Source organism: Tasmannia lanceolata, unplaced genomic scaffold (assembly GCF_043159265.1).
Source record: "Tasmannia lanceolata isolate RefF3 unplaced genomic scaffold, GAP_Taslan_0.1 ptg000048l, whole genome shotgun sequence".
NCBI classification, from domain to species: Eukaryota; Viridiplantae; Streptophyta; class Magnoliopsida; order Canellales; family Winteraceae; genus Tasmannia; species Tasmannia lanceolata.
This window is the reverse complement of record NW_027518725.1, coordinates 1129699-1273877: the sequence shown is the minus strand read 5'-3', so window position 1 is coordinate 1273877 and position 144179 is coordinate 1129699. Positions and strand designations below refer to the sequence as shown.

The following is a 144179-nucleotide window of genomic DNA, read 5'->3' as shown; positions in this document are numbered from 1 at the left end:
GCTCTGCGGTGTAGCTTGTGAGGAGCGTGACTAAGTTGGTGTACAGAAAATGTGAGATCTAGTCAAGTAATGGTAAGATATATTTGTCGACCAGATAATCTTCTATAAAACCCAAATTCTCTAACATATCAGATGAGAAAAAAAAGAAGATAAATAAATAAAAATCTCATGAAAGCCCGTGAGACCCTGTCCCAGTTAGACAAATGCATTATTTATATGAGGAATGTTAAACTCAAGGCCGCCCTTGTAAGAACCAGATGAAAGTGCGTCCCCATTGGTGGATTATCACCAAAGTGCATTTAATGTTCTTTGACTTTTACATGTTATAAATTGTTGTAAAAGAGACCTACAAATCTCAATAATGGGTCTACTGTGGGTAAGATCTTGTTAGATTTTGATTTTCAAAATCTTACTTTTTGGGTCAAAATGGTGTTTTGAAAATGTTTCCTAAGGATGTTTTGGAAAAGAAAAACTTTTCTTTGGAAAATGCCACTTTTTGCAAGAGAGAAGAGTGCAAAAGTAGTGGGAAAAATAGTTCCACATTGCTTTGACAAAAAGATGGAGATGGGTTTAAATAGCTTTACCCACTTCTTTTTAATTTTTGTTACACAATAGGTCTTAACCATAGGTGGAACCGCGGGACGGTGCGTACCGTCTGTGCCCATGCGGCGTGGGCTATTAGGGCGCATAGTGACTCTTTTTTAGGTGCATTTTGCACGCCACATCGTAGCGAGGAGCACTTCAGATCCAGACCGTAGGATCGCTCTCGGATGGTTCCAACGGCTAGTACTGGATCAAGATAGATTTAGTGCGTAGGATCATGGCTAGTGGATGGTGTCCGATTGGGTCTGATCTGGACCGTTGGGTTGTGTCCATTCAAGTCCAACGTTCCAGATGCGATTGGGTGTGATCGGAACCTTGGGTTGATGATCGGCCGCGATCTAGCGGCTATAGGGGAGGGCAGAGGTTTTCCACAAACCAACCGTCACTCTAGGATTGATCCGAACCGTAGAGTCGCGATTAGACCCGATCTAAGGGTTAGAATTCAAACCCACTGAAAGGATGCCCAGAAAGGGGGTTTTCAACGTAAAAAGACACCAGGAGCAGAAAAAGCCCAAAACATATACAATTAGGAATTTGGCTTTGCATACCCAAAATTACTGATTCTAGTAACTTTTTACACTCTTTTTCACTCTCAAAATTCCCTACAAACTTTCTGTTTATCAGTTTTTTGAAGTTTCTATCAAGTGCATTGTTGTTCTGCAGACACAGTCATTTGGGTCTCAAGTACTTGCAAGAATTCAAGGGTGATTCAGGCTTGATTCCGTTCAGTGCAGAACGTCATCAAGCAATCGGTTTGGAACCGGACTTCATTGTATCTTGGAGACGAGTTCGTGATCCCTTGTGCACACTAGTGGTGGGGGCTACTATTGTCTTTAGGAAAGCGTTTACGTGCCTTGAAGCATCTTCTTATCTTCTTCCCTACCACTAATTTATCCAACAGATCTCTCATGGGCCCTATTTCTTCTTAGTTTAAAGAAGTTGGAGCCCTCACAGCATCTAATCCAACCTTGACTTTGAGGATGTTGGAAGAAAAACCAATGCACTTAATGGAGAATCATATCATGTCTTTCAAGAAGACATATCTCTCCTAAAGAATTCAGATGAAATGGACATTTCAATACTCGAATCCCTCTTTTCCAATGATGGAGACTAAAGGGTAAAAGAGAAAAAAGAAATTGATGTAAGATTATATTTCTCTTAAAGCTGTGCTTTCACTTCGATGAGCTCTTTTGTGACACTAGCAAGCTTGGCTTCTCTCTTTTGGAGTAAAAGTGAAGGTGATTGACATAAAGATTCACTACACATATTGGTTTTTGGTCAGAAGATCTTGACAGTCCATAAGTGGACTCTTGATGGGCATGAACAAGAATCAAGGCAATCGAATGATCCTAACCATCCAATCGATAAACTTCAATTGTGGGCCATTGATAATCCTCCAAATCAATCCGGACTATCCGACTAATAAACTGTATCTCGACGATGCTCTTAATCACATAGTTTTCATGTTTGAGTAAAACTCATTTTAGTTATTTGGATTTGGTAACACTCCTCAAAGCACATGGGGAGAAGCTAACGGAGCCGAAAACTTCCTCTCTAAGTACGACTGCGAGACATCCTTCAAGACAATTGTCTCCCATTTGTCTCCCATGTGAGCTTCTGAATATTGTACAATCTGATGCCAATGGGACCCTTTAGGAAAGACTATAGTTCTTTCCTCATGTCTGTCTTTATGTCTTATTTTCGTTTCTCTAGTCAGGTTATCTCTGTAGTCGGGTGATCCCGCCCCATTTGTTGGCCTTCGAGCCCCCTTAGTCTGTATATTTCTCTTATTAATGAATCTGGTAGGGGTCTGCCTAAACCCAGCTTACTTACCCAAAAAAAAAAAAGGTGTATTTTTGTAAAGGGATGCTAGACTCAAGGGCGCCCTTGAAAAAATAGGTGAAAGGGCGCTCCCATTGGCTGCACATCACCTTAGTGCATTAATAATGGCTGAAAAGTCAAAGACGGTGGTGATGTGTAGCCAATGGGGGTGCCCTTTCAGCTCATTTTTGCAAGGGCATCCCTCAAAATAGCATTACTCATTTTTGTAATACAAACAGTTACATAATTTTTGTGTATGGTTAAAATCTTAGGGGCCCTTTGGATACATGAATTTTATAATCAAGGCAAACTAAAAACTCGATTTTATAAGTTAAAACTTGGATTTTACAATACATGTATTACAAAATCCAGGTTATAGCTTATAAAATCTACATTTGAAGTTATAAAACCTTGATTTTAGCTTGTAAAATTCAGGATTTTATAATTTCCATTTATCGAAATAGCCTCTGGATTCATATTTGGGAAATGATAAATTCACCCTTTTTTTTTTTTTTTACACGAAACACCCAGCTCCAGTGGCAATCAGGCCTGGCCCCTTGAATCTTTCACACGCAGGGGCAGAGCTACATGCGCATAAGGGGGGCAGCTGCCCCTCTTGAGTTGGGTCAAACTCCTTTATAGGCCCAACTCAATTGGGCCCAACCCTATATATAACCTTCCCCCCTTATGTATAATGCCCCCCTTATGTAAAACCTGCCCCCTTATCTATGAGTCCTGGCTCCGCCACTGTTCACACTTGAAGTAAATCAGCCTCTTTGCAGTCATAGATACACTCAAGCGGGCTGTCCCGAGTGAGAGCAGCCATGTCGTGAATGAAGGCATTTCGCGGATGGGTCGTTGCATCGTGAATGAAGATAAAATCTGCTGAAAAGTGACCCCGTGTGGCTGCTCTGGCATGCAACAGCCCATCCGCGAAATGGCAAATCCCTTTTTATACAAGCAACCGTATCTTGTACTTTCTTAATCATAGCATATACGAGAACCTTAATATACATGGAATATAGTTCGGATAACATGACGAACTATGTAAATCTCTTGTGTTATGGGTTGATGTTTGTTTTTGTGTGATAATGACACTAACTTTGTTTTACACTTGTTGATGGGACGTTGATTTCATCTTGAATATTGTAGGGCCATGTTTTCTATGAAATTTTAGTTTATCAAGTGGTGAGAGAGGACTATGGAGGATGGGCCCCTCTCACCACTTGATAAACTACTATTTCATAGAAATAATTCATGATCACCCAACATGGCCTAAGAGTAAAACAAAGTGAGTAGTGCCATTATCAAAATATGGTAGCACTTAATGCTCGTCTGCTCCCATTGGTTCCATGTCATCCAAGTGCATTTTTAATAGCACTGAAAAATGTAAAAGCAATGGAAAACAGGGCACCCTTGCGGCTGGTTTTTGTAAGGGCGTCCTTATGTTTAGCATTAAATATAGGGAAATGATATATCCGCCCCTTGTAATCACCAGGAACATCCCCTGTCAGTGAATCAATGACTAAAGAAGGGCTGTTGTACTTATGTAAGAAGAATTCAATGTCCCTGATTGCTACAGACACTGACAGGGGGTGTTCCTGGTGATCAAAAGGGGCGGATATGATCAAACGGGGCGGATATATCCACCCCTGATATATCCGCCCCTTTTGATCACCAGGGACACCCAACGTCAGTGTATCAATGGCAAAAAGGGAGATGATGTACTTTATGTCAAAAAAATCTAGTGGCTTTGATTGCAAAGTATCCTGGTGATGAAAGGGGCGTAAATATCATTTCCCCTTCCCTAAATATACTTTTGTAGACAAATTTTTAAGGAGGAATGCTAAGTTAAAGGGCACCTAACAAAAAGAGAGTGGAGAAAAAGAGAGAAAACCATAGAATTTATTACAATGCTCAATTAATCAATGAATATTGCAGAATTTACAGAGAAAGAGAAAGCCCCAACTGTCCACTCGCTCAATCTTTCTCTCTTTTCTAGAAAGCAGACCCTTTTCTGCTCTCTCAAATCAAATGATAAGAACTCAATACCCGACTCGTCCGAGTCCACTCAAACGATTCAAAGGAGTTCGTCACCTTTTATGCCTAACCCAGTTTTCAATGTTTCTGACTCCTGCAGGGCGGGTGATTCAAGTCTCGGAAAGGCTCTGAACCTGCTCAGACTTGCCCGATTCGATCCGTCCGAGTCGAATCGGACGAGTCGATACTGTGTTGAAACGGCCACCTTACCAGACCGATTTAGCGGCGAATCCGTTCAGCAGCGGCCGGGATTCCGTCCAGAAATCGATATTCAGGGAACCCATTTGGCCGCACCTAGTGAAATCCTCTATATTGGCCGAACGTGCCCACACCGAGTTTCCTGACTCGTTCCGAGTCATGAATCGGAGTATCTCCTCGAAGGCTGACTCGTCACAAGGGAGAACCAGTGGGCCATGGTTTGTGAAACCGTACTCCTCCTCGGCCTCCAATAGGAGCTTTTTAAAAACACGGTGGTTTAGATATGAAGCTCTGATAATGAATCTTCTATAAGTGGGTCCCACGTAGACTGCCACGTGGCCAGCCGGAACGTCGGCCGGAGTCCGGCGGGATGAGGCTGCCTTGTTACGCCAGCGTCGGAGAATTTGCCGGAGTCTGACGATGTGACGAATTCTGTTGCAGTTACTGAGTCCACCTGACATTGTCGAATATACACGGAGAGACTGTGTATGCACCTTGAGATTTTGCTGGTTTTGGGTTGAGATGGAGGGAAAGGGAGAAGGGAGGATTTTATAATGAAGTGGTTCGAAAATGCCCCTGTATTTTTAGAAAGTTACGAAAAGAATGACACCCTGTTGTTGCTCGTGTGCATATGTACTTTCAGTACAAATCAGTATAAAAAATTAAGGGAAGATTCGCCACCTTTGTTTCCCTTGGGTAGCTCCTCTGTGCATTAAATTATTAATGACTAGGGGTGCAACTCACGTCGGGTTCAACCTGAAAAAAAGTCAGGTTCGGGTTCGGGTCAGGCTGACTTTTCCCAACCCTAATTGAGTTCGATGTGGACTAAATGTGGTGCTAAATGAATAGAAATTCTCCCAAAAAAAATCTAGTGTGGGACAAAATGTTTTGCATTGTAGTTGAGAGTCCTCTTCTCAAAAAAGGTCTTGGGTTCAAGTCACACTAACCACAAAGGACAGCTGCTTTTGGAAACAAGTGGGATCTTTCAATTTTGAATATGGGAATTGCTAGCATCCATCGCAAAAGGCATTTCGCGGCTGGTTTGTCGCATGCCAGACCACCAACCTCATGAATGGAGACAAAAGCTGTTGTCTCCATTCACAAGGTGGCTAGTCTGACATGCGACAGACCAGCTGCGAAATGCCTTATGCGATGGACTCTAGCAACTCACTTTGAATATTCCTTCCAAATTTTAAACCCACAAGTAGCTTTTTTACTTTTAACATATTTGAAATTTCTAACAATTATAGATACCAGAAAAATTCTCTTTATTTCTCTGTATGAGGCATTTTTAAGGAATTTAAACCAGCTAGAGATGTCGCCAACGGATTTATAGTTGTAATTATACATACAAATAAAAAAAATTAAGCAATTTTTTTGAATTTTTAACAACCATATCGAAATATTTCCCAAAATTTTCCAATATGAACCTCAATGAGTTATTCTTGAATCCTAACCTTGTAACGTGTGAGCATGGCGAGAACAATGAGAAAAAGGAAATGAAGAAGGTACGAGTCATCACGATTAAGTTGTACTAGCTAGCATTAGTGTTCATCATAAAGGGTATGTTTGTAATTTTACGTACAAAAGAGGTGCATTTAATATATCTTTTTTTGTAATAAACAAATCTCCCGTGAAGGAGAGGCATGACAAAAGGAAGTGTGGGTTTGTACAGTAAGTTCGAAACCCACCACATGCAAAGGTAGAAATATTTAAACAGAAGGGGCTGGATAATTCCCATTTTTGCCCTTGAAAGGGTTAAAGAAATATAGACGACCCATGTGCAAGAAAAATCATGTTTCTTTTATTTTTAGGCAAACTTCCAAAAGGACCATGGTGAATTAAAATGTTACATGCTTTATAAAATTATAAATGATTAAAAATATATAATTTAGTGATCGGATTCCTCTCTCTCTCTCTCTCTCTCTCTCTCAGCACAACTCAACTAAGCCTTTGTCCCAAACTAGTTGAGGTCGGCTAATGAATCCTTTAGAAAACTTTCACGAAGAAGGTGAAAGGATCTACCTGGCTCAAATTGACTAAGTCTAATCCTAACACTAGTTGGTTTCAAATTGACTAAGTCTAATCCTAACACTAGTTGGTTTCGTCTACATGGATCATTTTCAGTGATTGGATTGCCCTTCTATAAAAAGAGATTGTTTTGTTTTTTAGGGTGGATAAAAAACTATCGCGCCATGCCCACGGTAAACACATGTCCATGTGTATAACGATGGAAACTCTGAATCCAATGACCCTATTGTTGTTGAGGCTCTATTTCTTTTGACGTAAAATGGGTGTACAACAAATTTGCACCTATATTTTCCACTAAGAAATGAGTGTAAAATTTATTTTACGCACATTTTACATTGAAAGAATTAGAGCCAGATTAAAAAAGAAGTTCACCAAGATCAACATTGAATTGGCAAGATCGACTGATCGATGGGTTACTTTTATTGATTGGTGTTTTGGAAAATGACCCACAAATAGCTGATGGATGATATCGATTGCCACACGGTGGCCTAGATAATCATTTTCAACAGATGATTCTAATGTACTTTTCATTATTAAGATCAATGACTCCTTGGATAGGCTCGATAACCTTCATTAACATCGAGAACATCCCCAATGGATAGGATAGATATACTATACAAGCAGGTTAGCCAATCCGAGGGCTCTAAAGAATAAAATTATCCAAGCAGAGTAGGCAATCCCCGGAACAACTTATCCAATGATTTCTATCGTGTAGAATGTGTTTGGGTTGCAAGAATCAAAGCTATCGGTATCCAATTCTGATTCTAGCATTTAGTTCGAAAAAAAAGAAAGGAATGAAAGGGTGAAAATGACATCGGCGAGGAATTAAGCACAGAAAAAATGATGGAATCTGTTTTGCGTCCCAATAGGTGGTATTCTGATTCTGCCTTAGTTGAAATGAAATATTTATTGAAATTTTTGGAATTAATTTTCTATTTTATTTATTTTTCCATTTCATTTCTAAGGTAATAGGAATAAATATTTGATTTTTTCCATTAACTTTCTTGATCTCACAAGAGTGCACACATAGAGAAAATACGAGTGTAAATGCTCAATTAGATTTCTAGGTATTTATTCAACAACTTATGAGTAGGGTTTTTTTTTAATATGAAAGCCGTTAGAACTTATGGATAGTTACATTGTTAATCGTACGCAAATGATATTCGATGTTTTCGCAAGGATGTTTGAAGTATGCGAATGATATTAAACACTTACTCCATGATGTACAAAATACATAGACCTAAGACCATGTTTGTTTTGGATTTTGAGTCCAAAACTGAATTTTGTGTCCAATAAATCAGTTTTGGCCTCAATCAATTCCCAAAATCCAAAACGAACTGGCATTAGTTTTGAGTCCAATAACCAGTCGTGAACTCAAAATCAATTCTCAAAACCCAAAATGAAGAGGGCCTAATTTTTTCTTATGAGAATGATATTTTGAAGAAAAATACGAGGAAGAGAATGAGAAGAAGAAAATATCTTTATTTAATTGCTTCTTTGCATGTACTTGAAATTTGGCAAATGAAAGGTTGAAAGCTTAGTGGTGTATAAGCTTTCTCTCCACAAAATAATTAAGATTCCTCACAAAAATCATCTCTTTCTCCACTTCTCTCATCTCTCTTATTCGTATCTTTCTTATGTGTGAAGGTTAAACCGTACGAGCCCTTTTATCCTATACATAGAACTCTAAAGAAAGGAAGGAAAGCCAGAACACTTTCTAACTAATGTTAAAGAAAAGTATTAAAGGTATCCTATAACAACCAACTATTCCAAACAAGAAGTTTTCTATTACAAAAGAGATTCTCAAAATACAAACCGTTTACTTAATTTATTTCTGGCTATCATTTGCGACCCACGTACGGCTGTGGGTCTATCACCACCGTTTATAAGCCTGTCTCGTCCAATGGTGTGTGGGTCCGCCATGCACTCATGTGTTCACTGATAAGAGGTTACTATCACTTCATAAATCATAATATCCTACTCAATTTGCGTCACAAAATCTCAATACTTCACATGCAACTCTCTTATGGTAAAATATTTTGCGATACTGCTTCCAAATGAGGTTTCTTTGGACTCCGGCCGCATGAATCTTCCTACAACCCCAACTGCCTAACCAGTGTCTAGTCGTGATAGAGTCAAGTAAAATAGACTTCCAACCAACTATCGTTGCATGATTCCATCATCCAATTTCTCTACAAGATCTTTCCTCAATTTTCCTTTACTTTTGCTAGTGTTGAGTGAACTTTTAGTCTCCCATCTTGAACATGCAAAGCATGTTTCTAGCATACATATCTTGACACGAGAATACCCGCTCATCATATCAATCTATCACTAGACTGAGGAATTGAATGAGCTATCCTAGCTCCTTCATCTCAAATCTCACTACAGCAATTTCATTGATCATTCTTACTTTCTCAGTGTCATCTCTAGTGACAATCAAGTCATCAACATAGATTTCCACAACAGTGAGAACCGAATTCTTGTTTGAAAGATAAATTAAAATTCTATAGTGTCACCTCGTATCCGATAAAAATAAGGTCTTGTTGTATATGATTATGACAACCGATTGTGAGTCCAAAACCAATTATTGTACTCAATATTAATAGACATAATTGAACGAAAATATAAAGGGTATTTTTAGTACATTGGCACCTTCCATTTATATCTAAGATGCTCCGACGGATTTTCTAGCTGCATCAAGATCCATAATAATTTTGGACCTGAAGTTATGGATCCAATGCACACGATTGACATCTTGCTGTTGTGCTCAAATCCTGTCCATTAACGTTTGAATACCTTGGATCCATTGGACCATCTAGGTCCTTAGACACCCCTATATACAATGAGACACAACATAGATTTAGAAAATATATTAGGTACCTAACCAACACTGCAGTTTGTTAGGCTAAGCCCTTCAAACATGTCCCATGTAGCAGGTTGGATCCCACCTAGTCTCATACCTAGACAGACCCTCACTTAGGACTGTAAAATTCCATTATGCTTCTTCATCTGCTGTCTTCGGCGGCCCACTTTGTAGCAGCTTTCACTTTGGCCTTTTTTCCTGTAATCTCTTTCCAAAGGTTGCCCCTTCGGCAATAACCTACTATGTGGTAACTTCACTATAATGGTTTTCACTCTGGCTTTAATTTTCTATCAGGTAGTCTTCTCCTCAAGTCACTTCTTTCATGACTCGAACACATAACATGGTGGTTTCTCTAATACCCGATGTTAGCTACCGAGGATCCTAGATGCATAACTGCTAATGATATCATCCCGCCACCCTCTGTGAAAATGGTTGATACTACACTACACATAATTGGCATGAAAGAACCAATTGATTTGTGAATAGGATTACAAATCGAGAAGTAACCGAATAATTGAACGGATTCTTCAAGAATCTTAGGATGCCACCAAAGCCTAAGACTGTAGAGGAAATTACGTGATGTATTCCAGATACAAAGTATATATAGAAAGGTGTATATAACTTCTCCACACGGACCCACCCCAAACCTAGAGTGGTTAGAAGGGGAAGTTCCTTATTTCTAGCTAGTATGCTATAGTTACTAAAGCCACTCGACGGTGGGAATGGAAGATGACCGAGACCATGATCTCTCTTATTTTCTTTCATAGGAATGCTAGTAAGACCCTCATTTGGCATTTTGCCTAAACACAGATGAGAGAGAGAGAGAGCATGTTCCCGGCCGGAATAGAAGGGGTCTAGTACAATGTAGTTGGATTTTTGTGAATAAAATAAGAAGGGTGCACATGCACAAAGCATCATTCACCCACCTGAAAAAAACAGCCTTCCTTCACTTGCACTCAACCCTTTGAATTTCTTTATAATTTTTAGCTTTGAATCAGGCCAAGGAGGTCTTGAAAGTAAACCCCATACCTTATGATGATTCCTCATATGACTTGCTTTCTGTTGTCTCCCTCGCCGTCCTCTTATCTCTCAACCTTTCACTTCTGCTGTAGCAATCATAAGAACTCTGGCAGAGGGAATATCTCTTCACTTACCAAAATATTCCCAAAATGATTGAAATAGAATACAAAATATTTCAACACAATTCATTAATGTGCTCATAAATTAACAACCCCTTTTCAAATTAGTTTTTTTTGTTCTTTTTTTGGCTTCCCTTTCTACCCTTCTTTCTTTAAAAAATAATAGGAAAACATCTGCCGCTCTTTGGGCTTTTTAAAATATAGAATAGATATGTTCGTTGGAAACATGTTGTGTTTTTCCATTAATTAGGGTGATCCACACTGAGCAAACCTAGTCGTTTGGTGTTATACAATTTTCTAAAGTGATTTTTTGGGCTAACTAAAGATAACTCTCAATTAAGAGTCCAAAGTTAGCAAGAGTCTTAGTGCAAATGAGAAACTAATCATACTACGAAAAGTGTAAACTTTATTTAATTCAAAATTAATGCGGAACTTACCTCCTGCCATGTTGATTATGAAAATCCAATGCTTGTCTCCTCCCTTTTGATTGCTTATTCTAGTACTCTCCAATCCTATGGCGCACATCCAAACATAACCTTTGGAATTTTCCTACACTTAGGCTCTCTCTGTATACTCTCTATATTGATAATGACACCTCAACCTTTTCTACTACACTAAGAGTCTATGTTGTGCAACCAAACACTACTGTAAGTCTATTCCACTATTCTCCGATAGGTAATTCTAGACAAATCCAATGCTTGTCTCCTCCCTTTTGACGTCTTATTCCGCACATCCAAACATAGCCTTTGGAATTTCCCTACACTTAGGCCCTCTCTCTCTCTCTCTCTCTCTCTCTCTCTCTCTCTCTCTCTCTCTCTCTCACACACACACACACACACACACACACACACAAACACACACCATATATTATAGTAGAGGAATTATATGATGAAAGTGCATACAAACACGTACTCATCATCCGATATTTTATACAGTACCCGATCTAGCACCAACACTAGTGGGGCATCCACCCTTGATATTTGATCCAACAGCAGCCCACTTTTTCAACTTTGTAAGAGGCTGTTGTTGTTGTTGGATCAAATATCAAGGGCAGATGGTCTGCTAGTGTTTGTGCCCGATCAGGCACCATATAATTTCTCCTCATCATCCCATCCTTGATATTTGATCCAACATCAGATCACTTTTGAGAAGTTGCTATTGGATCACATATCAAGGGTGGTACTTCCATCATACCACCTTACGTGTTTGTACACCCTTTCATCGTATAATTTCTCTTTCTATGAGAATTTATACGATGAAAGGGCGTACAAACACGTACTCATCATCCCATCCTTGATATTTGATCCAATAGCAGCTCACTTTTTGTGAAGATGCTATTAGATCAAATATCAAGGGTGGTACTTCCATCGTACCACCTTTACTTGTTTGTACTCGGTTTCATACTTTCATAGTATAATTTCTCTAGCTATGAGAAATTATATGATGAAAGGGCGTACAAACACGTACTCATCATCCCATCCTTGATATTTGATCCAACAGCAGCTCACTTTTTGAGAAGTTGCTATTGTATCAAATATCAAGGGATGTACTTCCATCGTACCCCTTTTACGTTAACCCTACCCTTTCTCTTTGTGTTTTCGTGAGCAAAACCATAATTTTTCTCAGGAAGAAAACGAATCACAAAGGCAGCAGGCATTAAAATGCTTAGAGAGGGAAGCGAAAATGAAACAAAACGGGTCTTCCTAGTTCAAAACGAGGAAGAAAATCCCTTTGCCACATGTAAGATGTCCGAGGATGCATGATAAATTCGCACCCTCCGTAGGATGATTCTCCCCTTGTACAAATCAAGAAGCGTTAAAAGTCTGGAAGAATTCACATTAACAGGGGTCGAATCATCGTACAGGGGGTGCTAACTATTGTTAACTATTGTTGGAATTACCCCATGTATCTAATATATCTGGCCCGGGTCTGACTAAACCTAGCTTGCCCATTAAAAAAAAACCACTATTGTTGGAATTACATAAACAGGGGTAATTTCGTAAAATATCCCCCTCAAATAAATGCCTTTCAAGGACGGGAGTGTAGTCCGCACCTTCAAACACCCTCTCTCTCTCTCTCTCTCTCTCTCTCTCTCTCTCTCTCTCTCTCTCTCTTAGGGCTGCAACTCGGGTCAGGCGGGTCGGGGTTTGGAGAACCCAACCCTACCCGAGAAATATCTCGGGTTGGGTTTTTCTTCGGAAAACCCACGATTCCCAAACCCGGCCCTACCCATGATAAATCTCGGGTCGGTTCGGGTTGGTCGGGTTTTTTCACGTTGACGCAAATTTTTAAGGAAACTTCTTGTTTGGCAAGGCAACTCAACTCATAGAAGCAGAAATTACACTCACATTACACTTGAATCAAACAATGATGTAATTACACTCACATCACACTTGAATCAAACAATGCTGTAATCAAACAATGTTGTAATTACAATCAAACAATGCTGAATCAAACACTTGAATCAACTCAACTCATAGAAGCAGAAATTACACTCACATACAGTAACAGTGGGTGCGTGGGTTTTCACTTTTAACTTTGGGATAATTACATTTACACCCCCTCTAGTTTCTGACAGATCCACTTCCACCCCTATAGTTTAAAACGTGACAAATACACCCTTGTAGTTTCAATTTGTTTAAGGTTTGCCCCCTCAGCTGAAGGTTCGTCCATAGATTGAAGGGTTAGGATGATCCGATGGAGCTGATTTTTTGGGCACACCATATCTATGTCAGGACCCATCAAATGAACGCTTTGGATCATCCAAATAATGTGGGCCCCTACCCGAATCCAAACACTACCAAAAAATCATCCAAATAATGTGGGCCCACATTGTTTGGATGATCCAAAGCGTTCATTTGATGGGTCCTGACATAGTTAGGGTGTGCCCAAAAAATCAGCTCCATCGGATCATCCTAACCCTTCAATCTATGGACGAACCTTCAGCTGAGGGGGCCTACCTTAAACAAATTGAAACTACAAGGGTGTATTTGTCACGTTTTAAACTATAGGGGTGGAAGTGGATGTGTCAGAAACTAGAGGGGGTGTAAATGTAATTATCCCTTTAACTTTTAACTAACAATAGAAAAAAAAATGTACATACTATAACTTATGTAACTCGGGTCGGGTCGGGTCGGGCCCCTTCAAACCCGGCTCGACCCGAGATTCATGCGGGCTTTTGAATGCTGAACCCGGCTCGACCCGAAACCCATGAAACCTGAACCTGACCCAGGCTATTTTCGGGTCGGGTCGATGCGGGTCGGGTTTTACCCGGCTTGACTTGCAGCCCTACTCTCTCTCTCTCTCTCTCTCTCTCTCTCTCTCTCTCTCATGGCGACTATTTTTGCAACCCCAATTTCTCCCATTTTCGCCCCCTCAACCTCTTCAAGATCTCCATCCTTTGTCTCATCATCTCTTTTAAACCCTAGCATCCTCAATGTAAATCCTAGGGCTACAACTCGAGCCGGGTTTTACCCGACCCGAAAATAGCTTGGGTTGGGTTCAGGTTTCATGGGTTTCGGGTCGAGCCGGGTTGAGCATTCAAAAGCCCGCATGAATCTCGGGTCGAGCCGGGTTTGAAGGGGGCCGACCCGACCCGACCCGAGTTACATAAGTTATAGTATGTACATTTTTTTCTATTGTTAGTTAAAAGTTAAAAGTGAAAACCCACGCACCCACTGTTATTGTTTGATTCAAGTGTAATGTGAGTGTAATTACATCATTGTTTGATTCAAGAGTAATGTGAGTGTAATTTCTGCTTCTATGAGTTGAGTTGCCTTGCCAAACAAGAATTTTCCTTAAAAAATTATGTCAACGTGAAAAAATCCGACCTGACCCGACCCGACCCGAGATTTATCATGGGTAGGGCCGGGTTTGGGAATCGTGGGTTTTCCGAAAAAAAAACCCGAACCGACCCGACTCGAGATATTTCTCGGGTCGGGTTGGGTTCTCCAAAACCTGACCCGAGTTGCAACCCTAGTAAATCCTCTCAAATGCCCCACCGCATTATATACCAAAAACGCAAGAGAGGGAAGTGATATATTCTCCCCCTTTTTACTTGGAACAGCCCCCTTCTAGTGTATTTATGACTACTCTTTAGTCTTTACCCTAGACAGGGCTGTCCGCGGAAACAAAAGGGGAAAATATATCATTTTTCGAAAAAAAAAAAAAAAACTAGTAGGTTCTACATTGGGTGATTTAAGCCATTCGTAAGTTGCCCACAAAATCTTCTCCAGAGATTTCTTTGATCCTCTGATATTTGGAGGTTGAAAATATACAGCCCGTACAAGAACCTACACAGATGGGAGAGACAGACCATACAAGGAAAAGGTTTTTGAGGCGTGGCATACCTACATGGGGGCTTTACGTACTTTTGAGTGGCTTAGATCGCTATGTGATGTACAGATGTGGGATGCGCTTGGTTTTTTAATTTCCTATACGCACGTCTAAGGAATTCATCTTATTGATGCGGATTTATTGATAAAAACCACGACCAAGACTGACATGGAATCAATAGCAACATAGCAAAAAAGGAGAAAAATACAATAATTAAACCATTAAGAGGGGCAAAAAATCTCTAATGTCGCTCTTGTTGGGAAAAAGGGTTACTGATGCGGAATTACAGGCCCATATATTGTTTTCACAAATCTGAATTGTGAAGTTAAATGGGATATGGAAGCGGAAAAATAAATGACAAATAACACCAGAATTTTTACGTGGAAAACCCTCCGGGGTGAAGGGAAAAACCACAGGACCTAGTCCACTTGAAAACTTCCACTATATTAAATAATGGGTTACAACATCACCTGCAGGGTGTGTCTGTTGTACCTTCAGTATATGGCTATGAGTAGCTAGTACCCCCTCACACACTGGCTCTCACTACACAGTTACCATAGAACCATGTCTCTCTCTCTCTCTCTCTGCACTGCTCTTGCCAGTGTCTTTACTCTCTGCGAAGCACTGGTGTTCGTGCTTCTGCTTTTCTCACTATGTTCTTGGTGTGTTTTCTTCCTCTGCCTCAGCTCTCTATTTATAGTTGAGCGAAGAAGGAATCACGTATGCAATTGCCGTATAAGCAAGTCTTCATGCATGTATTGTAAGACTTTCACTATGCACCGCCAAAGACATTTTTCAACAAAAATGTCTTGCGATAACTAAAAGCCACAAATGTCCACATCTTACATATTTAATACATTATTATATGACACATTTATTACACTCATATTCACACACACTCCTTACCACAAAAGAGTGTCGGCAACACCAAATTGGCGGGACCCACACCAACAAATCTCCCCCTCACGACCTATGTGGGGTTGTCAACTAGCCTGCTTCTTTTCTGCAAGCTTGCAATTTTTCTCTGGGTAGAGTCTTTGTCATCATGTTGGAGCCATTATTGTTGGTGTGGATTTTCTCAAGCTGTAACAGCTTCTCTTCCAACACATCACGTATCCAGTGATATCTTACATCGATGTGTTTGGATCTGGAGTGGAACGCTGATTTTTGCTGAGATGAATTGCACTCTGACTGTCACAGTATAAGATATACTTCTCTTGCTTCTGACCCAATTCTTGTAAGAACTTCTTCATCCACAGGACCTTCTTACATGCTTCAGCTATAGCAATGTATTATGCTTCTGTGGTGGATAAGGCAACACACTTTTGTAATCAAGACTGCCACGGTACAGCCCCCCTGCAAAGGTTAATAGGTACCCTAACGTGGACTTTCTCGTATCCACATCACCAGCCATATCTGCATCAGTAAAACTTTATAATACAGGTTTGCCATCACCAAAACATAGACAAATGCTGGATGTACCTCTAAGATACTTGAGTATCCATTTGACTATTGCCCAGTGTTCCTTACCAGGATTTGAGAGGAACCAGCTGACAACTCCAACTGCATGAGCAATGTCAGGTCTTGTACATACCATGGCGTACATTAAACTCCCGACTGCCGATGCATAAGGCACTTTATCCATTTCTGATATTTCTGTCTCACTTGAAGGACACTGTTCACACTGAGCTTAAAGTGGCTTGCAAGTGGAGAACAAACTGGTTTAGCTTTGTTCATGTTGAACCTTTCGAGAACTTTTTCAACATATCGTTCTTGAGATAGCCAACTTTAGTGCTTTTGTCTGTCTCGGGATATCCTCATCCCAAGAATCTGCTTCGCCGGTCCCAAGTCCTTCATGACAAAGGACTTGCTCAACTCCTTTTTCAGCTTGCTAATTTTGTTGGTATCATGGCCAACAATTAGCATGTCATCAACGTACAGCAAGAGGATAATGAGATCATCGTTTGGAAATTTCTTGACAAATACACAGTGGTCTGCAGTGGTTTTGTTGTAGCCGTGCTTCTCCATGAATGAGTCAAACTTCTTGTATCACTGTCTCGGTGCCTGCTTGAGCCCATATAGACTCTTCCTTAGTCTATACACGAGATGATCTTTTTCTTTGGTTTTGAAACCTTCAGGCTGCTCCATGTAAATCTCCTCATCGAGATCACCATGTAAAAGGGCTATTTTTACTTCAAGTTGTTTGACCTCCAAATTCGAGCTGGCTGCCAAGCCAAGAACAACTCAGATAGAAGACATTTTTACCACGGGTGAGAATATCTCCTCAAAGTCAATGCCTTTCTTCTGCCCAAATCCCTTCACAACCAGCCTTGCTTTGTATCGTTGTTGTGAGCTGGCTTCTTTAGTTTTTAGTTTGAACACCCATTTATTCTTGAGAGCTTTTCTACCTTGCGGTAGTTTGACTAGATCATATGTGTGGTTCTCATGCAAGGATTTCATCTCTTCTTGCATGGCTTTTAACCACTCCTCCTTGTGCTCGTCGGACACTGCTTCCGGATAGCTCTCCGATTCTCCCCCGTCAGTGAGCCTCACATACTCATTTGGAAAATATCTGCAACTAGGCTGTCGCACTCTGGTAGATCTCTTTAACTGAGGTTCTGGCGGGACCTGTTCTGCAACCGGTTCTGATGTTGAACTGTCATCTGGTGGAGTATTGTCACTATCAGATTCTGGTATAGCTCCCTCGTCATTTGAATCTGTGGGTTGGGAGACTGGTTCCAGATTAACTGGATGATTGCAGCTCTTCGTGTTTCTCAAAGTCCTCGATTGCCTGATCTTCAAGAAATATCACATCTCTGCTTCTGATGATCATTTTGCTGACCGGATCCCAGAGTCTGTAGCCGAACTCTTCATGGGTATAACCCAGGAAGATACACTCCTTCGATTTTTCATCAAGCTTGAATCTTTCATCTCTCGGGATGTGAACAAATGCTCTGCATCCAAACACTTTCAGATGGCCACAGGAAACATTCTTGCCTGTCCAGACAACTTCTGATACGTCACCGTCAAGTGGAATTGAAGGAGAAAGGTTGATCAAGTCAACCGCTGTCCTCATTGCCTCCCCCCCAAAAGGAGTTTGACAGTTTTGCATTTCAGAGCATATATCTGATTCGTTCACAGATGGTTTTGTTCATCCTCTCCGCGACACCATTGTGCTGGGGTGTCTTTGATACTGACTTTTCCAATCTGATTCCGAAGTTTTTGCAATACTCCTCGAATGGTCCTCGACACTCACCTCCATTGTCTGCACGCACAGACTTCAATCGTCTGCCAGTTTCTCTTTCAACCTTCACGTGAAACTGCTTAAAAACTTCCAGCACTTGGTCTTTTGGTTTTCAAGGCAAACGTCCATAACTTCCTGGAGTGATCGTCAATAAAAGTTACAAAGTAGAGAGTACCTCTTTCAACCTTCACGTGAAACTGCTTAAAAAATTCCAGCACTTGGTCTTTTGGTTTTCAAGGCAAACATCCACAACTTCCTGGAGTGATCGTCAATAAAAGTTACAAAGTAGAGAGCACTTCCGAGTGTTCGACTTTGCATAGTGCAGACATCAGTATGCACCAGATCTAGAAGATTAGCCTTTCTAGATGGTGGAGAACTTCGAAATGCAACTCTGTGTTGTTTTCCCATGATGCAGTCAAGACAATGCAAGGGTGTTGTTTCTTTCATTCCCGGCAAGAGTTCTTTTTTGGCGAGATTCTTGAGCCCTTTCTCACTCATGTGGTCGAGCCGCTTATGACATAGCTCGGTCGATACTTCTTTCGCCATTGCATTTGCTTCACCTCCACATAGCTCTGCTTCTGTGATGTAGAGAGTGTTAGTCTTAACCCCTTTGGCTACCACCAAATTACCTTTAGCGAGCTTCCATTTTCCTTCACCAAAGTAATTACTATAGCCTTCGCCATCGAACTTTCCGACAGAGATTAGATTGAGGCGGATGTCTGGAACATGCCTCACGTCCTTCAAAAATAGCTTACATCCGATTTTGGTTTCCAAATAAATATTGCCGACGCTGACTATTTTGGATGCACCTTCATTTCCCATCCTTACAAGGCCAAAGTCGTCGCTTGTATAAGACGTGAAGAAATCCTCCTGTGTCAACTACCAAGGTGGAACTCTGGCATTCGAGATTAACACAATCATCATCTCGAACAATGACAATTTCATCTGCGACTATTGCGGTGTCATTTGTTCTGTTATCTTCTTCATTATTTTTGGATTGCTCCGCTTTGAACTTCCTGCATTCTTTGATGAAGTGTCCCAGCTTGCCACAGTGGTTGCACTTTTTGTCTCGTCTGAAATTGGACATTGATCGTCTTCTTTGCTGGTTTTGGCTGTAGGGATTGCGACTTTTGCTCCTCCCGTGCCGGTTTTGCTTTTCTTGTCTATCAGTGACAAGTGCCTCTGACTCAAGATTATATCCCTCATCTTTTCGTCGGGATTCTTCATTTAGCATTCTGTCTTTTACCATCTCCATGGTGAGCGTTCCATTAGGAGCTGAGTTGCTGACCGACACAACTAGTGTGTCCCAGCTTTTTGGCAAGGAGCTTAATAGGAGCAACGCCTATAACTCGTCTTCTATTGTCATCTTCATAGAATTGAGTTGATCCACCATGCCTTGTTGGAACTCGCTCATGGTGAGTGTTCCGTCAGGAGCTGAGTTGCTGACCGACACAACTAGTGTGTCCCAGCTTTTTGGTAAGGAGCTTAATAAGAGCAACGCCGGCAACTCGTCTTCTATTGTCATCTTCATAGAATTGAGTTGATCCACCATGCCTTGGAACTCACTCATGTGTTCCGAGATGCTAATCTTGTCCTTGTACTTCAAATTTACAAATCTGCATCAGATTTGCTTTATTCTGGGCGGTTGTCCTTGCATACATTTTCTCCAATTTCTACCAAAGAATGTAGGCATCATGCTCATTGGCAAAATTTTGGAAAATGCTTTTGCAATCCACTGTCGGATGTGAGCGGCACACTTCCGGCTGAGCACTGTCCAATTTCCTTAAGAGATGGTCGTCGGTTTGCCGTCGGTCGAGGTTGTCAGTTTTTCCATTGTAATAGGCTTCCACGGATCTTTAATGTATAAAAGATCCTCTATCTTTGGCTTCCAGATCGCATAATTAGATGCGATCAATTTAATCATGTTGCCTGAGCTCTCCTCCATTTAATTCTGCACAAAAAAATAATCTAGAGCAACTAGGGTTCTAATACCACTTTGTTGGGAAAAAGGGTTACTGTTGCAGAATTACAGGCCTAGATAATATTTTTTCAAATCTGAACTGTGAAATTAAATGGGATAAATTAAATATGGAAGCGGAAAAATAAATGACAAATAACACCAGAATTTTTACATGGAAAACCTTCCAGGGTGAAGGGAAGAACCACGGACCATAGTCCACTTGAAAACCTCCACTATAGTAAATAATGGGTTACAACATCACCTACATGGTGGGTCTCTGTGGACCCCGATCCGGGATAGGCGTGCGAGGGAACTGGTCCCCACACCATCCGGATCATCCACGTGTGAAGGAGAGCTCTACCAAGGAACTCTCAAAACGAATGCCACCCTCATAGCATAGCACGAGTGGCGATATAAAAGAAAGAGATATGTCTCGATCCGGAACTGAGGTTCGAAACCGAGACATACCTGAAATAAACTCAGAGTCGCCATCCATGGATATGCCATGGAACCCTAAAATCAAATCCTCTGTGCAATGGATAACCAGAAATATATATGGGTTCGTGCCTGGTTACGAATGGGGAAGGTCTGAGAGCACCCCCGATTCGTCCGAGTGCAAGCACTTGGTCTCTTATGCCATTTATTATTAACTCCAAAGAAGTTTGGATAACAATCATCTGAAATGGGAACAATCCTCAAGAATCGTCTACCTAAGCATGCATTTCCTGAGGATAAAGATAATAAACACATAAAATAAAATAAAAAATGTGCCACCTAAACACAGCTAGGTTATGAGTGACAAACCTAAAGGGTGTCTAAGTTCTGATGTGCAAACACATGCAAGCCACAGCAAAAGGTATAGGATCAGTACGAGAAAGTAAGAAAACACATCAAAACATATAATAACAATCATAATAAATCCTAAGACTCTAAGTTATTAGCCCGAGTCCTCGGATGGTCTGGTATTCATCCAAAGAAGCCTACGTATCCCCGCCTCCACGAGAATCAAGGCAACGTAGTTCTTCGCGCCTATTCTAAGCTATGATGCCTAAGACACCTAGCCCTCTATCCTAAACTCGATCTAAAAGACCGGACCAATTATTAAAGTTTATTGTACGATTATTTAAATTCCAGTGAATTGTGAATTTTAGGACACCCTATATGCCCTAACTAAATGCAGATTAGCCCTAGGCTAATGCAGGTAGCCCTACAACCTATGTGTAACTAGGCTGTATTTCCTAAGGAAAACCAAAGGTGGACTAGCGTATCCTATTCTAGTCATCAGTCGGCGATGTGAATCGCCAATTGACCGGACGGAGGCGCTCCTATAACTCTAGGACAAACCCCTAACTCTAAAACAAACACAAACAAGCACACAACAAATCCAAGACAAACTCCTAACTGTAAAACAAGCACACAACAAACAAACAAATAAACAACCTATCAAAAGACACAACCTAACTCTAAAACTCTCTATCTAGGAGAAACTCCTAACTCTAGAGGAAGATCTTTTGAAAAACAAGATTTTAAAGGTTTTTGAAGAATATTTAAAACATTTATTTACAAAAAAAGTTTGGCTGGACTTGGGATGTAAATCCCAAGCTGCACTACGTACCTCGTGAGAGAGGATCAAGCCAACGTAGTTCGAAACGAACTCTCTAACTATCAAACACTTACAGCAAATCAATTATTTTTTATGTTTTAAGTTTCTAATGTTTTTGAGATTTTTAATGATTTCAATGTTTATGGATTTTAAAATTTCTGATGTTCTCACCCTTTTGGCCAAAGACCGGAGGGAATATACACAACAACACCCTAGGGACGAATCCTAGGATTAACAGGGGAAACTATGCTCTAATAATACTATTATAAGAGCAAATGAGTCAAAGACTCTCTAATAGCAGTAACTGACGAATAAATGAGTCAAAGACTCTCTAATAAAAGCAACTGAAGGATAAAAGAGCTAAAGACTTCCAAAAAGAGCAACCGAAAGATACAAGAGTCAAAGACTCTTCAAACAGAGTAACTGAGAGATACTAGAGTCAAAGACTCTTCAAAAGATGGCAAATGAGGGATACAAGAGTCAAAGACTCTTCAAAAGAGATGGAAACATGAGTCAAAGACTCCACTGACAACAACACAAGTCAAAGACTCCACTGATAACAACATCACACAAACAAATGAGTCAAAGACTCTCCTACAACACCACCGAAAAGGCAAATGAGTCAAAGACTCTCCTAAAAAATCACCTAAAAGGCGAATGAGTCAAAGACTCTCCTATAACATCACCTAAAAGGCGAATGAGTCAAAGACTCTCTAATCAAGGCTGACTCCTATGCGAATGGACTATCGAATAAGGAGAGGCTTACAAGCACAAGGAAAAGGAGACCTTGTGCACATTTGGCAAAGGTAAAACACCCAACCGGGCCGGACAGCTACCTAGCCATCAGGGTGCAACAAATGTGCAACCAGATACCCATATAGGATAGGGGTATGAAGCCAAGCCGAGTAGGGTGCTTTTCCAAAACCAAACGGCGCACTCTAATAACACCATCTAAAAGGATGAATGAGTCAAAGACTCTCTAATCAAAGCCGACTCCTATGCGAATGGACTATCGACTAAGGAGAAACTTACAAGCAAAAGGAATAAGAGACCTTGTGCACATTTGGCAAAGGTAGAACACTCAACCGGGCCGGACAGCTACCTAGCCATCAGGGTGCAACAATGTGCAACCAGATACCCATATAGGATAGGGGTATGAAGCCAAGCCGAGTAGGGTGCTCTTCCAAAACCAAACGGCGCACTCTAATAACACCATCTAAAGGATGAATGAGTCAAAGACTCTCTAATCAAAGCCGACTCCTATGCGAATGGACTATCGACTAAGGAGAAACTTACAAGCAAAAGGAATAAGAGACCTTGTGCACATTTGGCAAAGGTAGAACACTCAACCGGGCCGGACAGCTACCTAGCCATCAGGGTGCAACAATGTGCAACCAGATACCCATATAGGATAGGGGTATGAAGCCAAGCCGAGTAGGGTGCTCTTCCAAAACCAAACGGCGCACTCTAATAACACCATCTAAAGGATGAATGAGTCAAAGACTCTCTAATCAAAGCCGACTCCTATGCGAATGGACTACCGAATAAGGAGAGGCTTACAAGCAAAAGGAAAAGGAGACCTTGTGCACATTTGGCAAAGGTAAAACACCCAACCGGGCCGGACAGCTACCTAGCCATCAGGGTGCAACAAATGTGCAACCAGATACCCATATAGGATAGGGGTATGAAGCCAAGCCGAGTAGGGTGCTCTTCCAAAACCAAACAACGCACAAAGAGGAGATCTAACGAGAGAATGAGACCAGGCGGGTCTCCTAAACACACACAAAGATGAGCTCTAAGCGACGAGGCTTGCCTCCAGAGAAGAACTGCCTAACGAGACAAAACGTGTCTCCTAGAAAGGACATCTCTAATAAGACCAAATGGTCTCCTAAAATAGGAAAAGAAACTACCATCTAAAGGAAGAATGAGTCAAAGACTCCCTAACAGTGCTATCCAAAGGACGAGTGAGCCAAAGGCTCTCTAATACTAGACTTAAAGGAAGAATGAGTCAAAGACTCTCCAATAAAAACACCTGAAAGGAGAGTGCTTACGAGACTAAGTAAATCTCCTAAGAAAGACTCCCAGTACATCCATCATTGTCCTGGCAATGATTAAAGACAAAGGCAACTAACAGACCTAGTTGGTCTCCAACTAGCGAGGGTATAAGCTGAGATACAACTTAGAGAAGAACTCTATAAATGAGGCAAGGCATGCCTCCTATGGGTACACTATCCATCAAGATCAAGGTGATCCCCCCGAGATTAAGCTACAAATGAGGCGTGCCTCCAAAGGAGGATCGCCTAATGAGACAAAGTATGTCTCCTAGTACAGGTTCTAGTATCTAAAAAAAAGTCTAAAAGAAATATAGAAGACTGCATTAGTCTAATCAAAATAGAGAAGAAAAAAGCTACCAGGTAATCTCAAATTTCCATTCAATTATTATAAAAACAAATCAAGTATTAGCAAAGTATGATTTACAACTAAAGAGTGCACAATCTGTAAGAACAGCAATCATAAGATGATAAACAACATTGAATTAGTCCAGACCAGCCGCTGGATAGCCTAATAAAGTAAAAACAATATCAAACACTTCAAAGCCAACCACAAACCCCAATATGGGGACTCAGCGAGATCAGATGATGCCAAAGTAATCATCTGATTTCAATACACATATAATATTCCTACAAACCGCCTTGAAATCAGACAGTACTCATGTCGATAAGATCGAATAGAGTAGTCATCTGATTTCCTCCTTCAATTAAACAATTTATTGAAATTAATTAGCCCAGACCAGCCGCTGGGTAGCCTAAGTAAAATAAGCTTTCAAAATAGTCTCACCTGGACAGTCCATTCATCTTCAAAACCTAACTCAAAGTTTAGTACAAGAGAAGAATATTAAAAAAAATTAATAGATTATACAAATGCATGCAATGATATTTCTGATTTTTATAAATTTTGATGCATAACCGGGGGCATATCTGAAAGGTTGGGTAGGCCTACTTAAACAAAAGAGGGGAGCGCTACTTAGATTGAACGAGTCCCCTAAAGATGGGCTTGGGTTATCGCCTTCATCGCCCACAGAGATGGCCTCACAAAGCATCCCAAATAGGACCTTCGTCCAGTGAGCCAAATGAACCATCTAAAAGCGGAATAAAATGGAATTTTTCTTAGACTGCTGATGAGATCACATTCTAAACCACCATGCAGGGAAGCTTGAGTGCAGACTGATAAAGTATTATAAAGAGCAATGATCAGGGAGGATAGCCAGTCCAGTCCTAACGACTTAATGCCATTATAGGTGAGGCATACGGACTCTATAATTTCAGTTAAACTTTCTGGCCCATAGTCTCGAACACCCAAAGCCATTGCTAATGGGTCAGACAACACAATGTCCTTATTCAGATAACCAAGTCCAAGATGTTGACGAAGCAAGCTCTCTGGAAGAAGACTGTGAGCTTTCTCATCCCAACCTCTTAAAACTCCGCAAGGAGGAACCCATTCCATATTGTGTCCCTCCAAAAGCAAACAATTCGCCATATGCAATTTAGAAATAATCATGCGCGGAATTTGAGCGAAAAAAAAAAAAAAAAAAAAAAAAAAAAAAAAAAAAAAAAAAAAAAAAAAAACATGGACTTCCCCCATAAGCAGGACAAAACTCAAATAGACAACCACAGCTTTCCTAGGAGTATCCCGAAAGCAGGTAAGGGCACAAAAGGAAGCTTCAGCACTCACAAATAAAGCCGGGAATTCCGATAACAACCACTGATTCCAGGCACTACCTCCATCAACTTCTTCTCTAGAAGATGGCAAAAACAAAATCACCTTGAAGAATAAATTTCAAACCGCACGCCCTTAAAGGAAGAAAAACGAAAACAGGTTGTTGTTGTAGATGTGGCTTGTATACACCATTAGATTCCTGTAGTGTGAAGGCAAATGGCAATTTCTGTAGTTTGTACATGAGCTCGAATAGTTATAGCTTGCAACTTTTGACTAGTTATCAACTAACTCATTTTTTCTTTGCCATGTGAAACCTTGACAATGCCATCTCCTGCTGCCTCTCTTCCTATGATAATGAGTGAGTCATTAAGCGTACTCCTAAACTTTATACATTGAAGACGACGAAGAAATAGTAACAAGGACGAATGAAGATCTGAAAACTGGGGCCTCAACAGGGTTGACTTATCAGGAGCTAACCCACTGATGGAACTTTTTGCCCAACAAAATGCTTCCCAGGCTCATAATAGTAAGCGCCTGGTGAGAGATTCACTATGCTGCTGTTAGAAGTAGAAGCCAGAAAAGACAGGGCAACCTTTATGTTGCTCAAGCCTAAAAACAAACACCTGGGCTGCATTTCAACTATAACATACAAATTTCATCACTTATTTCATCCTTGAACAAATTTCACCCTTGAACAAATTAAGTAAATTTGAAAGAAACTATTCACTAGCCTTGAAGGATCATTTCCAAGAAACAATTTGTGGTTGCAGGAAAAATTTAGAATCAAGCTACCATGAGAACCTCCATTTTCAGCAACATGCTTAAACAACCAATGAAAAGATCATAGATATCTCGGTGTCTTTAGGAATACTCATATGAAAACCTTTTCAAGCTCAACTCTTTACTGGAACATTAGATCCAAATGAAGAACCTCGACAGTTAAACTAGGTTTAAAGTGAGGATTCTTTTTTGTAGCTAATTCTTCAAACAGCTTGCATGCACAGATGAAGGTTAATATCAGAACAGTTCACGACCATTTCAGGAACCGAAATTCATAACCAATTTATCAAAAGCCTCCAACAATGCTTTTAAAACAATTAGATCACTGGAGAGCAACGACTCTCAGTTTGATCCGATGCTGAATTTCTCGGATCCAACTCTTCCTAATAACAAATTACAGCACAAAGGTTTCATCGAGCGGAACTGAGATCAGATCTTTTAATTTTATTTCTAAGATCCACAAGAATTAAGAAATTCTGCAATCCTAGTTTTGAAACCAAATTGATGTAGAACATTATTTCAAAGCACTAGTCAAATGACCAGAGAATAAAATCATACTCAAAACCCCAAGGAACCTACTATTAAGATCTGATTCAAGAGAAAATTAAAAAAAAAATGATAAGACTATTACCTTTTTGCTGATTTTCTTCACCTCGAAGGATTTGGATCTTCAACTTCTTGAGAATCAGATCTTGCAAAATCCCTTTTTAACACAGACAAACCTCAGATCTTTCAAGATCCGAGCATATCTCCCTAAAATTCTATTTAATGCCCTAAAATAACCATAGCTCCTTTGATTCCAGGAGATCTTGCACGACTAGGGTTAGAGAAAATGAAAATAAGCTTTAAAAAGTGATCGGAAAAACTGGAATTCTGGCAATGAGAGTTGGAGAAGATGATTGAAATAGAACCTAACCGTGAAAATGATCGAGAGAATATCCAGATCTGATCGGAAAAGTTGGATTTTCCGACATCCTTGCCGGAAAAATGAATCAAAGAAAAAGGAAGAAGAGTAAGGGTTAGGATTTATTGCAGAGATCTTGAGGTTTATATGGATGGAGTAGATAGGGGATGGATCTCCGGCGGAACCGCCAGAGAAGATGATCGGAGCTAGGGTTTCAAAAGTAGATCTACAATGAAGTAGGGTTTTGGACAAGGTAAATTAAGAAGAGTTCAGTGATGAGGGTATATGGGAAAGGAATAGTGAAAGATTGAAGGAATATGGAAGGATCGGTCAAATTCCGACCGGAATCCGGCGAGAAATCACCGGAGAAGATGATTTGGGGTGAAACCCCCTCTCTCTCTCTCTCTCTCTCTCTCTCTTTTTCCGCGAGAAGATGAACAGTGCCCTCATTTTCTGATTTTTTTTTTATATATATCGTTATAAGTGTGTTGATAATGGCACTCCAAAGATGGATAAAGCGCGCGGTTTGCTAAGCGCACTCACGCCGCTTTGTCTTATTATCAACAGACAAACCTCGGCCAATTTTTCAAAAAAAACACACCCCCCTGTGCGGATAATTTGCCCCCCTTTTGCATTTATACTACGATACTGACTCGGTCTGTTCGCAGGGCAAACCAACTCGGATTTCGACGAAATTTTACAGGGATTTATGGGGAATCTTAACCTAGCTTAGGCTGTAATTTGGGGGCCTAATTCACTGGTTTGGTGCGGTTACGCACCAACAACACGAACTTGGGTCCGGTCAAAATGGGGTGTCTACAGATGCCCCTCTTTGGCAGAGCGTGTGTAACACGCGAATGTCAAAGCTGAACAGACGACACATTTTGACTGACCCGAAAGCAAAGCAAATTTTTGGGTTTTCAGTTTTAAAACGATATTCACAAAGGTAAAACTCTACCAACAAAAGGGAGATAGCCTCTCACTGACTCTTAACTCGGCAACTAAGACATCTCAAAGAGATAGTCTCTCCCTAATACTCATGACTCAACTATCTAAACTAGTTAACAAAAAAAATGAACGAACGATTGCAAAACACAAACACTTTTTTTTATCAGGCTAAGCCGAAGTAAACATAACAGTTGCTCAAAGAGCACCAACCAAACAAACAAACAAATCATTTCAATCACTCAAAGAGTTTTCATTTTTTTAGAAACCACAATGCAACTCGTCTAAGACAAGCATAAATCCAAACACTCAAAGAGTTTTTCCTTTTTAGAAACATGCAAAATAAGCTAAAGACCACTGTATTGAAATTCGTCCAAAACAAATTCAAAACTAAACACTCAAAGAGTTTTTTTTTTTTTATATCATGCGGATCAGTCTAAGACTTGACCAATTATTAGGGTATTCGAATATTTGAGCTAAACTCAAACATCTAATACCGAGGCGAAACTAAGTCTCAAGCCCGGCGGTAGATATACAGATCATTGCTGAAAATAAATCTGTTTAACTACCCGAGTAACTCTGACTCCTTTCTTTCAAGGTAGCGAATCACTCCGGATCACGCGGTTCTGTTAAACAGTCCCACATAAATCCAAATTCGTATGTCCTGCTAAACAATCCCATACAAACCTCTTCGCAGATACACATGACTCCTAACACGTTAGGAAGCTGCACATTGCGGAACGATGATCAGGCAAGTCACTACGTGACATTGCAATACTAATCATCGGGGTACTAAATACCCGGGAGAAAGAAGAAAAGACCAATCCGTGCAACACAGGATCGGAAATATTTCCTTATTAAAATTTTTCAAAAAGACCAAACCGTGTAACACAGGTTCGGTAATTTCCAATTCTATTAAATTCTTTCAAAACGACCAAACCGTGTAACACAGGTTCAGTGATTTCAAACTCTGTTAAAATCTTTCAAAAAGACCAAACCGCGTAACGCAAGTTCGGTAATTTCCATTTCTGTTAAAAATCTCTTTCAAAAAGACCAAACCGTGTAACACAGGTTCAGTAACCTCCATTATCTAAAACCTCTCAAAAATGACCAAACCGTGTAACACAAGTTCGGTAATTTTTTTCTTTGTAAATTTTTTTTTTCAAAAACAAATTGAAGGAACAATCAGATAGTGCAACACTAAATCCGATAATTTCTTATTCTATTAAAACACTCTTCAAAACACTTGAAGAAAAGACCAGATCGTGTAACACATATTCTGGTAATTTCTATCTTTATTAAGAAAAACTTCAAGACAGCAGGAAGTTGAGAAACTCACAATGACTGAAAAAAAAAAAAAAAGATCAACTCTTAATGATTTCATTGATAAACCAGTCATCTCTTCGCAAAGAGTAACTAAGATGCATGATTTTTATCAAAGACCGGACTCAAGTAACTTGACACAATTTTTGGAGGTCAAACCTTTTTCAAAGACGCAAAGCATTCTATTGAAGTTTAAAAATCGCTGGAGTAAATTCTAAACTCCTCTGAGACAAAGATTTTTCCAGGAATTTTAACTCCAAAGGAGAATAACCTGACTAAAAAGCTCAATACAAAGAGTGTTCGAACTTCTCTAGTCTCTATTTTATAAAGATATTTATCTCAAGCATCAATGATTACTCGATATCTTTTATGACATAAGTCATAAAAGATGCCCCTAGTATGATTACTTCCATGACAAAATTCATTAGAGAGCAACAAAAAGGGAATGGGCCAAAGGCTTTTATTACTGAATATTTGAGATTACAACAAATTTTCCGATAAACACTTGGGTTTACAAGGCCTTCCACCGGTACAAGAAACTTGTTCTATTCAAATTTTCCTCATCTCTGCCATCTGCTGATACCAGAACTGAGCTGAAAGCTTGCCGACATCTGAACACTGCTCTGCTTTACATTATCCACAGGAACCACAAATTCTCTGCCTTTCTGAGCCTCTGAGTCTTTATCACCCCGGTTTTGGGAGGAATACTGACTAAACAGGACTCTGGAAAGTGACTTTGACTTGACAACAGACTGACTTTGACAGATAATGACCAAAGACTTTGACGAGTTTTAAACAAGACTCCAAAAGAGACTGAATCTGCTTCTTAAACTGATAAACATTTTAAAAGAGTCAAAGGTCCATCACTTTTAGAGTCTTTTGAATACCATGTTTTTAAGATGTTTCAACCTCTTTTCAAGATTTTCGTCATGGTTATCATCCCTTCAGATCGTTTAGTTTCAATTTCCTAACTCAAAGAGTAACAAAAGAAGCTCTGATGGTACTTATTCAGACATTAAAGAAGATCCAAAAAGAAAAATAGAAATTCAACCGGCTTTCAAAAAGCTCTGTCCTTCGTGAAGTCTTGCCATGACTAAATCGCCCTTTTGGGTTTTCGATTTAGCGGACCGCGTGCCTTAATTTTTGCCTGGACTGTCTGCCCTTGCAGATTTTCCATCCAGCAGGCCCAATGCCCTGATTTTTGCCTAAACTGCCCATTCGGTTTTTCAGCTTAGCGGGTCTAAGACTCTATCATTTTTCTTTTTCTGTTTCTCTACAAACCTGGGCCTAAATACACCAGAAGGACTTTCAGGTAGGCTTAGGTTCAAAAAGGCTAAACCCTAATGTATTTGCATGTTACTGGACCGAATCTGGACCCTCCAGACTTCCTACGTATCCCTGAAGAAATGGGAATCAGATCCGCGTAGTTCGCCCCATTTGGCTTTGCAAAAAACGTGACCGAACCCGAATTAATCAGGCTACCTACGTACCCTTAAAAAGGGATCAGGTCATAACGTAGTTCAAACCACTTTCTTTTCTTTTCTTTTTTTTTTTTTTATATATAAAAAAATGCCCCTAGTTTGGGTTCATCAAAGAAACAAATTGTTTTATAGGCCCAAAGGGTTTGCAAAATGGTTTAAAACATTTAGGCTGTTGACTTAAAGCTCAGGTCGATCAAAGACGGCCTCCTGGTGTACTTAAGCATAATACTTTTTTAACTGATCCAGGTTTGTAGGTTCATTTAATTTTTCTCCATTTTCATTGAGGAGTCTTACGGCTTTTCCAGGCAAGACTTCATCAACGATGTAAGGACCAGACCAGTTTGGCCTGAATTTACCTCGAGGATCAAATACCGGTGCCCTGTAGGACTTCAAAACTAGATCTCCGGGCTTCAAATCTCGAACACGAACTTTCTTATTAAAAGCTCTCTCGATTCGCCTCTGATATCCCTGAATATGGTACAAGGCTCTTAACCTCTTCTCGTCTATCATATGCAGCTCATCATGCCTGGCTCTAGCCCAATCAGACTCTGGCAAGTCAGCTTCCATCATCACTCTCAAAGAAGGAATCCTTACCTCAACGGGGAGGACTGCTTCCATTCCGTACACCAAAGAATATGGAGTTACACCTGTTGAAGATCTGATCGATGTCCGATAAGCCCATAAGGCATATGGAAGCTTATTCGACCAGTCCTTATAAGTCTCAGTCATCTTGCTAATAATGACTTTAACATTCTTATTTGCTGCCTCTACAGCTCCGTTTGTTTGAGGTCTGTAAGGAGATGACTTGTGATGTCTTATTTTGAATTCTTCACACAGGTGTAACACCTCTTTCTTGAAATGCGACCCATTATCTGAAATCAGCTCCTGAGGCACTCCATATCTACAAATAATATTGGCGCGGATGAACTTCGCAACTGTATTCGAAGTAATGGAAGCATACGAAGCGGCTTCAATCCATTTCGTAAAATAATCAATGGCGACCAGAATATACTCATGCCCGCTCGAAGATTTCGGATAAACCTTCCCAATTATATCAATTCCCCAGACTGAAAACGGCCATGGAGAAGTCATAGAGTGCAACTCCGAAGGAGGAACATGAATAAGATTTGCATAGACTTGACACTTATGGCATTTCTTCACAAATGCGAAGCAATCTGCTTCCATTGTGGGCCAATAGAATCCAAGCCTCAAAATCTTTCTAGACAACATCTTGCCATTCATATGAGGTCCACAAACTCCCTCATGGGTCTGCTCAATAAGCTCCGCGGCTTTGTCTTCATCAACACAGAGAAGCTGTATGCCATCAAATGACCTTCTGTACAGCTCTTCACCACAAATAACGAAGTTGGCAGCCAACTTCTGAAGAGTCTTCCTCTCTTTGCTTGAAGCTTCTGGAGGATGCCCTTTACCAGCAATAAAATTCTTGATATCTATATACCATGGCTTCCCATCTGGACACCTGGCTAAAATCTCTATTGCATTCACATGCGAAGGGGCCCACTGAAGTTTGACAACTAGCGGCTGAACCTCCATTGATATAGAAATGTCTAACATCGAGGCCAAAGTAGCCAAAGCGTCAGCAAAATGATTTCTGGTCCTTGATAAGTGAGTGAACGTAATGTTCTTGAACTTTCTGACCAAAGATTCCAAATAAGTGTTATAAGGGATCAATTTATCTTCTCGAGTTTTCCATTGCCCATTAATCTGGCAAATGATCAAGATAGAATCCCCAAACACATCAATATCTTGAATCTCCAAAGCTAAGGCTGCCTCTAACCCGGCGATGCAAGCTTCATACTCGGCCATATTGTTCGTACATTCGAATTGCAGCTTGATAGAAACAGGAATATACTCCTTTCGAGGAGATATAAGCACAGCTCCTACTCCTTGTCCTCGACTGTTTACAGCTCCATCAAAGTACATAAGCCACTTAGTACCCGAAGCTTCTTCTTCAATATCCATGATTTCTTCGTCAGGGAATTCTGCCTTCAGAAAAGCATTCTCTTCAACGGGTGCATCAGCCAACTGTTCAGCAACAACACGCCCTTTAATTGATTTCTGAGTGACATAGGTGATGTCAAACTCAGACAATAACAACAACCACCTAGCGGTTCTTCCTGTAAGGGCTGGCTTCTCAAACAAATATTTTAACGGATCCATCCGTGAAAGCAAAAAGATCTTGCTCGAAAGCAAATAATGTCTAAGCCTCTGGGTAGCCCAAACTAATGCTAGACATGTCTTTTCCAACACCGTGTACTTTAACTCGTACTCCAGCATCTTCTTACTGATATAGTAAATGGGCTTCTCCCTTTTAGACTCTGAATCTGGCTGAGCAAGCATGCAACCCATGGCTGTATCTGTGATAGACAAGTACAACAATAACGGCTGGCCTGGAATGACAGGTGATAGAACAGGTGGCAAGGATAGACACTGCTTAACCTTTTCAAAAGCCTCCTGACACTCTTCATTCCATTTCTTCGAGGAATTCTTCTTCAGAAGCTTAAAAATGGGTTCACACGTCATCGTCAGATGTGATATGAACCGTCTCAGATACTGAACTTTGCCAAGGAAACCTCGGATCTGCCTCTCTGTCTTCGGCGGCTGCATTTCTTGAATCGCCTTAATCTTTTGCGGGTCTACTTCGATCCCTCTTTCACTGACCATAAACCCTAAGAGCTTTCCTGATGTAACACCAAAGACGCACTTATTCGGATTTAGGCGAAGCTGATACTTCCTGATTCGCTCAAAGAACTTTCTCAGGGCAACAGTGTGCTCAGGTCGAGTCTTGCCTTTTACAATCATGTCATCGACATATACCTCGACCTCTTTATGGATCATATCATGTAAAAGAGTTGTAGCAGCCCTCTGATATGTAGCACCAGCATTTTTCAAACCAAACGGCATCACCCTGTAGCAATAGGTACCCCACTGAGTAATGAACGCTGTCTTCATCATGTCCTCGGGTGCCATCTTAATCTGATTGTAGCCTGAGAATCCATCCATAAAGGATAGAAGAGCATGACCAGCTGTATTATCAACCAGGAGATCAATGTTTGGAAGAGGGAAGTCATCTTTAGGACTTGCCTTGTTCAAGTCTCGAAAATCGACACACATTCGAACTTTTCCGTCCTTTTTGGGCACCGGTACGATGTTTGCAAGCCATTCTGGGTATTCAACCACTTGAATGAATTTTACTTCTAACAGTTTCTTTACTTCTTCATAAACCTTCAACTCCCATTCAGTTTTGAGTTTTCGGAGTTTTTGCTTTTTTGGCTTAATACCAGGGATTAAGGGTAAGCGATGCTGAACAATTTCTTCACTTAATCCTGGCATGTCATCATATGACCAAGCAAAAACTTCCTTGAACTCTTTGAGCAAGGTGATTAATTCCTCACGTTCTTCAGGAGATAAAATTTTGCCAATTCGAATCTCCCGAATCAAGGTTTCATCACCTATATTCACAGTTTCAATTTCCTCTTCGAGTGGTTTTGCTCGGCGACTCTCATCCTGTTGAATCATGTATTTGATTTCAGGGGGAGTGTCGTCGGCATCCTCATCAGAGGGGGAGTCTTGATTGTTGTTATTAAGTTTATCAGATTCTGAAGCAGAAACAGTAGAAATAAAAGTAGGGACAGAAATATACTCAGAAAACTCCTTTATTTCATTGAATGTTGAATCAAGTACATCAAATGATGAATTACCCACATCGGGCTTTACAATAGATTCTTGAAACAAATTTACAGACTCAACGTATAGATTGACATTTGTGTCAATTGACTCTGAACTATGTACTGAAAGAATATCTGATTCAGCATCTGACTCAATTCCATTGGAAGAGGAGGAATCACCATCGACCTCGGAAGACTCGACCTTTATAGTACCTGCATCAAAAGAATTGTTAGAATAAACAGACTCTGAATCAGACTCAAAGACTGACATGGACTTACGGACAACAGACTTTTTTGAAGGGACACGACTGTTTAGGTAAGTAACCTGAGGTATGACCTGAAAGGTCCAGTTAGTCAATGGTTCCTCTGCCGGGGTGATTAAGTGAGTAGGATTCAGAATCACAGCCCTCTGATCAATCACAGCAATAATCTGCGAATCTTCAAGGAACATTGAATTCAGCAGGCTCGGCTCTATATGCTCTGCCCAATCAGCTTCTGACTCAGCTTCTGTCTGCACACCGATCTGCTTGTCCTCTAACTGCAAATCGAAGAAAATTTCAAAACCTGGCAACCTCTGTCCTGAATTCTCATCCAACCAAGTTTCGGCAAAACCACAGAAAGGGACATCAGCACCCTCTTGTCTAAACCGGCCATTCATTGTCAAATTAATTGGCACCATTGGTAATTCTAACCCTTTTCGGCGACATTCAGCCCATTTCCGCATCAGCTGCTTCATCTCTTTAATCTCTTTCTTTGAGGGCTTGTATCCCAGCCCAAATAGACCGTTGAAGGATTCGAACTCAGGGAATTCGGTCAAACCCTGATGGTATTTCCCCAGCCCTGCACCTGGCATGTATCCCTGTCGACGAACCATTCGAACGACATTCGAGTTTGTACTGGTCAGGAAACAAATTTCCTCATTCATAGCTTCTTTAAAGGTGATGGTAGCCACCTCTAGTGAAAATCCAGTTAAACTAACATCCTCAGACTTCTCCATTGTCAGGTCCTGAGTAATCAACCCTACTTCAAGGTCTGGGTCTCCCTTTACAGTCACCACTCCGTTTTTACGAAGAAATTTCAGTTTTTGGTGAAGAGAGGATGGAACAACCCCGAACTTGTGCAACCAAGGGCGCCCAAGTAATAGCAAAAATGAGGCTTTGATGTCCAAAACTTGGAATTCTATTTCGAAGTCTTCTCCTCCGATTTGAATTTCAGTTACCAGGGTTCCGATAACATCTCGGCGAGTACCATCGTACGCCAGAATACCCTGTTCAGATGGGATGAAGTCTGCGGGACCAAATCCAAGAGTTGTTGCTGTACTCAGCGGGCAGACATTCAGAGCAGAGCCATTATCAACCAACACCTCTGGTACTCTCTTCTTGTTACAGACAACTGTGATTTTCAAAGATTTGGTGTGGTCTCGGCCCTCAGAAGGCAAATCATCATCAGTAAAAGACAAGGTCTTAGATACCCTTGTCATGGCAACCAAGCTCACCAATTCATCAGGAGTAGTGTCAACTGAAATCTGTGCTGAATTAAGCTCTTGAAGGACTAATTTTCTGTGCTTGGACGAGGCCATGAGTAAACCCCATACGGAAATATTAGCCTGAGTCTTCTTCAGCTGCTTCAACAAGCTCTCTTCCTCCTCATCTACACTGACCTTGTTCTGCCTCGGATTCTCTGCATTCCTTGCAAATTCTGCAGGATTTTCAACACACAATTCCTGAGGCTTGAATACACGCCCACCGCGGGTCATATGACGCATCTCATCACAATGGTTATCCAACAACAATAACTCATCTTCTTCGAAATCTTCAGCCCTTAAGACATAAGGAGCTGTCCTTGTATTTCTAGCACCGTCAATCTGAAATGTACTCATCTGAGATGAAGACGATTCAGCCAATTCATCATCGTCAAATGAAATTATATAAGGCTTCCTCCTTTCTAATGCTTCCAGCTCCCCATCATCAAACGTCATGACATAGGCTTTTTCTGGGGTAATGGTACAAATGAGAGTTGAAGGATCAAGCGAAGGCTCATCAGTAAAGATGGCATTGGTAGTAGAAGGAGGCATGGCATGATGGTTGGGAAGTGGGTTTTGAGTGACGTTTGGTCTCTCCACTGCCAATTCATTTTTGTCAATCATATTTTGAATGGCATGCTTCAAGGCCAAACAATTCTCAGTCAAATGCCCTGGACCTCTATGATATTCACAATATTGGTCCATCTTCCAGAATGCGGGCAAAGGATTGGGTGGAGGTTTGATGTCTGGGAGCCGGATTTTTCTATCTTTCATGAGCCTCTTGAATATCATTATTATAGGATATGGAAGAGGATCAAATTTTCTGTCAAAGGTACCTCTCCTGGGTGCTCTGGCAGCTTCTGTAACAACCTTGGCCACAGGCCTGGTATAACTGACAGCATGAACTTCCTTGGGCTGGACCATAGGTCTTTTCCCTTCTCGAATCTCTGTAGAAACTTTTGCTCTCAGACCCTTTGCTATGGCATCTTCCGTCTGAGTACCAGTCTTGATCAGATGATCAAAACTCGGATAATGCTGAGGAGCAAGAAAATGAAAGTACTGAGGAGACAAACTTTTCAGAACCAGCTTTATCTGTTCTGTTTCAGACATTCTCTGGCTCAGCTGAGCAGATTTGCGTCTCCAACGCCTGATAAAGAAAGTAAAGGTCTCTTGAGGACCTTGCTTCAACTGCTTTAGGTCCCTCTTTGTGACCTCAATACCTTCTTCCATCGAGAACTGCTCTATCAATTTCTCAGAAATGTCCTCTAGGGTTCTCACTTCTTCAGGTTTCAACCTTAAGAACCACTTCTTTGCGATTCCTGTCAGAGAAATCGGGAACAACTGGCCCATTTGCTCACGGCTCAAACCGTACTGCTGGGATAAAATGATAAACCACCTCATGTGGTTACGCGGGCACCCGGTTCCGTCATATTTATCATAATCAGGAGCTTTGAAGTTGGGCGGCAGAGATACTGTTGAAGACAGTATTAATTCGGAGACATCAAATTTCTTTGGCCCCTGCACCTTCATTTGCTCCATGTCATGAGCCATCTTACTGAATTTCTCAGACATCTCTTTTTCAAATTTTTCAAATTTTTCTTTTTCTCTATCAACCCCTGGAGCGCAATACTCTGCGGCGTATTGGGCATCATCTATATCAGCCTCAAAGGGCGAGATATCAGGTCTACGCGCTTCCGGAGATGCAACACGAGTATGCTGAAGTACCGGTCTAGAGGTGGAAGTCTTATCACTTATCTGGGTCTTCATACATGCCATCTCCTCTTTCATCCCCGCCATGTCTCGGGTGAGATTCTTCATCATCTCTTGCATACTGAGCAGAAGGTCAGTCGAGTCAGTCATCTGGTTCACTTCAAAGGAACCGGAAGACTCTGGTGAAGGAGGTAAATGTATTGCGGATGACACAGGAGAATCAAAGTGACGGACAAGTCTAGACACTGAAGTAGGTCTAGACCAGGCAGGTTTAGCTTGGGAGTCCTTTTTGGGAGCGATGGTTGCTATCTTTCAGAATCCTGATTGGAAGTTAACAAACTAGATTAAATGATTGACAAATGAAATAAGATAGTTTGCACTAATAGAGAGAAAAGAAAAACAAACATCCTTTGTATTGATTATATTGACAGGTTACAACACCAGCGATTGGTTACATGAAAAAAATGATGAAACCCTGAATTGCCAGCTGTCTATAACATGTATCAAGTAAAATTTCTTTCTTTAAATTTTCATCTATAATGAAATCAGATTTACAATTTTTGACTCTGATTATATTCAAGTAAAACAAATGAAAACAATAAAAGAAATGACAATCTCGATCCAAAGATCCTTATGGTTCACCAATTCGAGCTCTTCGGAATGCAGGCTCTCCAAATACTCCTCCCTTTCGGAGCTTAAACATGAAAGCGGATCTTCTCTCCGCGATTTTGTTTCTCCAAGCAGCTACTATGGATGCAATGAGGTCAGGAGTAAGGTCTTCACAACAAGGTAGTGTAATGACCTTAGGAGGACACAAAATTCCAATAATCTGGGAAGGAAAACACAAAGGTGCATAGAAAGATGATTTTTCTAAACCCATAAGATGGACAAATGAGTACGGGCAAGTACTGGTAATAATTTGTGGACATGATTGACTCACCCAACGAATTTGATTTTCTCCTATGGTCTGCAACCAATGGTGCCATTCATTAAGCTGAGGTTGCTTAATCTTTACCTTCCAGGAATGGAAACTCTTAAGGGTGTATTCAATGCGGTTTGATGGTTGAAGGATAGTGAGTTTTTCACATAACCACACGTATAACAGTTTGGCACATCCAAAAAAGTTATCCTGCACCTTTCTACTAGCGATAAAGTCTAACCCATAAAAGGTTTCAGCCAGCATAGTAGGGACAGGATTTCTCCCCTCATTTATCTGATCTATTATTGTCAACAAAGTGAAAGGAGCGGCACTAGAGTCTCTGCGAAGGACATGACGTGCAAAGACAGCAAATACTAAGGCGCTACGTCGACACTGCTGAAAACGGGAGTCAGTAGGATCGACGTTTTTAGAAAACAGTTCGATGAGGGCTTGAAATTGCACATTTTTCTCAGTTAAGCATGGCAAAGTTTTCACGATCTTATTTTCAAAAAGTTTGCAAAAAAGATCATGAGGGGAGTCTGTGCTTGAAGGTCGGATCCAGAGTCCCTCGGGAGGAAGCTCTAACAAGGCACACCAGTCCTCAAATATAGGACAGAGTTGAAAGGACCCGAATCGGAAGACATGGAAAACGGGATCCCAACATCTAGCAGCTGCTTGAAGAAACTTCCAATTTATACCGCGACTATTCAGATGAGCAAATGAACTGATGAAACGCTCAGCCACACTCCATTCTTCACACCTCAGCGGAAAAGATTTAATGGTCTCGGCTATCCACTTGTCTAACAGATTATTCGCCATGATCAGACCTGATACTCAGATAGAACAAGATTATAAGGGAGAGAAGATAATCTTTAAGTAAACAATAAGAATGAATTTGACAATCAAATATACGGGAAGGATACAATCTGGGACATGGAATTTTTCATCAAAGATGAGAGATCATCAAGAGATCAGACAATAGACCACGGCCATAAAATGACAAAAGTAGGTCGCAAACCGGATCTAAATCTGGCGATGAATATCATCAACTATGCGATCAAAAGGATCAGAATGATAGATCATGGTCATAGGGACAACGGACAAGCCATCAACCAGATCTAAGACATAACAGGTTGACAAATAAGGATCTAATCCTACTGAATGATGTATACATGGGAATCCAGATAAGGTAGACCGACTCCAAAGGATAGCAATCATGCTTAACATGTTTTTGGATAAAATCCAGCAGCATAACGGCTATACGAGGAGGTCAAGGTCCAAACTAAGTAAACTGACTCTAAAGAGTAGCAGTCATGCTCGAAATGTTCTGCGAAAAAATCGACAGCATAACGGCTAAACAAGAAAGTCAAGAGAAGGCAAACTCACGGTTTTCCTAACTTTAAGAAATAGCGGTTATGCTCAAAATATTCTGCGAAAAATTCGGCAGCATAACGACGCTAGACAGGGAAGTCAAGAAAAGGCAAACTCACAATTTTCCTAACTCTAAGAAATAGCGGTTATGCTCAAAATATTCTGCGAAAAATTCGGCAGCATAACGACGCTAGACAAGGAAGTCAAGAAAAGGCAAACTCACGGTTTTCCTAACTCTAAGAAATAGCGGTTATGCTCAAAATATTCTGCGAAAAATTCGGCAGCATAACGACGCTAGACAAGGAAGTCAAGAAAAGGCAAACTCACGGTTTTCCTAACTCTAAGAAATAGCGGTTATGCTCAAAATATTCTGCGAAAAATTCGGCAGCATAACGACGCTAGACAAGGGATCCCTATAACTCAATCAAAGGTATATGAATAAGGATTACCAGAGAAAGGTGATCAACTAATGGACTAACCAAAAGTGAGAATATACAACAACGGGTCAAACCCTATAATCTACAGATCAAGGACTAAACCTGGCCAAGGTAATGGCAAGCAAAAGGCCACTAACTAGATCTAGATCTGAATAAGGAAAAGATATAACCAACTAAAAGGAATAAGGAATCTCTGACTAAGAGGAGAACCCTAATATATATAATCAATATATATAGGTATATACACATACACACAAATCCTAACCAGGGGCACCAGCCCTAATTCTAATCTAGCGGAGTCAAGAAAATCTCGACTCAAGATTGACTAATGAGTGTACTAGGACCGCATTGTAGCCATGTAAAAATGAGCTACCCTAGTCTACAAATGGGGCAAAGCTCCTAACTCTAGGCTCCACATGTGTAACCAACACACGTTCGACCCTATATGAATGTAATACAGATGTATATAAACACAGGTACTTCCTAGTTGGATTTCACTAGGCCAGTAAGTATATACATAATATATAAAAACAAAGTAGGGCTCCGGACTCAATCTAAAAGGTACTATGCGTATGAAACATACTTAACATGTATAACACAAGTACGCCCCGTGTTATACATAGTATGCTTCATTGCTCATCGGCTGCTGTAGACAAAAGTACGCCCAATGTCTACGACTGCAGCTCTAGCGCATAGCTTGGAAATAGATTCAACAGTACCGTCAGGGTGAAGACATCCCAGTCGGGTACGCATTGAATCTATCCCGTGGAGCCAAGAAGGAAAAACAATGAAAGAAATAATAAATATGATAATGCATGATGTGTAGTGTGTGAATCCCTCGTTTTAATTACGCACCTGTCTGGTGCCCCTGGATTCTAAGCGAAAAAGTTCCCATTTAAAATGATTTTAATCCAAATTTCTCCAAAGTTAATAAAAATGGCATTTTTATAGAGTTAGGCAATGTTTCAAGAACTCCCCAGCAGAGTCGCCAGCCTGTGGACCCCGATCCGGGATAGGCGTGCGAGGGAACTGGTCCCCACACCATCCGGATCATCCACGTGTGAAGGAGAGCTCTACCAAGGAACTCTCAAAACGAATGCCACCCTCATAGCATAGCACGAGTGGCGATATAAAAGAAAGAGATATGTCTCGATCCGGAACTGAGGTTCGAAACCGAGACATACCTGAAATAAACTCAGAGTCGCCATCCATGGATATGCCATGGAACCCTAAAATCAAATCCTCTGTGCAATGGATAACCAGAAATATATATGGGTTCGTGCCTGGTTACGAATGGGGAAGGTCTGAGAGCACCCCCGATTCGTCCGAGTGCAAGCACTTGGTCTCTTATGCCATTTATTATTAACTCCAAAGAAGTTTGGATAACAATCATCTGAAATGGGAACAATCCTCAAGAATCGTCTACCTAAGCATGCATTTCCTGAGGATAAAGATAATAAACACATAAAATAAAATAAAAAATGTGCCACCTAAACACAGCTAGGTTATGAGTGACAAACCTAAAGGGTGTCTAAGTTCTGATGTGCAAACACATGCAAGCCACAGCAAAAGGTATAGGATCAGTACGAGAAAGTAAGAAAACACATCAAAACATATAATAACAATCATAATAAATCCTAAGACTCTAAGTTATTAGCCCGAGTCCTCGGATGGTCTGGTATTCATCCAAAGAAGCCTACGTATCCCCGCCTCCACGAGAATCAAGGCAACGTAGTTCTTCGCGCCTATTCTAAGCTATGATGCCTAAGACACCTAGCCCTCTATCCTAAACTCGATCTAAAAGACCGGACCAATTATTAAAGTTTATTGTACGATTATTTAAATTCCAGTGAATTGTGAATTTTAGGACACCCTATATGCCCTAACTAAATGCAGATTAGCCCTAGGCTAATGCAGGTAGCCCTACAACCTATGTGTAACTAGGCTGTATTTCCTAAGGAAAACCAAAGGTGGACTAGCGTATCCTATTCTAGTCATCAGTCGGCGATGTGAATCGCCAATTGACCGGACGGAGGCGCTCCTATAACTCTAGGACAAACCCCTAACTCTAAAACAAACACAAACAAGCACACAACAAATCCAAGACAAACTCCTAACTGTAAAACAAGCACACAACAAACAAACAAATAAACAACCTATCAAAAGACACAACCTAACTCTAAAACTCTCTATCTAGGAGAAACTCCTAACTCTAGAGGAAGATCTTTTGAAAAACAAGATTTTAAAGGTTTTTGAAGAATATTTAAAACATTTATTTACAAAAAAAGTTTGGCTGGACTTGGGATGTAAATCCCAAGCTGCACTACGTACCTCGTGAGAGAGGATCAAGCCAACGTAGTTCGAAACGAACTCTCTAACTATCAAACACTTACAGCAAATCAATTATTTTTTATGTTTTAAGTTTCTAATGTTTTTGAGATTTTTAATGATTTCAATGTTTATGGATTTTAAAATTTCTGATGTTCTCACCCTTTTGGCCAAAGACCGGAGGGAATATACACAACAACACCCTAGGGACGAATCCTAGGATTAACAGGGGAAACTATGCTCTAATAATACTATTATAAGAGCAAATGAGTCAAAGACTCTCTAATAGCAGTAACTGACGAATAAATGAGTCAAAGACTCTCTAATAAAAGCAACTGAAGGATAAAAGAGCTAAAGACTTCCAAAAAGAGCAACCGAAAGATACAAGAGTCAAAGACTCTTCAAACAGAGTAACTGAGAGATACTAGAGTCAAAGACTCTTCAAAAGATGGCAAATGAGGGATACAAGAGTCAAAGACTCTTCAAAAGAGATGGAAACATGAGTCAAAGACTCCACTGACAACAACACAAGTCAAAGACTCCACTGATAACAACATCACACAAACAAATGAGTCAAAGACTCTCCTACAACACCACCGAAAAGGCAAATGAGTCAAAGACTCTCCTAAAAAATCACCTAAAAGGCGAATGAGTCAAAGACTCTCCTATAACATCACCTAAAAGGCGAATGAGTCAAAGACTCTCTAATCAAGGCTGACTCCTATGCGAATGGACTATCGAATAAGGAGAGGCTTACAAGCACAAGGAAAAGGAGACCTTGTGCACATTTGGCAAAGGTAAAACACCCAACCGGGCCGGACAGCTACCTAGCCATCAGGGTGCAACAAATGTGCAACCAGATACCCATATAGGATAGGGGTATGAAGCCAAGCCGAGTAGGGTGCTTTTCCAAAACCAAACGGCGCACTCTAATAACACCATCTAAAAGGATGAATGAGTCAAAGACTCTCTAATCAAAGCCGACTCCTATGCGAATGGACTATCGACTAAGGAGAAACTTACAAGCAAAAGGAATAAGAGACCTTGTGCACATTTGGCAAAGGTAGAACACTCAACCGGGCCGGACAGCTACCTAGCCATCAGGGTGCAACAATGTGCAACCAGATACCCATATAGGATAGGGGTATGAAGCCAAGCCGAGTAGGGTGCTCTTCCAAAACCAAACGGCGCACTCTAATAACACCATCTAAAGGATGAATGAGTCAAAGACTCTCTAATCAAAGCCGACTCCTATGCGAATGGACTATCGACTAAGGAGAAACTTACAAGCAAAAGGAATAAGAGACCTTGTGCACATTTGGCAAAGGTAGAACACTCAACCGGGCCGGACAGCTACCTAGCCATCAGGGTGCAACAATGTGCAACCAGATACCCATATAGGATAGGGGTATGAAGCCAAGCCGAGTAGGGTGCTCTTCCAAAACCAAACGGCGCACTCTAATAACACCATCTAAAGGATGAATGAGTCAAAGACTCTCTAATCAAAGCCGACTCCTATGCGAATGGACTACCGAATAAGGAGAGGCTTACAAGCAAAAGGAAAAGGAGACCTTGTGCACATTTGGCAAAGGTAAAACACCCAACCGGGCCGGACAGCTACCTAGCCATCAGGGTGCAACAAATGTGCAACCAGATACCCATATAGGATAGGGGTATGAAGCCAAGCCGAGTAGGGTGCTCTTCCAAAACCAAACAACGCACAAAGAGGAGATCTAACGAGAGAATGAGACCAGGCGGGTCTCCTAAACACACACAAAGATGAGCTCTAAGCGACGAGGCTTGCCTCCAGAGAAGAACTGCCTAACGAGACAAAACGTGTCTCCTAGAAAGGACATCTCTAATAAGACCAAATGGTCTCCTAAAATAGGAAAAGAAACTACCATCTAAAGGAAGAATGAGTCAAAGACTCCCTAACAGTGCTATCCAAAGGACGAGTGAGCCAAAGGCTCTCTAATACTAGACTTAAAGGAAGAATGAGTCAAAGACTCTCCAATAAAAACACCTGAAAGGAGAGTGCTTACGAGACTAAGTAAATCTCCTAAGAAAGACTCCCAGTACATCCATCATTGTCCTGGCAATGATTAAAGACAAAGGCAACTAACAGACCTAGTTGGTCTCCAACTAGCGAGGGTATAAGCTGAGATACAACTTAGAGAAGAACTCTATAAATGAGGCAAGGCATGCCTCCTATGGGTACACTATCCATCAAGATCAAGGTGATCCCCCCGAGATTAAGCTACAAATGAGGCGTGCCTCCAAAGGAGGATCGCCTAATGAGACAAAGTATGTCTCCTAGTACAGGTTCTAGTATCTAAAAAAAAGTCTAAAAGAAATATAGAAGACTGCATTAGTCTAATCAAAATAGAGAAGAAAAAAGCTACCAGGTAATCTCAAATTTCCATTCAATTATTATAAAAACAAATCAAGTATTAGCAAAGTATGATTTACAACTAAAGAGTGCACAATCTGTAAGAACAGCAATCATAAGATGATAAACAACATTGAATTAGTCCAGACCAGCCGCTGGATAGCCTAATAAAGTAAAAACAATATCAAACACTTCAAAGCCAACCACAAACCCCAATATGGGGACTCAGCGAGATCAGATGATGCCAAAGTAATCATCTGATTTCAATACACATATAATATTCCTACAAACCGCCTTGAAATCAGACAGTACTCATGTCGATAAGATCGAATAGAGTAGTCATCTGATTTCCTCCTTCAATTAAACAATTTATTGAAATTAATTAGCCCAGACCAGCCGCTGGGTAGCCTAAGTAAAATAAGCTTTCAAAATAGTCTCACCTGGACAGTCCATTCATCTTCAAAACCTAACTCAAAGTTTAGTACAAGAGAAGAATATTAAAAAAAATTAATAGATTATACAAATGCATGCAATGATATTTCTGATTTTTATAAATTTTGATGCATAACCGGGGGCATATCTGAAAGGTTGGGTAGGCCTACTTAAACAAAAGAGGGGAGCGCTACTTAGATTGAACGAGTCCCCTAAAGATGGGCTTGGGTTATCGCCTTCATCGCCCACAGAGATGGCCTCACAAAGCATCCCAAATAGGACCTTCGTCCAGTGAGCCAAATGAACCATCTAAAAGCGGAATAAAATGGAATTTTTCTTAGACTGCTGATGAGATCACATTCTAAACCACCATGCAGGGAAGCTTGAGTGCAGACTGATAAAGTATTATAAAGAGCAATGATCAGGGAGGATAGCCAGTCCAGTCCTAACGACTTAATGCCATTATAGGTGAGGCATACGGACTCTATAATTTCAGTTAAACTTTCTGGCCCATAGTCTCGAACACCCAAAGCCATTGCTAATGGGTCAGACAACACAATGTCCTTATTCAGATAACCAAGTCCAAGATGTTGACGAAGCAAGCTCTCTGGAAGAAGACTGTGAGCTTTCTCATCCCAACCTCTTAAAACTCCGCAAGGAGGAACCCATTCCATATTGTGTCCCTCCAAAAGCAAACAATTCGCCATATGCAATTTAGAAATAATCATGCGCGGAATTTGAGCGAAAAAAAAAAAAAAAAAAAAAAAAAAAAAAAAAAAAAAAAAAAAAAAAAAAACATGGACTTCCCCCATAAGCAGGACAAAACTCAAATAGACAACCACAGCTTTCCTAGGAGTATCCCGAAAGCAGGTAAGGGCACAAAAGGAAGCTTCAGCACTCACAAATAAAGCCGGGAATTCCGATAACAACCACTGATTCCAGGCACTACCTCCATCAACTTCTTCTCTAGAAGATGGCAAAAACAAAATCACCTTGAAGAATAAATTTCAAACCGCACGCCCTTAAAGGAAGAAAAACGAAAACAGGTTGTTGTTGTAGATGTGGCTTGTATACACCATTAGATTCCTGTAGTGTGAAGGCAAATGGCAATTTCTGTAGTTTGTACATGAGCTCGAATAGTTATAGCTTGCAACTTTTGACTAGTTATCAACTAACTCATTTTTTCTTTGCCATGTGAAACCTTGACAATGCCATCTCCTGCTGCCTCTCTTCCTATGATAATGAGTGAGTCATTAAGCGTACTCCTAAACTTTATACATTGAAGACGACGAAGAAATAGTAACAAGGACGAATGAAGATCTGAAAACTGGGGCCTCAACAGGGTTGACTTATCAGGAGCTAACCCACTGATGGAACTTTTTGCCCAACAAAATGCTTCCCAGGCTCATAATAGTAAGCGCCTGGTGAGAGATTCACTATGCTGCTGTTAGAAGTAGAAGCCAGAAAAGACAGGGCAACCTTTATGTTGCTCAAGCCTAAAAACAAACACCTGGGCTGCATTTCAACTATAACATACAAATTTCATCACTTATTTCATCCTTGAACAAATTTCACCCTTGAACAAATTAAGTAAATTTGAAAGAAACTATTCACTAGCCTTGAAGGATCATTTCCAAGAAACAATTTGTGGTTGCAGGAAAAATTTAGAATCAAGCTACCATGAGAACCTCCATTTTCAGCAACATGCTTAAACAACCAATGAAAAGATCATAGATATCTCGGTGTCTTTAGGAATACTCATATGAAAACCTTTTCAAGCTCAACTCTTTACTGGAACATTAGATCCAAATGAAGAACCTCGACAGTTAAACTAGGTTTAAAGTGAGGATTCTTTTTTGTAGCTAATTCTTCAAACAGCTTGCATGCACAGATGAAGGTTAATATCAGAACAGTTCACGACCATTTCAGGAACCGAAATTCATAACCAATTTATCAAAAGCCTCCAACAATGCTTTTAAAACAATTAGATCACTGGAGAGCAACGACTCTCAGTTTGATCCGATGCTGAATTTCTCGGATCCAACTCTTCCTAATAACAAATTACAGCACAAAGGTTTCATCGAGCGGAACTGAGATCAGATCTTTTAATTTTATTTCTAAGATCCACAAGAATTAAGAAATTCTGCAATCCTAGTTTTGAAACCAAATTGATGTAGAACATTATTTCAAAGCACTAGTCAAATGACCAGAGAATAAAATCATACTCAAAACCCCAAGGAACCTACTATTAAGATCTGATTCAAGAGAAAATTAAAAAAAAAATGATAAGACTATTACCTTTTTGCTGATTTTCTTCACCTCGAAGGATTTGGATCTTCAACTTCTTGAGAATCAGATCTTGCAAAATCCCTTTTTAACACAGACAAACCTCAGATCTTTCAAGATCCGAGCATATCTCCCTAAAATTCTATTTAATGCCCTAAAATAACCATAGCTCCTTTGATTCCAGGAGATCTTGCACGACTAGGGTTAGAGAAAATGAAAATAAGCTTTAAAAAGTGATCGGAAAAACTGGAATTCTGGCAATGAGAGTTGGAGAAGATGATTGAAATAGAACCTAACCGTGAAAATGATCGAGAGAATATCCAGATCTGATCGGAAAAGTTGGATTTTCCGACATCCTTGCCGGAAAAATGAATCAAAGAAAAAGGAAGAAGAGTAAGGGTTAGGATTTATTGCAGAGATCTTGAGGTTTATATGGATGGAGTAGATAGGGGATGGATCTCCGGCGGAACCGCCAGAGAAGATGATCGGAGCTAGGGTTTCAAAAGTAGATCTACAATGAAGTAGGGTTTTGGACAAGGTAAATTAAGAAGAGTTCAGTGATGAGGGTATATGGGAAAGGAATAGTGAAAGATTGAAGGAATATGGAAGGATCGGTCAAATTCCGACCGGAATCCGGCGAGAAATCACCGGAGAAGATGATTTGGGGTGAAACCCCCTCTCTCTCTCTCTCTCTCTCTCTCTCTTTTTCCGCGAGAAGATGAACAGTGCCCTCATTTTCTGATTTTTTTTTTATATATATCGTTATAAGTGTGTTGATAATGGCACTCCAAAGATGGATAAAGCGCGCGGTTTGCTAAGCGCACTCACGCCGCTTTGTCTTATTATCAACAGACAAACCTCGGCCAATTTTTCAAAAAAAACACACCCCCCTGTGCGGATAATTTGCCCCCCTTTTGCATTTATACTACGATACTGACTCGGTCTGTTCGCAGGGCAAACCAACTCGGATTTCGACGAAATTTTACAGGGATTTATGGGGAATCTTAACCTAGCTTAGGCTGTAATTTGGGGGCCTAATTCACTGGTTTGGTGCGGTTACGCACCAACAACACGAACTTGGGTCCGGTCAAAATGGGGTGTCTACAGTCTCTTATAGAGTGCATACAAAAAATGTACCTTCAGTATATGGCTATGAGTAACTAGCACCCCCTCACACACTGGCTCTAACTACATAGTTACCAGAGAACCGTCTCTCTCTCTCTCTCTCTCTCTCTCTCTCTCTCTCTACTGCTCTTGCCAGTGTCTTTACTCTCTGCAAAGCACTGGTATTCGTGCTTCTACTATTCTCACTCTGTTCTTGGTGTGTTTTCTTCCTCTGGCCCAGCTCTCTATTTATAGTTGAACGAAGAAGGAATCACGTGTGCAATTGCCGTATAAGCCAAGTCTTCATGCATGCATTGTAAGACTTTCGCCATACACCGTCCAAGACATTTTTGCGATAACTAAAAGCCACAAATGTCCACATCTTACATATTTAATACATTATTAGATGACACATTTATTACACTCATACTCACACACACTCCTTATGACAAAAGAGTGTCGGCAACACCAAATTGGCGAGACCCACACCAACAACTCTAAATACACCTTCGCGAGCTAAATAATCCAACTTTTCATTTACCGCCCTTTTAACATGACGATAGCAAACCGGGTGGCCATCCAACCACTCCTTGATCTCATCAAAGAACTCTGAAAATCTCCATGGATGGGGAGATCTACCTTCCAACCGTCATTACATTGAGGGAGTCACCTTCCACTACAAGGTTATCCATCTCTTTACCCCCGTCATCAGTCTTTCACCTTGAAGAATCGCCCTCACTTAGTGAGTCCATTCTCATCTATGAGAACACATCCTATTTCTGAGGGCCCCAAAATGAATGAATTGGTCTTTTTCTTTTTCATATGAATCTTATTTGTTTGAGTCTTTATTTTGAATCGTACGATGCTGATTGACTCTAGTTCGCCATTTTTTCGATACTAATCTAGACCATCTATTCTAAGATAAATGTGGGATCCATCTAGGGGCGACAATCTCTACATTGTCCCTGTTGCGACAATTGATCTAAAAACTCATTACTATATAGGTAATGACATTTTTATATAGTAACTAGTCTTCATATGTGGTAAGGGTGTTAATTGATCTATTGAGGATCAGATCCACCCATCTTGACCACCGCCCGTATCGATCGCTTATCGCCTGGATCCTTCTCGTAGTGCTCTTCGGATCTTACTTTCTGAGTTCGGGTCACTATCCATTAGGAAAATGGTTCTCTTGATGCCAAACACACAAAGAAAGAAGCCCAAGTTGTTATACTACTCAAGAGACTTCAAATTTCACTAAAATGACTTACAAATAAAGAAGATACAAAGCTCAAAATATACCCTACTTTCCAAATCCGAGATTAACTTTTCTTAACTACACTTGGCTTTCCTAAACTACCACTAACACACTAACAAATGAAAAGTAAAAGCCTTACACGATTCCAAAATAAGAAACTAAGTTCCCAATCCATTAACTCCCATAAAGGAGATTTCCAATGTGGTCAAGCCCATGCTGCAAGCTTCCATTGTAATAGTTAAAAAATAGCAAAGTTCCAAGCTAGGAACATTCACTGAGGGCAAGCTCCATGCAAGTGATAAGTTCCAAGAAAGTCATGTGGTCAAGCTTAGACTTCCAACATAATCGCCCGAAGAAAAAATCTTTTTACCATTGACTCCAAAAGTCAATTTCTGCCTAATCTTTCTCCTAAGATTTTGAATGGTAGCTGGGAAAGACAAGGTCCGTCGTATGACCTAGAACATGAAAACTTGGACCAATTGACTGTCACCTACCAAAATTTTCTTTTCTTTTTTTCACTTGTCTCCATGGTCCCAAAGGGGAACTAATATATCCCCCCACCACACCTCTCTCTACAGACCAAATGCAACACTCTCTTCTCTACTCCTTCACTTCCAGGCCTCTTTCCTTCTTCATCTTCTTCTTACTTCTCCTCTCGCATAGAGCAAAGATAACAGCACAAGTCGAAAATGGGTTCTTACAAGCAAACATTGGCGCCACCATTGATGCAGATGCACGCATCGGAAGAGAGGAAAAGACAGCCATGGAAATTGCAATTCAAGACTTCAATAACTCCTCTTCCACTACCAGATTAGTGCTTCACATACGCAGCTCAGGCGGCAATCCCTTTCAAACGGCCTCTGCTGATAACTCTTCCATTAATATATTTATTCATTAATTGTGATATGATAGACTTATCTTTTTTCGAAGATCCAAATCATTCAGTTGTTGGCCCCGATGTCTTAAGGATCATCCTAAATTCCTAACCCTCTAGTATGTAGATAAACTACACCATATAGAAACCTCTACAGATCGGAAGGTTAGGATCATCCTGTGGAGATGATTTATGGGCCAGGTAGGGCCAATTTACATTGGGACCTGATGGGGTGTAAAGCTCTAGCCTCTCACAGGCCGCCACCTGTCCCAGAGTAGGTGAGCTCCAGCCTCTCACAGGCCGCCACCTGTCCTGGAGTAGGTGAACTCCAGCCTCTCACAGGCCGCCACCTGTCCTAGAGTAGGTGAGCTCCAGCCTCTCACAGGCCGCCACCTGTCCTGGAGTAGGTGAACTCCAGCCTCTCACAGGCCGCCACCTGTCCAGGACACCTATCCTGGACACCTCACCAGGTTTTCCCCTATAAATAGGGGTTCAAAGGTCAAACCAACGAGTAATGCAAAAAACCCTCTCCACCCAAAACTCTAAAGACTAGCTCTGCACTCCTGCTCATACTGACTTGAGTGTCGAAGGGCCTGTCCGGAGTAAAACCCGGGTTGGTCTTCTGACATCGCTTGCCTTGTGCAGGACTCAGCCCTCATAGCAGGACTCAGCCACTTCGCTCCCCTCACTCCGGTCCCTCAGGACTCAGCTCCTCTGGTCATCCAGCTCAGCTCTTACGTCACTGTCGTACCTGTTACCGATTTTTGGTCTAACAGATTGGCGCCATCCGTGGGACCCCAGAACTAAAAGCTGTTCAGATCTCTCACAAAAATGGCAGGGCGGAAGAATGCGCGGGTACCAGCTGCACGTATTGAAGCCGTGCTGCCTCGCAGGACCTGAAGTGAACGAATCGCCTCGCTGGTGGTGGCGGCCTCTGCTACAGCTGAGCAGAACCCTGCTAGCTCAGAGCACATGAATCCCCTGCCCACTCCGGAGCAAGTTCAAGCTCTATTTCAACAGATGACAGCTCTCGTTGGGCAGTACCAGCAACTGCTTCAGACGCCTTCACAACCTCCTCCAGAGGCTCCGCGATCTGTCCAAGAAAGGCCAGACATCCACAGTGGAGAGTCATCGCGCCATGGTGAGGATCGAACCCACCGCTTCACCAGACAAGTCCATCACCCCACAGCGAGACATTCCCAAACAGAGCCTCACCGCCGCCAAAGGTCGCGGTCCCGCTCTGCACAAAGGCGCCGAGCTCATGAAGATCGTGCACCACCAGTGAAGTCCCGGCCTCGTCGTAGGAGTCCGGAGAGTCAGTCCGGCTCCGCGGTGAGCCAATCTATGGGAAGAGTCAGGTCCCTGGAACGTAGAACGGATCCGCTCCTACAGAGAATGGAGGAAATGGACCACCGAATAGAGGAACTGGTGAAGGATCAGAGCCGGCCCGCCTCCAGGGCATTCTCAAGCAGAACGCCGTTCACTGATGATGTCCTGGGTGCCCCAGCACCCAGAGGGTTTAAAATGCCCGCCGTCCCGCAGTACGACGGGACTACCGACCCCGTGGACCATTTAGAGACATTCAGAACAATGATGCTCCTCCACGGCGCCTCCGACGACTTCATTTGCAGAGCGTTTCCAACGACGCTAACTGGTGCGGCAAGAGACTGGTACTCCAGAATCAAACTGAACTTTGTCAGTAACTTCGAGGACTTCGGGGAGGATCTGGTCCGCCACTTCATGAGCAGCCGCAGGCCAAGGAAAACAACAGCATCCTTGATGGCCTTGCGGCAGGAGGATAATGAGCCCCTGAAAGTATTCGTCCGCCGCTTCAACAGGGAGGCACTTCAGGTGCCAAATCTAGATCCCTCAGCAGCTATGAATGCGATCCTCGCGGGTGCCAGGTCTAATGATTTCTGTCGGGCTGTAGCTCGACAAAATCCGCACTCACTGGCAGACCTCATGGCCGGGGCAGAGGAGTATATAGCAGTGGAGGAAACACTGGCAGCCCTGGACTCGACTCGGAGGAGAACCTCTGAGGACAAGAACCCTACCAAGCAGCGTAGGGAGGATAAGGCCCCCAGAAGAGAGAAGTCCCCGCAGAGGAGGGAAGAGAACTTCACCCCTCTCAACACCTCCCGGAGACACATACTGGCCGCTATCAGTAGTGAAGAGTTCGTGAGGTGGCCAACCAGAATGATCTCCAAGGGAAATAAGAGGGACCAATCAAAGTACTGTCGGTTCCACAGGGACCACGGTCACGACACAGACGAATGTTGGCAGCTCAAGGAAGAAATCGAGCAGCTAATTGGCCGGGGCTACTTGAAAAAGTACGTTCGCAGTGACGGCCACAGACCGGAGAGTAGAGAGAAGAGTCCGCAGGGCCGCAGCCACCCCCTGCGAAGAACCAATCTCCCCCTCCATCCAGTCCACAACCAGAAGCGCATCGATCCCAGCCAAGGGGAGTCATTGGCACAATTATGGGCCGACCCACCGCTGGGGGCACATCGTCTGCTGCTCGAAAAGCATATGCACGACGAGTCAACGCCGTGCACACATGCAGTAAAAAGTCGAAGACGGAGAATGAGATCTCCTTTTCAGACGCAGATCAAACCTCATACTGCCTCACAACGACGCCCTGGTCTTAACTATTCTCGTCGCCAACTGGGAGCTGAAGAAAATCCTGGTCGACAATGGGAGTTCGGCGGATATCTTATACTATCACGCCTTTCAGAAAATGATGATAGGCGACGACCGCCTGAAGCCGGCAAGCTCAGATCTGTTTGGCTTCTCCGGAGAGGTGGTGAAAGTAGAGGGGCAGATTGAGCTCCCAGTCCTTGTCGGAGAGCCACCCTGCCAGGCGTTCGCCATGGTCAACTTCCTGGTAGTAGGGGCCACTTCCGTCTATAATGCTATCCTAGGACGGCCTGGCCAGAACCTGATTCGTGCAGTGGCTTCGGCTTATCACCAAAAGATGAAGTTCATAACCCCCAACGGCATGGGAGAAGTTCGAGGAGATCAACCCCAATCCAGGGAGTGCTATGCGATGACACTCAAAGGCAAAAATGCAGTGGAATCACTGCCAATCGAACTACTCGATGTCAGGGACGAACTCAGGGGGACTCAACCCGTTGAAGACCTCATCTCCATCCCACTATGCCCAGAAGATAGTGAGAATGTTGCTCTGATCGGCTCCTCTCTCAGCAGCAGCACTCAGCACCAACTCAGTAAGTCAAATCGTCTTGCATGAAAGGTGATTTTGTAAATTAAATTTATGTTAATATGAATAATATAATCTTTTTGCAGACTCAGTCTCCCTCTTGTATCTGGAAACCCAGTTCATAAAACTTAGGTACTCTCTGGAAACCCAGTTCATAAAACTTTGAATACCGCGTTTGAAGGTGGTTTCGCCTCTTTCTGGTATTTAATCATGGTTATTATACCCTTTGGGTTGCTCGGTTTTAACCCCTAGCTTAGAGAAATATCAAAGGAAGCCTTGCCGGCACTATTCAGACCTTGAAGTGATGCCGATACAGGTATGAAAGTCTTGCTAGCTTCTGAAATTTAGTCCTTTACGAGAAGTCACTGTCATGACCAGACTGCCCCTTTTGGGTTTTCAATCTGGCGGACCGCTTGCCTTAATTTTTGCCTGGACTGCCTGCCCTTGCAGGTTTTCCATCCAGCAGGCTCCGCACCCTGATTTTTGCCTAAGCCGCCCTTTCGGGTTTTCAACTTAGCGGGCGAATGACCCTAACTTTTGCCTAGACCGCCCTTTCGGGTTTTCAGTCTAACAGGTCTAAGACTCCATTATTATTTTTTCTTTTTCTGTTTCTCCACAAACCTTGATCAACTTAAAAAGTATTATGCCTAAGACACCAGGAGGCCGTCCTTGGTCGATCTGAGCTTCAAATCCAAAAATTCAATTGAAAAACAAAAGAGAAAAGTCAAAGACCGTTTGCAAACCCTTTGAGCCAATAAGCAAGATCAAAATTTCTTTGTCACCCTCAAACCAGGGGCATCTTTTATGACTTACGCCATAAAAGATGCAAAGCCTGAACTACGCCATGACCTGATCCCTTTCCACAGGGTACGTAGGCAACTTGACAACGTCGGGTTCGGTCAAATCTTTCAAAACGGTTGAAAAGAAGAAAAAAAAACAAAGGAGAGAGCTTTCAAAAAGAAAAAAAAAGAAGTCAAATCAAAACAATCTCAACCCAAAGTCCCCAATGGGCGAACTACGCAGACCTGATCCTCACTCTTTGGAGGTACGTAGGCTATCTGGAAGGGTCCAGATTCGGTCCAGTCAATGCAAACACCCTGATTCAGTTCTTTCAAACCCTAACCCACCTAGAAGTCCTCCTGGTGTGATAAGGCAAAGGTTTGTGGAGAAACAGAAAAAGAAAAAATAATAATGGAGTCTTAGACCTGTTAGACTGAAAACCCGAAAGGGCGGTCTAGGCAAAAGTTAGGGTCATTCGCCCGCTAAGTTGAAAACCCGAAAGGGCGGCTTAGGCAAAAATCAGGGTGCGGAGCCTGCTGGATGGAAAACCTGCAAGGGCAGGCAGTCCAGGCAAAAATTAAGGCAAGCGGTCCGCCAGATTGAAAACCCAAAAGGGGCAGTCTGGTCATGGCAGTGACTTCTCGTAAAGGACTAAATTTCAGAAGCTAGCAAGACTTTCATACCTGTATCGGCATCACTTCAAGGTCTGAATAGTGCCGGCAAGGCTTCATTTGATATTCTTCTAAGCTAGGGGTTAAAACCGAGCAACCCAAAGGGTATAATAACCATGACTAAATACCAGAAAGAGGCGAAATCACCTTAAAACGCGGTATTCAAAGAGTTCCGAGAGTGGTAAGCTGTACCCTCTTAAAACAATTATCAAATTAAGAAGCAGATTCGGTCTTTCCTGAAAGTCAGTCTTGTAACTCGGTTGTGTACTCACCAAAAGTCCTTCGTCAAGCAGTTGTCAAGGTCATTCTTGTCAAGTCAAAGTCATGTACTCAGTCAGGTCAGGTGTGTCCCAAAATGACCTGTTTGGGTCCAGTATCCTTTCAAACGCTGGGGTAACAGGTGGTCGCATCTCCCGAAGGCAAAATGACCTATACATGGTCTAAAAGCGTGGCGAGCTCTCAGGCCCATTTGAAATTCCTGCAACAGGCAGGGGGTTGAAGATATGTCAAGCAGAATCAGTCTGCTTGGAAGTTGAAAGCCATTGTGGCCTGAAATTCTGACAGCTAGTAGAAAATTGAAAGTGTTTCAGGCAGAATCAGTCTCTTGTGCATTTTGAAAGCCTTTGAGGCCCGGAGCCCTGCTATTGGCATAAAAGTGGTAGACCTTTCAGCAAGAGTCAGTCTCTTGTTCCTTCAAAATCTTTGTAACCCGAGTTTCATAAAAGAAAGCTTGAATCAGTTTGAGTTTTGTTAAGACTCCTGAACTGGAAGCGAAATTATACTAGGGGCATCTTTTATGTCCTGACGAAAGTCAGACCATAAAAGATACCTAGCATGCATTGATGTTTGAGATATCAGTTTTAACGAATCAAGATTTGAGAAAACTTGAACGCATTTTTCAAATCAAATTTCCAATTTAGGAATGATCATGATGCTGTCTAATCGTTCCGCTTCGTCGATCTGTCAAGATGCTGTCTTCTCAGATCCTAAATTCAGGTTTGATCATGATGCTGTCTAATCATTCCGCTTTGTTGATCTGATCAAGATGCTGTCTTCTCAGATTCTAAATTCAGGTTTGATCATGATGCTGTCTAATCATTCCGCTTTGTCGATCTGTCAAGATGCTGTCTTCTCAGATCCCAGTTTAGGTTTGATCATGATGCTGTCTAATCATTCCGCTCTGTTCATCTGTCAAGATGCTGTCTTCTCAGATTCCAATTCAGGTTTGATCATGATGCTGTCTAATCATTCCGCTTTGTTCATCTGTCAAGATGCTGTCTTCTCAGATCCAAATTCAGGTTTGATCATGATGCTGTCTAATCATTCCGCTTTGTTCATCTGTCAAGATGCTGTCTTCTCAGATCCCAATTTAGGCATGATCATGATGCTGTCTAATCATTCCGCTTTGTTCATCTGTCAAGATGCTGTCTTCTCAGATCCCAATTTAGGTTTGATCATGATGCTGTCTAATTATTCCGCTTTGTTCATCTGTCAAGATGCTGTCTTCTCAGATCCCAATTCAGGTTTGATCATGATGCTGTCTAATCATTCCGCTTTGTTCATCTGTCAAGATGCTATCTTCTCAGATCCCAATTTAGGTTTGATCATGATGCTGTCTAATCATTCCGCTTTGTTCATCTGTCAAGATGCTGTCTTCTCAGATCCCAATTTAGGTTTGATCATGATGCTGTCTAATCATTCCGCCTTGTTCATCTGTCAAGATGCTGTCTTCTCAGATCCAAATTCAGGCTTGATCATGATGCTGTCTAATCATTCCGCTTTGTTCCTCTGTCAAGATGCTGTCTTCTCAGATCCTAATTTAGGTTTGATCATGATGCCGTCTAATCATTCCGCTTTATAATCTCCAAATCCCTGAGTGGCTTAACATAATGCTGTCTAATTATTCCATTCTGCAATTTGTGAGAGTCTGTCTCACTACCCCTTGAGAGTCCATCTCAGTAGTCTTTTCAAGAATCTGTCTCGTCAATTCATCTTATCATTCCCTCTCGATGAGAATCTGTCTCGTCGATCCACCTCGTCACCCCCTTGCATCCCTTCCGTTTGAAATCTTGGGCCAGTCAAAATGTGTTGTCTGCTCGGCTTTGGCTTCCGTGCGACAAGCACACTCTGCCAAAGAGGGGCATCTGTAGACACCCCATTTTGACAAGGCCCTAAAATCCCCAAAGTCGAATAAAAAACTCATGAAGTTGAATAAAATTTTGAGAAAGTGGGTCCAAATGAGGAGAGAACCTGAATTTTTACCAATCCATTGTATTCATTAGTTGGTACAAAACTCCCAAAAGATTGTCATAACCCCAAGGAATGTGCCTGCAAAATTTTGCGGAAGTCGAGTGAGAAATGGCAGACAAGACGAGCTAAATTGGTGTGAATATCAAAATCTGGTGTGTTGATATCATGTTCTTTCTTCAGGGCGAAAAGGGGATTTGCTATCTTTACAAGGGTAAGTTTGTAAGTCTGGTATTACTTTGGTTGTAAGCAACCCTTAGTGGCCATTGGATCGAATTAGAGGGTTAGGATCATTTGAAGAGAAGAAAATTTCCACCCTATTTTCTACCCGGACCACCCCCCTTTTAGGTTAAAAAGAGTAGTCAAATATATTAAGAGGGGCTGTTCCAGGGCAGAGAAGGGGGTGAAATATATCACCTCTCTTTCGAATATAAGGCTCGGCTAGGGTTTTTCACCAAGAGATGGATTTTTTGCAAAAAAAGAAAGAAAGGGGGAAGCAGAGAAAACCGAGAGGGAGAGGGAGAGAGAAGGAGCCGGAGCTCCATCTTCGTCCTCCATTCACCATTTTTCCCTTTTTCCATCTCCCATCCCATCTCTACAACATATCCATCTCCAACCGCCGGCCACCACCTTCCCGCCGGCCACCACCTTCCCGCCGGCCACCCAAGCATCCATGGCCGCCACTACCTCCCCCTCCCTCCTCATTTTCATCCCATTCCACCGCCACCAGCCGCCCATCTTCTCCACCCTACATAACCCCCATCTCCGGCCAGCCATCCCTCTTGCCGTCGGCAAAAACCCGACAACCGCCACCACCCACCACCACCATCAGCCACCGAAACCCACCGAAACCCTCTCCTCCACCTCATTGCTTTTCCCCAACCCCCATTAAACCCCCTCAGCCATCCTCTCTCAAAACCCATTTTTGAAAACCCAAGCCACCCTCACCACCACCACAGACCATCGACCATCTCCTTCCTAGCCATGTCTGCAAATCCAACCCCATTTTCATCATTTCAACCACCACCTCCACCCCATCTCTGCAACTTCCCACAGCCACCCCACCTTCGATCCAACCCTCCACCACCACAGACCACCACCTCTGCAGATTTTCTCCACCACCCATACCTTCACCACCACTAATCTCCACGCATCAGCCAACACAAAACCCATTTAAAAAAAGAGATCGAGAGAGCAGAGGAGAGAAAAGAAAAGAAAATAGAAGAAGAAGAAGCTCCGGCCTCCTTCTCCGGCCGGTAGCCCACCGGAATCCGAGCCACCATCTCCCCCCATTCTATCCCCTATATTTTCACGTCCAAACCCCTCTCTACCCCCATCCCTACCCAAAACCCATTTTAAAACCCACATCTGTGGAACCCTTTTTTTTAAAAAAAAAAAAACCTCCGGCCGCCTCTCCCAACTCCGGCCGGCCACCTTCTTCCACCTCCGCAACTACTCCACCGAACCTCCTCCACAGCCACCCATCTCCTTCATCAACCTCCTCTGCTGCTATCCCATTGAAACCCATTTCAAACCCTCATGGAATCCGACCCAGCTAACCCACTTTGAAAACCCAAAATCCACCACCCCATCACCAACCACCACCTCCACTCCCACCTTGAATCTTCATCTCCACCACCCCATCACCAGCCCAGCTCCCATATTCCAAACATGCTTTGAACCCTTATACCAAAACCCTTTGTGAAATTCTACTCAGGTGACCTCGGCAACTCTACTCAATCGAGATGAAGAAGGGGGTCTGATCTATATCTCTCTCCTTCTCTCTCTCTCTCTCTCTCTCTCTCTCTCTCTCTCTCTCTCTCTCACACACACACACACACACACACACAGTTTTAAGAAAAGAAGAAAGAAGAACCGTGAGTTGAGGTTTGAAGAAGAAATTATAAAAAGAAGGGAAGAAGTGAAGGGTTCGGCCGGGATTCCTAAACCTGATCATTTATCCTTAAATCCAGCGGTTGCGATTGCATCTCCGGTTGCCACTCTCGAAGCCCCGATCGTCATCGCTAGCTCTGGCAATAATTTCCATTAGGTAATATGTGTGGCTTTGGGGTATACTTCCTTCTTCACTACTTTCAAGTGGTCTGAATTCCATTCCCATTTTATTCTATTTTTCCTCTTCTTCTTAGTATTCGGATCACTGAGATTTTAAAAAAAATAAAAAAAAAATAAAAATAGTCAGATTGGTTACATCAGTTGTAACCATGGGAGTTGTTTCTTATGATCAACAAGGAACCAGAGAAAAGTCCCTTTCTCCCCTGATTTCCTGTACACTTTGCTATGGGTGTCGTGTATCAAAAGCATAAAGTACATAGTCTTGGCCTTGTGTTTAGTTTTCCATTTACATTTGTGATTGCTTTGTCTAAGATTAAAGGGTACAAGTCATACATAGCAGATAATCATGGTTTAGGCAGCACCCAACTTTTTTTCCTCAAATGATTCAAATGGCTAGTTGGTAATTTGAGTTGGAATGGTTTCAGTGTTTTGTTGAAGATTAGCCTAAAACATTTGGGGTAACACCAGGCTATGACGGAACGTATCTTGAGCCAACCCTTTCCCTTCCTGCCTTAGAGTTTTCGTAGGTTAAGGGATTTCTTCCTTTTTAGAGTCTGTCATAGAGAGTCTAGGAGTCTGTCCTTCCATCCTTCATAGTCAGTCTTCAGCATAGGAGTCAGTCCTTCTGTCTTTCAGGAGTCTGTCCTGTCATCATAGGGGTTGGGATTCTGTCGAACCCCTCATCAAGTCATGTGATTTTATCCGCTCCTGCAAGGTATAGGATGCTGTCCAACCCTTGCAGAGTCGTGATTCTGTTCTTTTTTTCCCGCAAAGCATAGGATGCTGTCCAACCTTTGTGGGATATCAGGAGTCTGTCCTACCCTTATGATGGTAAGATTCTATCCTCTTGAGTCAAAAAAACATCAAAAACATCTGAAAAACTAAAAAAATCTCAAAAATCTCGAGTCATTAGAAGTGTAGTTAGGAAAATCTAGTCCGAACTACGGATGGCTTGATCCCTAGCTGAGGGGTACGTAGGCAGCTCAGGCGTGCTGCTGGCATCCTGAGTCCAGTCACCCTTTCTTTTTACACTATTTTCACACACCATTTTTGCACAATCTTTCACCATCTTTCACAATCTTTCACAATCTTTCACAATTTCCACAATTTCCGCAATCTCCACAACTTCACAACTTCGCAACTTTCACAAATTTCAAAAACTTCCATAAGCTTTCAAATCTTCCCAAAATACAAAAATTCTTCAAAATAACCTTGCAAACAATTTTCAAAAGATCTTCTCATAGAGTTAGGAGTCTGTCCTAGGCGTTTGGGGTGTCTTATAGTTAGGAGTCTGTCCTGATCTTGTGGATTTGTCATGCCTGGTCGTGTGAGTGTCCCTAGAGTTAGGAGGCCTCAGGTCGTGGTCGGTTAGACACTTAGTCGAGCCGATGACTAGATTAGAATGCGCTTAGATAGCCCATGATTTTCCTTAGGACGCACAACCTAGTCACACATAGGGTGTAGGGTCCACTTGCATTAGTTAGGGCATATAGGGAGTCCTAAAAATTACCATTCACTCGAACTTAAGTAATGGTCCAGAAAGCTTTAAAAACTAGTCAGGTCTAGTTGATCGAGTCTAGGATAGCAGTCCTAGAGGGTTAGGCATTGTAGTTTAGCATAGGTCGCCGAACTACGTTGGCTCTGATTCTTCCCGAGGCCGGGATACGTAGTGCAGCTAAGATGGATGGCCATCTTGGTCCGAGTCAATTATCGCATTGGAGTCTAGGGTTTGTCATATTGTATGTTTTGCTGTGTTTTCTTACTTTCCTGTACATATCCTATACCTTTAGCTGTAGCATGCATGCGTTTGCCCATCAGAACATAGACACCAACTAGGCATGGCACGCATAACCTAGCTATTCTTATGTGTCATATCTTTCATTTGTTTTTGTGTGTGCTTCTTATTCATCTCCGAGATATGCATGATTAGCTAGACGTTATCTCGGGGATATTCGTTCCCATTTCACATGATTTTTGCCCAAAACTCTTCAAAATTAATAATAAATGGCATAAGAGACCAGGTGCTCGCACTTGGGCGAATCGGGGGCGCCTAATCCCTTCCCCATTCGTCATCAGGCACGGACCTTTTATATCTCTGGTTATCTGTTGCGACAGAGCACAGCATGGGATCCAGGGCCCACTTCCTTGGATGGCGACTCTTTCTTTGTTTAAGGTGCGTCTCGAATCCGGGTTAGTCCCCGAATCGAGAGGTATCTCACTTCACATCGCCGCTCATGCTGTGAGGGGCACTCTTTCGAGAGTTCCTTGGTGGGGCTCTCCTTCACGTGGATGATCTAGAGACTCGCGTGGGGGCCCGTCCCCCCGCCTCTCTCGGATCGGGGTCCACAAGCGCAAAGCGCTACAGGACAAAATTCACTTCATCTCACCCCGACCAGGACTCGATGTGATTCGCTACAAGACAAATTCAATTTTGTCTTTTAGCAGATCGCGCTATATTCAGTTCATCCCAGGCCGAACTGGATATGACGCGTCTCGCTACAGGACAAAATTCAGTTCATCCCAAGCCGAACTGGATATGACGCGTCTCGCTACAGGACAAAATTCAGTTCATCCCAAGCCGAACTGGATATGACGCGTCTCGCTACAGGACAAAATTCAGTTCATCCCAAGCCGAACTGGATATGACGCGTCTCGCTACAGGACAAAATTCAGTTCATCCCAGGCCGAACTGGATATGACGCGTCTCGCTACAGGACAAAATTCAGTTCATCTCAAGCCGAACTGGATATGACGCGTCTCGCTACAGGACAAAATTCAGTTCATCTCAAGCCGAACTGGATATGACGCGTGTCGCTACAGGACAAAATTCAGTTAATCTCAAGCCGAACTGGATATGACGCGTCTCGCTACAGGACAAAATTCAGTTAATCTCAAGCCGAACTGGATATGACGCGTCTCGCTACAGGACAAAATTCAGTTCATCTCAAGCCGAACTGGATATGACGCGTCTCGCTACAGGACAAAATTCAGTTCATCTCCGTACTCTGTACTGGATCTCCGAATTGGATCTCCGTACTCCGGACTGGACATGATGCGTACCTCCAAATGACAACCGGACTGGATCTGCGGACTGGATCTCTGTACTCCGTACTGGATCTCCGAACTGGATCTCCGTACTCCAGACTGGATATGACGCATACCTCCAAATGACAACCGGACTGGATCTCCGGACTGGATCTCCGTACTCCGGACTCAAATCCAGCCAGACTCCGGACTGGACCTCCAGACTCAAATCCAGCCGGACGCCGGACTGGACCTCCAGACTTGTTTCCAGCCGGATTCCGGACTGGACCTCCAGACTTGTTCCCAGCCGGACTCCGGACTGGACCTCCGGACTCAAATCCAGCCGGACTCCGGACTGGACCTCCAGACTCAAATCCAGCCGGACGCCGGACTGGACCTCCAGACTTGTTTCCAGCCGGACTCCGGACTGGACCTCCAGACTCAAATCCAGTCGGACGCCGGACTGGACCTCCAGACTTGTTTCCAGCCGATGAAGAACTGGACCTCCGGACTCAAATCCAGCCGGACTCCGGACTGGACCTCGGACTCACATCCAGCCGAACTCCGGACTGGACCTCCGGACTCACATCCAGCCGGACTCCGGACTGGACCTCCAGACTCAAATCCAGCCGGACGCCGGACTGGACCTCCAGACTTGTTTCCAGCCGGACTCCGGACTGGACCTCCAGACTCAAATCCAGCCGGACACCGGACTGGACCTCCAGACTTGTTTTTTCAGCCGGACTCCGGACTGGACCTCCAGACTTGTTTCCAGCCGGACTCCGGACTGGACCTCCGGACTCAAATCCAGCCGGACTCCGGACTGGACCTCCGGACTCAAATCCAGCCGGACGCCGGACTGGACCTCCAGACTTGTTTCCAGCCGGACTCCGGACTGGACCTCCGGACTCAAATCCAGTCGGACTCCGGACTGGACCTCCAGACTCAAATCCAACCGGACTCCGGACTGGACCTCCGGACTCAAATCCAGCCGGACTCCGGACTGGACCTCCAGACTCAAATCCAGCCGGACGCTGGACTGGACCTCCAGACTTGTTTCCAGCCGGACTCCGGACTGGACCTCCGGACTCAAATCCAGCCGGACTCCGGACTGGACCTCCGGACTCAAATCCAGCCGGACGCCGGACTGGACCTCCAGACTTGTTTCCAGCCGGACTCCGGACTGGACCTCCAGACTCAAATCCAGCCGGACTCCGGACTGGACCTCCATACTCAAATCCAGCCGGACTCCGGACTGGACCTCCAGACTCAAATCCAGCCGAGCGCCGGACTGGACCTCCAGGCTTGTTTCCAGCCGGACTCCGGACTGGACCTCCAGACTTGTTTCCAGCCGGACTCCGGACTGGACCTCCAGATTCAAATCCAGCTGGACTCCGGACTGGACCTCCAAACTTATCTTCTTTCCGGACTCTGGACTGGATCTCTGGACTGAACTCCCAGATTAACTTCCACACAACACCTGCCCATCTAGATAAGCGATCAACCACACTTTCCCAAGTCACTCAATGACTTGGAAAACTGGGGGGCAACTGATGGGGTGTAAAGCACTAGCCTCTCACAGGCCGCCACCTGTCCCAGAGTAGGTGAGCTCCAGCCTCTCACAGGCCGCCACCTGTCCTGGAGTAGGTGAACTCCAGCCTCTCACAGGCCGCCACCTGTCCCAGAGTAGGTGAGCTCCAGCCTCTCACAGGCCGCCACCTGTCCTAGAGTAGGTGAACTCCAGCCTCTCACAGGCCGCCACCTGTCCAGGACACCTGTCCTGGACACCTCACTAGGTTTTCCCCTATAAATAGGGGTTCAAAGCTCAAACCAACGGGTAATGCAAAAAACCCTCTCCACCCAAAACTCTTAAGACTAGCTCTGCACTCCTGCTCATACTGACTTGAGTGTCGAAGGGCCTGTCCGGAGTAAAACCCGGGTTGGTCTTCTGACCTCGCTTGCCTTGTGCAGGACTCAGCCCTCATAGCAGGACTCAGCCACTTCGCTCCCCTCACTCCGGTCCCTCAGGACTCCGCTCCTCTGGTCATCCAGCTCAGCTCTTACGTCACTGTCGTACCTGTTACCGATTTTCGGTCTAACAGGACCCAATAAATGAATGATATTATATGGCAGCCGTGAGTCGGTATAGCCTACCTTGTTCGAAGCTCCAGACCATTAACTTGTTTGGACTCAGGTTGTGCCCCAAAATTCATCTAAATGATCTTATCCCTCTGATTTGTAGAGGGGAGCGCTGTATATAAATCGGGATTTGCTAGGGACCATCGCAGACGGCATTTCGCGGGCCGGCTGTTGCATGAGAGCGGCTACATAGGCTCACTTTTCAACAAATTTTGTCCTATTCATTTAATTCATTCAAGGTGGCGGCTGTCTCATGCAACAGCCCGTCCGTGAAATGCCTTCTGAGATGGTCCCTAGCAAGTCCCATACAAATCTCTACTTTTATCATTTTAGTCATCCAAGGTAGCGGCTGTCTCATGCAACAACCCTTCCGTGAAATGCCTTCTGAGATGGTCCCTAGAAAGTCCCACACAAATCTCTACATATTAAAGAGTTAGGATCATCCTATGGAGACGATTTTTTGGGCAAGACCTATTTATGTTGGAGCCTAACAAATGTACAGTTTGAATCTTCGAATAAAGTGGGACCAAGTCATTTTTCAAAAAATATGCATTATATGTGTACATATTTTTAAAAATACAGTAGGGTGTTTTCTTCAGGATTGGTCTAATCCGAACCTTATTCATGATGTAACACTGTCCTAGTCATTTCTCGAATTGTCCTATTTCTTCTCTCTTCAACTCCATTTTAAAACATGGTAGTGCCAACATTGAGTTTGTACAACATTGAGTTTGTGCAATTATTAAAACATGGTGGTGCCAACATTTGTAGCCTTTGGAAAATATGAATTCTTTGACCATTGTTTAGCAATAATTTTGCAAAGCAAGGGCCTAATCCTTAAAAATCCCCTTATTTATTAATTGTCATGTGTGAGAGTTCTCATGTACTATCTTATAGTGAAGAAATTTTCCAACTGTGAATGCAGCGGAAGATCTCATCAAGAACCAGCAAGCTCAAGTGATCGTGGGCATTGCATCATGGGAGGAAGCTGTGCTTGTGGCTGATGCAGGAAACCGAGAACAAGTCGCAGTAATCTCCATAACAACAGCTTCCATCACCCCACCTTTGATGGCGGCAAGATGGCCGTTCTTAGTTCTGATGAGTAAAAATAATTTTGCAGAGATGGATTGCATTGCCGCCATCATAGGCAGGTATGTGTTGTGAAACAACCAATTACTCCAAAAGCTTAAGCCGTTCGAGTTGGTGTTAATTAATCTTTTATACTTCAACACTCCCCCTCACTTGTGGCTCCTCTTTTAGGTTTGCCGAACATATGGATTTTTAGTAGGGAGATGATTTTTCCACGCCCACTGTAGGATAATGCGCCCCCTTTTTAACATGTATTGTGGGCAGACTTTAACACTTTTGACATCAAAATCACGTTAAAAGTAGGGCACATAATCCTAGAGGGCGTGTGTGGAAAACTCATCCCCTTTTTAATAACAAGGAGTTGTTGAGTTTTGAACACGAAACCTTTAGCTCTGATACCATGTGAAACAACCAATTACTCCAAAAGCTTAAGCGGTTAGAGTCGGTGTTACTTAGTCTTTTATTGATCAACAGGTATGGGTGGCGGACAGTGACAGCGATATATGAAGACAACACCTTTGGAGGCGATACCGGAGCCATTACACTTCTCTCTAACGCCCTCCGAGGTGTGGATTCGGAGATCGAAAATCAATTGGTTCTCCCCCCATTGGCCTCTTTAACTGATCCAGGAATTTCTATTCTAGAACAGCTGGACAAGCTGAAGAGCAAGCAATGCAGAGTCTTTATCCTTTTGCATTCATCCTTAGAGCTCGCCGCTAGTCTCTTCGCCAAGGCGAAGCAAATAGGAATGATGGAAAAAGGTTACGTTTGGATTATTACAGACAGTATCACAAGTCTCTTTGATTCCTTTAACTCATCTGTCATCTCAACGATGCAAGGTGTTGTGGGAGTCAAGACCTACTTCTCAGAAACCCGTAACGAATTTCGAGTTTTTAAAACCAGAATCCGACGAAAATTCCAATTGGACTACTCAGAAGAAGAAGAGAATCCTGACCCAGGAATCTTTGCTCTACGTGCTTATGATTCCATTTGGGCTGTGGGTCGGACAATAGAGAGGAATTCAACTGGGGGTGAGGAGTTAGTAGAAGGTATCTTATCAAGCAATTTCAGCGGATTGAGTAGAAAAATCAATTTCAAAGACAAGGAATTAGCGGGTACAATGAGTTTTCAGATTATTAATGTGTTTGGAAAGAGCTATAGAGAACTCGAATTCTGGTCCTCGGAATTCGGTTTTTCGAAGAGTGCAATTGGGGGAGGTGGAGGGAGATTGAAAGGGAAGGTTCTGTGGCCCGGGGGGGGAAACCTTGATCCCTAGAGGGTGGGTAGTTGCGATGGATGCAAAGCCACTGAGGATCGGTGTTCCCGGCAACGCATCCTTCAAACATTTTGTTAAGGTGGAGAATGGTTCAGTTTCGGGGTTTAGCATCGACATTTTTGAAGAGGCTTTGAAATCCTTACCCTACAATCTGCCTCACGAATTCGTACCCTACTATGGCACATTCGGTGATCTCGTCAAAGAGGTCTATTTCAAGGTGATGATTCCATTTCTAATACAGCTTCTTCCCTTTTAGGCTTCGTTTCTTTCAATGTAAAAATTGTGAAACTACCACTTTACTCCAAAAGCTTAAGCTATTGGAGAAGGCATTATTTAATCTTTTATACTTTAACACTCCCCCTCACGTGTGGCCCCTCTTTCTAGGGTTAGCCTACACGTGGCACATGTGGTCCCTCTTTTGGGTTTTTGCCCATTGCATGTGGATTTTTGCTATCTGGGAGGTTTGAACCCTGGCATTTGCACAAATACCATGTGAAAATACCACTTTACTCCAAAAGCTTAAGCTTTGGGAGTAAACTGTTAGTTTCACAATTTACTGGAGCTGTGAATTGCCATAGCCACAAACATTGCCACTTGCTGCAACTATGCCAAGCACAGACACCAATTCTATCACGGCTCCTTGACAGGCTCTTGCATTCACAACCTGCCCTGATTTGTCACTTGATACCCATCTGATACCAACTATCAAAGCACACTATGAACTTAGCTTGGACCACATCGAGGGACCATTTGGATAGTCGAAACCCACTAAGGAATGCGGCATTGTGCCACACCCCAATCAGCCAAGCACAAAGGTTTGATCATCCAAGAAGCAAGATGCCCCTTGGACTAATCCGCACGGTGTAAACCTCACGGGAGCAACCGAGGTCATCCGGTATGAACTCATGGAAGACCTAGAGATTAGCCTACCCATAAGACGTACCACGGTCCAGAAGACAAAGGATATAGCGAGCCCCCGCACCGGTCTGTATGCGCAATGCATGTGGGAACCCAACCCAACATGCATTGTCTTTGGGCCCCATCCTCTTTTTTTTTATGGGTAAGCTGGGGTTTAACGGGGACCCCTACTGATTTATTAAATATAAATCGGTACCCATAGCTCGCAGTCCGCACCTTGACTAAAGAAACGAGAGCATCCCTTTGGAAACTCACAGTCCGCACCCAAAGCTCTTAGGGCACACACATGAGCTGTATTAGGATTCCCTACTATGTGCCTCACGCAAATCCTCTTACAACCCACAAGCAAATTGCTAAGGTTCCGGCCCACACCTGTTAGGCCTATCAGGGGAGGAGTCAGCATGCCATAGGGCCAATCCACCTAAAGAGTTTGGCCAACCAACCCACTCAACCAGGAGTGCCCATCGAAGGTTCTCTTAGCAACTACTTCACAGATGCAACGAGACGAGGCGAGTTGGCACCAAGATGCAACGAGATGAGCTGGATTGGGGAGCTGAACTGTTTCCCCGTGACACTCCCCCACCTGATAACGTCAACGCCCTCTTCAACATTGAGCCCACTTTGAAACTCAGCTCCACAATAGCAATGACTTGAGATCCTTGTGCCCCAAGTTCTGCCAACCACTGCCTCATCAAATCTCCTTGAGTTACCCTTAATATCGATGGTTTTCTCGGACTCCATCAAACTATGCGAAAGTTTTCTGAATATCCCTACAAACACTGATGATGGTTCTAAGCACTCCACCAAACTCCATAAGGGCAGAGCAACTAGACTTGAATCCTTTTCTCAATCTACTCTCAAGTTCCTCTTCAGCTGCACCCGAGCTTCCTTTAGGAGCAGTCTTATGAAACAGCCAACTTGCACCCTTTCGTCTCTTCCTGAATGTGCCACCACTTTAAGCACAACACTTGCCTCACTTTCGGCCAAGTTCAGCACGTGCAACCAGCAAACTGCAAACCAACCACGGGAAGCCACCAGCATTCCCAAACAAAAGGACGACCACATCAGTCTCGCCTCCTCCTGAGGCCAAACATCCCCTTCTGGGATCAGCACTTGCCACCAGTAAAGTGCAAACAAACCATGGGAAGCCACCAGCATTCCCAAACAAAGGGACCAGCACATCAGTCCCGCTTACATCGGGACCTCTCATCGGAACGCTTAGTCTTTCATTCTTCGCTCAAAGCAACTTACTTCATCAGACTTATCAACCCTTATGCCACCAATGGACTCCTTGGGCACCCGATGCCAACACTCACACTGCTAACCACCCAAATCCTCCATCATTCAGATTGAACTGCCCTTTCGGTCTTCTTCAACACTGAAATTCCAAAGTAACAAGAAACACACAAACACACCATGTTGTCCCATACCAACACAGTCTGCCCACATACCATCTAAGATCACTACATTGTCCCATACCAACGCAACAAACCTGTCGTCGATCTAAGCAGCCCTGGTACCCGAACCAAGGTCTTTATGACAAGAGCATCTCTCATGTTCAATTTCCCGATTGTGAACTGCCATCCAAGTACTTCAGTCAATGCCTAGCTCTTCACCCCGAGTATGCCCCTTCAGTCCTTCGAGGTCGCAAACGCCTTCACCCTGCAAACTTGGCCCCAAGTATCACATCCCTCCTTCCCATGCGCTCCACTCTCTTCCTTTCATAGTGGATCGGATACCTTGATCGTGGTTCCTCGGTGCCTCATCTTCACCCCAAAGAGCATACTGCTAGTCCGTCAAACTGGTTATGTCATCACACTAAGTAAGCAAATTCACCTCTGTAAATTTCTCAGGGACTGACACGTTCAAAACCTCATCTCTTGGGGAAGGCCTCTGCCAGCAAGCCAACCCTCTACCATTACAAGCCCTCGGGCCATCTGATAACCCATCATCTGTTCAGCCAACATGGCAATGGATCATGTCCAACTTCTCTTCTGCCACTTCCGATCTCCCACATCAATGGGTTGTTGGAACACGCCAACCCATTCATACTGACGGTTGCTGCTCTTTCATTGATTAAGCTTCAAGCAAATCCATTGACCAATGCTTACTCCAACACTGATGAGACAAATTCTTTCCATGCCATCGCGCCTTTGTTGCGCGACTCAAATAAGGTGCCACCTCTTGGCAAACATTCATGTTCCATCAAACTTCTTTAATCTCCTTCATTCCACCAAACTCCAAAGTCCAATCCGTTAGTTCCATGAAAGCTCTCTTCATAGCAAAATCATTTCTAAAGCTTGATCTGTTAGTTGAATCATACCTTGTACTATCACTTATTGGCATATCATTCATGCCACATATTCGAAACGTAGAATTAGTACAGATGAAAAATGAACTGACCAGAGCCTACTTGACCTGGGAAATTATTTCAGGTAGGGTCAGGTTTATGAATCTTGGACTTTCCGACAAAAACCCTGACCCAACCCATGATATTTTCTCAAGCAAGGTAGGGTTCTTGAAAACCCCACACTAGTTGCAACCCTAATTTCCACAATTTTTGTTTGTCGTTCACTTATAAGTTGAAATTTTTAGGAGAAGGAAACCAAAAGGGGGTGGAAATGCTGGAATGCCTATGGCAATATCATTTGCTTAAGGTGATTCTTGTCCGTTCCAATTACCTACTAAAGAAATTCACATATAGGGTTGGTTCATTTTGTTGCACAAACACTCAACATCTATTGGAATTTTGAAAGAGTACAACCAATTCCTCGTTTGATTGCCTATATTGCACTGAAATTCCACGAGACTCGTCGAACATGTTTCTGACATAATCATTGCTTGTCTACCCATATGTAGGGGTGGCAATGGTTCGGTTTCGGTTCGGTTCGACCCCCAAACCGAACCGAACCGAAATTTGAATCGGTTTGGTTTTACCAAACCAAAACCGAACCAAAACTGAATTTTTGGTTCGGTTTCGGTTCGGTTCCGCCATTTTTGCCACCCCTTACTCATAATAATTGGAAATATTCGGTTTCGGTTCGGTTGGATCCCCAAACCGAACCAAACCGAAACCGAATTTTCGGTTCGGTTTAGGCTCGGTTCCAGTTCGGTTCGGCCAATTTTGCCACCCCTACCCATACGGCATTCATCTCATCTCTTTCTCACTTTTAAACCAAATTCTACCAAAAATAGGGAATTTTGGTTTGAGAAATTTTAGAAATGTGCCTCTGTGTGTGTGTGTGTGTGTGTGTGTGTGTGTGTGTGTGTGTGTGTGTGTATATATATATGAGTTAAGTGAAGCTACACATACATGTAGCTAACTTAGCTACACCGACGGCTTAAAATACAGTGGGCCCACATTATTTGGGTGATCCAAACCATTCATTTGATAGGACCTCACATTGATAGGGTGTGCCCGAAAAATCGGCTCCATTGGATGATCTCAACCCTTCAAACTGTGGAGGCAAAAATGGACAGATTTGTGAAGGTTTTTACACGTCCATTTTTGCCTCCACAAATCGTAGGGTTGGGATGATCCTATGGAGCTGATTTTTTGGGCACACCTTATCTATGTGAGGGCCCATCAAATGAATGGTTTGCATCACCCAAACAATGTGGGGCCCACTGTATTTTAAGCCGTCGGTGTAGCTAAGTTAGCTACACGTATGTGTAGCTACACTTTTCTCTCTCTCTATATATAGGTTGTGGCCCATCTAATGGACAGTTTCGATCATCCTATGGTGTGGGCCAATACCGTACTTTTAATAAAGTGAGGAGTGGCCTCAACAAATTACAGTAGTGCTGATAACATTTCCTTATATATATATATATATATATATATATATATATATATATATATATGAGGAAAGTGTTCCTGCGCAGGGAGCTTCCCTGCGCTTAAGTGGCTTAAAAAGCCATCGGTTGGTTTGTATAGTGGATCCACCTTTGCGGGGTCTACAAAAGTGACTAACTGGTGGCTTTTTAAGCCACTTAAGCGCAGGGACCTCCCTGGGCAACTGCTCAGGAACACTTTTCTCATATATATATATATATATATATATATATATATATATATATATATATATATATATATATGAGAAAACGGTTCCTACACATATGTGTAGAGAGTTCTCTACACACTAGCTTAAAATACAGTGGGGGCCCACATTGTTTGGGTGATCCAAGCCATCCATTTTAAAGGCCCTCACATAGATAGGGTGTCTACAAAAAATCAGATCCATAGGATCATCCCAACCCTACGATTTGTAGAGGTAAAATGGATGTCTTTAAACCTTTACAAATTAGTCCATTTTTTGCTTCCACAGTTCGAATGGTTAGGATGATCCTATGGATCTGATTTTTTGTGGACACCCTATCTATGTGAGGGCCTTAAAAATGAATGGTTTGGATCACCTAAATAATGTGGCCCCCACTGTATGTTAAGCTAGTGTGTAGATAACTTATCTACACATATGTGTAGGAACCGTTTTCTCTCTCTCTCTCTCTCTCTCTCTCTCTCTCTCTCTCTATATATATATATATATATATATATATATATATATATATATATATTGGTAATAACTCCTCAACTTTTTTTACTACTCTCCGAGTCTATGCCACGCAACCAAACACAACTGTAAGTTTATCTCACTATTCTTCGAGAGGTAATTCTGGACAAATCCAATGCTTGTCTCCTCCCCTTTGATGTCTTATTCCGCTTCTCACCGAACCAATGTCCCGCATCCAAACATAGCCTTAGGAATTTCCCTACACGTATGCTCTCTCTCTCTCTCTCTCTCTCTCTCTCTCTCTCTCTCTCTCTCTCCATATACTATCGTAGAGAAATTATATGATGAAAGAGCGTACAAACCCGCACTCATCATCCCATCCTTGATAATTGATCCAACAGCAGCTCACTTTTTGAAAGGCTGCTATTGGATCTAATATCAAGCGTGGTACTTCCATCGTACCACCTTTACGTAAACACGCCCCTTCATCATATAATTTCTCTAGCTATAATAGCATATCGTTTACTGGGACATCATTCTTGTCACACATTATCGAAGTCTAGTTGAACCGTACATTTTTCATATTTAATTACTAAGAAAACATTTTCCAAAAATTATTTCCCGATGCCACGTCTCATCGGACTGAAATTGTCAATATTAATAATACAAATTTGTATTATGTGTTTTTAACCCTAAAAATGACAAATTTTTGGCAGACTTTTGATGCCTTGGCGGGCGACTTTACGATCCTAGCCAAACGCTCTCGATACGTTGAATTCACTCAGCCATACATCGAGTCAGGGATCTCGATGCTGGTCACAGTTAAGGAGGAAGGTTCGCGGAAGGCATGGTTGTTCATGAGACCATTCACGAAGCCCATGTGGGTGGTGACGGGTGTCATCTTTGTGTACACGGGGTTCGTCGTGTGGTTCTTGGAGCACAGACAGAACCCTGATTTTCGGGGGCCATGGCGGAGCCAGCTTGGTACCATGCTCTGGTTCACCTTCTCCACTCTCTTCTTTGCACACAGTATGTATTATCACCTGGAATTTGACTGTAATTATTATGAGTTTTTATATGGTAAACTTGTATATATGCGTGTAGTAAAAAAAGGGGGGGAAGTGGTATATTCCCCCCTTTTTTGACTTGGGACAGCGCCCTCTAGTGTATTTATGATGAGAAATTATATGATGAATGGGCGTACAAACACGTAAAGGTGGTACAATGGAAGTATCACCCTTGATATTTGATCCAACGATCCAACAACAGCTTCTCAAATATCAAGGATGGGATGATGAATAGCTCAATTGGTTGAGGTGAGAATTTATATAGACCAATTGAGCTACAGGTCCAACCTCAAGAAAATAATCTTCTTTCGCATTAGAATCATAAACATTCTTTTGTTATTTTCATTAGAAAGAAAATTTAACAATTTAAAAATTCTCATCCTTTTCTTCTTCTTCATCGTATCGTTAGGGGAGAGACTCCGTAGCAACTTCTCTCGAGTAGTGATCGTGGTGTGGCTATTCGTGGTCTTGATATTGACTTCAAGCTACACGGCCAGTCTAACATCCATGCTTACAGTCCAACGACTGCAACCGACTGTCGATGACATCGAGTTGTTAAGGAGGAACAATGCAATGGTTGGATGCGCCGGTGGATTAGTCCAGAAATACCTGGAAGATGTTCTACAATTCTCCTCAAAAAACATCAAGAAGATATCATCTGCCGACGATTATCCAGAAGAGCTCCGAAGCGGAAAGATCGCGGCCGCATTTCTGGAGATCCCATATCTCAAGGTTTTCCTTGCCAAGTACTGCAAAGGATTTACCATGACTGGCCCAACCTACAGTTTAGGAGGATTCGGCTTTGTAAGTACCCTTCTCCTAATGAATATTGAATTTATCAATCGCTAGAACATCAAGAACAAATATTATGTACCATATCACAACACAAATATTTGTATTGTAGCATGGTGGGGAACATGATCTGGACCATCCATCATGTGGATCGTGTCATGATCCACATGATGGCAGCCTAGTTACCGATTACACATGTTATGCTGTGAAAATCACAATGATTGATCAATCCTAGTTACCCATCTTTGGCCCAAAACTTTGCAGTTAAAATAGAGAAGGCGCTTTTTCTGTTTTAACTTTTAATTGCCTGTCTGGATGCTAACTATTGGATACATGGTTAAAATCATTTGATGAGAATCATTTTGAAACATTTACTGGGGACGAAAAATCAAATCTAGGTTTACAAATGTGAAAAATCTCCACACCGTCCCTCAGTGAACAACTTGTTTTGATTTGAAAACTTGCACCCATATTCTCTCCTTGTCTCCCTTTTGCTCCTCATATCGTCTTCGTCTCTGTTAACTTACCAACTTCTCCTCTTCATCTCTGTTAACTTACCAACTTCTCCAAAAGCTTAAGCTGTTGGAGAAAGGCGTTATTTATCTTTTATACTTTAACAATCTCAAAATCTTAAATTAAACTATCAGTTGATGATCTAGTATATATGAATTCTATTCTCTGGACTATTCCACTTTATAAAATGATTACATTCCTCATGCATCTACATGAAGCAGCTAAGCTTTCTCTTCCTTGAATTGGCAGGTATTCCAACAGGGTTCTCCACTAGCCACTGACATTTCTACTGCAATCTTAGAACTATTAGAGAATGGAAAAATAAGACAACTAGAAAACAACTTGCTCTCCTCTTTCTCCAAATGTTCGACGACCGAAGTTAGCACCTAGAGCCTAAGCCTCAGCAACTTCTGGGGGCTCTTCCTTATTACAGGGGCCATTTCTACCATTGTCCTTCTGCTCTTCCTCGCTCACTTATTCAATAAAATACGACGCCTCCATGTAGGTAATGGTAGAAATGCCTCTCCACTGAATGATAGCGTGTGGAAACGGATGCTAACACTAGTAAAATACTGGAGCAATGGGCAACTTCCACTTAGAGAGACAGCTTCAACATCATCAACAGAAGACACTGAAGAATGGAGTTCTATTAGCACGGAGTTTTCCGGCGAACACAACACTCCAGAGCACCCACAAAGTCTAGCCATCAATGTTGAAACACAAACTCCTTAGGAGCTTCAAATAGCACCTTAAATGTAGAAAAGCTGAAGGTCACCCACTATAAACATTGTGATCAAAATTCATATTTTTTTTTCTTTTTTCATATGGGTAAGGCTGAAGTATGAATAATGAGGGCCATCAATGTTGAATCTCATTTTGCCAAAGTTAGAGAAATTCTTACTTCTCAGGTATTTGATAAAGAGTCGCCAACTTGTGAGGGCCTAAGACCCAAACTATGAAATTATGGATTATAATTTCGCAATGTATTCATGATCGGGTTACAAAATTGAAAGGTGTTAGCGCCAGTTTTACCCTATTTGGTAAATTGGTATTTACTAAAATTAATAAGATTTTTTATATTAAATCTAGAATTAGAAACTGATTACTCAGACGCAAAACGTAGGCAGCAAACTAGATAGGTTCAAAGATTGGTCTCTACTAACATGGGACATCTAATCGACGATTCCAGTAATTAGAGCGGTGCACCAAGGAAGCAAGTCGATCAATCATGAGCTTTTGGACAAGGTCATTGTAGAAGGTGACTCTATGAATGTGATAAGGTGGTTGAAGGGAAGTGAGGCACATCCTCGGAGGTTTGATCAGTAGATTGATGATGAGATATTGGATATAGTGGCGGGGTTTACCACCTCATTCCATCATGTGAGGAGATAGGCTAATAGTGAAGTCGAAACCCTAGCTCGGGAAGAGGTGTATATGGCCGACTTGGAAGTCTTCGACTTTCTTTCCCCTTGACTTGTGTTGGGTGTTGTTTTTCCTTTTTTTCCAAATTTTTTCTTCTTTGTATTTTCTACATCCTACCGATCACCGAGGTCTCCCCCTTTTTTTCTTCATTAGTTCAATTCTTTGCCATTTAAAAAAAAACCATGAATGATCTCATCTCATTACTTTTTAAATGTAAATAATTATTTTTCAACAAAAAATATAGGGGAGTGATAAATCGATTCCCAAATATCTTAAATCAGTCCCCATTTGTCTTTCTCTCTCCACTTTTTCTCTCTAACCCAGAGGAGAGAGAAGATATTTGGGAGTCCATTTATCACTGCCCAAATTCTAATGACTAGATGTATGAAGTATGAACCCACTTCCATAGTATAGTCTACTAAGACAAATGATGAATCCTCCATCGAAATGGGGAATATCATAGAAGAGAAGAAAATAGCCTCATCAGAAAATCTAAATTTGGGTATGAATTATTAGGAGAAAGAGGCAGACGATCTCTCTGTACCATGGTGAAAGGTCTTACATATATTTCATTGACCAAAAGCAAGGCATGCCATGGGTGATGAATGGTGATAAATTAAAAAATGAAATGTCTTTCCTTGATCGGGCTATTGGGAGGCTCTCCGTATGAAACAACCAATTAAAAGGAAATGCTTGGGATTACACCTGAGATAATGCACTAAGAACTCCTGTTAGAGTAATTAGGGTTTAAGCAAGGATGCTTAAAGCATTACACCCAAGGTATCTAGTTTGGAATACCAAGTTTGTTGCCTCCAGCCCCTATATATAGAGATACACTAGGGTTATGAGAGGTTAATGGGCTCCAGCCCAAATGGGCCCACTACACCTGATCCATTACCTATTGGGCTTATATTAGAACATACATGGGTTATATTATATACCCAACAATCTCCTCATATGTTCTACATATAGCACAATCCAATAAATAGTTAATGTGATGTCCAAACAAAATTATTGAATCATCCATATTACCATATCAATAAAGATCTGTAATCCAACTTAAAACAAAATACTTTAAAGAATAACCAAGAGTTTTAGAAATAATCTAAACTCAAACATAAGCAGTTTCACATGTAGGTGAACTATTTAATCAACTGAAAAGAAAATAATAGTTCACACTGCTCTATAAGGATTCACTCATCAAGTAAGTCATCCTCATCAAGATCCAAATTGAGGCAATCTCCTCCATTTTCGTTAATTCCTGTAAATTACCAAATATGAATTTCATTAAAATGAATCCAATCATTTGTGTATTTTACTAAAAGTATCTAGTTCCACAGAAAGAACTTAGTACAATTTCATAATAGCTGAAAAATAAATATCAATATCAATAAGCATCAATGTCAAGTTTCAATCAAGAACCAGACCTAAATAGTTTCTTTACAAAGAACCATTCCATGTTTCCATTTGGAATGTTACAGGCATCATATCCAAATTGAGTTAAGTTGTATCATCAAGTTTGGAATGAAACAACATTTCCCAAGAAGGACATGTCATCAAATGTGGAATGACATAAAGATAACTGTAACAATCATTGAAACATATCAAGTGCTTATCTTGGCCAAGATAGGGAGATTCAAAAAATTCAAAATAATATGAATGTAGGTTAAGACACGTCTACACAGTCTTTAACCCCATCTCCCCCGCAGTTTTGAATATTCGATCTTTGTTCAATCCCTTCGTAAGAGCATCGGCCATATTATCCTTTGATCTCACATCAACCAAAGTGATAATACCCTGTTCTAGAAGATAATTCAGCGTGGCATGTTTCAGCCTGACATGTCTCCTCTTACCATTAAAGAGTGAGTTTTTCACAATATTAATTGTAGCTTGATTATCACAGAACAAACTTAAAGAGTTAATATTTAAATGGGTTAATTGAATGTCCAGGATCAGATCTCTTATCCACTCTGCTTCATCTCCTGTAGAAGCTAAAGCATAAAGTTCCAATTCCATAGATGACAGAGCAATACAAGTCTATCTTGTTGCAGACTTAATCAAGCAAAAATCAATGGTGTTAGTCAAAAAACGAATTCCTCTTCCCTCGTAAAGTGTCGACCATGGTGGGAATAGTAGAAGAAACCCACGCTAGAAAAAAAATTGCAGATGGGTTTGGACCCAAAATTACGACTGCTCTGTCGTCGGTCCCCACCCAAGAGATCCAAACCAGAAATTGTGTTGAACGAGAGAGAGCGGGGCTTCCAATCGTGGAGGAGAAACTCTCAACTTTCAGAGCACTACAGATTCTATCATGAGAGCGAATCTGCTCTGAGAAGAGGAAGGTTTTAAGAAACCCACGAACGAGTTCTGAAGTCACAGAAACCCACGTAATTCAAGAAACCCAACTGGTTTGAAGAAACCCACGAACGAGTTCTGAAGTCACAGAAATCTCTCCGTGAATAAAAAAAAAACGAGGCTTGCCTGGACGATTTGCCGAGCCCTGCTACGATGGTCGATGCCCGGCGGCTAGTTGAGGGAGACGAACCACACGTCCAAAATTGAAAAAACCCACGGCCAAAAGCCAACTGATTCCAACGAGGGTCGGTGGTTTGCAGAGATCCACTCCTGGGAGATGAAACCCACTTCAAATAACGATCCACTCCCAAAAGAAACCTTCTGTGGGAGATGAAACCCACGATTAAAACGATTTGGAGGAGAAAAGCTATAGAGAAAAACGGCTAGGGTTTTTCCTAATGCTTTAAGATTGTTAGAGTAATTAGGGTTTAAGCAAGGATGCTTAAAGCATTACACCCAAGGTATCTAGTTTGGAATACCAAGTTTGTTGCCTCTAGCCCCTATATATAGAGATACACTAGGGTTATGAGAGATTAATGGGCTCCAGCCCAAATGGGCCCACTACACCTGATCCATTACCTATTGGGCTTATATTAGAACATACATGGGTTATATTATATACCCAACAACTCCCACAATTGCTATGAGGGTGGACAGAAAATCTTAGCCCTCGGATGAAAGTTGATATCTACGATGAAAGAAAGGGAATCAATCCTTTTCTTCCTCCATAGATCACTTGGCGAGGTTCACTGTTAAACTACATGGACACCACACAAGAAAATGGCCAAACAGCAATTGATTATTCCTTAACCAAAGAAGAGAAAAACCTCAAAATATGGTGGATGGAGATAAAGCCTGTGTGAAAGAATGGATCGGCATGGAGACAAACTTCAATGGAATACTAATTTGAGCTCTGTAAGCAGAGAGTATGTATAACTGTCTCTACTTGTGCTTTAACTAGAAAATAAAAAGCACACTAAATGTCTGGGTTAAAGACTGGAACGAAGAAATCGAGACCCACATTATCTCTCCCTTAATGATGAGCCTTCGCCTCTGCCTTTTTATGAGACTTCTCCTTTGCCTGTGAAAAGAAAACAAAAGTGTTTAGTACCACTTTATGGAACATGAACAAAATCCTGCTTACACAGTATACATGAGGACAGATAACAAATTTTAAAACTGGGTTCTGAAAAACTAAATAAACGCATTCGTGTCCTTGCTTATAAATGTTTGGGAGGGTGGACAAGCTCTGATCCCAAAATTATAGTATCAAATGGCAAACCAATCATTGAGAGTGATTCTTTCAATGTTGTTTGATGTGTGAAATACATTGTTCGTGGAGATTCACATATGCTCTTATCATTGAGGAGATGCGTGATTTAATTGAGGATCACAACATTAAGATTCAGAACGTCTGGCGATCAGAAAATTGGAAAGTTAATCAGCTTGCTTGTTCTGGTGTTGACAGAAACAAGATTATGACTTTTGAATTTCTTCCCCTAAGAACCGTTGTTGCTCTTATGGATTTCCCTTTGGTTTTGGCTAGTTGCTTCTTTTTTCTATCGAGACCCCCCTCAGTCTGCTTGTTTTCTGTTGTTTTATTAATGCTATAATCATTCAAAAAAATTAACAATTTGAAATAGCAATTAATTTGCGACAATTGATCTAAAATCTAATTACTATATAGGTAATGACATTTTATATAGTAACTAGTCTTCAAATGTGGTAAGGGTGTTAATTGATCTACTGAGGATCGGATCCACCGGTCTTGACCACCGCACGTATCGATCGCTTATCGCCTGGATCCTTTTCGTTGTGCTCTTCGGATCTTACTTTCTGAGTTCGGGTCACTATCCATTAGGAAAATGGTTCTCTTGATGCCAAACACACAAAGAAAGAAGCCCAAGTTGTTATACTGCTCAAGAGACTTCAAATTTCACTAAAATGACTTACAAATAAAGAAGATACAAAGCTCAAAATATACCCTACTTTCCAAATCCGAGATTGACTTTTCTTAACTACACTTGGCTTTCCTAAGCTACCACTAACACACTAACAAATGAAAAGTAAAAGCCTTACACGATTCCAAAATAAAAAAACTAAGTTCCCAGTCCATTAACTCCCATAAAGGAGATTTCCAATGTGGTCAAGCCCATGCTGCAAGCTCCCAATGTAATAGTTAAAAAATAGCATAGTTCCAAGCTAGGAACATTCACTGAGCGCATGGCAAGCTCTATGCAAGTGATAAGTTCCAAGAAAGTCATGTGGTCAAGCTTAGACTTCCAACATAATCACCCGAAGAAAAAATCTTTTTACCATTGACTCCAAAAGTCACTTTCTGCCTAATCTTTCTCCTAAGATTTTGAATGGTAGCTGGGAAAGAAAAGGTCCGTCGTATGGACACGCAGTTTTAATGACCTAGAACATGAAGACTTTGACCATTTGACTGTCACCTACCAAAATTTTCTTTTCTTTTTTTCACTTGTCTCCGTGGTCCCAAAGGGGAACTAATCTATCCCCCCACCACACCTCTCTCTACAGACCAAATGCAACACTCTCTTCTCTACTCCTTCACTTCCAGGCCTCTTTCCTTCTTCATCTGCTTCTTACTTCTCCTCTCGCATAGAGCAAAGATAACAGCACAAGTCGAAAATGGGTTCTTACAAGCAAACATTGGCGCCATCATTGATGCAGATTCACGCATCGGAAGAGAGGAAAAGACAGCCGTGGAAATTGCAATTGAAGACTTCAATAACTCCTCTTCCACTACCAGATTAGTGCTTCACATACGCAGCTCAGGCGGCAATCCCTTTCAAACGGCCTCTGCTGGTAACTCTTCCATTGATATATTTATTCATTAATTGTGATATGATAGACTTATCTTGTTCGAAGATCCAAATCATTCAGTTGTTGGCCCCGATGTCTTCAGGATCATCCTAAATTCCTAACCCTCTAGTATGTAGATGAACTACACCTATGTAGATAAACTACACCATATAGAAACCTCTACAGATCGGAAGGTTAGGATCATCCTGTGGAGATGATTTACGGGCGGGTAGGGCCAATTTACATTGGGACCCAATAAATGAATGATATTATAAGGCAGCCGTGAGTTGGTGTACATACCTTTCAAACGGCCTCTGCTGTTTCTTGTTTGTTTCCCAACTTGGTTTCTTTATCATTATTCATTTTGTTCAGGAGATGTTGTGGCAAACTGGCAATTAGTCTAATAGTATAACTTTTTGGCGAGGTCACTGATATTGACACTACCATGTTTTAATTATTGCAAAAACTCATCTTGTCTATTATTATCTCAATAGCTGTCGAAGTTTATTAGTCCCTAGAGATTCTTTAGGAGTTTCTTCTTGTTTGTTATGGTCAATCGTGGTATCTTCTTCTTCATGTATAGATTCTTTTACAACTAATGTTCTTTTGTTACACACCCTATGGGCTTACTATGTGTTGAAAATCCTAGAAAGATTCATTGATTAGATTTAGGATCAAACTTGTGCAAATTATCTTTAATGTTCAAAATAAAATACTTACATCCAAAAATTTTCAAGTAACTAATGTCGGATTTCTTATCATTCCAAAGTTCATAGGGTGTTTTCTTTAGGATTGGTCTAATCTGAACCTTATTCATGATGTAACAAGCAGTGTTGGCAAGTTCTGCCAAAAGTATCTATGAAGTTAATTTTCATTTAACACTGTCCTAGTCATTTCTCGAATTGTCCTATTTCTTCTCTCTTCAACTCCATTTTAAAACATGGTAGTGCCAACATTGAGTTTGTACAACATTGAGTATGTGCAATTATTAAAACATGGTGGTGCCAACATTTGTAGCCTTTGGAAAATATGAATTCTTTGACCATTGTTTAGCAATAATTTTGCAAAGCAAGGGCCTAATCCGTAAAAATCCCTTTATTTATTAATTGTCATGTGTGCTCATGTACTATATTTTAGTGAAGAAATTTTCCAACTGTGAATGCAGCGGAAGATCTCATCAAGAACCAGCAAGCTCAAGTGATCGTGGGCATGGCATCATGGGAGGAAGCTGTGCTTGTGGCTGATGCAGGAAACCGAGAAGAAGTCGCAGTTATCTCCATAACAACAGCTTCCATCACCCCACCTTTGATGGCGGCAAGATGGCCGTTCTTAGTTCTGATGAGTAAAAATAATTTTGCTGAGATGGATTGCATTGCCGCCATCATAGGCAGGTATGTGTTGTGAAACAACTAATTACTCCAAAAGCTTAAGCCGTTCGAGTTGGTGTTAATTAGTCTTTTATACTTCAACACTCCCCCTCACTTGTGGCTCCTCTTTTAGGTTTGCCGAACATATGGAATTTTAGTAGGGAGATGATCTTTTCCACGCCCACTGTAGGATAATGAGCCCCCTTTTTAACATGTATTGTGGGCAGACTTTAACACCTTTGACATCAAAATCACGTTAAAAGGGGGGCACATAATCCTAGAGGGCGTGTGTGGAAAAATCATCCCCTTTTTAATAAAAAGGAGTTGTTGAGTTTTGAACATAAACCTTTAGCTCTGATACCATGCGAAACAACCAATTACTCCAAAAGCTTAAGCGGTTAGAGTCGGTGTTACTTAGTCTTTTATTGATCAACAGGTATGGGTGGCGGAGAGTGACAGCGATATATGAAGACAGCACCTTTGGAGGCGATACCGGAGCCATTACACTTCTCTCTAACGCCCTCCGAGGTGTGGATTCGGAGATCGAAAATCAATTGGTTCTCCCCCCATTGGCCTCTTTAACTGATCCAGGAATTTCTATTCTAGAACAGCTGGACAAGCTGAAGAGCAAGCAATGCAGAGTCTTTATCCTTTTGCATTCATCCTTAGAGCTCGCCGCTAGTCTCTTCGCCAGGGCGAAGCAAATAGGAATGATGGAAAAAGGTTACGTATGGATTATTACAGACAGTATCACAAGTCTCTTTGATTCCTTTAACTCATCTGTCATCTCAACGATGCAAGGTGTTGTGGGAGTCAAGACCTACTTCTCAGAAACCCGTAACGAATTTCGAGTTTTTAAAACCAGATTCCGACGAAAATTCCAATTGGACTACTCAGAAGAAGAAGAGAATCCTAACCCAGGAATCTTTGCTCTACGTGCTTATGATTCCATTTGGGCTGTGGGTCGGACGATAGAGAGGAATTCAACTGGGGGTGAGGAGTTAGTAGAAGGTATCTTATCAAGCAATTTCAGCGGATTGAGTGGAAAAATCAATTTCAAAGACAGGGAATTAGCGGGTACAATGAGTTTTCAGATTATTAATGTGTTTGGAAAGAGCTATAGAGAACTCGAATTCTGGTCCTCGGAATTCGGTTTTTCGAAGAGTGCAATTGGGGGAGGTGGAGGGAGATTGAAAGGGAAGGTTCTGTGGCCCGGGGGGGAAACCTTGATCCCTAGAGGGTGGGTAGTTGCGATGGATGCAAAACCACTGAGGATCGGTGTTCCCGGCAACGCATCCTTCAAACATTTTGTTAAGGTGGAGAATGGTTCAGTTTCGGGGTTTAGCATCGACATTTTTGAAGAGGCTTTGAAATCCTTACCCTACAATCTGCCTCACGAATTCGTACCCTACTATGGCACATTCGGTGATCTCGTCAAAGAGGTCTATTTCAAGGTGATGATTCTATTTCTAATACAGCTTCTTCCCTTTTAGGCTTCGTTTCTTTCAATGTAAAAATTGTGAAACTACCACTTTACTCCAAAAGCTTAAGCTATTGGAGAAGGCATTATTTAATCTTTTATACTTTAACACTCCCCCTCACGCGTGGCCCTTCTTTCTAAGGTTAGCCTACACGTGGCACATGTGATCCCTCTTTTGGGTTTTTGCCCATTGCATGTGGATTTTTGCTATCTGGGAGGTTTGAACCTTGGCATTTGCACTAATACCATGTGAAAATACCAGTTTACTCCAAAAGCTTAAGCTTTTGGAGTAAACTATTAGTTTCACAATTTACTGGAGCTGTGATACCCATCTGCCACTCACACTGAGATGAACTAACCATAGCCACAAACATTGCCACTTGCTGCAACTATGCCAAGCACAGACACCAATTCTGTCACGGCTCCTTGACAGGCTCTTGCATTCACAACCTGCCCTGATTTGTCACTTGATACCCATCTGATACCAACTATCAAAGCACACTATGAACTTAGCTTGGACCACATCGAGGGACCATTTGGATATTCGAAGCCCGCTAAGGAATGAGGCATTGTGCCACACCCCAATCAGCCAAGCACGAAGGTTTGATCATCCAAAAAGCAAGATGCCCCTTGGACTAATCCGCAAGGTGTAAACCTCGCGGGAGCAACCGAGGTCGTCCGGTACGAACTCATGGAAGACCTAGAGATTAGCCTACCCATAAGACGTACCACGGTCTAGAAGGCAAAGGATATAGCGAGCCCCTGCACCGGTCTGTATGCGCAATGCATGTGGGAACCCAACCCAACATGCATTATCTTTGGCCTCCATCCTTTTTTTTATGGTAAGCTGGGGTTTAACGGGGACCCCTACTGATTTATTAAATATAAATCGGTACCCAAAGCTCGCAGTCTGCACCTTGACTAAAGAAACGAGAGCATCCCTTTGGAAACTCACAGTCCGCACCCAAAGCTCTTAGGGCACACATGAGTTGTATTATGATTCCCTACTATGTGCCTCACGCAAATCCTCTTACAACCCATAAGCAAATTGCTGAGGTTCCGGCCCACACCTGCTAGGCCTATCAGGGGAGGAGTCAGCATGCCATGGGGCCAACTCCACCTAAAGAGTTTGGCCAACCAACCCACTCAACCAGGAGTGCCCATCGAAGGTTCTCTTAGCAACTACTTCACAGATGCAACGATACAAGGCGAGTTAGCACCAAGATGCAACGAGAGAGCTGGACTGGGAAGCTGAACTGTTTCCCCGTGACACTCCCCCACCTGATAACGTCAACGCCCTCTTCAACATTGAGCCCACTTTGAAACTCAGCTCCACAATAGCAATGACTTGAGATCCTTGTGCCCCAAGTTCTGCCAACCACTGCCTCATCAAATCTCCTTGAGTTACCCTTAATATCGATGGTTTTCTCAGACTCCATCAAACTATGCGAAGGTTTTCTGAATATCCCTACAAACACTGATGATGGTTCTAAGCACTCCACCAAACTCCATAAGGGCAGAGCGACCAGACTTGAATCCTTCTCTCAATCAACTCTCAAGTTCCTCTTCAGCTGCACCCGAGCTTCCTTTAGGAGCAGTCTTCTGAAACGGCCAACTTGCACCCTTTCGTCTCTTCCTGAATGTGCCACCACTTTAAGCACAACACTTGCCTCACTTTTGGCCAAGTGCAGCACTTGCAACCAGCAAAGTGCAAACCAACCACGGGAAGCCACCAGCATTCCCAAACAAAAGGACGACCACAACAGTCTCGCCTCCTCCTGAGACCAAACATCCCCTTCTGGGATCAGCACTTGCCACCAGTAAAGTGCAAACAAACCATGGGAAGCCACCAGCATTCCCAAACAAAGGGACCAGCACATCAGTCCCGCTTACATTGGGACCTCTCATCGCAACGCTTAGTCTTGCATTCTTCGCTCAAAGCAACTTACTTCATCAGACTTATCAACCCTTATGCCACCAATGGACTCCTTGGGTACCCGCGGCCAACACTCACACTGCTAACCACCCAAATCCTCCATCATTCAGATTGAACTGCCCTTTCGGTCTTCTTCAACACTGAAATTCCAAAGTAACAAGAAACACACAAACACACCATGTTGTCCCACACCAACACAGTCTGCCCACATACCATCTAAGATCACTACACTGTCCCATACCAACGCAACAAACCTGTCGTCGATCTAAGCAGCCCTGGTACCCGCACCAAGGTCTTTATGACATGAGCATCTCTCCTGTTCAATTTCCCGATTGTGAACTGCCATCCAAGTACTTCAGTCAATGCCTAGCTCTTCACCCCGAGTATGCCCCTTCAGTCCTTCGAGGTCGCAAACGCCTTCACCCTGCAAACTTGGTTCCAAGTATCACATCCCTCCTTCCCATGCGCTCCACTCTCTTCCTTTCATAGTGGATCGGATACCTTGACCGTGGTTCCTCGGTACCTCATCTTCACCCCAAAGAGCATACTGTTAGTCCGTCAAACTGGTTATGTCATCACACTGAGTAAGCAAATTCACCTCTGTAAAGTTCTCAGGGACTGACACGTTCAAAACCTCATCTCTTGGGGAAGGCCTCTGCCAGCAAGCCAACCCTCTATCATTACAAGCCCTCGGGCCATCTGATAACCCATCATCTGTTCAGCCAACATGGCAACGGATCATGTCCAACTTCCCTTCTGCCACTTCCGATCTCCCACATCAATGGGTTGTTGGAACACGCCAACCCATTCATACTGACGGTTGCTGCTCTTTCATTGATTAAGCTTCAAGCAAATCCATTGACCAATGCTTACTCCAACACTGATGGGACAAATTCTTTCCATGCCATCGCGCCTTTGTTGCGCGACTCAAATAAGATGCCACCTCTTGGCAAACATTCATGTTCCATCAAACTTCTTTAATCTCCTTCATTCCACCAAACTCCAAAGTCCAATCCGTTAGTTCCATGAAAGCTCTCTTCATAGCAAAAGCATTTCTAAAGCTTGATCTGTTAGTTGAATTATACCTTGGACTATCACTTATTGGCATATCATTCATGCCACATATTCGAAACGTAGAATTAGTACAGATGAAAAATGAACTGACCAGAGCCTACTTGACCTGGGAAATTATTTCAGGTAGGGTCAGGTTTATGAATCTTGGACTTTCCGATAAAAATCCTGACCCAACCCATGATATTTTCTCAAGCAAGGTAGGGTTCTTGAAAACCCCACACTAGTTGCAACCCTAATTTCCACAATTTTTGTTTGTCGTTCACTTATAAGTTGAAATTTTTAGGAGAAGGAAACCGAAAGGGGGTGGAAATGCTGGAATGCCTATGGCAATATCATTTGCTTAAGGTGATTCTTGTCCGTTCCAATTACCTACTAAAGAAATTCTCATATAGGGTTGGTTCATTTTGTTGCACAAACACTCAACATCTATTGGAATTTTGAAAGAGTACAACCAATTCCTCGTTTGATTGCCTATATTGCACTGAAATTCCACGAGACTCGTCGAACATGTTTCTGACATAATCATTGCTTGTCTACCCATATGGCATTCATCTCATCTCTTTCCCACTTTTAAACCAAATTCTACCGAAAATAGGGAATTTTGGTTTGAGAAATGTTAGAAATGTGCCTCTCTCTCTCTCTCTCTCTCTCTCTCTCTCTCTCTCTCTCTCTCTCTCTCTCTCTCTCTCTATATATATATATATATATATATATATATATATATATATATATGAGGAAAGTGAAGCTACACCGCCGGTGTAGCTAACTTAGCTACACCGTCGGCTTAAAATACAATGGGCCCACATTGTCTTGGTGATCCAAACCATTCATTTGATTGGCCCTCACATAGATAGGGTGTCCACCAAAAATCAGCTCCATAGGATCATCCGAACCCTTCAAACTGTGGAGGCAAAAATGGACAAATTTGTGAAGGTTTTTACACGTTCATTTTTTCCTCCACAAATCATAGGGTTGGGATGATCCTATGGAGCTGATTTTTGGTGGACACCCTATCTATGTGAGGGCCAATCAAATGAATTCTTAGGATCACCAAAACAATGTGGGCCCATTGTATTTTAAGCCGGCGGTGTAGCTTCACTTTCCTCTCTCTCTCTCTCTCTCTCTCTCTCTCTCTCTCTCTCTCTCTATCTATCTATATATTTATATATATATATATAGGGAAATTTTATCTGCACTACTGTATTTTGATGAGGGCACTCCTCACTTTATTAAAAGTACGGTATGGCCCACACCATAGGATGATCGAAACTGTCCATTAGATGGGCCACAGCCTAAATAGGTTGTGCCCGAAAAATCATTTCGATAGGTCGATCCTAACCCTCCGATCTATGGAGGGTTAGGACCAAGCCTCTAACATTCAGATCAGAGGGTTACGATCGACCTATGGAGATGATTTTTGGGGCACAACCTATTTAGGCTGTGGCCCATCTAATGGACGGTTTCGATCATCCTATGGTGTGGGCCAATACCGTACTTTTAATAAAGTGAGGAGTGGCCTCATCAAAATACAGTAGTGCTGATAACATTTCCTTATATATATATATATATATATATATATATATATATATATGAGGAAAGTGTTCCTGTGCAGCTGTGCAGGGAGCTTCCCTGCGCTTAAGTGGCTTAAAAAGCCACCGGTTGGTTTGTATAGTAGGTCCACCTTTGCGGGGTCTACAAAAAGTGACTAACAGGTGGCCTTTTAAGCCACTTAAGCGCAGGGAGCTCCCTGCGCAACTGCTCGGGAACACTTTTCTCATATATATACATATATATATATATATATATATATATATATATGTACATATTGGTAATAACACCTCAACTTTTTTTACTACTCTTCGAGTCTATGCCACGCAACCAAACACAACTATAAGTTTATCTCACTATTCTTCGAGAGGTAATTCTGGACAAATGCAATGCTTGTCTCCTCCCCTTTGATGTCTTATTCCGCTTCTCACCGAACCAATGTCCCGCATCCAAACATAGCCTTGGGAATTTCCCTACGCTTATGCTCTCTCTCTCTCTCTCTCTCTCTCTCTCTCTCTCTCTCTCTCTCTCTCTCTCTCTCCATATACTATAGTAGAGAAATTATACGATGAAAGAGCGTACAAACACGCACTCATCATCCCATCCTTGATAATTGATCCAACAGCAGCTCACTTTTTGAAAGGCTGCTATTGGATCTAATATCAAGCGTGGTACTTCCATCGTACCACCTTTACGTAAACACGCCCCTTCATCATATAATTTCTCTAACTATAATAGCATATCGTTTAATGAGACATCATTCTTGTCACACATTATCGAAGTCTAGTTGAACCGTACAATTGTCATATTTAATTACTAAAAAAACATTTTCCAAAAATTATTTCCCGATGCCGCGTCTCATCGGACTGAAATTGTCAATAATACAAATTTATATTATGTGTTTTTAACCCTAAAAATGACAAACTTTTGGCAGACTTTTGATGCCTTGGCGGGCGACTTTACGATCCTAGCCAAACGCTCTCGATACGTTGAATTCACTCAGCCATACATCGAGTCAGGGATCTCGATGCTGGTCACAGTTAAGGAGGAAGGTTCGCGGAAGGCATGGTTGTTCATGAGACCATTCACGAAGCCCATGTGGGCGGTGACGGGTGTCATCTTTGTGTACACGGGGTTCGTCGTGTGGTTCTTGGAGCACAGACAGAACCCTGATTTTCGGGGGCCATGGCGGAGCCAACTTGGTACCATGCTCTGGTTCACCTTCTCCACTCTCTTCTTTGCACACAGTATGTATTATCACCTGGAATTTGACTGAAATTATTATGAGTTTTTATATGGTAAGTGTAGTAAAAAAAGGGGGGGAAGTGGTATATTCCCCCCTTTTTGGACTTGGGACAGCCCCCTCTAGTGTATTTATGATGAGAAATTATATGATGAATGGGCGTACAAACACGTAAAGGTGGTACAATGGAAGTATCACCCTTGATATTTGATCCAACGATCCAACAACAGCTTCTCAAATATCAAGGATGGGATGATGAATACGAGTTTGTGCATGCCCGCTCATCATGTAATTTCTCATTTATGACTACTCTTTTACACTAGGCGGGGCTGTCCCGTTTGCGAGCGGGTTCCATATTATCAAGGGGGGGAAAATAAAAAATCTCTAATCTCACTCTAGACGCTCCATCGCGAGCTAAATGATTCACCTCTCTGTTTGCCGCCCTTCTAACATGATGAAAGCTAACTTAGTGGCCCTCCAACCAGTCCTTGATCTCATCAAAGAACTCTGAAAATCTCCATGGACGGAGAGATCTACCTTCCAACCATTTGATAACGTTGATGGAGTTATCTTCCACTACGAGGTTATCCGTCTCTCTACTTGTTATCAGTATTCTACCCTCAAGAATTGCCTCACTTCGGCCTCATTTGAATCCTTTATTCCAATTGGCCTTGAGAATGACCACTTAGTGAGTACATTCCCCAAAACCTACCACCTCAAGGTTGAGATACAAGAGAAATCATATGGTGGGCGTTCGTACGTGCACATGACCCCAAAATTGGTTGTGTGTGTGTGTGAGGGGTGTGGGTGATCCAAAGCATTCATTTGTTTGGCCCTATGTATATAGGGTGTACCTAGAAAAATCTTCTCCATAGGATATCCTAACCTATGATTTTTGGAGGTTTAAACTGGATGACAGAATATAGAAACCTCGACGGATCAGAGGATTAGGATCATCCGATGGAGAAGATTTTCTGGGCACACCCTATCTACGTCAGGGCCCAACAAATGAATGTTTTTAGATCACCCAAACAATGTGGGCCCATTGTATTTTTGGGCTGCATGTGCATGCACGACAGTCTATATAAATTCTTTTTTCTCCCTTAATTGTGTCTATATAAATTCTCGCCTCAACCAATTGAGCTACAGGTCCAACCTCAGGAAAATAATCCTCTTTCGCATTAGAATCATAAACATTCTTTTGTTATTTTCATTAGAAAGAAAATTTAACAATTTAAAAATTCTCATCCTTTTCTTCTTCTTCATCGTATCATTAGGGGAGAGACTCCGTAGCAACTTCTCTCGAGTAGTGATCGTGGTGTGGCTATTCGTGGTCTTGATATTGACTTCAAGCTACACGGCCAGTCTAACATCCATGCTTACAGTCCAACGACTGCAACCGACCGTCGATGACATCGAGTCGTTAAGGAGGAACAATGCAATGGTTGGATGCGCCGGTGGATTAGTCCAGAAATACTTGGAAGATGTTCTACAATTCTCCTCAAAAAACATCAAGAAGATATCATCTGCCGACGATTATCCAGAAGAGCTCCGAAGCGGAAAGATCGCGGCCGCATTTCTGGAGATCCCATATCTCAAGGTTTTCCTTGCCAAGTACTGCAAAGGATTTACCATGACTGGCCCAACCTACAGTTTAGGAGGATTCGGCTTTGTAAGTACCCTTCTCCTAATGAATATTGAATTTATCGATCGCTAGAACATCAAGAAGAACTATTATGTACCATATCACAACACAAATATTTGTATTGAAGCATGGTGGGGAACATGATCTGGACCATCCATCATGTGGATCGTGTCATGATCCACATGATGGCAGCCTAGTTACCGATTACACATGTTATGCTGTGAAAATCACAATGATTGATCAATCCTAGTTACCCATCTTTGGCCCAAAACTTTGCAGTTAAAATAGAGAAGGCGCTTTTTCTGTTTTAACTTTTAATTGCCTGTCTGGATGCTAACTATTGGATACATGGTTAAAATCATTTGATAAGAATCATTTTGAAACATTTACTGGGGACGAAAAATCAAATCTAGGTTTACAAATGTGAAAAATCTCCACACCGTCCCTCAGTGAACAACTTGTTTTGATTTGAAAACTTGCACCCATATTCTCTCCTTGTCTCCCTTTTGCTCCTCATATCGTCTTCGTCTCTGTTAACTTACCAACTTCTCCTCTTCATCTCTGTTAACTTACCAACTTCTCCAAAAGCTTAAGCTGTTGGAGAAAGGCGTTATTTATCTTTTATACTTTAACAATCTCAAAATCTTAAATTAAACTATCAGTTGATGATCTAGTATATATGAATTCTATTCTCTGGACTATTCCACTTTATAAAATGATTACATTCCTCATGCATCTACATGAAGCAGCTAAGCTTTCTCTTCCTTGAATTGGCAGGTATTCCAACAGGGTTCTCCACTAGCCACTGACATTTCTACTGCAATCTTAGAACTATTAGAGAATGGAAAAATAAGACAACTAGAAAACAACTTGCTCTCCTCTTTCTCCAAATGTTCGACGACCGAAGTTAGCACCGAGAGCCTAAGCCTCAGCAACTTCTGGGGGCTCTTCCTTATTACAGGGGCCATTTCTACCATTGTCCTTCTGCTCTTCCTCGCTCAGTTATTCAATAAAATACGACGCCTCCATGTAGATAATGGTAGAAATGCCTCTCCATTGAATGATAGCGTGTGGAAACGGACGCTAACACTAGTAAAATACTGGAGCAATGGGCAACTTCCACTTAGAGAGACAGCTTCAACATCATCAACAGAAGACACTGAAGAATGGAGTTCTATTAGCACGGAGTTTTCCGGCGAACACAACACTTCAGAGCACCCTCAAAGTCTAGCCATCAATGTTGAAACACAAACTCCTTAGGAGCTTCAAATAGCACCTTAAATGTAGAAAAGCTGAAGGTCACCCACTATAAACATTGTGGTCAAAATTCATATTTATTTTTCTTTTTTCATATGGGTAAGGCTGAAGTATGAATAATGAGGGCCATCAATGTTGAATCTCATTTTGCTAAAGTTACAGAAATTCTTACTTCTCAGGTATTTGATAAAGAGTCGCCAACTTGTGAGGGCCTAAGACCCAAACTATGAAACTATGGATTATAATTTCGCAATGTATTCATGATCGGGTTACAAAATTGAAAGGTGTTAGCGCCAGTTTTACCCTATTTGGTAAATTGGTATTTACTAAAATTAATAAGATTTTTTATATTAAATCTAGAATTAGAAACTGATTACTCAGACGCAAAACGTAGGCAGCAAACTAGATAGGTTCAAAGAGTGATCTCTACTAACATGGGACATCTAATCGACGATTCCAGTAATTAGAGCGGTGCACCAAGGAAGCAAGTTGATCAATCATGAGCTTTTGGACAAGGTCATTGTAGAAGGTGACTCTATGAATGTGATAAGGTGGTTGAAGGGAACTGAGGCACATCCTTGGAGGTTTAATCAGTAGATTGATGATGAGATATTGGATATAGTGGCGGGATTTTCCACCTCATTTCATCATGTGAGGAGATAGGCTAATAGTGAAGCTGAAACCCTAGCTCGGGAAGGGGTGTCTATGGCCGACTTGGAAGTCTTCGACTTTCTTTCCCCTTGACTTGTGTTGGGTGTTGTTTTTCCTTTTTTTCCCAATTTTTTCTTCTTTGTATTTTCTACATCCTACCGATCACTGAGGTCTCCCCCTTTTTTTCTTCATTAGTTCAATTCTTTGCCATTTAAAAAAAAAACATGCATGATCTCGTCTCATTACTTTTTAAATGTAAATAATTATTTTTCTACAAAAAATATAGGGGAGTGTTAAATCGATTCCCAAATATCTTAAATCGACTCCCCATGTGTCTTTCTCTCTCCTCGAGGAGAGAGAAAGACACATGGGGGGTCGATTGAAGATATTTGGGAGTCCATTTATCACTGCCCAAACTCTAATGACTAGATGTATGAAGTATGAACCCACTTCCATAGTATAGTCTAGTAAGACAAATGATGAATCCTCCATCGAAATGGGGAATATCATAGAAGAGAAGAAAATATCCTCATCAGAAAATCTAAATTGGGGTATGAATTATTAGGAGAAAGAGGCAGACGATCTCTCTGTACCATGGTGAAAGGTCTTACATATATTTCATTGACCAAAAGCAAGGCATGCCAAGGGTGATGAATGGTGATAAATGAAAAAATGAAATGTCTTTCCTTGATCGGGCTATTAGGAGGCTCTCCGTATGAAACAACCAATTAAAAGGAAATGCTTGGGATTACACCTGAGATAATGCACTAGGAACTCCCACAATTGCTATGAGTGTGGACAGAAAATCTTAGCTCTCGGATGAAAGTTGATATCTACGATGAAAGAAAGGGAATCAATCCTTTTCTTCCTCCATAGATCACTTGGCGAGGTTCACTGTTAAACTACATGAACACCACACAAGAAAATGGCCAAACAGCAATTGATTATTCCTTAACCAAAGAGGAGAAAAACCTCAAAATATGGTGGATGGAGATAAAGCCTGTGTGAAAGAATGGTTCGGCATGGAAACAAACTTCAATGGAATACTAATTTGAGCTCTGTAAGCAGAGAGTATGTATAACTGTCTCTACTTGTGCTTTAACTAGAAAATAAAAAGCACACTAAATGTCTGGGTTAAAGACTGGAACCAAGAAATCGAGACCCACATTATCTCTCCCTTAATGATGAGCCTTCGCCTCTGCCTTTTTATGAGACTTCTCTTTTGCCTGTGAAAAGAAAACAAAAGTGTTTAGTACCACTTTATGGAACATGAACAAAATCCTGCTTACACAGTATACATGAGGACAGATAACAAATTTTCAAACTGGGTTCTGAAAAAATAAATAAACGCATTCGTGTCCTTGCTTATAAATGTTTCGGAGGGTGGACGAGCTCTGATCTCAAAATTATAGTATCAAATGGCAAATCAATCATTGAGAGTGATTCTTTCAATGTTGTTTGATGTGTCAAATACATTGTTCGTGGAGATTCACATATGCTCTTATCATTGAGGAGATGCGTAATTTAATTGAGGATCACAACATTAAGATTCAGAACGTCTAGCGATCAGAAAATTGGAAAGTTAATCGGCTTGCTTGTTCTGGTGTTGACAGAAACGAGATTATGACTTTTGATTATCTTCCCCTAAGAACCGTTGTTGCTCTTATGGATTTCCCTTTTGTTTGGTTTTGGCTAGTTGCTTCTTTTTTCTATCGAGACCCCCCTCAGTCTGCTTGTTTCTGTTGTTTTATTAATGCTATAATCATTCAAAAAAATTAACAATTTGAAATAGCAATTAATCTGTTGCTTGTGTTACCATCTCCAAATCTATAGAGCTAGATCGGTAATTTTGCGATCAGTATAGGTTTCTATATCATCCATGGAAGACAATGTAGTACCACATGCAACCATGATTGATATCTCGAGCTCGTACACTAATCCTTACAAGGGAACTATTGACCTCATTTCGGGCCCTCTTCATAATCCACTTTAATTCACTCCCATGGATAGCAAAGCCTCATTTCTCGTATACAGAGAGGAGGAAATCCTTTTTTTTTTTTTTTAAAGAGAAGAGGAAAACAAGGAAATTTGGGATGACGATAAGCTATGCCCCAAGAAAGATGTAAGCTGAAACCAGACCCTGAATCAAAGGCCGCTTTGCCAAGAGAACAGACGTAAAAGTTGAAGTAAAAGTTGAAGTAGACTGAATCCTCTCTACCACTGTCATGGGTGAAAATGGCTACGCCATTGTCTCGTCATTCTAACTCTAAACCCTCTTGGTGGAAGGGAATAATGTCTCACTGCTGTATCTTTTCAAGACAAGCAGTTTTTCAATCAACCAGAACTACACATGGTATTTTTTAGAATCTCTTGTTTCTGTTTATGACCATGGAAGCCTAAATCAAACCCTTATAAATAGATCATATTTTTAAACCTGAATCAACCCCATCTCCGATTATATCTTTAATGCTGGGTCAGACGCATGGTTTTAAATTTCCACCAAAACCGACACAAAATGATAGAAATGCTTCCGTTTCCATCCCCACCGAAACCAATACCGAAATTGAAATGCTCTACCGAAACAAAAATCATAAGTGCATTAGTGGGGATAAGATGATGGGTCCAACGGTAAAAACCCAATGAGGCCCACATATAATGTAACAAGTTGTAAACAAATTATCAAAAACCAATGAACCCCACGTGTGCAGATGTTGCTCAACATCTCTTCCCAAACGGAAAGGAAAGCCGCATTCGAGGTTTTTAGATGGAGCATGAGTATTCTCCTTTCCAGATGAATAGGTATTTACACCATGGAAAACCTTTCCTATGCACAGACATAGGAAAGTGGCGAAAACTTGGAAAATGTTTTCCTTTCCATTAGTTTCTACCACTTTCTTGCCAACCAAACAGGCCCCAAAGGATCCTTACCCATATCTCACACTCATATATTAGATCTTAGTCGTATTTGTATCCTCAGATTTTGGAACTTCGAGGATCTCAACACCTATATCAACGTAACATAGATTTTGGTCATTTGATTGGTCAAAATTAGGGGTGTCAATTTTAGCTCGGGCTCGGCTCGAGTTCGGCTCGAATCCTTAACGAGCCAAGCCGAGCCGGTTGGCCAGGCTCGTTAAGCTTAACGAGCCGAGCCCGAGTTAGGCCAAGCTCGGCTCGGCTTCTTAAGGCTCGTTAAGAAAACCCGTATAAAATAACAGTCATAAATATAATATAAATATAATACAGTAGGAAACAACTGGAGGCATAATCATCATGAGGTTGGTGTTGTCATAACTTTTTTCCGTAATTGTCATAACTTCCTACCTTTTGTTGGTATTTTTTTTATAGTTGTCATAACTTTCTACCTTTTGTTGGTAATTTTTCATTTAAAACTTTATACCTTCAACTATTTTACTTTTTCGTAATGATTACTTTTTTTTTATTATTTTTGCTTTTGCTAGCCACCTTTCGCATGTGCGAATCTCTGCACCAAGGATGGTCACATGCCCTAGAAGTGGCATAGGAGAAGTTTGCTAGCAAATTCCTATAAAAAAAAGAAAACAAGAAAATGTTATCAACTATTGTTTTCTTTTTAATATAACCAAGCTCGATAAGGCTCGCGAGCCTAGCCGAGCCTGACCGAGCCGAGCCGAGCCTGGTTCGAGCCCGAGCTGAGCCCGAGCCTATCCTTTGAGCTTAACGAGCCGAGCCGAGCCTGGCCAAGCTCGGCTCGGCTCGTTTACACCCCTAGTCAGAATGAATTGTTGGCTGCATAATGCATTTTGCGACTCCAAAATATATAATGAAATGGTGTTAACCAAACGACAATTTTTCAAAGAGCTGATTCTGTAAGAGTCAATTCTAAGAATCAAAGTCAATTTTCCAAAATCTTATCCAAAGTCCAAACACAAAATTACCAATTATGACTTGGGATTGCATGGCCCAATTGTAAATCTTTTTCCAAAGGCGAAAAATATGCCACCCTATTTGCCTCCTTCCAAGTGTGAGAAATCACCCATCACCTTGCCTGTGCATGCCAAATATCTAGCTGAGGACTCTTTTTTCCCTCTGATAAACAAGGAAAGTTCCTCAAAATGCATTGAACCATTTCAAATGAATCTGAATCAGTTTATGCAAAGTCTAATTTGAGCTCGATCACCAACTCTAACTCACACTTAATAGCACAAAGTTCAATATCCAAAATAGGGCTGGTCATCAAGGCACAATTAAAAGCAATGAGGGAGCATCGTGACCATCTGCTACTCAGCTGGCCAGATCCAAGCGACTAGGGGTGTAAACGAGCCGAGCCGAGCCTAGCTTGGCCAGGCTCGGCTCGGCTAGTTAAGCTCAAAGGTTAGGCTCGGGCTCGGCTCGGGCTCGAACCAGGCTCGGCTCGGCTCGGTCAAGCTCGGCTAGGCTCGCGAGCCTTATCGAGCTTGGTTATATTAAAAAGAAAACAATAGTTGATAACATTTCCTTTTTTCTTTTTTTTATAGGAATTTGTTAGCAAACTTCTCCTATGCCACTTCTCGGGCATGTGACCATCCTTGGTATAGAGATTCGCACATGCGATAGGTGGCTAGCAAAAGCAAAAATAATAAAAAAAAGTAATCATTACGAAAAAAGTAAAATAGCTGAAGGTATAAAGTTTTAAATGAAAAATTACCAACAAAAGGTAGAAAGTTATGACAATTATCAAAAAAATACCAACAAAAGGTAGGAAGTTATGACAATTACGGAAAAAAGTTATGACAACACCAACCTCATGATGATTATGCCTCCAGCTGTTTCCTACTGTATTATATTTATATTATATTTAGAACTATTCTTTTATACGGATTTTCTTAACGAGCCTTAAGAAGCCGAGCCAAGCCGAGCCTGGCCTAACTCGGGCTCGGCTCGTTAAGCTTAACGAGCCTGGCCAGCCGGCTCGGCTCGTTAAGGATTCGAGCCGAGCCCGAGCGAGCTTCCGTGCCCAAGCTAAAATTGACAACCCTACAAGCGACCCATCCTACATATATCTAATTTTATCGCTTTCTTATTTCTAGTTCTATTTCAAAATATCATTTCATTAAGATATTTACCAGTGAATGAGTGATTGAATCGTAGTTGCATCAAGTTGATAAAAACAACATATTTTGGATATCCTACTTAGTAACTAGATAATTGGGAAACTAGTGAACTTTCTCCACGAGTTTTCAATTGTCAAGGGATTTTTTTTTTTTTTTTTTTTTTTTTTTAAATTCAATCAAGGGATACCAAGAAACAAAGGAAGAAAAGAAAATTTGCTCCTTCTAGTCATAATTAGCATCATATTTTCTAATCACGTTCTTCAAAAAAACTGCCCCTAATCTAATGAAATCATTCTACCATTTCAAAAAAAAAAAAAAAATGCCCCTAATCTTCACAAGTCTCGCCACGCTCGATCCAGCTTATCACATTAGACAAAATCCCCTTCCTCTTAACCGCATAAGCATCAGGTTATGAAGCTAAAGCAGATACATACTGTTGCTTAGCTAGAACCTAGATCAAGATCTAAACCCTAGACACTCGTATCAAAAGTAGAGAATATATGAAATTCCATGTAATCAAATCAAGATCAGCAGACTCTAAAAACCCTAGCGACAAACATATCTACAAAATGAAGAAGGAGAGAAATCAAGACTCCAAATTGGAACTCATTTGATCTGATCGAGCTAAATTTTAAAAATCAGGCCTTCATATTCAAACAAGAATACAAAGAGATGGATGGATCTCGGATCGCCTACCTTGAAATACTTGAACTTCATGCTGAAGCTTAGCTAAAACCTAGATCGAGATCTAAAAACCCTAGATACTCGTATAAAAAATAAAGAATATATGAAATTCCATCTACTCTAATCAAATCAAATCAAATCAAATCAAGACCTCAAATTGAATCAAAATCATCAGATCTGATAGAGGTAAATTTTAAAAATCATGCTTTCATATTAAAAAAAGAATACAAAGAGATGGATCAGGGATTTAATACCTTGAGATACTTGAGCTTAAGGCTACCGTAAACAAGGCCGAATGTGAAAGCCGAAGTACGAGCAACCTAAAAAGGGGAAAAGATAAAGCTTTAATTAAAAGAGATTCTGATGAAAGATGAGAGGAGAAAACTTGTAGAAAAAGAGAGGAAAAAAAAAAAGGGTTTACGAGAGCTAGAGTGCTGGAGCCGGAGTAAGGGCCGGGAGGCGCCATGGAAGCTCTTGATTTTGGATTGGCGTGAGAGGAAATGATGACCTAACCCTCCAAAACTCGTTAATGTACACTCCCTTGCTTTGATAATGCCACTCCTCACTTTACTATTGACCATTGACTAGATGATATTTTCACCCCTTTGCATTACATGCACGCTCCCCTCTTACCCTGATCTCTCTCTCTCTCTCTCTCTCTCACAGTCCGCGTGTTTTGTTTTTGGGGTTTTTGCAAAAGAAGCCCTCTACTTTGCTTTATTTGCAAAAACGGTCTTGTAATTTCACAATTTGCAAATAGAGTCACCACCTTTGAGTGAATTTTGCAAATCGTGCCGTGCCATCAATTTGTGACCAATAGGGGCGTAAACAAGCCAAGCTTGGCCAGGCTCAGCTCGGCTCGTTAAGCTCACAAGTGAGGCTCGGGCTCAGCTCGGCTCGGCCAGGCTCGCGAGCCTTACCGAGCTCGGGTTATATTATGTTCACACCCCTCATCTTCCCTAGACAGCCCTACTAGTGTAATTTGACTACTTTTTTTACACTATGGCGGGTGGTCCTGGTAACAAATGGAGTTCCAAAAATGAAGTGACATATTTTGCCCCCCCTTTCACTCCATGGACAACCCTTTTAATGTATATATTAATATATAATATATATATTTAAATATATTAAATTCTTAACGAGCCGAGCCTGGCCTAAATCGGGCTCGGCTCGTTAAGGATTCGAGCCGAGCTCGAGCGAGCTTCCGAGCCCGAGCCAAAATTGACACCCTTAGTGACCAAAATGCCCATGATTTTTTTAATCGTAAAAGACCAAAATTTCCTTTTATATAAAGGATGAAAATCACCTAGTAAAATGACCAAAATACCCATAAAAGTCAGTGATATGATTTGATAGGTTGGTCCCACTAACCCAATTCAAATTCATGCATCAATTAAGGCCCACCATTCTGCCTTATGCTTTGATGATTTGATAGGTGGGTCCCACTAACCCAATTCAAATCCATGCATCAAGTGAGGCCCACCATTATGCCTTATGCTTTGATGTGGTACGTTCCACAGTAGAGCCATTTATATGGTGGACCCCACAACTTTACACGTGATTTGTTTTGATGGGGTGGGCCTACTACTTTTGACACCCATGCATAAGACTGCTAGTATATGTAAAAATGATATTCCCACACCTTGATTAAAAGTTGATCTTTGACTGTCGATGTATTTTGGTCTTTTCAACGAGCCAACAAAAATCCAACATGGGTATTTTGGTCAAAAATTGATGGCATGACTTGATTTGCAAAATTTCCTCAAACAAGGTGACTCTATTTGCAAATTCTCAAAGTTGAAGACTCTTTTTGCAAATAAAGCAAAGTGCAGAGTGCAAGACTTCTTTTGCTAAAAGCCCTTTGTTTTTTTGTTTCCAAAACGAGTCCCCTAGTCAAAGTAGGGCAATGCTCTGTTTCATATAAAGGAAAGGAGCATCTCTCAATTTCTCAAAGGGTGCGTTTGGATTCTCGGAATCAAGAATCGGTATCGGTATCGCATTCCAATTCCCTTTGTAAACGGAATAGCAATTCCAATTCTAATGTTTGGATAAGCATTTGAATTCCACAAGGGAATCAATTGTTATTTCGATTCCAGCATTTGGTAGCGTCTAGAACAAAGTCTGAATGGAAACAAATTTTCAATGAAATTTTGAAATAATCCTAATAATTAACTTTTTTTTTGCTTTCTTTATCAAATCATATATATTACTAAGCTACACACACCATAGCAATAGCTTTGCTAAGATAGCATTAAACAAGCAATGTCTGCTAAACACTACAGAAGAAATAACAAAACCTATTAAAAAGTATCATCCAACTAAATAGTCTAAATTATTATGTCCAAAAACTATAATACCAACATAATGTTGCCCCAATATATATACAGTGGCTAACCATGAATTTCTAGAAGTATCAAATCGCGCTCCATATTCCCCTCTTTTTTCCGCCATTAGTCGTGCGTCGTTTCTCATTCCATTAGGTAAGTAGAAACCAAACAGTGGAATCACCTAAATCAGTTTCAGATACCGATTCCTGATTTCGATTCCGGCTACCCAAACGCACCCAAAGTGTCTCAATCTCCCTCGGTTTTTCTCAAACAGGGCCAACAGAAAGAAAGAAAGAGTAAAAAGGTAAAAAAGTAAATTAGGTACTTTGTCTATTTCCCCTAATTTGTTCTTCGTTTGGGTTTAGATTGCAAGCTCTAATTGATGAAGAATGCGGAGTAGTAGTAGTTATTGTTCTGTTTCCTTTACATGACTATATGACACTACTATGTGAATTTTGTTCCGTGTTGGGTGGCTGTCTTACTCTTGATAACACCACCACTTATGTCTGTGCTTCGGTGGCCCCTCCTCCTCCTCCTCCTCATAGAGGTACAATTTGCAATTGTTTTCTCACACCACTAGATTGTTTGAAAACTCCTCTAGTCAATCATCAACTTGCCCTGCTCATTTGGTTTTCCCTGGCTGAATTCTTTTTAAGAGTCCAAATTGAGTTTTTTTTTTAACACTGGTGTGAGCCTCTAATATTACCTCATATGCTGATATTCTACCTTTTCAAAACAGTCAGTCATCATTCTTTTGTTTCTTAACCATCTTTCAAATCATAATAATCTGTTAGTCAAAACTCTACAGTCAATACAATCTCTCTACTATATAAATGTACTAGTAAAGACCCGCCGTGCGATGCACGTCAAAACAAAGAACACTAAATGATTCATCAGAAAACATGGAGATAAAGAAAATGGAAAAAAAAAAACCAAAGGTTGAAGCTAACACAAAATAAAGATCCAATTTTTATTAAAATGGAGAGAGAGAGAGAGAGAGACAGAGAGGTAACTTGGAGGAAATGGGGAATTTAATAGTTAAAAGGGGCTTGAAGTGATAACGGTAATATGTTAAGGATTTAATACTGAGCAGTGAGTACCCATATAACATGTAATAAAGAAGGAAACTATTCTTGGCAGGAGTAAGATGGTAGGGACATTTCGCTCAACTTCCCAAACCTTCCCTCCTAAGAGTGCCACACCTCTAAAGTGTAACCAGGGGATAGTAGAGAAAACGCAATGAACCTAATTTAAGAAGCAAACTGTTGGCTCACACTACATCTCAGAGTATCCCTTGCGTGTTTCTGCAATCAGAAAGAAAATCAGCTTTAATTTTTAAAAGTAGGATAAGAACAATAGTTAATGAGAAGAGAAGAATTGTGTAGAAAATGTCATAGATTTAAGTATAAATGTAACTATCGAATAGACGAATGGAAGTAATCTTAGTATGCTGATTGGAATTCATGAAAGAAAAAAAAAATAGCACTCTGAACCAATGCAATGAAAGACTTTCGAACGGCACCACGTCATGGGATTTTTTGATCCTGGGCGTGGTCCGTGAAAATTTGAACAAAATATCAGTCTAAAATCTGTTTGAGACGAAATCCAGTTATTGCAAAATATTACAATGGTGATAACCTTTAATGAATACTAAAGAATTAAGATTCCAACTGCAGTAACTATGATGTGAAAAGAAACAAAAACAAAAGCAACTAATATATCTTCAAAGTGCTTATTGGAGCAATTCAAAAGGATACAATACATATAAGAAAACTTGGATTAAAATTTAGCACAATCTTTAATGGTGAAAAACATTTAATATTGCTACCATAAAGTCGATGTTTCATTTATGCTAAAATTATGAAATATCAATTCAGATCAGGTAAGAGCTCCTTATTGTGAGAGATTTTACCCAAGCACATGGCAACTTCCACCATAAATAGTTCAAGAGATGAAACGCCAGTAGCCCACAATACTTCCACCATAAACGATATATCTATCATTCTCTTTACCTTCAACTCAGATTATAAAAATTAATAACATTAAGCATGTGATTTTGGTTGAATCTGATGGTTGATGGTTACTTAAAGCACATCTATTGAAAAATGTGATAGTTTTCTCTCGAAGCTAAATTAAAAGGAATGGGGTGAATGGAAGAACCGACTGCAAAAAAAATTCATGGGAGGTGAAAAAAATAAAGAAAAAAGAAAGATGAAATACAGAATGGGGTGAATGGAACTGCATAAAAAAGCAAAAATCAATGAAACAATTAAAACAGGAATATTTCAAGCTTCTTGAAATATCTTTGTGAAGCACAATTGGTCTTAAAAATTCGAAACAAACAGGGCCCAAATGTAGTGAGTTAAAACAGATAGCATGCGCAGGTAATTCTTGTAAAACTGGAAACTAAATACGAATATGTAGCTAGAAATGTGATTTGTGTGATAATTCATGAGAAAACAGAACTGATGGATGCAGTGGATCACTTGATGATGGCCCATTTGATCAATGATGATGACAACTAATATATGAATGCCAATCTTAATTTTTCTGTGAATCAAGAGGTTGATGTAATTTTCTATAATGAGTTTGTTGTGTGAAGACATTTCTAATAAATCAGAATGTATGCCCACTTCACAATCAGGCAAAGTGAAAAAAATACGCAAGAAAAGCACAATCAGAAACCCAAAATATGACCATGAAAGGATGCTCAATCAAACAACTTTTCCAACAGGTGTATACGGAATTGCAATCCCCGAGGAAGACAACGCCTCCAGGTTAAAGAATAAAGCCTTGAACATTATTGTAGAGGCTCAATCCCAATGAGCTGCAAATCTGTCCATTATAGCAGAAGATAAATGAAGATAAAAAAAATTAAAAAGCAAAGGATTTGGGATTGAAAAATAAATGTTAACCTTCATTCCGTTGTAAATTGTGCCGTATGTTACTTTGAAGTTTCAACCTGAATATATACACAAAAATTTAACATTATTAGGAAAACAAATATTCCATGAATCTTTTTTGTAGCAAAATTTCAAAACATATACAGTACAGAAATTAAGAGAAACGGTCATGGTTTCTCCAACCGATTAAACCCCTAAAACATTTCCTAATAATGTTAACTCTTTACGATGCACGGGCCGACAAAGAACTGTACGGACCACGTCATAGGTTGATCCAAACCGTCCATGTGATGGAACACAACATAAATAGGTTGTGCCCCAAAAATCATTTCCATAGGCTGTTTTAAAGCACCCTTCAAATATAAAAATTCAATACAGAGACAAAGAGCCAAATTATGATCTTCTGGGTATATTCAATTGACCAAAGGAAATCAACATAAAACACTGTCTTATAAAACCGGATGTAGATGTTCATGTTGAGATTTTATATGGTGTAAGTCGTTATACTCACGTATTTTTCTAAATAAATATATATTTCTACTATAGATCGAAGGGCTATGATCATCATTTGGAAATAACTTTTGGTCACAACCTATGTACATTGTGGCCCATCAAGTGGAAGGTTTGGATCATCCTATGGTGCAGCTATAAAGGCTTACACCATATAATTTCTCATGTTCATGGTAAATTGAAACGAAACGTTTCGTCAACTAAGGGTGAGAAATTGGGAAAAGATATATGATTACTTTTTATTCAAGTACCTGCATGTACTGAAATGCTTCATATGGTAAACCATTTCTTAATCCAAACACATAATAAGCTCAAATATATGCCTCTAGACAGGGATAAAGAAAGGATATCTAAGAAAAATTAACGCTACCTGATCTTTTAATTTACATTATTTGGTTAAAGAATATAAAGAAGACATAATTGGGAGACCAAAAGAAGAGGGGGGATTCATATTAATGGCGATTTTAATGGCAAAATAAGTGGGATTTTAATTTAATTGTTGTACTCGATGCACGGGGCGAATGAAAATTTAAGATCTTGAAACAGAGAAGGGGAGAGGGGGCGGATGCAGCATTTTCATGTTGTGTCGAAGATCTCTAAAATGTCTAGCGAAATGTTCCACATGGGCTGCAAGAAGAATAGAGATTTCACAGGTTCAGATGTTGAAAGAACCAGGACAATTGTTGATGCTAAATGGAAGAGTAGCTTTTGGGAACAGCTACAGAAAATTAGAATTGAAGTAAAAAAACACGCAGTAATAAAAAATCTGAGCGAAAGACCTTAACTTGTTACACCTGAAATGGAGAGCAAGAAGAAAACCCAACAACATAGCATGTGGAACATTTTAGAGAACAAAAATTAAAATGAAAAATAAACCCATCAACGTAGCATTGGCCATAGTAAACAACACAAAGAAGAAGGCACAGAGGGAATTTTCAGCATGCCGTTTCATCAATCACCTAGTAGAATGCAAACCTCCATCTTTGGCCTTCTGATTAAGGTCCCGCCACATCTGCCAACAGCCCATATCAAACAAAAGTAGTGAAAAAAATCAGTAAATAGGCAAAAAATTGCTTTGCCTTCATATGAGAATATGGAAGAGTATTTCATTCTTAAAAATATCAAGATCGCCGGCAGGGTAAAAGCCCAAAAAATCTTACTAAAACAAAGATTTTGAGAAAAATTGAAACTCAAAAATCCACGTAGGTTCCAAAATGAAAAGTGATTCCAAATAAGATCACAAGAAGGAAAAAACCTTTATTCAGTATATTTTCAACAACAATCTCTCAATAAAACCCTAAATTGGCCAAGAAAGCTTAAAAATATAAACAATTCAAAACCCACATCTTCTTCGTAGTTACATAATTTTTCCAAACCCTTTTTTCCCTTGTTGTAAAACCCATCAAGGAGATGTGGAAAGCCTGAGATCAACTTCTGAATTGCATTACATCCAGAATCAATAAAATCCCTTAATGGTCGACAAACTGAGTATATTTCTTATCTGCAAATGAGGAAAAAAATTAGTGCTATTTCTCCTCCAGTTCCTAATAGTCTATATAGAGGAAGAAAAAAAACAGAAACTTTCTTACTCAAATGATCCCCAGCAAAAAATCGACATAGTTTTTAATGGCCGACGAATCGAGGATTTTACAGAATCAGCAAATGTGAAAAAATAGTACTTTTTCTAGCCCGGTTTTTAAAAGTCAATATAGAGAGAAAAAAATCATATGAACTTTCTTAAGCAGATCTTACCATGGAGAGAGATAGAGGGCGCACAAAACTCAAGGGAAGATAAAGAATCACAGGTACTCTAATCAAAGCCCACGCGAGGAGTCAAGCTGATCCTTCTCTTCACTATATATTTTGGAAAGGGATGCTTAATTTATGGAAATGAATTAGGGACTAATCTTGATATCTCTAATGTCAAAAAATATCTTTGATAAAAAATCCCTAGTGTAAGACACGTATCGGAAGAGATAAGGCTATTGCCAAAAATATCGCTGATGTATACACAGAAGCTGCGTGTATAGTACCATGTGGCATCTAATCTGAGGGCACACGAGGTATTTAAAATTCAGAAAGTATGAATTTGAGGGCATATGAGGCATTTACCTGTTTCAGCTGAGGTGTAAATTCCACAGAATTTTCAAGAAAATCAGAAAAGCCTGGGCTTTTCCTCCCAGCTTATAGTAGTAGATAGTAGATATAATCTGTTTGAAGTTGCTAGGACAGGGATTCAACAATATTTGTTAGTAGGAATAGTAACTTGGTAATTTTGGTTTATATTTATCATTTTTATTGTCTTCTTTCTTAGTTCTGGTTGATCCTGTGCCTTGTGCTCACAAGAAAAATACAAGATTATGTATTCATGTTTCATCTCTCTTTTCATCTGAAATACTTCATGGATAGTCGCAAGATTTCCAACATCTTTTATTAGAGAAAGTTTCAACTAAACTCATAATAAATTTGGCATTACCGTTCATTGAACTTGAATTTTTCTTCACTACTTCAAAGTTTAAATACTAAAGTTGATACCCTTCTGCTGTCATTAAAGCAGAACATTGAACTCATAAGGCTTCGATTATCCATTTTCTCTTGACTGATTTGCGCCATATGCTACTTGGGCTCAACTATGAGGCCATAAGAGAAGGTTTCCTATGTCCTCATTTCTGAAATAAAGTCTTTATTTGAAGCCAAATGTTCCACTGGAAGGGAACTTTTGTGATTTCAAGAAAGTAAAATGATTTTAGTACAGCAATGGAATTCATAGATGGAATTATTTGGGAATAATAGGCAGACCTTATAGAAAACTTTCCAATAGTAGTTTGTTTGAATTCATTGATAGAGTAATTTGGGAAATAATATTCAAACCTTATTAAAAACTTCCCACTAGTAGCACGACTTCCAAACTTTAGTATTCTGAGTTGGGTTGTCTAGGATCACAGTAGATACAATATAGGTAGATACAATATATTCTGAGTAGGATTCTATGTCTCCTCTCATTCCAACATGGCATCACCAAGATACTCTCATTCCAACGTGGTATCACCTTGATATTCTCTCTCCTCATTCCAATTTTCCGACATTCAAGAGCTCTGTCCAAATTGTTTGCAGTTGCATACCGTTCCTGAAAGATCCTGAATCTTCTGCTGTGCTTCCCTTTTCAATTTGTATGATGTGCTGTGCCGTCTTCTTTATTTGTTGCTTGTTTGAAGATGTGGATAAGGTGTGCTCTATATCAGATTTGGATTTTGTGTTCGCAGAATTTCCACAACCTGAAAATTTGACAATTTGTTTGCTTCAAGTCTCAGTAACAGATTTTTTATGTAACATCTAAAATATATTCTTTCACTAATATTTCAATATTCTGAAATTTTCTCTTAGACTACCTAAATTTCTGTGTGTTTTTTATCCTTCGAAGTCTGTAGTCTACGACGGTTGAATTTATTCAGCTCTAAATTTCTCAGAAATGTGAGATTGCATGCATTCCTGAAAGTTTTGAAGGTTATACTCTTTTGGTTTACTCAACAGGTTTCTAGAATTTTTAGAATGTTATGAAAGTTCAGAATTCTAAAGTTTTCGAACAAGATTTTTAGCAAGGTGCTGAAATATGGTAGGATTTATTAGTAGGCTTAGGACTGTAAATTTGTTTTATAGCCCTTACATCGTCACCTATCCTTGAATAAGAAGCCCTACCAGAAACAGTTGGTGGCATTGGACATTTCTTTCTTTTTAATGGAAGAAAGAAGGAATTGTTGTGCCAAAGGGTGGTCGTTCAGCTGATTTTCTGACTGGATTAATGTTGGTTTCCCCATAATTTCATGAAAACTCTAAAAGCTCTATAAAACTCATATAAGCACCTGTTTATATGGTCTACATTATGCAGAGAGGATTCACACCGACAAAACAGGTCATTTATAGAAAACTTGAGTTGTTGATGGATTTAGACATCCAAACAAAGAAGTCAATGGGATAAGGATTCTTAGGAGTTGTTCTAAGAATATGCATCCCTCCTCGGGAAAAAACTCCTCTTCCCCTCTTCTTTTTATTCCAAACCTCACCCCTTCCTCATGCTTCATTTAACCAACTCTCTGAACACTTATAAAGTGATATCTTTGAAGATGCTGAAATTTGGATGGGAATCAGGATATTAACTTTGTAGGTATTTGTGAGGCAATAAGTATGAAAAGCCGGAGTAATAAGAAGGAAGAGGGGAGAGAGAAAGAGAGATTCAAGTATTCAACCCATTTTCATCGTTCGGAAGATTGAAATGGGTCAGAATATACGCCAGATTTTTTGAAAATATGATGGAAAAGTTGAGAAAGCCACACCGGCACTAGGAGAGCAACTGAATGCGAGGTCAACAGAATATTGACGGATTTTAACTCCTTTTCCAAACATTTTTGCCGCAAGTTCCACAATTGAACTGGTCCTAAATTTCACAGCTCATTTAGAATAATTTATGTTTTAAGTAAGTTTTTTTTTTTTTTTTTGTCTTTTTGCACATATAAGGGTAATTTTCTATGATTTGTGGACACGGACACGGAGTGTCAGACGCAGCAAATTCCCAAAATTTAGAAACAGGGACACGGCTAAAATACAAAGTATATACAATCATGATTATAGATACGGATTCTCGTGATGGGTTTCAACATGGATACGAGTTGTCTGACATGGCAACATCTAAAAATCTAGAAATAATGAGACATGGCAACATCTAAAAATCTAGAAATAATGACACATACATACATATAAAATAACTGACTACTATCATAATTTGTAACAATATAATTATGATATTTGTTTAACAAACTAAAAGTTTCCAAGGAGTGTCGACATGTGTGGACACACGTGTTGTGTGAGACATGGCAGGACTCGTGTGTCAGCTGAATCATAGGTAATTTTGCCAATACCATTCAAAAAATGGGTAATTCTGCCTTTATATAAATTGGGAAAAATATGTGGCCAATTATAAGGGTAATTTTGTCTTTATAAAAATCAGGAAAAAGCTTTCATCGTACATTCCATCACATACTAATGACATGACTTAAAATTTTGCCAATTTTCTCATTTTGCAAATTGAGAAAGTACGAGACTTCTTTTGCAAAATCTCCTTACTGGATTAGCTAAATCATTAGGGAAAGGTGAGAGAGAGAGGGAGACCGAGGCTGAGAAACCGAAAGAGAAGACGAAGGAGAAACATAGAAGAGAAGGGGAATTAGGGATTTTTTTTTTTCATCAGTCATTCAAGTAAGTACCTTGGTTTAATCTTGTTTACAAAGATTCCCTTAGGACATTGTTCAAACCCACTTCAAATTTTTCACAAGATAACCAAATCCTTATTTTCCAAAGAACCCTAACTAATCCAATTTCAATTTTTCACAGGACCATGTTATAAACAACTTTCACTGTTTTCAATTTAGCCTTGTTTTGCAACCTACTTGAATGAAAATTAATCTTCAAATCTTGGCTGTGATTTCCATGCCGATGTATGAAAGTTTTCCCCAATTTCATGGCGAGCACCACCATTATTTAAATCAAATATAACTGTGAAAACTTATGTCCTGCTGTGTTCATCTACACCCCACCAACAATAAACCCACGGTTGATCTCTCATGTCTAGGGCCTTCAAGTTTCAATCCTAGGCCAAAAACCAATTTCCATCCATGTTCAAAGTCCTCTACACCTACCCTGCAAAAAAAAAAAAAAAAACAATATAGCAGAGGCATAATGAGGGGGAAATAATATACATTGACCCTTTTCTTTTCCCATGAACAGCCCTTGTTTAAATTGATAATGGCAACCCTTGTTTTACAATTGATAATTCTACTCCCTTCCAATTTAAAACCCCAACAGCCCCTAATCCAGCAGCCCAAACCCTCTTCCATCTCCAATCTTCACTATCAAATCATGCCAAAATGCCCAAAACCCCTTGCAACTACACACCCCCTATCTGCCTTGATCGGTACCTTCAACTTCCATGCTTAAAAACCATACGATTGCTTTGAAATCCATCTTCTCTAAACCTGCAAAACAGAGATAACAATAAATAAAAAAGGGAGCTGATATATCCTCCCCTTTCCATTCACGGGAACACCCTCGCTACCGCCTCTACCCAGTTTTACAACCGGCTTACTTAATAATCTTTCAAATCCCAAAAATACCCTCCAACACATCTTCTCTAATATCTCTCTATCCCCTTAGTCGTCGAAAGGCTTCTCCTTCACAACATTGGGAGCTAAGTTTTCCGGTAGTAATGTCGTCGGAGAATTGCTTCACAAAACCTGGTTTTTGAAGCGCTTCAAGAGACCCCAAAGAAGCTTGTGGCTGTGAAATTGGCATCGCTTGTAAGCCCTACCAGAAACAGTTGGTGGCATTGGACATTTCTTTCTTTTTAATGGAACAAAGAAGGAATTGTTGTGCCAAAGGGCGAGGGTGGTCGTTCAGTTGATTTTCTGACTGGATTAATGTTGGTTTCCCCATAATTTCATGAAAACTCTAAAAGCTCTATTTGTGGACACGGAGTGTCCACAAATCATAGAAAATCTACCAACAACATGACAGGATTTTAAATAATTCTAGCATTCACATGATGCATATATTATTGTTGTTACATACATATTTTTTAGCGGTATCTAAAGAGGCTCTGAATCTCCTCCGCATATTTACATATATTACTTGTTTGCTCTGATTGTCTTTTATATTTCTTTTTCTTCTTTTCTTAGCTTCCAATCCCGTCAATAGCAAGTAGGTACACATGAACAGTGACATGGGTAAGTGGTCCAAAATTCCAAATGAACTTTTAGAAATGGTCGTGGATCGTCTACCTCTCATCGATCATATCCGGTCTGGTGCTGTGTGCTCATATTGGTATCAGGTCACCAAGGAAAATCGCCACCGATTGGACTTTCGAGATCAACTTCCATTTATGATGCTCCCTGATAATGAGCTTACTGAAACTCGTAGCTTCTATAGTATCACTAAAAATAAGCTTTACGATATTCAATTACCAGAATTTCATGGAAAATGGTGTTGCGTGTCTTCCAAAGGATGGTTGCTCACTGTAGATGAGAGCGGTAATGTTCATCTATTAAATCCCTTCACAAGTACCCAAATTCAGCTTCCCTCGCTTGATAAATTTCCTGACAACCAAAATCATACTCGTGATGATGAACCAAGGGACTACAGGTAGTCATCAAGACTCTTTTATCTGCAATATCTATTTCAACACTAGACTATGTTGTTACCATTGTCACTAATTAGCTGAAATTGTCCTTACAGGCATATTGTCAAGACTGTTTTATCGGCAAATCCTATTTCAACACAAGACTACATTGTCGTTGCCATTGTCAGTTTATGGCAAAATTGTCCTTCTATAAACCTGGGGACGATAAATGGACTACTATAAACAATGAATGGGTTCGATATGACGATGTCATATATTTCAAGGACAAATTCTATGCAATCACGAATAGCAATGCTGTTGTAACTTGTGACTTTGCCTCCAGTGATTTTCCCATGTTTTCAGTAATTACACATCCACTTAGAAACGACAGAGCGCAGAGGAGGTATCTAGTGGAATCTTCCGGGAGGTTGTTGAAGGTTTTAAGATATATCGAATGGGATGAAGATGAATATGAAAATGTAGATTGGTTTTATAGGACGGAAATGTTCAAGGTCTTTGAATTGGACGAAGAGGCAGGAAAGTGGATCGAGATTGAAACCTTAAGCGATCAGATGTTGTTTTTGGGATATGGTAACTCTTTCTCTCTCTCAGCTTTTGACTTTCCCCAGTGCGAGGGAAACTGCATCCACTTCACAGACGACTTTGATGAAATACTGGGGTATGGTCTTGATAATGGCGTATTCAACTTGGAGGATAAGAGTTTAAAACCATTTTATCCCAGCTCTTCGTCTTGGATTACGAAGCCCGTTTGGGTCCTTCCATATGTTAGTAAGTGAATCCCATTTAGTTAATCTTAGCTCCTCTTTATTTTGATCATGTAAACTTGGTACCAGGTTGGGATTCTTAACTTATTTAATTTTTTATAAATAATGATTTTTTTATTAATTATGCATGAGAAACAGATGTAATTGTTTTGAGATAAAATGTTTCTGTGATTTATTAGTAAAATTTCAGTCATACTAAGTCTGTAACTTTTCTTCCATGAGTTGTGATATGTAAGTTGCATTCTAGATGTTTGCTTTTCGTCTAAATCTTATAAATATTATCCCGATAGGCCCTTTTTGTTTTGAATTTTGAGAATTGATTTTGAGCCTGGACTCAAAATTTAAGTTTAAGGTTGAAAAAACATTCCATGGAATATTTGTGCGGCTAATTGTGAGATATAGGTGGGAGAGGGGCAAACTCTAGTGGCAGTGAGAAGACCGACCCAAGCTCAGAATTCTGAAATGGTATCGTCCAATAGTTGGTTGGTCCAGTTCCCTTTTAGAGTGGACCTGAAACTCCCTCAATTGTAAATGAGTAGCTCCACATTTTCAAATCAGAAAGTTAATGACTTCCTAAAATTTCAATAGCAGTGGGCTCGTGGCTAGGGGGCCATAAAATCCTTTCGGAACCAGTGAGGAGGTAGTGATTTTTCACTCACTACGAACTACTCAAGTCTCTCCCTCTCCCTCTGCCTCTCACACACTTGGGATTATGGGTGTAAATGGGTATTCGAAGATTCGATTACCGTCCGCATCCGAATCCGTTTCAATCGGATATTATCAAAATCCGTTTATGAGATATCCGGCTCGTAGCGGATGCGAATCTGGTAAATGGTATATCTGATCTGTTTAACATCCGAATTCGAGAAGTACATCCTTTGTATTTATTATTAATAATAGCATTAATATTTATTTTTAGTAATTACACACTATCTTTTGTTTCCAAAAGAAAAACGAATTTTCTAGAAAAAAAAACAAAAACAAAAAGTGTTTTGGGTGGGAAATGGAGTAATCTCTCATTTTAAGGGCATTCTTGGAGTTTGACATGGCTTCTTTATGAAGCAACAAATGTGGGATGTAGGATGAAAGAGACAAATGGATGATGGTGATTGAAAGAAGATGACGTAGCTTCTATAGAATTCTAAAGCAAAAATGCCATCTAGGTCATTGATGGTAAATGAACGGCTCGGATCAATTTTTCAACTTAAGGTTATATAAAAACCCAAAATGGAATTAAAATATGGGACTTCTAAGGTTTGCAAGAAGAAGCAAGAGAGATGAGAAAGGAGGAGGCCGAGACACCATCACTGGCATTCCTTGGTGCCCCCAACCCCCACCAAAATCCACCACCATCCCTCTCCACCTTCTCACGGCCACCTCCATCACCGCTAGTCACCTCCATCTCTAACCCAATCTCCATCTCCATCCACATTTCTCTTCATCTTCCACCATCAGCACTCCCACTTTCCCTGTTCAAAATAGCCCAAACCCATTCCAATCATATACACACAAAAAAACCCAAAGACCACTTACCAACATCATCCATCCCCACCGCCTCTCTCTCTCTCTCTCTCTCTCTCTCTCTCTCTCTGCCTTTGTTTTAAAATGAAGAAGATGATCTCATATATTTTAGGGTTTGAGAGTTAATTTTGAGGAGAGAAAGTAGAAGTCTGGTTTTAGGGTTTAGAAAATTCATTTGAAGAGTAAGAAGGAGAAGGATAAACTGCTGCACTAAAATGTTCAAATTTACCGAATAAACGGATATGGATAATATCCGAATTCGAACGATATCCGCCGGAATCGAATTCGGTAATAGATATTAAATATCCGTCGAATTCGAATAGTGTATACTGTAATCGAATTCGGATATAGCCATATCCGCTTCGAATTCAATCCGTTTACACCCCTACTTGGGATCATGATTTTTCCATGGAAAATTTTTTCACAATTGCCAAATATGTCCTTAATTTTGAGTCAAATGATCAGTTTTGGAAATCAAAATTGTGTCTCAAAATCCCACACAAATAGAGCCTCAATATGGAATCAAAATTGTATCTCAATATCCAAAACAAACAGAGTCTACATATGCCCCTAGCACCTTGATAAATGCAATGCACTTGGCTAAACATTGTTTTTGAACGACCATCGTTTGTTAAGGACACTAGAACCGTACGACTTGTACCCACGAATGTGTTTGATGATCAATGGCTCAGATTGATGATGACACAAAGCATAAAAAATAAAAACTTAGATATTAATGAAATCTTGGCTATTTATTAATCAATAAAAAATACAAATCTTGGAATTGATTTTTGTGGGCATGAAAATTTAGTGCTAAATCAATTTACAGTTCCTACCAAATAAAAATTGCTAATGTCGTCGTCCCATCCTGAGCATTATATGAAAGACAACAAAAATCAACGTTTATTATTATGTTTTTTGGGTGGAATCCTAAGCGGATATGATGATATAAACAAGCCAAAAGTGGGGCTAAATATGTTTCTTTTATGGGATATTTTATACGGTGCGTGGGTGTAGAGGCCAGTATTTTTCAGATAGTACAGTGGGCCCACTTCCTAGGATGATCCAAACTGCTCATTTGGGGCTCACTAGTTTGCTGTTTTCTTCATAGTAACTGTCCTTAACTACCCCTTACTTTACATGTCACAACTGTTCTTAACTGCCCCTCTTGAATTTCAAATTGCAATCCATTGACCATAACTATTATTATCCCTAATTTTTAGGGAAATGAACGCTGGATAACTGTCCTAAATTCAATGATTTAGGGACCGTTTGGATACGCGGATTTTAGAATCCATGTTTTTAGTTTGAAAACAGTGTAAAAGAGGGTTCATGATCAAGCTGTCGCATGCTGTTCTGGCAGCGTTTCTTGGATTTTAAGTAAGAAAACCAGGTTTTAGAAACCTGGTTTTCTTACTTGAAATCCTGGTTTTCTTACTTAAAATTCAAACCGTACATGAGATTTCTAAAACCTGGTTTTCTTCCTTAAAATCCAAGAAACGCTGTCAGGACAGCATGCGACAACTTGATCATGAACCATCTTTTACACTGTTTTCAAACTAAAAACATGGATTCTAAAATTTGCGTATCTTAGTGTCTAATGAATGATTCTGTCTGACAAGACCGAACAATTTCAGAAACGGGTGTAAGCACAGGTGAACAACTTTCTCTTCACTCTCTCATGATCCTAACGAGAGGGTGGAATGGGCTAGGGGTGCAACTCGGGTTGATTTTTTGGGAATTTGGGTTGAGCTTTTACCTTAAAATCGAGTTGGGTTCAAGTTTATTCCTATTCATTTTTGAGCAAAAGCTCAACCCAATCCGACCCAAGTTGCACCCCTAGAATGGGCTCCAAGCATTTGGTTTTCTAAAGGATTTTGGCTTGATTTATAGATATCTCTTGAAGTGGTTAGCAACTACCAACTCACCCATTTTTCTCTCAACTTCAAGATCTCTACTTCTCTTTTTTGTGGGGAGTTATGTAACTCCTTTTTGAAAAGTGGGTGTTAGCCTAAGGGTTCCCCATGGGTTCAACTAATCACCTTGTTTTGATGACTAACAAACTAAAATTGATTAATCCTATATGGGATTCTGAGATCCTTGGAGACAATCCAGTATAAATTACATCATCCCTGATATAGCCCAAGCACTCCAAAGGAGTTTCACATCTTGTCAAATCCAATCCAGGACGCAGAACTGTCCCGATCTTTCCCCCAGCTGAGTGTATCAATATTCACTCACCATTGGAAATATTCCAAGGCAACCTTTTGCCACCCAAAACCTCTCTAACAGAGCAATCTTTCTCCCCAGTAGAGTCAATGCTTTGCATATTTTCGACAGAATGTCGACTCCCCAACATAGTTGGATCGGCTCATTTAGCCATACGAACTTTGTTCGATTTAAAGCCAGATTGAGACAACGGTCTCTAAGAGGGTCATCGAGCTGCCCCACATTCGGAGGCCCTCGTAGCTATAAACACACAAAAGCTCCTCTGTTGCCCCGACCTCTAGCCAGGCTTTGAAGAGATTGGGGCTCTGAAGGGCAGCTCTCCACGAGTGGCAAACAAGATGCAAATGAGGGAGGCGATGGAAGGGCACACGTGCAAGGCACAGTAGGACAACTGCATCAGGCAGACCACCGATTAGGCCAGACATAATGGTCCTACGTCGCATTCAAATGATTAGTCCTGCCAAGGTAGATGAAAATAACTTAAAGTTGTGGACAATCCAGAGCATAAAACGAGGAACACAATGATCCAAAGGACGGATCCAATGCAAAATAATTTTTTATTTTATTATTGGATACTAATTACTTCATGATCCAAAGGACGGATCCAATGCAAATGGACTTGGATTCAAATATTAAGGGTAGGACCAAAGAATTCTCTGGTTAGGATTCAAGTGGATTGTGAATTTGTGACATCTTGAGGTGTAAATGCATCCAATTCGAGCTAGATCTACCAATGAAAGGCACAATCTGTTAGGATATTTTTTTATATGGCTCTTATTAGGACTGCTATTTGGATTCTACTTTAAGGGCCGTTTGGATACCTCATATTTTGTATTTGGATTTGGAATTGAGTTTTGAATACAAAATGAATTGATCCGCCAGCTCATGTTGAGGGAGACAGAGAGGGAAGCGGGTAATTCCTACTGGAGGGGAGAGGGTGAGGACTGGGGAGCAAAGAGGGTGAAGGAAACTGCCAGATAAGTGGATTTCCAATTACTTATTTCCACAGTATATTTGGAAATTTGGTTTTTTTCACTGTTAGTGGCTGATTTGGAAATCAAAGGATTTGATCCGGATCCAAATCACAACACAAAAAGAGCTGCAAATGTGAGAAATCCAAATCAAAATCTTCTCGGCATCCAAACGGGCCCTAAATTTCTAGATCACAATCCATTTCGAATCAAACTGCCCATTGGAGTGTCCTATGTGTTGTGGGTCCAGCCCTTGTAGGCCCCACACCCACTTACTTATTAGAATTAGAATCCTATCAAAATAGGAAACGAGAAATTTCCTTATTGAAAAAGGAAGAGAAGAAACTCGGTGGTGTGTGTGTGCCGTTTGTGAAAACTGAAATAAAAAAAGGGAAAATTACATACAGACCCCCAGTGGTTTGGCCATTTTCCGCTTTAAACCCTAAGGTTTGGAAGTTACCAAAGACACCCCCTCAACTTCCCGACATTTTAAAGTAGACTCCCTCCGTTAACGATCCATTAGTTAAACCTGACGGAATGATTAAAAGTGACCGTGGTTAATGTTTTGAGGACGAAAATACCGGCGCCCATCGTTTTAAAGCAGATAACGCCATTTCCTCCTTCTCCTCAACGTTAATGTTATGAGGTGAACCGGCATCAAGTGGATCCTCGAATAGGCTTCCCAAAGCTTCAAGTAAAAACCAGGGTTTCTTGGCTGTTCCGTTCCGGGTATGAGGTGAACCGGCTACTCCATGTAATTGCGGAAATGGCGTTATCTGCTTTAAAACGATGGGCGAGGGTATTTCCGTCCTAAAAAAATTGACCACGGTCACTTTTAATCATTCCGTCAGGTTTAACTAACGGATCGTTAATGGAGGGGGTCATCTTTAAAATGTCGGGAAGTTGAGGGGGTGTCTTTGGTAACTTCCAAACCTGAAGGTTTAAAGCGGAAAATGGCAAATGAGGGTCTATATGTAATTTTCCCAAAATAATATTATGATGGTAAATGATGTATTTTTCCTCATTTTCACTTGAGACAGCCCCACTAGTGTACAAGAGTAGTCCTAAATAAACTGGAGGGTGCATATATCACTTTCCTATTATCTCTTCCTTTTCCTCTCTGGTCTCTGCAACCAAGAAAGAAGAAGAAAAAAAAAAGGGAAAAATAGATATCTCTGAGAAGCGGAAGAAAGCTTCTTCGATCTCATCAGTAGATCGGACGGAGAAAAAAAGAAAGAGAGAAAAGATGTCTGATCAGCAGCAAGTCAGGGCCTCACACCTTCTCATAAAGCACGAAGGATCAAGAAGGAAAGCCTCGTGGAAAGATCCTGACGGTCGGATTATCAAGAGCACTACCAGAGAGAGCGCGATTGAGCAGATCAAAACCCTAAGGGAAGAGATCGTTAGTGGAAAATCCACATTCGAGGATCTTGCCTCTCGGTTTTCCGATTGTAGCTCTGCTAAACGTGGTGGCGATCTAGGTCAGACTTTTTTTCTCTGTATAATATTATCTGTTGATTGTTTGATTTTTAGAAATTAGGGTTTTCAGCTCTTCTTTCTCTTAAGATTCTCATTTGATTCTTTAATCTACAGAAATTAGGGTTTTTTTGTTAGATATGGATGAAATTAGGGTTTTTAGCTCTGTTTTTCTTAATATTCTCTTTTGATTCCTTTTTCTACTGAAATTTGGGTTTTCAGCTCTTCTTTCTCTTAAGATTCTCATTCGATTATTTAATCTACAGAAATTAGGGTTTTTTGTTAGATATGGATGAAATTAGGGTTTTCAGCTCTGTTTTTCTTAATATTCTCTTTTGATTCCTTTATCTACTGAAATTAGGGTTTTCAGCTCTTCTTTCTCTTAAGATTCTAATTCGATTCTTTAATCTACAGAAATTAGGGTTTTTTTGTTAGATATGGATGAAATTAGGGTTTTTTGTTAGATTCCCTAAGGAAAGAGATCGTTAGCGGGAAATCCACATTCAAGGAACTCGCCTCTCGATTCTCCGACTGTAGCTCTGTCAAACGTGGTGGCAATCTAGGTCAGATCTTTTTTCTCTTTGTAGTATTATCTGTTGATTGTTTGATTTATAGAAATTAGGCTTTTTTTGTTAGATATGGGTGGAATTTGTGATGACTTTGTAGTTTTTGGGGGTGGAAATTGATATCGGTTCTTGAAAGTGAGGGAATTAGGGTTTATTGTTATTGTGGATCTGATTATTTAAGGTGACTTTAGCAGAGCATAGGAAATTTCTTTACAGAAGTTAGGGTTTTGTTGTTATTTGATCTACGGAAGTTAGGGTTTTGTTGTTATTTGATCTACGGAAGTTAGGGTTTTGTTGTTATTTGATCTACGGAAGTTAGGGTTTTGTTGTTATTTGATCTACGGAAGTTTGGGTTTGGTTGTTATTTGATCTACAGAAATTAGGGTTTTTTTGTTAGATATGGATGAAATCTGCGATGTCTTGTTATTTTCTTGGGATGGAGTACTTGAAAGTTCGGGAATTAGGGTTTGTTGTTATTGTGTATCTGCTGATTCAAGGTGACTTTAGTAGAGCATAGGAAATTGATCTGCACAAATTAGGGTTTTTTTGTTAGATATGGAAGAAATCTGTGACCTCTTGTCATTTCATTGGGGTGGAAATTGATATTAGTACTTGAAAGTTTGGGAATTAGGCTCTATTGTTATTGTGGATCTGCTGATTTAAGGTGACTTTAATAGAGCATAGGAATTTGATCTACAGAAATTCGGGTTTTGTTGTTAGATATGGGAAGAAATCTGCAACGTCTTGTTATTTTATCAGGGTGGAAATTGATATCAGTACTTGAAAGTTCAGGAATTAGGGTTTATTGTTAATGTGGATCTGCTGATTTAGGGTGACTGTGGTAGTGCATAGGAAATTTCGTTGATGATCTTTAGTGGTTGATGAAGATTTTTGTGTGTAGTTGTTGATCGGCGGTGGTTTCTTTTCGTTGTTATGATGACTTTATCAGTGTTTTGAATCCAGTGCCGAATTGGAAAATAGGGTCTACCTATGTTTTCGCTGTCATCTATTGTTGATTACATAGACCGATTTTGATACTGATGGAGCTTGTGGAAAGTGAGATTTGAGCTTACTTTGTGGTTAGGGTTTTGTTGGTGTTATGGATTCAATTCGGTTTTCTTCCTCTTCTTTTGTAAAGCAAATTCTGAATTTGTTCAGATGGGACGAATCTCTTTTGCGGGTGAAAATCGTGTAGTTTAGTGTTGAGTCTGTACGCCCCTTTTTTCTATGAAATTTTTTTCTGTGATCTTTTCTTGGTGGATGAGACTGATTTCTTTTAATTTGTGTTGGAAAATTAGTCTTCAGATGATTTAGTACAATGGGTCAAAAATTAGTCTTCAGATGATTTAGTACAGTGGGTTTGCACCTAGTTGTGTACGTGTGAATCTGTGATGATTGAATATAAAGCTGATATCCAATCTTTGGCATCCAGAGTTTGATTTATTATATATTTAGACTAGAAGTTTCATCCTTTTGATGATTTTGGGTGCAATCAGTTTACTTTTGCGATTTCATTAGTATGTAAGGTTTAACATTTTTCAGGAAAATGGTATGCAGACCGGCTTGTTTTAGGATTGTCCCCGACATACCCCCGAGTCGGGCCATACCTACCAACGTAGGGGAGGGAGATCGTCATTGTTTTATAAAAAAGATGGGGTTAATCAAGTAATGAAAAAATGATTGCTAATTTGATGTTGGGCATGTAGTTCAATATGGAGGGCTGTTACGGTGATCCCTGAAATGGGTGTTTTTCTAGCAATTCTCTATTTTTCATAGTTGTTTCCTCCTTTCTTTTCTTAATTGGTTCTCTTGAATTCCTTATGGTTTACCTTGCATACCATGCATCAACTGACAAGCTTAATTCTGCCCACAAGGTAAAACCTTTACCTCACTACCATAGTACCAATTGGGTTGGTGTGTGACATAGCAGTCTTTTCTCTGACACATAACCATCCTACCTTCTTGTTTAGTTTTCCTAGCGCAGAGGATTTGCAACTGGACTCGAAATCCAACTTCAACCAAACCTGCAAGGGGAGCTTCCCATGTGTCTAGAGTCCAAATCATATGGGAGCAAGCCCCGTAGTAGTCAATCCATTTTGCTTACAGTACGCTAAAAGCATAATTGATGAAAAACCTTTTTTTGATTCTTAGGATAGTGGTTATACTCACCATGTCAGGAAGTAATAATCCTTTTTGTTTCATTCTTACCAAATGTTTAAGACTGCCAAGAAGAAAAGGATACGCCACCAGCATCTCATTCTCTCTATTACGATCGACAAATATCCCTCCTTGTTAATGTACCATGTATCATCTTTCGTTCTCTTTTCCTTTTTCTCTTTTCCTTGTTAATACATTCTAATCTGACTTAGAATATTGGCATCATTCAAGTTGGGTTGATAAATCCATCATCATAAGGAAGTTTAAGCGCAGGTATGACTATAATGCTGCTGGTGAACTATGTAAAAACCCACCGTTCAAAAAAAAAAAAAAAATGTAAAAAACCAACCTAAGAGTGTGCCTGGATGTATACACCAAATTGCAAATTGGTTGCAATTTGCGCATTCCATCCATGGCCATGCAACCTAGGGATTCTATTAATCCTCAATTTGATTAATTTCCCATTTGAATGTGAAATCAAATTTAATAGTAATTCAGTGTTCATTGTATAGGATTTTGTTTGCAATCGTGCCTTTATGTTGTGCAACATGGTAGATTTCAGTCGATTGTTTACATGCTTGATAATACCTCATTTTACATAACTATTTGCAGCTTGTCTATGCATCCTATAATTTGTAAATCATAGAGTGATAAAGAGTAGCACGAGGATCAAACGATGAAGCTTAGTTTCCTGCTATGTTATTTTTCTGAAAGATAGCAGATACTTTATTAAAGAAGAAGAAAGAACAAAATTACAGAACAGGCATGTTGCACAATTCAGGCATCCTTACTGCTGTCATTTAGTGAGACCCACCCACAAGTGTAAATTTATCATGGCACTCAGACATGAGGAATGTTATGTGGTTGTTTTGGTAACGTTTTGGTGGCCCCATTATTTGACACGAATCAGGATGTACGACATGTAGCTGTACATATTTGTAACATTCCCAATCTATAAAAACAAAGGCCATTTGATTGATAAGTTTTCCAATTTTACCTTTTAAAGGAGTTGCCAGGTATTTACTAATCTAGGAGATAGTTTGAATGCCAGTCGGAGGAAAGAGAGGAAAGGTCACTAGAATTGCACATCACAGTTACTAGAATTGTAAATCTTCCCTCAATGTCACAGATGTAACCTCAGCGAATTCATTATTTCGGAGTGTAATTCTCGATCTAAGCCTAGTGCTGTTCGACAGCTGGTAGCCATACTTCCTTTGGTAATTGGGTTAATATTTCGATATGCCACTACCACATTAAGCAGATGCATGTCAGTGAGATTCTAGAATTAGGAGATCAGCGGGTTATGAATAGGGCCAAGTTTTAAAGAAAAACCTCAAAGCCAAAGACGTTGCCTCTTCTCCCAAACTTGTCAAGGGAGAATTGAGAGCGCATGAGTGAGGAGATGATGTGAAGTGGCTGAAAAAGGTCAAACAAAAACTCTTTTGTGTATGGTTTTTCTTTTCCCTGTTTTTCAGCCACTTCTTACCCTCAGCCTCAGGCATGCCCTCTCAATTTTCCTCCTCTGCCACCCTCCTTCCCCCTCTCCCACCACTTGATAAACTGATATTCCATGGAAAAAACTTCATGGCTTCCAAACACGGCCTTGGGGACATCTTTAGTGTATCTTTTTCATTATGCTCGATCAAAGGTATAGAGCCAAACACGGCCTTAAAGACATTTTTAGTGTATCTTTTTCATTGTGCTCGATCAAAGGTATAGGATAATACGATGAGGGTGGGCTCAAAGGCAATATGCCGGGCTTGTGATGGCCAACAATATTCTTGGACCCAATCATCATACATGTGGCTGTTTATCCACGTTTTCCTTTACTAAAAATGTTTCCATATTTCAATTGCAAAATTATTTCTTAAATCTGGTCTCAGGTTACTGTTTATACTGCCATGATTCAAACTCCTGTTAATGATTCTTCCAGGTCGCTTTGGGCGTGGCCAGATGCAGAAGCCTTTCGAAGAAGCCACATACGCTCTGAAGGTCGGGGAGATAAGCGACATTGTGGATACCGACAGTGGGGTGCACATCATCCTGAGAACTGGTTGATTGTTGACTGACCTCAGGTCAGATGTTTTCACTGATGCATTAGTTCACTTCAGTATGTTTTTACTGAAGAAGACCTGGATTTCATGGAACTAGTGTTTCATCTTCCTTCCATTTCCATTTACTTGAGGTGTGGTATCAAAAAATTCACTCACTTCTTACACTATATAGACGATTAAGAAGCCTTCAAAACTCATTTGTAAGTTTTTAAGCATTGGAATTTGTTCAAGGGGATTGTTTGAGAAAAATATTCAATTGAGTCTAGTGATTGAAGACTTATCTGATTCACTCTCCACTGGGCTCACTAGATGGATGGTCTAAATTGCTGTTCAGATTCATCTTTGGCTCATAGAAAATTATCCTTCTGAAATTCGGTGCTAGAAAGATGCCCATTTCATGGAGGTCCCTAACAACCCTTTATATCATGCCAAGTAATCAAAATCGCATACTGTGTTTCTATGATACTAGTATCCTTGTTTCTTTGATAAAATAATAGACATATTCCCCTACTTTCACATGGCATACCGGTAGGGTTGCTGTTGGGGGCGCCTTCTCGTCAAAGTCCCCTATTAGTAAGGCAGTTGGACCTTGCAGGAAGTTCATTCATCATTCAAATATGGTGTTTGGGAAGCCAGGGACTGTGCTATAGACTGTCCCCGGCTTGGTTCATAAGGCCCTGAAAATTGAGTACTAGAAGCACGTATAGGAGGAATGGTTGAAGGATTTCACTTCAAAGGTTGGAAAACATCATATAAACCCAGCCATTCCCTCTATTTACTTTAGCCAATGAGCCTCTCCTAACATGGTCGAAATTGATGTATGTGAATGGTGAACTTCTTTATCCTACTCATGGATTTAGCAGTTGCAGAAACACCTGCCTAAGATAATCCAAAACTAAGCATGTCTTTGTATCATTTTCCAGTTCCACCATTTTTATTCTTCGTTTGGTTGCATAAAAGCTCGGCGGCCGTCGGAATTTGGTTTGGATTTGGCATCCCATTTCATGTTTGGTTACCAAAATAGCATTGGACTCCCTTGGATTTCACCCATGTAATAATTACTTGTGTGATGATGTGGATTTCTTGTCCCCTCTAAAAGCAAATCCTTCTAAGACTACAAAAATTTGGTTGAATTTTTGCTCTCTCTTCCCTCTATCCCTATATTAGTAATGACACCCCTACTTTATCTCCTACTTTCTTAGGATATGCCCATGCAACCAAACACTAGTTCACTATTCTCCGAGGTAATTCTAAACAAATTAAAATGCTCGTCTCATCCCGTTTGACTCCCTTTGACTTCATATTCCACTATTTTCCGAGCCATCCCTAGCAACCAAACGGAGCAAACTGGTGGGAATTTGCCTTTATTTTTTTTTTTCATTATTAGGTGGAAGATAACTAAGCTCAATTTAGTCATAGGAGAAGGTTGAGGAAACAGCTTATGCAGTAACTAATCAGCCCAATCAATCGTCTTTTCTGCCAAAGCATGCTTATGTAACTGCTCTAAATCTAGCTTAAAACACGTGTTGTGCATACTGCATGCTCACCTTGGTTTTTAATTAACTGGACAGTCCCATCCTCTTTCTTCCAAAGCTGCTCTAATTCTAGTTTACGTGCATGTTTAGCCCTTGCAAAAACACCATCTACAAGTTGGTTAGGTGCCTAACCAACGTCTATAGCCTTAGCTTATTTCTCCTTTTTTAAAAGTGCATTTCTTGTTCTATTTATCTGCACCATTTTTCATACATTTCTGTTCCCGTAATTTAATGAACTTTGTTAAGTTTGACCAATGGGGGCGCCCTTGTAGCTGGTTTTTGCAAGGGTGCCCTTCAGTTTATCATTCCTCTGCACCTAAATATAATTTGGACCAATTACCAATGGGGGACAAACATTAGGCAGAATTATCAACTGGACCCAGGCTTTTCAGAAATTACCAATGGGGGACAAAATCTGTCTTGTCAGTAACAGCTGGACGAAAATACCCTTTGGCATATAAAACACGTTTTCACTTTGGAAGGGGGTTTTCAAGTCTCTACGATTGGGGTTATTAGGTATCAAAATGGGGTTACCAATTTCAGAATGGACTTATCAAGTCCCTGAAAATTGGCCGAGAGTTCTGGAGTTTTGGAAGAGGGTTTTCAAGTCTTTAGGAATGGGGTTATCTAGTATAAAAAATGGGGTTACTAATTTCCGAATGGGGTGATCAAGTCCTTGAAAATTGGCCAAGGATACTAGAGTTTTGGAAGGGGGTTTTCAAGTCTCTAGGATTGGGATCTAGTATAAAAATGGAGTTACCAATTTCTGAATGAGCTTATCAAGTCCTTGAAAATTGGCCGAGGGTACTCGAGTTTTGGAATGGGGTTTTCAAATCTCTAGGATTGGGGTTATCAAGTATCAAAATGGGGTTACCAATTTCCGAATGGGCATATCAAGTCCCTAAAAATTGGCAGAGGGCACTAGAGTTTTGGAAAGGGGTTTTCAAGGGACTTGATAAGCCCATTCTGAAATTGGTAACCCCATTTTGATACCTAATAACCCCAATCGTAGAGACTTGAAAACCCCCTTCCAAAGTCAAAACGTGTTTTATATGCCAAAGGGTATTTTCGTCCAGCTTTTACTGATAAGACAGATTTTGTCCTCTATTGGTAATTTCTGAAAAGCCTGGGTCCAATTGATAATTCTGCCTAATGTTTGTCCCCCATTGGTAATTGGTCCATATAATTTCACATCTGATATCAAGTTGAGATGCACTTCCGGAATTAAATGCTGGAATTGGGATCTGATTCCAATTTCCCCCGATTCAAGAATTTAATTCAAAAAAAAAAAAAAAGGAACAAAAACAAAGGGGTAGAATTGAGTCAATTGACAAAGGGCGGAATTAGAGAGGGGGGTGCCATACCGGATTCTGTTTCCTGCCCTGTGAGGTGGTATTCTGATTCCACCCCGGTGGGAATGGAATATTTATTAGAGAGACTCTTAACGTATTGCCATCAGAGATCTGTGGCTATTACATTGAAAATTTGCTCTCGTAGTAAGAGTATTCAACCACACTGTTGGATTACTTCGTTTATTTCTAGTCATGTATTGCACACCTGTGGTGAATAATACCCTCGTTTGTCTAGCAAAATGGGATCCCTGTCTTCTAGCAACCATCTGAAATGAAATAATGTGTGTTCATTTATCATTCAACTTTAATACAACTACTGGTATATCAAGATCCTCGTTCTGGGTTTTACTATTTTAAAGTATAAAATATTAAATACTAACCTTCTCCAACAGCTTAGTCAGTGAGGGACACTTCTCATTCTTGCCTAAAGAATCGGGCGGAAACGGAGTGATGAGAAATTTTAGAAATGGTTATTTATCGCTTCGAGGAATCCTATTTTTTAGTCGAAAAAGTAGCAAAATTTTTGGGAATGGACCTTAGCACGCAGCCGAACATAATTTTTGAGATTTTTTAGGCTTTCGTCATTCTCCACCCCTAAAAAAGGGGGAAATCCCGTAAAAAGAATAGTTGCCGAACACGCCCTAAGTTTCTAACATGGTATCGGAGCAAAGGTCTCAAGTTCAAACCTCCCCGATTTCAAACCTCCCCGATGTCAAAAAATATAAAAAAAGCCACATACAATGGTCTGCCCAAGGTGGGACCACATGTGCCACGTGTTTGCCAAGTGGGCCACACGTGAGGGGGAGTGTTAAAGTATAAAATATTAAGGGCAATCATAAATCGACCCCCAAATATCTTAATCGACCCCTATGTTTCTTTCTCTCTCCTCTTGGTGAGAGAGAGAGAGAGAGAGAGAGAGAGAGGGTCATTTAAGATATATGGGGGTCGATTTATCACTCCCCAATATTAAATACTGCCCTTCTCCAATAACTTAAGCTTTTGGAGAAGTCAGTAAGTTTGTAACATACTAATACCACTATTCTCCAAGATTGGATTTTAGGAAAAATCCAATGCTTGTCTCGTCCCTTTTGACTTCTTATTCCACTACTCTCCAAGCCATCCTCGTGGATCCAAACATAAGCTAAGGCCTTGTTTGGCTTACAGGAGTTTTTTTAGAAAAGTTTGGAGAGGAAAAATGTTTCTAAATTTTAAACTCAATTCAATTTTTACTCGGAGGGGCCTTCAATTTATGATAATATCCCTCTAAATTAACTATAATCATATCATTTCCCTCTAAATTATAGAAATAAGAAAAAAAAAATTCCATCAAAAAAGTTTTCCTTGCAATCCAAACAAGGCCGCTCCTTAATGACAACATAATGCTTAAGTTTTGCAGCTTATGTTTCGATGGGGTGGGGCCTACCATTTTACAGAATGCATGGGCCAAGAATCTAGTAAAATACTATTTTCACAATTAACTGAGTTTTAGAAGTAATCATCAACACAAAATTTGAAAGAGAATGAATGAGATTTACTGGGCACATGCATGTAGATGAGTAAGAAGACCCAGTGCCATTTACACTTCACTTTCAGAAGAACAGACGGCAACTAAAAACACTAGACTAAACACACCCCAGTTCAACTCCTTCCAGTAATTTCACTCTCCATTTTAATTCTCTTAAGACTTGGTCCCTCCGGCATGCTGCTGATTGGCTGCTTGAATGATAAATCATGCTGGAACTGGCAGTTAGACCCATGTCGGCATCCCATCGAGCTGTGAAAATAGAGGCAAGGCTTGAGAATTTTCGGTATGGAATCTCTTTGTTTCAAACTCTGTATGGTTTCCAAATTCACACCAAAAGGATGGCGGTTATTGAATTGCATGAATGTCTGGCCCTTCACCTCATTCTTTTCTTCTCCATGCTGTTGAACCAAGCTCTTGTAGTAGTTGATATCCTTCACAACATGGGCTTTTGTTGTGACTTGAACAGTGATGGGTGGTGGCCTTGGATTCAATATTGATGTGTTTGGTATGGGATACAAGTGTCCTATTGTATGGACCGGAGAGGGTGACTCAGAAGCCATAATGCTCACATTGGGAGGCTTCAAACCTGACATGGAAGTTGGCATTAACATGGATTTGGGGATGATTTGAGGGTTTGCGGGCACTCTGTGCTCGGAAACCAATTGCTCTATCAATGTTGGGCTAGCCAAGATTTTGGGAGGCTGCAAACCTGACAAGGAAGTTGGGATTGGCATGGGTTTGGGAGTGATTTGAGGGTTTGTGGGCATTATGTGCTCTGATACCAATTGTTCTATCATTGTTGGGTTAGCCAAGATTTTGATGAGCAAGTCGCGATCTATCAAGCTTCCTTGCTCGGTGCTTCTCATAATTGCCGTAAAGGCAGCAGAGGCTGCTGCTATCACATCCGGTTCTACACTTGGAAGGATCCCTACTGAAGCTTTTTCACTGAGCGGTGTTGGTTTTGGAATAGTGGGTGCATTGCCTTGTGACTGCTCCATTGTGGGCCTGAAGTCTATCAACTGTGGGGGTGTTCCAATTTCAGGGAAGCTTTTAGGTAAGGCTGGTTGTTGTGGGATCACAGTTGTGTGTATTGTTGGTGTTGAATCGAATGAGTTAGATGTGTCGTCTTCTTCGACAGGCATTATTGGAATGAGAGGAGTGTGAAGATCATCGAGATAATAATCATGTGCTTCTGATGAAACAGAGGGGCTGTGTGGAGATTGATGAATGAAGTTCAGTGCAAGATAATAGACATCACAAGAAAGTAGACAGCAGAGTCCATGAGAGCTAAGTCACATATATTGTTCTCAAGAATTTATCGGCAAGGGAAAATCCCGGGGTACATTAATTATTTTGTTTTTTCGGGTTTATATGAGAAAAAACAATAAAAATAAAATTATTTAAAATATATAAATTAAAAAATATCATAAAAATATCGCGGTATTATCGTGGTAAATGAAATATCGCTATATTTTTTAAATTCTCGGGATTATTTCAGGATTTTGTTGTTTTACCAAAGTGCCATAATAAAATCGCTATATTTTGAAAATATCGGAGATATTTGTGACATAGCATGAGAGACGTCATGACAGAAAGGTCACCTTGGAGGAATGGCAGATGGACGTGGATAGACTGCTTCAAGCACTCTCAGCTGTCGTTGGTTCTGAACCTCCACCTCTTTGCTTTCGTCTCCGGCTACTACTAGCCATTCAGGATTCAAAATAAGCTGCACACCAGAGAAAAGAAAGCAGCTATAAGTCTGCAGTTCACCGTCTCCATACCATATTACTAACTAAGGAATTTGAAGCAGAAACCATCTAAAGCATGAATTCTTGTCCACTGGCTTACTCTGGGAGGGCATTGCCACTTAATCAGAGGGATCTGGGGGCCCCTTGGCTGAGGCCCTTCAAACCCAGGTGGCAGGTTGTCATCTGAGTCAGTTACTGTTGAATGCCATAGCGATGAAGTCTTTGCTTGGAGGTGATCTTGGGTACTCATTCCTGATTGCGAAGGAGCATCCTCTGACAGAAACAGTCTTACCTGTAATCAGAACACAATACATCACTGATTAAACAGCGATAAATTGAGTGCAAAATAAAAGAGATTGGATACCATAAAATGACCTAGTAGGGTATATATTTTGCAGGACTTCTCGATGAACTAACAAAATGAGGACAGTACAAAAGGATAAATACCATAAACAGTGTAACAGGGTATATAATGTTTGGATTCTGAATGAACGCAAAAAATAAGGGCATGATGCGTAAGGATAACTAGTGTCAACACAACGTAAATCTTTGTTGAAAAACTCAAGTATTAATGGATTTAGTAGTGAAGAAAAAAGGATCAAGTTCCCCAATATACCGTAGAACTAAGCATGTCTGAATAGTTAGACATCCCTTGAAATACAACTATATGATCCTCACTGTGTTGACTTAAGGTCAGTATTTGTGACTGCTTTCCGACAATGTCCAATAAGAAAGATCATTTCAAAAACAAAGGTCCAATAACAAAGACTTGAATCAATAACAAAGACTGTAGCTCTGTGAAACACTACACACACATGTATTCATAGGGGACTTATCTCAACACGACGATATTTTGATAATGGCACTACTTTGGATTACACTTTTCTCATTGGATGTTGGTAGTACTATATGCTAACTAGACTGTTCCATTGCATGTGCAAGATGTGGTTTTATGATTTTATCCCTTTTAAGTCCTAATTATGCTTCATTGAGTTGTACAGAATTTTCAATGCTGTATTCAACTGTTTTTTTTTTTTTTTTTGAATGGCTTATTCAACTGTTAAATATAGAAAATTACAATTTTCACATATTATGCTTGAATCTATTCTTTTGAAAGGCTTATTCACGGTAAGGTTACTCCATTGTGGTTACTCCATTGTGACCTGGCAGTCACGGGTTCGAGTCACAGAAACAGCCTCTCTGCAAAGCAGGAGTAAGGGCCTCTCTGCAAAGCAGGGGTAAGGCTGCATATATCTAGCCCTCCCCAGACCCCACAAAGGCAGGAGCCTTGTGCACTGGGCCACCCTTTTATACACTGCACACCCACTCCTACAATATCACAACTGCCTAGTCGTGGCACACGCACGCACTTGCAGCCTTTGCAGTGCCTTGGAGGGTCATGTTTCATCCCCAGGAGTGATTCCTAAGTACCCAAGAGTGATTCTAGTTACCCTCTTTTCTTTAATTCATCTTCTTTATTTCAGTTTCTTGAATTCTTCTTAGCTGTAACTTTAAAAAAAAATTTCTTTTTAGCTGTAATCTGTTTGCTGATCAAGAAACTAGCCAATCACCACCTCCTCCTAGCTGATTACCAACATCACCCCTTCTACCACTTCCATGGCTTTAAATCTCCCCGAAATTTCCCCAAAGCGACTGAAATGTTTCCATTTCCATCCTCACAGAAACGAAATCTCAAGGAATTCCTTCCACGCAATTACTTCCAACCGAAATTCAACTGGAATTTTTGAAATTCGATTGAAAAATCCAGGAATTCAACCGAAATGGTCGGAACGACAAAAAATGGAAAGATGTTATGATTTCCTCTATTCCAATGGATTTATTTCTATTTACATCGTATTGACATAGAGTTGGGGTCCATGGAGGGGAGACCGGTCATTTTACTTTCTTATACTTCATTACATTGTACTGCTTTATTGACTTTATTGTTCCACACATGCACAACAACGCCGTGTCATTGGGTGTTCGATGTGATTGCTTTATGGATGACTTTTTTTGCTTGTGTGATGGTTTCTAAGTATGTATTTGTGCTTATTCTAGCATTTCCCGAAGTTTCATCTTAATTTCATCATTTGCATATGTTTCCATGATTTTACAAGATTCCCACCGAAATTTCCTCCAAAACCTAAATGTTTCTGTTTCGACACATGCCAAAACCGATACTGAAATTTAAAACCTCGACCACTTACTTGATTCAATCTCCAATCGTATGGATAGCCGAACAACTCTAACCCTATTTCTTTCTTGATCTTTCCCATAAATCCAAGAAAACCAACCCGAACAATAGCCCCCATCCAATCGACCACGAACAGTCCATCCATTCGATCACCCAAACCCTTTAGAAACCAGTCCCACCCCAATCGACCACCATATCCTTACTGCTATGAATTAAATTCAGCAGGCTTGATTCAATTTTCGGTAACCAGTCCTACATCATCTAGTAAACGTCAAATCACTAATGCAATGTTGTTACTCCTTTTACAGCAAAAGTTATTGTGCAATGTGACAATTCCCATTTAAATCCCACAAATTTAGTCTCTCACCCAATCAATAAGAGAAAAAGGCATCAGTTCTATCTGTTATATGATATCAAGTTATGTTGCATGGATGCCCAAACAGGTGTTGGATCTTCGGCATAAAGTCATGGGTTTGCTCCCTGGTGACGAGTGTTCGAATCCCCCCGGACTTATCCTGATGCACGTGATTTGCAGGCCACTGCGTGCATCCGTAGGGAATAGTCCTACTCCCGAAGGGGGTGGGGACACCCTGTGTCACCAAAAAAAAAAAGTCATGTTGCATGGATCCTTGTAAGCGGGCGCACTACCCCTGTGACACTCCATGGATTCAAGCCCAACAATTTCAGATTCTTTTTTACATTTTTTTCAGAATTGTACACAATATAAGTTTACATTTACATAGGGCTTCAGTTTTACTTCCACCATTTTAATAGAAAGCATTTGAATGGAATAAAAAATCACATTTTATATAACCTATTAAAGTTCCCATTACATAATGTGGCTATATTATCACAGTGGAAATTGATGTACGAGTACGACGACTAAATCTGTCCTTCCCACCCCCTCCTTGGCCACAGTGTCTGCTTCAGAATTGGCCTAAAAACAAATAACTGAAAAGAGAAAACAACAACCAAGTACCAGAAATCTAAAAGCTCTTCTATTGGATCCATCAACCTCCAAGGAAAACCCACTCAGCTAAACAAATTCAGGATGGGGATTTGCTCCATCAAGCAAAAAGTAAATCCAAAAAAAGTTTAATAACTGCTTTAGAAGATCAACAAATTACTAGATGCATGAGCACATGAATACATGAATATAAATATGTAGTATGACGATCCAAAGACCAAAATATTCTTGGAAAACATAATTCCATCCTTTTTCTTTTTTTTGAATGGCGCGAAGACATTAATAACAGAGATAGCGGAATGCACCGCGATGGAGATGATCAATACAAAAGGAAGAAGTAAAGAAATAAACGCAATAGAACACAGCCCTCGAGAAGGGTGAAAATCAAACAACTCTAAAGTCTCTTTGGATGCCCCCTGCATTGGCTAACCTATAGCGTCACTATTCGCTAATCTCCTGACATGCTTGACGGATATGGCTGATCCTGCTACTCGATCCAGAATCTCATCAAAGCACTGAGCAAATCTCCAAAGGAATGGATGGGTCCCCTTAATTCCATCCTTTCTAATCTATGAAATATGTCATAAAGTTATAATTTGTGTTCTGAAATATTATGACTTGTTATTGGGGAGAGGATATTCCAAATTATTGATCATGTCCACTTGGAACTGTTCAAATTGAAATTCTTCAATGATGGGAACTTGGAATTCTTACATTTTTTTCTTCTGTTGAATTTTCTTTCGCGTCATTATAACTGTTATTATCAGTACCAACCAGTTGAACTTTTGCCCTTCGATGGATGAATCTCCTTCCTTTCTGCTCAGATGCAGTAATTTCGCATGCCAATCTCAAGGTTAATTTGATAATGTTCTGTAATAATGACCAAACAACTTATCTCTGTAGCATCGAGTTGGTTTCCACTATGAACTTGCATTTTCTGGGGACTTGTTTAGAAGCTTTTCTACTGGTAAGCATTTTTAACAAGTGGAAGATGAACCCTAAGTCATCTCAACTGTGGTTCTTCTGTTTCTCTTAAACTATTTGATACTGCATAGGAGATCTAATGAAAATTGTCATGAGATTCTTGCCTTTATTTGAATTAAAAACACAGACTTTGCTCTCAACAGTACTCATTGTTAGTTGTATAAATAAGCTCGGTGGAGATAATAGGATAAATTCGAGGAATATTACAATCAAATGATGCGTGGATGCTAATTTAGCTTGATATAAGCTCTATTGAAGTCCTGCCCTTTTACTTTATTTTTATTTTTTGAGAGATGTCCTGCACTTTTATTTCAAATAAAAACTCCCATGTGTTCTAAAATGACCCCATAGAAACAAATTTATAAGCAAAATCTTAGTATGGGCAGAGTTATTTTGTTCTATGTCAATTAATGTCAAGTGCAAAATCTGTGGGCAGGTCTCAGAGCATAACCAAACTGCTGCTGAGATATAAGATTGAAATTGTTTGGGTCACTTCCAACACCAGTTTGTGTTTCTTCTACAGAGTTTTATCTTCATTATCTTAACTCCGAGCGCTGTTTGGTTGTTTGTAGATGGCTTGGAGAATAGGAGAAAAATAAGTCAAAGAGAATTAGACAAGAATGGAAGAGAATGGAAGATGGGGAGAATATTAGAAGGTAGATTTGCGAGTAGTGTTTCGTTGCGCGAGGAAATTAGCGGAAGATGTAGGGTGTCATTATCAAAATATAGGTGGAAGAGAGAGAAAGAGAGAGAAAAATAAGACAATAATTTATCCTAATTCCCCCAACAAATTTGTCCATTTTGGTGAAAAAAGGGGAGAAGATTATGGGGGGGGGGGGGGGGGGCGGACATCTCCGCCACGTAGGCGCCACCTAGGATAAAAATCAATAATGATGTCTAGAAGTTGTCTAGTGGTCAAAGGTGTAAATGACAACCAAACATGCTTTGGGAGATCTCATGCATTTGAAACTCCTACAATCCCCCCCAAAACATGCAACCAAACAGTGGATATCTTTTGGTCCATAGTTAGGTAGACTTTTTATAGATCTGATTGTTATGACAGATTTTTAGTTGAGATCAGATTTATTAGCTCTCACTTGTTACAGGAGCCCTTTTGGGGATTTTTTTTATTTATTTATTTTTTTTTTTTTTTTTTTGGAATTGTTTTTTTGGGAGTACAGAACATGTTTGGATGAATTAATTTTGGTAGTTGAATTCTAAAGCTTGGAATTTCTTTGAAAACCCTTACTAGGATTTGATTATTATTGCCATATTTATGCTGAATTAGGAATCCCTGCTGGTTTTTTCTTTTTTTCTTTTTTTTTGAATGGTAAGCGTGTTGCTGTTTTTATTGAAATAAAATCAATATTATGCTCCTAAGCATGGTTTTAAATTTCGACCGAAATCCGACCGACACCGAAATCAATAAAACCCGAAACGGTGTTTTATTTCAGCCGAAATTTCGGTTTTTCCAAAATTTGACCCAAAAGATCTGTTTTTTTTTTTATTAATTTAATATTTCACCAAAATTTCGGTCGGTAATTTCGGCCGAAATTTAATATTGAATAAAATATTGGTTTCCAATTTTGACCCAGATTTCGGTCGAAATTTCAAAATTGCAGGGTCCAAAACTGGTACCGAAACCGAAATTTTAAACCTTGCTCCTAAGTTCCCAGAAATCAAACTGCAGACCTGGGTTTTCAAGTTATATTATTTGCTGATTTTCTGCTGAATTTTGTGAGGCCCCTGGGAAAAGAAAATTTGGGTAAAAATTGGTAGTTGAAAATATATTGCCCCAACTTTTTCCCCCTCCATTTCTTTCAAAGTAAAAATGGACGTAAAATTTGTTTTATGCTGCAAAAATGGACGTAAAATTTGTTTTATGCTGTAAAAATGGACGTAAATTTTGTTTTATGCTGCAAAAATGAACACAAGACAAATTTTACATACATTTTTACGTCGAAAGAACGGAGCCTCAATAAAATAAAATAAAAATCTTTATTGGTGAAGTGTAGGCGTTGCCCTGGATATGCTAGCCTTTTTGTTCCTTCCACAATGAATCATATAAATGGAACTCATTGTTTGTTTGCTTCTCTCTTCTGTATAGCAACTTACATGGTTTTTCTTTTTTTTCTTTTTTTTCTTTTTCTTTTCTTTTGGAGGATAGGTAAAAAGCTGGGATCGAACCTGGTGGTCATGGATTGCTCCATTGTGATCTGGTAGTCAGGTTCGAGTCAGGGATAAGGCTGCGTACATCTAGCCCTCAACAGACCCTGCAATGGCGGGAGCCTCGTGCACTGGGCCACCCTTTTTAAGCTTGGAACGAACCTGCAACCTCAAGGTTGAGATAAAAAGGCTCAAACTTTGAGCTACAGGGCTAACCCCTTCTTACGTGGTTTTTCTGGAAGCTTTTGCTTGTAAATCTTGCTAGTGCAACCATGCATTCTGGTAAATAAATGTACAGATAATTAAATAATTTTCTGATTTTTCAATCGTTGTAGCTGACATTATGGAAGATTAGAAGGGGCAGACGCCCACTATCTTCAAGGATCTGCCTCTCCAGTCCCATAATTTTGGTTGCCTTGGGACATTTTTTTTTTTTTTTTGAGAAATTGTCTTGGTCCAATATTTCTGGGTACTTCGTGGGGAATTAACTAAGGTGGATTTTTAGCTTAGAGAAAAATAACAGCCCTTTGTGTAAGGATTTTGTTGATGAACTAGTGTTGATCTTCTGTTTGGAGTTTGGTCAATGTATTAACTGGTTCAATCAGTGTGCAGACCCAAAGAATCCGATCTGTAAAACATTTGACATCAGGCTCATTCTGGGAAATTGTTGATTTCATAGTATTCTTGCACTTCTCCAGCCATACCCAATCAGCCTTTTCAAACTTAAGATTATTTTTTCCTTAACAACCCATTAACTTCCTTCAAGATATACATTTTAAAACAAAAGAGAGGGGTGCTATCCTCAGACCTTCTTATATTTTAGTCCCCTTTTTTTTTTTTTAATGATTCTTATATTTTAGGGAAAATTCTCAAACAAATGTGATTTTTAACTAAAAATCTCAAAAAAGGGTCGAGTTGGCTAAATTCTAAAAAAGGGGTGAAACGCATCCCAGGGCATGTTTAAAGACAAGAATGCCCTTGAGTTGCTTTTCCCTCCACCTTTTTGAGAAACGGATCCCAATGGATTTCACAAATCCTATTCACCCTTTTTAGATTCTTCTTCCCCATGCCAAGTGTTGAAAGTCTTGCCTTTAGTAAAACTCCATTGTATAGCCCCCTCTTCTAGGATGAATTCGGCCCATATTTTTCAAAATAGACTATACAGCCCATACCATACGATGACCCAAACCGCCCAATTGATGGGCCACAACATAGATAGGTTGTGCCCTAAAAATCAGTTCCATAGGATGATACTAACCATCGATCTAAAGAGGGACTTAAACTATGAAAACTTCTATGGATTGGACGGTTGGGATCATCTATGGAAATAATTTTTTGGGCAGAACCTATTTATGTTGTGGCCCATCAATTGGGCAGTTTGGATCATCCTATGGTGTGGGCTGTATAGTCCATTTTGAAAAATACGAGGTGAATTTTTCACTGCCCTTCTACAAATTGTGTTCAATTACAAAAGTTCTTTTGGCTTTTGACTTGGTGGTAGGGAAGACCTATATTATTTCTTCATGAGAAAGAGTTTTTATATGGTGTAAACCCATATACTCCAGCATTTTTCAAAAAAGTATTGAACGGATCACACCGTAGGATGATCCAAATCGTCCATTAGATGAGCCACAATGCAAATAAGTTGTGCCTAAAAAATCATTTCCACAGGGTGATCTAATGAAATACAATGCAAATAGTATTGTACGGGTCACACCTGAAGGTCGACCTTTTTACATTCTTCGCAAACAGGTGCGAATTTGCCATAATAGGTCGACCTACAGGTCAACCTTTATAGCATATGTACAAACATGGGGGAATTTGCCTTGATAGGTCGACCTTTTCACCATTTGACCAAACAGGTAGGAAGACCAATTACAGGTCGACCTGTCCACCATTCTATCAGCCAGGTGTAAAACATGTGAAAAGGACGACCTTTCCACCATTCCATCATACAGGTGGTCATAAATTCATTGCAACATTGACACCCAATGAAGTACTATTAGATTGTGTGAAGCAATATTTCGACTCTGGAACCACTATTTATACCTTGGAACCCACTACATAATGATAAATAGTGGTTCCTAGGTATAATTAGTGGTTCATAAGTATAATTAATGGTTCATACGTATAATGAGTACTTCTGAGTGTTTAAAACCCTATAAATACAGTCATTCTCACAAGTATTAGGCCATCTAAACTATGAACCACAATAACATCTGAGTGTTTAGAAAACTATTTAACCCATTATTCATTAATTCATTGCAATATTGACACCTAATGAAGCACTATTAGATTGTGTGAAGCAATATTTCTACTCTGGAACCACTATTTATAACTTGGAACCACTATTTATACCTTGAAACCACTACATAATGGTAAATAGTGGTTCCTATGTATAATTAGTGGTTCCTAGGTATAATTAGTGATTTTGAGTGTTTAAAACCCTATAAATACAGTCATTCTCACAAGTATTAGGCCATCTAAACTATGAACCACCATAACATCCGAGTGTTTAGAAAACTATTTGACCCATTGTTCATAAATTCATTACAACATTGACACCCAATCAAGTACTATTTGATTGTGTGAAGCAATATTTCTACTCTGGAACCACTATTTATAGCTTGGAACCACTACATAATGGTAAATAGTGGTTCCTAGGTATAATTAGTGGTTCCTAAGTATAATTAGTGGTTCCTAGGTATAATAAGTGCTTCTGAGTGTTTAACCCTATAAATACAATCATTCTCACAGGTATTAGGCCATCTAAACTATGAACCACCATAACATCCGAGTGACAATACACCATACATCCAAGTATTAGGCCATCTAAACAATACACCATAGCATTGTAAAGATGATGATGACAATAACAAATGCCTAACAAATCCATAACAAATAAACAAGATGATGACAATACACCATAGCATTGTAAGGAACATGTTAAACCTATGCAAATGTATCACAATGGACCTACTTGAGAAGCTTAAGTTTGATAGCCAAAGAAAAATAAAAGATCCAATAAAATCTACATTTTAGGAGAGAGGAGTTTCACCCTTCTGCAATGGAATTTCGTTTGGGTTTTTTACAAAGACAATGAAGTTTGATTTTGGCATGGGGAAAAAGAAGGTAAAAAGGTCAAAATGTTAGGTGAAATGCATTGGGATTTGTTGCTTTCTTTGAGGGAAACCAACACAAGGGCATTTTTCCAAAAACACTCCTTGGGATGTGTTTCAACCTTTTTGAGAATTTCAGATAGACATCATATTTTTTTGAGAATTTTCCCTATATTTTAGTCTTAGGTCTCAAAATGTTCATATTTTTAATGGAGGTTCTTGAAAATGTTCATTTGAATCCATTAACGGCAGTACCATTAATATCACCATCCCTGACAATTATTTTACAGTTATTTTTGGGGAAATGATATCAGCACTGCAATGTTTTGATATTCTCGCTCAAGTTTCTTGTCTTTTAGTTCCCAAAAAGCTCTTACAAGCTTTTTAAATACTAAAAGACAAGAAACTTGAGTGAAATATCAAAACAATGAAGCGGTGATATCATTTCCCTATTTTATTTTTTTCCCCTTAAATGGTTCTTTGCAGGCAGAAAAGAAAAGGTCTCAAATTTTGAGCCGTAAATGAATCTTTCCCTTTGCCAGATCTTCTGTTGAGCAATTTGAAGAAGCTGGCTGTTGATATAAACAAAAAAGAGGGATGAATAAAATTTTAAAGAACATATGAAGTCTCTCAATAACATGAAAATAAGGAAATATCAGCAAAAATAAATAATTTTTGGGTTAACGAAGGAAAACCCCAAAGGCCAAAATAAATGGGAAAAAATACAAATAGAACAACAATAAAACATAAACACTTACAACCCTAAACACTTGCAACCCAAAGTCCAGAACAAAAAACGAAAAAATAAACTCATAGGTTTCTAAATGTTACATACCTAGTTCAGTGATAAGTTAATTGTTTGGTATTTGATAGGATCTCATCATAAAGGTAGGATAAGAGTTATTTTCTCAATTCCTTAACAATTGGCCATAGCTTAATCTCCAACCTTGAGAACAAGGTTGATTTCAAGGCAGGTGGAATGTTACATACCTAGTATGGTAATAAGTTAATTGTTTGTTATTTGATAGGATCTTATCATAAAGGTAGGATAAAAGCTATGTTGTTAGTTTTTGGAATTGGCAAGGCTCTTTGTGATGATAAGTATTGTGGGTAAGTGTTCATTGGTTCTAATTTTTAGGAGTGATAGAGTTGGTTGTTGCCTCCAAGAAGGCTTATTAAATTGCAATGAAGAAATTAGCCCAAAAGGTATCTCTAAGGACGGACACTTCACTCAAAGTGGGTCGAGGGGCTGATCTTCCCTCGAAGAAGATCAATATCACTACAAACCAATTTGGGTTCGTAACAATTAGTATGAGAGCAGCATGATCCTGCCACAGGAAGAAGCAGATCGGAGAAACAATGGATCAGAAGACAATGAGAGAGATCAAAAGGCATCTAGTTTCTATGAATACCAAGTCAACAAGATGGCATTGTCGCTTGGCATGAAGTTAGAGGAACTTCTATGTTTGAAAAAGCTAAGTGAAGAGTTCAACGAAAATACCATCGAGAAGGCTTGCAAAATGAAAAAGAAAATACGGGACAGAAAAGAGGACAAAGAAGAAGAGAGGAAGGAAAAGTTTAAAAAAAGATAACAAAGTCATTAACGATTTTCAGCGTAATCAATTCCGACGAAGTCAGGAAATGTGTCATTCCTTTCAAATTGTCCGACACCATCGATAAGATCTTCACCTATGACCATCCATGCGTCAAAATCTCAAACCTTTAAAAGAAAAAAATAGCGAAGGGGCTTTGATGAACAACACAAGGAGATTGGTTTGAAAGTAGAGCCGTCTTAACCCTTGATGATGACATACGAAATGGTAACTAATTGAAAAACGAACAAAAGAAGAAAGGGAGGGAGAAAGACAAAGAAAAGTAGTAAAGAGAAGAATTTTGGAAAGATCGGCACAAAAGGATCTTCTTTTACCAAGACAAAGGCTCATAGAACTCATTAACAACGGGCCATCGCTTAATCTCCAACCTCATGGACAAGCTTGATTTAAAGGCTGGTGGAATTTTACATACCTAGCATGGCGATAAGTTAGTTGTATGTAACTTGATAAGATTTTATTGCAAAGGTAGGATAAGCGTCATTTTGTTAGTTTTAGGAGTCAGCAGGACTCTGCGATAAGTAACATGGGCAAGTGTTCACTGTCACGCCAGCACAATCTCTTGTTTGGTTGCCAATGTAGCATCAAAATCCCTAGCCAGACAAGTTTCATAGGTAATTAGGTAATTATTGCATGTATGGTTATGTGGCATCCATATCCCCTTCTTATACCTTCCAAGCCAAATTTCTCAAGAAAGGTGGAATTTGACTAGGAGAATGATATTTTTTCTTTCTCTTTCTCTCTTTCTCTCTTCCCTCTCTCTCTCTCTTCTTTCTTTAATGATATTGACACACACCCTCCCACTACTCTATGAGGTTGGCAACCAAACACTACATATCACTATCCTAAGAGGTAAATTCAAGGTAAATCAATTTTTTGTCTCCTCCCTATTGACTAAGTAATCTACCTGCAGCCAAGAGAACCTAAAAAGATAAAATCGAACAAATACACCATAAAATCAACAACGCCACGAAATTTATGAATGTTTTATGAAAAAGATCCATGAAGAAACCGCGTTTTACCTTACAGAGATACGGATCTGGAGGCCAAGAAACCCTTTTCAACTTCTGAGATCTCGCCATATTAACAAAACAAGAACCCTCCGCCTCACTTCTTGTCACTGAGATTGTAAAAAGAAACAGAGATATCTGAAGAAATTCTAGATCCAGAAACCCTAGCCAGGGAAACCCTAATCTCGTCGAAACCCTAGCTAGGAAAACCCTAATCTTGTTTGAAACCCTAGTCGATTAACACAGAAGAAAACATCTTCTTTTTAACAAATTTACAGTGAAAAATCTAGTCGAGGAATTTTTCTACGGAAATCAAAGGTTTTTCCTCACTTTTTTTTTGTCTTTTTGTGAAGAGACCGAGGTATGAGAAAACCCTAAACCTAGGGCTCTAAGCAGCTTTAGGTTTTTTTTCCTCCTCTGCTTGTCGTTTCTTTTTCTGTTTTATATTACCTTTTGACGGCTCTTTAAATAAATACTAAAAGACAAGATGGTTTGTGAAGATCCCATCCGTTAGATAAATGGTGTGAATTTGAAGGGTTGGGATCTTTTGGTAGAGTCCTACTATAAGGGCACCTTTGGATAGAGGGAGGGGCAAGATTCATCCGATTAGGGTGGCACCCACAAAAATTAATCTAACATAAAGGGAAATGATATTTTCAGCCCCTGCAAACGTGAACAGTGACGCTTTTTGACGTCAAATTACGTTAAAAGAGGGGCGAATGCACGTCGGAGGGGTGAAAATATCATCGGCCAAGATAAAATGGGTGTAAATTTTGTTTAAACCCTTTTTTCGTCCAAAGTCTAGGGGTGCAACTCGGGCCGGGTTTGGTCGGGTTGGGGCAAATCCTAGCCCAATCCGATATAGCACTACCTTAACACTAACGCGACTAACCTGTCGAGGAGGGTCAATCCTAATCCAACCTGCCTCTAAATCTCTCAACCCTAACTTGACCCCATCTAAACCATCTTTTTCCAAATTGGGTCGGGTGGAGTCAAGTTGGGCTCGGCTTAACCTAGGGCAAAATTGAAAAAATTCAAAAAATAAATAAATAACCTTAGTATTTTGAAAATCATGATAGAATTAGAGGATAGAACTATAGAAGCAAACTTAGTTCAGGT

General features: G+C 40.6%; 4 protein-coding genes and 1 pseudogene across 8 annotated transcripts; 3 read left to right on the top strand and 2 right to left on the bottom strand.

Moving 5' to 3' along the window:
- Positions 1-54043: 54043 nt before the first annotated feature.
- On the top strand, positions 54044-76632 carry LOC143864445 (glutamate receptor 2.9-like; annotated as a pseudogene). The gene is made up of 6 exons (XR_013241159.1): positions 54044-54302; positions 66386-66615; positions 66977-68042; positions 73971-74283; positions 74731-75125; positions 75876-76632. The product of XR_013241159.1 is annotated as a glutamate receptor 2.9-like (transcript).
- Positions 76633-78096: 1464 nt separating this feature from the next.
- LOC143864214 (uncharacterized) lies at positions 78097-100843 on the bottom strand. 3 transcript variants are annotated; one of them, XM_077375104.1, is made up of 4 exons: positions 100608-100839; positions 100441-100506; positions 80425-80484; positions 78097-78309 (listed from the first exon to the last, which is right to left on the bottom strand). In XM_077375104.1, exons 1-3 carry the CDS (start codon positions 100650-100652, stop codon positions 80437-80439), a joined length of 159 nt encoding a protein of 52 aa, XP_077231219.1. In that variant the 5' UTR covers positions 100653-100839; the 3' UTR covers positions 78097-78309; positions 80425-80436. The 3 variants fall into 3 exon arrangements, with proteins under 3 accessions (XP_077231219.1, XP_077231218.1, XP_077231220.1); XM_077375103.1 differs by lacking the exon at positions 78097-78309 and having other exon boundaries at positions 80284-80484; positions 100608-100836; XM_077375105.1 differs by lacking the exons at positions 78097-78309; positions 80425-80484 and adding an exon at positions 95436-95656 and having other exon boundaries at positions 100608-100843.
- Positions 81874-94036, top strand: LOC143864200 (glutamate receptor 2.9-like). Its single transcript, XM_077375086.1, has 6 exons — positions 81874-82232; positions 83395-83620; positions 84033-85050; positions 90569-90881; positions 92155-92549; positions 93300-94036. Exons 1-6 carry the CDS (start codon positions 81950-81952, stop codon positions 93780-93782), a joined length of 2718 nt encoding a protein of 905 aa, XP_077231201.1. The 5' UTR covers positions 81874-81949; the 3' UTR covers positions 93783-94036.
- Positions 100844-119652: 18809 nt separating the features above from the next.
- Positions 119653-125128, top strand: LOC143864259 (peptidyl-prolyl cis-trans isomerase Pin1-like). Its single transcript, XM_077375164.1, has 2 exons — positions 119653-120078; positions 124730-125128. The coding sequence occupies exons 1-2, from the start codon at positions 119844-119846 to the stop codon at positions 124852-124854; spliced, it is 360 nt and encodes a 119-aa protein (XP_077231279.1). The 5' UTR covers positions 119653-119843; the 3' UTR covers positions 124855-125128.
- A 4164-nt stretch (positions 125129-129292) lies between these two features.
- On the bottom strand, positions 129293-143485 carry LOC143864257 (zinc finger CCCH domain-containing protein 6-like). Of its 2 annotated transcripts, XM_077375163.1 has the most exons (5): positions 143073-143485; positions 137343-137483; positions 131111-131302; positions 130864-130988; positions 129293-130471 (listed from the first exon to the last, which is right to left on the bottom strand). In XM_077375163.1, exons 3-5 carry the CDS (start codon positions 131258-131260, stop codon positions 129376-129378), a joined length of 1371 nt encoding a protein of 456 aa, XP_077231278.1. In that variant the 5' UTR covers positions 131261-131302; positions 137343-137483; positions 143073-143485; the 3' UTR covers positions 129293-129375. The 2 variants fall into 2 exon arrangements, with proteins under 2 accessions (XP_077231278.1, XP_077231277.1); XM_077375162.1 differs by lacking the exon at positions 137343-137483.
- Positions 143486-144179: the final 694 nt, after the last annotated feature.

What these genes read in the sequence shown, in the direction of transcription:
- LOC143864200 (XM_077375086.1), top strand. Translation starts at nt 81,950, where the DNA reads ATGCAACACTCTCTTCTCTACTCCTTCACTTCCAGGCCTCTTTCCTTC. An exon ending in CTTTCAAACGGCCTCTGCTG is followed by an intron (nt 82,233 to 83,394) that starts GTAACTCTTCCA and finishes CTGTGAATGCAG; the next exon opens with CGGAAGATCTCATCAAGAAC. An exon ending in TCAAAGAGGTCTATTTCAAG is followed by an intron (nt 85,051 to 90,568) that starts GTGATGATTCTA and finishes AACTTTTGGCAG; the next exon opens with ACTTTTGATGCCTTGGCGGG.
- LOC143864214 (XM_077375105.1), bottom strand. Translation starts at nt 100,652, where the DNA reads ATGGCGCCTCCCGGCCCTTACTCCGGCTCCAGCACTCTAGCTCTC. An exon ending in GCTCCAGCACTCTAGCTCTC is followed by an intron (nt 100,507 to 100,607) that starts GTAAACCCTTTT and finishes TCCCCTTTTTAG; the next exon opens with GTTGCTCGTACTTCGGCTTT. An exon ending in TTAAGCTCAAGTATCTCAAG is followed by an intron (nt 95,657 to 100,440) that starts GTATTAAATCCC and finishes TTCTTTTCACAG; the next exon opens with GCAAAAGAGAAGTCTCATAA.
- LOC143864259 (XM_077375164.1), top strand. Translation starts at nt 119,844, where the DNA reads ATGTCTGATCAGCAGCAAGTCAGGGCCTCACACCTTCTCATAAAGCAC. An exon ending in TAAACGTGGTGGCGATCTAG is followed by an intron (nt 120,079 to 124,729) that starts GTCAGACTTTTT and finishes TGATTCTTCCAG; the next exon opens with GTCGCTTTGGGCGTGGCCAG.
- LOC143864257 (XM_077375162.1), bottom strand. Translation starts at nt 143,132, where the DNA reads ATGGCGAGATCTCAGAAGTTGAAAAGGGTTTCTTGGCCTCCAGATCCG. An exon ending in CAGATCCGTATCTCTGTAAG is followed by an intron (nt 131,303 to 143,072) that starts GTAAAACGCGGT and finishes TTCTGATTACAG; the next exon opens with GTAAGACTGTTTCTGTCAGA. An exon ending in AGTGGCAATGCCCTCCCAGA is followed by an intron (nt 130,989 to 131,110) that starts GTAAGCCAGTGG and finishes TCTGGTGTGCAG; the next exon opens with CTTATTTTGAATCCTGAATG.